Below are 144,179 nucleotides of genomic sequence, written 5' to 3'. Positions count from 1 at the left end.
CTAGAGCCTGTGCTCTGCAACAAGAGAAGCCATCACAATGAGAAGCCCATGCACTGGAACAAAGAATAGCCCCCACTCACCACGACTAGAGGAAGCCCATGTGCAGCAACGAAGACCCAACGCAGCTATAAATAAATAAATAAATAAATAACTCTATTTAAAAAAAGAAAAAGACTCACTAAGGAGACTTCTTCCCTAAAATTTTCCATATGGGCTGGATTTGTTTGTTCCAGACCACTTAACCAATTTTATGGACTTAAGAAGATACCCAAGAGCTGTGTCTAGGAGTTTTGCAAAGTTTCAACTTGGTTTCTTAAGTGGTGGTGGGGATGAGGAGGAAAGGGAACTCTGGTTGGCACCCAGTCTTTGTGTGCCTAATCTATTAATTCCAAGATGTACTTCCTCATTGGTTAGTCATAGAAGTATGCATTCATTTGGCTTGAATTGTATCTGAGCAGAAAAGACACAATCCTGAAAAAAAAATCTGTTTAAGAATTTGGTCAACCACTTTAACAGTGGGATATAGGATCTGTGATATGCTGGGTAACATTTTAAAGCAGATTTTAGGCACAAATATGATGGGGCAACACATCTATCCTATGACATAAAACAACATCAGGAATTTGGTTAAAGAAATCATTTCAAAGTGACATTAGAACACCTTGTGTTAGTAGGCAAGGAAATTCTTGAATTGAACTGTGGTTCTATAGTGCCCAAACCAGCAACTGAAAATTATAATATTCATTTGAACTATGTTATTTTGGTAACTTGTAAGCATCATCCTTCCTCTCCCACTCCCCTCCTGGCTCTGGCATGGGGATGGGGTGTACAAGATCACTCTTTATTGCAATACATGAAATCATTAGTTGTAAATCCCCCAGAGAAGAAAGAATTCAGGAGGCCTGTGTTCTCATCCAGGCTCTACCACTTCTAGGTCAGTGTGGCCTGTCACTTTACCTACTAGGCTTCAGTTTCCTCATCTTTCAAATGTGGATAATTCCTGCTTTACCTTTTCACAACACTTTATTTAAAATTATTGTATATCAGTTATCTCTATAGGTGTTCACAACAGTTCTGTGACGTAGATCAGATAGAGTCCTCACCACAGAAAAGAAATATTGCAAGAAAAGGCAGAGTAGGCTTAATATGTCTTGCACTTAGACATGAATCTATGTCGTACTATCATGTAACTTATACTACAGTTTATACTGCATGGGGATAAGAACTATTGTCAGAGAGGAAAAAATCTTGTTTAAGATATTGTGGTAATTCAGAGATAGCATTTGGGATTTTTTTCATCATAAAATGTGTCAGTAAAAGATGTGTTCCTTCTTCAGGAGTAATTTCTTGAAATAAAACAGGGAGGACTCTCCAGCTGAATGAGAAAGTTGTTGTTATTAGGCTCTAGAGCTGCTCTTTCCAACATGGTAGCTACTAGCCACATGTGACTATTTAAAATTAAATAAAATTTAAAATTCAGTCCCTCTGTCATACTAGTCATATTTCCAGTGCTCAATAAACCACATGTAGCTAATGCCTACCATATTGGACAACACAGAAATAAAACATTTTTTAAATTTTTATTTATTTTTGGTTGTGTTGGGTCTTTGTTGCTGCACGGGGGCTTTCTCTAGTTGTGGCGAGTGGGAGCTACTCTTCATTGTGGTGCACAGGCTACTCATTGTGGTGGCTTCTCTTGCTGCAGAGCACAGGCTCTAGGCGCACGAGCTTCAGTAGTTGTAGCATGCGGGCTCAGTAGTTGTGGTGCACGGGCTTATTTGCTCCACCGCAGGTAGGATCTTCCCGGACCAGGGCTCGAACCCATGTCCCCTGCATTGACAGGCGGATTCTTAACCACTGCACCACCAGGGAAGCCCAAGAAATAAAACATTTTTGTAATCACAGAAAGTTCTAGGATAGCATTGCTGTGGAGTAATAGCTAACCAAGAGAAGTGATTGGAACAAAACATTTATCCTAATAGTTGTTGTTTTCCTTTGGGAAATATAAATTCTCAAAGTTTACATCTTTAAATATTCCTTCTTTTCCTTCCCCTCGTCTTATCAACATATGACTTCACCCTCACCCTGTTACTATCTTGTCCTAGACCGTTGATAGAATTAGCAAATGTTGCAGAAACACAATCAATTCATGAAAGGGAAGGAAACCCAAACCATTTATTATGCTTCTTTAATCCTCAAAGAAAAATTCAGTTGAAGAAGATCATTGTTTTGCCTATTTTTTTAATCTTAAGGAATTAACTAGAAGGCTGGAGGAGTGGATTTTTCCAACTCTTGCCCTCTGCCTCCTCATCTAGCAAATGAATGACATAACCTCTAAAATCCTTGCTGCTATGATTCTTTTTTTAAAAAAATTTCACTGTGTTTAATTTTTTTTTGTATTAAGACTTTACTTTTTTAGAGCAGTTTTAGATTTACAGCATCCTGTTCCCACACATGCATAGCTTCCCTCATTATCAACATCCACCACCAGAGTGATACATTTATTACACTTGATTATTTTACATAGATACATAATCACCTGAAGTCTGTAGTTTACATTATGGTTCACTGTTCGTGGTGTACATACTGTGGGTTTGGAGAAATGTATAATGACATGTATCCATCATTATGGTTTCATTACACTGCCCTGAGAATCCTCTGTGCTCCATCTGTTCATTTCTCCCCTCCTTTCACCCCAGGCAAACACCTATCTTTTTACTGTCTCCATAGTTTTCTTTTCCAGAATGTCATATATTGACTAGTTGGAATCATAGAGTATGTAGCCTTTTCAGATTGGCCTCTTTCACGTAGTAACATGCGTTTAAATTTCTTCCATTTATTTTATGGCTTGATAGATCATTTCTTTTTAGCACTGAATAATATTCCATTGTCTGGATGTACCAAATTTCATTCATTTACCTACTGAAGGACATCTTGGTTGCTACCAACTTTTGGCAATTATGAATAAAGTTGCTATAAACATCTTTGTTCAGATTTTTGTGGGGAAATAAGTTTTCAGCTCCTTTGGGTAAATACCAAGGAGTGTGATTCTTGGATCATATAGTAGGAGCATGTCTAGTTTTATAATATACCATCAAAATGTCTTCCAAAGTGGCTATACTATTATGCATTCCCACCAGTGAGGAATGAGAGTTCCTGTTGCTCCACATCCTCACCAGCATTTGGTGTTGTCAGTGTTCTAGATTTTGGCCATTCTAATATGTATATAGTGGTATCTTGTTTTAATTTGCATCTCCCTGATGGCATATAATGTGAAGCATCTTCTCATACACTTACTTACCATCTTTATACCTTCTCTGATAGAGTCTTTTAAAGTCTTTGGCTGATTTTAAGTGTAGTTGTTTATTTTCTTATTGTTGAGTGATTAGGTCTCAGTCTTTTCATGAGCCTGTGTCTCTGGACTGTGAACTTCAGAAGTGTTTCTTGTTTCTTCTACCTTCTCAGGTGGACAGGATGACTAGATCAGGCTAGAGTTGGATATTTCACTTCTCCCACAGAATTCCCTTTCCCCCAGGTCAGTTAAGTTCTGATTAATACCCTAGCAGGTTAGGTTCTGGTTAACTAGCTTCTCCTGAGGGCAGGCCTTGTTAAGAAGAACAAAGGTGCTCTGGCTTATTTCAAAATGGTTCCTTTTATTCCTCCCCCTGCCAGATGCATGAGGGGATTTTTCTCCAGTATTTACTGTGGGAACCTGGTTGAGCTCCTAGAGATAAATATCAAAATATTGTGGGGGCCTCCATATGACTGGGTTCCCCTGGAGTTTTTAACACCCAAAGTTGTTCACTCTGAGCTCCGTCAATTCAACAATTACAGCTCAGGCTCTTCTACCCTGGCACTGGTTCCCACTGGTGTTTCTGCTAGTGAATCTCTGCTCAGGTAAGTGACAACACCCTTTATTCCCCAGTCTGTCTGTCCAGTCTTGGGGGCAGCGGTTTCTCCTCTGTACTCTCCTCTTTTACAAATCCAAGAATTGTTGATTTTTCAGTTGGTTCAGCTTTTTACTTGTTGTTGGGGTGGGGCGACATCTTCTAAGCTCCTTACATGCAAAACCAGCTTTTATTATGACTTTACTTTTCCTTTTTCTGATTAATAATTCAGTTGAGTATCTTTTCATATTTTAATTGACCAGTTTTGATTTATGTTTGTGTCCATATTTGTATTTAAAAAATTATTTTGTAAGTGTTAATCTGGATACTAATTTTTTTTCAGTGATACAGATTGCAAATACATCTGTCCAGTTGTGGCACATTTTTCCTTCTTAATTTTTGTCACATCTTTTTTTTTTTTTTTTTTTTTTTTGCTGTACTTGTGCCTCTCACTGTTGTGGCCTCTCCCGTTGCGGAGCACAAGCTCCGGACGCGCAGGCTCAGCGGCCATGGCTCACGGGCCCAGCCGCTCCGCGGCATGTGGGATCTTCCCGGACCGGGGCACGAACCCGTGTCCCCTGCATCGGCAGGCGGACTCTCAACCACTGCACCACCAGGGAAGCCCTGTCACATCTTTTGATGAACACCATAGTGTTAATGTTAATGGAGTCAGATTCACCAAACATTTTCTTTAGTTTTGTTGTAGCTTTAGTTAATGAAATCCTTTCCTACTCTACAATTGTAAAGATATTTTCCTGTTTAGCCATGTAAAAATTTTAAAGTTTTTGACTTTTACACTTAATTTTTAAATCCATTTAGAAGAGATTTTTCTGTGAAATGTGAAGTAGGAATCTATTTTCATTTTTAAAAAATATGGATACCAATTTCCAGGGCACCAACTATTGAATAGTCCATACTTTGCTCACATATCTCAATGCTGAATCTGTCATACATCAAATTTCCTTATAAGCTTTGGTCTAATTTGGGGCTCTTTCTTCACTTCTACTGGTTTATTTGTCTATTTTTGCACCAAAGAAGACATGATATCTGTTAGGGAAGTCTACACAGTTCGTTCATTTGTTAATTTATTTATTTATTTTTGAAGTATAGTTGATTTCCAATATTATATTAGTTTCAGGTGTACGGCATAGTGATTCAGCATTTTTACAGGTTGTATTCCATTAAAAGTCATTAAAAAATAATCACATAATGGTTGATAATTCCCTCTGCTTTACAATATATCCTTGTTGCTTATCTATTTTATGTATAGTAGTTTGTATCTCTTAATCCAATACCCCTGTCTTGCCTGTCTCCCCTTCCCTCTACCCACTGCTAACCACTAGTTTGTTTTCTATATCTGGGAGTCTGTGTCTGAATTGCTACATACCTTCATTGGTATTATTTTTAGATTCCACATGTAAGTGATATCATACAGTATTTGTCTTTCTCTGTCAGACTTATTTCACTACTCATAATATTCTCTAGGTCCATCCATATTTCTACAAATAGCAGAATTTCATTCTTTTTTATGGCTCAGTAATAGTCCATTGTGTGTGTATATGTTTACATATACACATATATGTGTGTGTGTGTGTGTATATATACACACACATATATGGCACTTCTTTATCCATTCATCTGTTCATAAGCACTTAGATTGCTTCCATATGTTGGCTGTTGTAAGTAGTGCTGCTATGAACTTTGGATTGTGTATATCTTTTTGAATTAGTGTTTTCCTTTTTCCAGATAAATACCCAGAAGTGGAATTGCTGTATCATAGGGTAGTTCTATTTTTAGGTTTTTGAGGACCCTCCATACTGTTTTCCATTCCCAACAACAGTGTAAATGTTTCCCTTTCCTCAGCATCCTCACCAATATCTGTTATTTGTAGACTTCTTGATGATAGCCATTCTGACCAGTGTTAGGTGATACCCCACTTTGGTTTTGATTTGCATTTCTCTAATAATTAACGATGTTGAGCATCTTTTCATGTGGCTGTTAGCCATCTGTATGTCTTCTTTAGAAAAATATCTATTCAGGTCCTCTGCCCGTTTTTTTTATTGGGTTGTTTTTTTGATATTGAGTTGTATGAGCTGTTCATATATTTTTGATATTAATCCCTTGTCAGTCTCATCACTTGCAAATATTTTCTCTCATTCTGTAGGTTGTCTTTTTGTTTTGTTTATGGTTTCCTTTGCTGTGCAAAAACTTTTAAATCTGACTGGGTCCTGTTTGTTCATTGTTGCTTTTATTTCTTTTGGCTTGGGAGACTGACCCAAGATAATACTGCTACAATTTATGTCAAAGAACATTCTGTCTATGTTCTCTTCTAGGAGTTTTATGGTTTCAGGTCTTACATTTAGGTCTTTAAACCATTTTGTGTTTATATTTGTATATGGTGTGAGGCAATGTTCTAATCTCATTGTTTTATATGTGGCTGTCCAGTTTTCCCAGCACCACTTGTTGAAGAGGCTATCTTTTCTCCATTGTGTATTCTTGCCTATTTTGTTGCAGATTAATTGACCACAGGTGCATGGGTTTATTTCTGGGCTTTCTATTCTGCTCCATTGATCTATGTGTCTGTTTTTGTACCAGTAATATTCTGTTTTGATTACTGTAGCATTATAGAATAGTCTGAAGTCTGGGAGTTTTATACTTCTGGCTTTCTTCTTTTTCTCAAGATTGCTTTGGCAATTTGGGGTCTTTTGTGGTTCCATATGAATTTTAGGATTATTTGTTCTAGTTATGTGAAAAGTGTCAAGTATATTATGATAGGAATTGCATTAAATTTGTAGATTGCTTTGGGTATTATGGCAATTTCATATGGCCATTTTAACAATATTAATTCTTCCAATCAAAGAACATGGGATATCTTTCCATTTCTTTGAATCATGTTCAATTTTCTTCATCAGTGTTTTATAGTTTTTAGAAGATAGGTCTTTTGCTTCCTTGGTTAAGTTTATACTTAGGTATTTTATTCTTTTTGCTGCTTTCTCTTTCTGACATTTTATTATTAGTGTATAGAAAAATGAGATTTCTATACATTAATTTTGTATCCTGAGAACTTGCTGAATTCATTCATTAGTTCTACTAGTTTTTGGATGGAGACTTTAGGGTTTTCTATATAAAGTATCATGTCTTCTGCAAATAGTGAAAGTTTTACCTCTTTCCTTCAATTTTGGATACCTTTTTTTTATTTTTCTTATCTGATTGCTGTGGCTAGGATTTCCTATACTGTGTTAAATAGAAGTGGCAAGAGGGAGTTTCCTTGTCTTCTTCCTAAATTTAGAGAAAAGGCTTTCAGCTTTTCACAGTTGAGTATGATGTTGACTGTGGGTTCGTCGTAAACAGCCTTTATTATGTTGAGATATGTCCCCCTGTACCCACTTTGATGAGAGTTTTTATCATGAATGGCTGTTGAATTTTGTCAAATGCTTTTTCTGCATCTATTTAGATGATCATGTGAATTTTATTGTTCCCTTAGTTAATGTGGAGTATCACATTGATTTGGAATGTCAAACCATTCTTGTGACTCTGGAATAAATCCACCATCATCATGGTGTGTGATCTTTTTTATATATTGTTGGATTTGGTTTCCTACTATTTTGTTGAGAATTTTTCCATCTATATTCATCAAAGATATTGGCCTGTCATTTTCTTTTTTTTGGAGTGTCTTTGTCTGGTTATGGTATCAGGATAATGGTGGCCTTGTAGAATGAATTTAGGAACGTTCCATCCTCTTCAATTTTTATAATCGCTTGAGAAGGATATGTATTAATTCTTCCTTATATGTTTTATAGAATTCCCCTGTGAAGCCATCTAGTCCTGGACTTTTATTTGCTAGGAGTTTTTTTTTTTTTTTTTAAAGTTCAATTTCACTTCTTCCAATCAGTCTATTAAAATTGTCTGTTTCTTCTTGATTCAGTCTTGGCAGGTTGTATGTTTCTAGAAGTTTGTCCGTTTCTTCTAGGTTATCCAATTTGTTGACATAAAACTGTTCATAGTTTTCTCTTATGATTTTTTTGTATCTCTGTGGTATTGGTAGTTATCTCTCCTCTTTTATTTCTTATTTTGCTTATTTGGGTTCTCTCTGTTTTCTTCTTGATGAGCCTGGCTAAAGGTTTATCAATTTTGTTTACCGTTTCAAAAAAAATAGCTCTTGGTTTCATTGATCTTTCCTACTGTTTTTTTTATCTCTATTTTATTTATTTTCTCTCTGATCTATATTATTTCCTTCCTTCTGCTGACTTTGAGCTTTCCTTGTTCCTCTTTTCCTAATTCTTTTAGGTGGTAGGTTTGGTTGTCTATTTGAGATTTTTCTTGTTTCTTGAGGAAGGCCTATATTGTTATAAACTTCACTCTTAGAACTGCTTTTACTGCACCCCTAGATTTTAGAGGGCTATGTTTCCATTTTCCTTTGTCTGGAGGTATTTCCTGGTTTGCTCTTTGATTTCATCATTGACTCTTTTTTTTTTAAACAACAAAAACAATCTTTATTTATTTACCTTAAAATTTTATTTATTTTTGGCTGCATTGGGTCTTCATTGCTGCGTGCAGGCTTTCTCTAGTTGTGGTGAGCGGGGGCTACTCTTCATTGTGGTACACAGGCTTCTCATTGCAGTGGCTTCTCTTGTTGCAGAGCATGGGCTCTAGGCATGCAGGCTTCAGTAGCAGCACGCAGGCTCAGTAGTTGCAGCACACGGGCCCTAGAGAGTGTGAGCTTCAGTAGTTGCGGCACATGGGCTCAGTAGTTGGGGTGTGCGGCTGGTGGTGCACAGGCTCAGTAATTGTGGCTTGTGGGCTCTAGAAGACAGGCTCAGTAGTTGTGGCACAAGGGCTTAGTTGTTCCGTGGCATGTGGGATCTTCCCAGACCAGGGATCAAACCCATGTCCCCTGCATTGGCAGGCAGAGTCTTAACCACTGCACTACCAGAGAAGTCCATAATTGCTTTTTTAGTAGCACATTGTTTGGTATGCACGTGTTTGTGCTTTTCCCAGTTTTCTTTCTGTAGTTGATTTCTAGTTTCATACTGTTGTGGTCAGAAAAAATGCTTGGTATAATTTCTACCTTCTTAAATTTGTTGAGGCTTATTTTGTGGACTACTGTGTGATCTGTCCTGGAGAATGCTCCATGTGCACTTGGAAAGAATGTGTATTCTGTTGTTTTTTGATGTCATGACCTGTATATACCTATTAGGTTCATTTGGTCTATTGTGTCATTTAAGACCACTGTTGCCTTATTGACTTTCTGTCTGGATGTTCTATCCTTTGATGTAGTGGAGTGTTAAAAGTCTCCTACTATTATTGTATTATTGTCAATTTCTCCCTTTATGTCTGTTAGTATTTGCTTTATATTTTAGCTGCTCCTATATTGGTTACATATATGTTAAGAAGTGTAATATACTCTCGTTGTATTGATCCCTTTATCATTATATAATGCCCATCTTTGTCTTTTGTTATAGTCTTTGTTTTAAAGTCTATTTTTTTTGATATGAGCATTGCTACTCCCACTTTTTTTTAATATAAATCTATTTATTTATTTTTTGGCTGTGTTGCATCTTTGTTGCTGTGTGTGTGCTTTCTCTAGTTGCAGTGAGTGGGGGCTACTCTTCATTGCAGTGCATGGGCTTCTCATTGCAGTGGCTTCTCTTGTTGCAGAGCACCAGCTCTCAGCACATGGGCTTCAGTAGTTGTGGCATGCAGGCTCAGTAGTTGTGGCTCCTGGGCTCTAGAGTGCAGGCTCAGTAGTTGTGGCACACGGGCTTAGTTGCTCCACAGCATGTGGGATCTTCCCGAACCAGGGCTTGAACCCGTGTCCCCTGCATTGGCAGGCGGATTCTTAACCATTGTGCCACCAGGGAAGTCCCTACTCATACTTTCTTGTCACTTCTATTTACATGAAATATCTTTTTCCGTCCCCTTACTTTCAGTCTGTGTGTGTCTTAGCTCTGAAGTGAGTCTCTTGTGGACGGCACATAGATGGGTCTTGGTTTTTTGTCCAATTAGCTATCCTATGCCTTTTGATTGGAGCATTTAGTTTATTGACATTTAAAGTAATTATTGATAGGTATATACTTATTGCCATTTTATTGTTTTCTGGTTGTTTTTGTAGTTCTTCTGTTTATTTCTTCTTCATTCTTTCCTCCCTTGCAGTTTGATGGTTTTCTTTAGTATTATGCTTGTGTTCCTTTTTTAGTTTGTTTGTATCTATTTTAGGTATTTGATTTGTGGTTACCATGGGGTTCATATATGTTGCCATATAATTATATCTACACATTTTAAACTGATAGCCATTTAAGTTCAGACACATTCTAAAAGATCTTCTTTTTTTACTCCCCTCCCCCACATTTTGTGTTTTTGATGTCATATTTTACATCTTCATGTTTATCTCTTAACTGTTGTAGTTATAGTTGCTTTTACAATTTGTCTTTTAATCTTTGTAGTTGCTTATTTAAGAGGTTGATCCTCAGTCCTTACTATATAGGACTTTTCTAGTGGGATTTTTCCCTTTCCTATAGATTCTTACTTCTTTTCCACTTAGAGAAGATCTTTTAGCATTTCCTTTAGGGTAGGTTTAGTATTGATCAACTGTCTTAGTTTTTGCTTCTCTGAGAAGTTCTTTACCTGTCCTTTGATTCTAAATGATAGTCTTGCTCTGTAGAATATGCAAGGTTGCACATTTTCTCTTTCAGCACTTTGAATATATCATGCCACTCACTTCTGGCCTGTGAAGTTTCTGCAGAAAAATCAGCTCATAACTTTATGGGGGTTCCCTTGTATGTGGCTCTTTGTTTTTCTCTTGCTGCCTTTACAAGTCTCCCTTTATCTTTAATTTTTGCCATTTTCATTATGACATGTCTTTTTGTGGGTCTGTTTGGGTTCATCTTGTTTGGGACCCTCTCTGCTTTTTGTACCTGGATATCTGTTTCCTTCTTCACATTTGGGAAGTTTTCAGTCATAATTTCCTCAAATACATTTTCAATCCCCTTCTTTCTCTCTCTCATCCTTCTGAGACCCATATAATGTGAATGTTGTTATGATTATTGTTGTTCTAGAGATCTCTTAAGCTGTTCTCATTTCTTAAATTTGTTTTTCTTGTTGCTGTTCTGATTAGGTGATTTCCATTATTCTATCTTCCAGATCACTTACGTATTCTTCTGTATCATTTAGTCTTCTATTCATCCCTTCGTGTGTGTGGTTTTTTTTCCACTTATTGAATTCTTCACTTCTGATTGGAACATTTTTATATTCTAGTTCCCTGTAAAAATTTTCACTGTGTTCATCTATTTCCTAATTCAGTTAACATTCTTATTACTAATGTTTTGAATACTTAGTCTGGTAAGTTACTTGTTTCATTATTTCGTTTTTCAAGGTTTTTCTCTTGCTCTTTCATTTGAGACCAATTCCTCTGCCTTTTCATTTGCTTAACTTTCTCTGCTTCTTTGAATTTAGGTGAAACAGTTACCTGTTGTGGTCTTGAAGGGTCTCTGTCATGTGGGTGTGTTTCTATACAGACTGAGTTTTTCCAGTGCCTTTAGTGGGAGAGCCAGATTTGATGTAAATACAAGTAATGTCTTTTCTCAGGGTGTGCTGGCAGGTATCACCATGTCAGGAGGTGAGGCTGGAGATGAAAGTGTAGAGCTGTTGTCAGGTGTGAGGTGGGACTTCCCCTTTGTTCAGTGATTGTCACCACCCGATTGGGGCTGGGTCTGATCCCAAGTTGCTGGAGCAGAAGCCCTGAGGGTCAGACTCAAGCTGACTCTCTTCCCTTTAAGTGTGTGTTTTACCCTTTCCCCACACCAGAACCCTTGCCCCAGAGAGGGGGAATGCTGAGGCAAGGGTGCTCCATGTGGTCTCTCAGCTCATGTCAGCTGCAGACAGACGTCTGAGCTGTCTGTCATGCACTACCTTGCAGTCTCCAGCATTTGTTTCCCTCGCTACACTCAGATGCAGCTTCAGGTGCAAGTCCCCTTTGTTCCTCACAGCCAGTCACTGCACCCAGCCTCCACTGCCCCCAACCTGTTGTGGAGCCACACGACAGGGCAGCTGGGGTCTGCATGGACTCTCAGCATATGTCGGGGTGTGAGTTATGGTGAAGCGGCCGTCAGAGTTGTAAGATGCTCCTGAAGTGCTGCTTGAGTAAGTGCCAGCAGTGGCTGCCAATGCCCCAGCTAGCTCCACCCCAAGACTGTGTTGCCTCTGCATCCCACAGCCAAGTTTCACACTGGTTATGGCAGCCCTAGATTCAGTGCTGGACTGTGAACTAGAGTAAGCAGGGCTGGAGTGTTTCCTCGGCTTGGTTGAGGCAGTCGCAAAAAACCTGGCAGCATCTAGAGCAGACGTCTATCTACCCTGCCTCAGGGGTTACCCAGCACACACATGCTCCTCATGAGCTGAGTCCAGACTTCCCACAGCTTCCTGTTAGTCCCAGTGGCCCAGCCAGCCAAGGGGGCTTGTTTCCCCTGTGTAGGACCTCAGGACTGAGGTGCCCAATCTGTGGCTCTCACCATTCCCTCTCCAGGGTAGGTCTCTACCCATGTATTCTCCCTTTTCCTCTGAGTCTCCTCCCAGCGGCATACATCCCAACCTGATCGCTTTTATTCCCTACCTACCAGATAATGTGTAGATCTTTCTTACAGCCCTTGTTGTTCTGCCAGTTTCCAGTTAGTTTTCAATGAAAATTGTTCCACTTATATATATATATATATGTATATATATATATATACGTATGTATATGTATATATATATATATATATTCTTTTTTTTTTTTGCGGTATGCGGGCCTCTCACTGTTGTGGCCCTTCCTGTTGTGGAGCACAGGCTCTGAACATGCAGGCTCAGTGGCCATGGCTCACGGGCCCAGCCGCTCCATGGTATGTGGGATCCTCCCGGACAGGGGCACAAACCCGTGTCCCCTGCATCGGCAGGCAGACTCTCAACCACTGCACCACCAAGGAAGCCCTTAGATATATTTTTATGTGTTTGTGAGGGGAGGCAAGTTACATGTCCTCCCTCTCCACCATCTTGATCAATCTCTGCTGCTATGATTCTTAACATATGAAGCTCAATGACTATTATATGGGGAGGGCAAAGAAATATTATTTACTGAGTAAGAGGTAGAACTAATAATTTCTGAGAATTCTTCCAACTCTAAGATTCTAAGAGGAACTTCTATTTTTTCCCATCATTTAAATTCTGTTTTGGGATCTTTGTGTCTATTGAATCTGATTTTTTTAATCTAAAAATTAAAAATAAACAATTCCAAGTTGGAATTTTGGGAATATAGTCAAATAATTTCTGAAGCCTGCTCTTTAAAGAATGAATGATGATGGCTTTTATGGCCACAGATTTTAATTTGAACTATAAAAAATAAAAGGAACTATTAGAGAAAGAGAGAGAGAGGGTGAGAGAAACCAAAAGGAGTTTATATGAGAATTCATAATAAATGCATGTTAAATCTAAGGCTATGTCTCCATAAACACAATTGTTTGTTGGAGATGTTACAGCAAGGGATAGGAGAATGGGGAAGATAAAACCAATGATCACAATTGTGAGGTTGAAGGCTTTAGAAATGGCCGCTGAGCAGAGCATCCACCTGAAAATAGGAGCATTTAACTGGCACTTAGGATAGAGAACATGTCATATTTCACTTCTCATGACAGGGAAAAATAAAGATGATATAACATTTAAAAAATTCCCAAGCAGTGGTGTAGGGGCTGAATTTATGATCAAGCAACCCATGAAGGCTGATTGGAAAATCTTCCTTGTACTACTATATCTACAAGCGTCTCCAATAGAGTGGAAATAGTACTAACTATGGGGCAAAGAACCTAGATTCCATACACAGTTTTGCCACTAACTAAATGATCGACCTTGGTCTGGTCACTTCCCTTCTTTGGACTAATTTAACCCATATGTAAAAGGATGGTTTTCAATTTATGGACCAGATGATCTTTAAAATTCCTTCTACTATTATTATTTGTTGAGCAACACCATGACAATAATGACAATAGCTGCCATCTGTTGCATGCTTACTATATATTATGCACTGTTCCAAATGGCTTAATATGAATTTAATGCTCATTTAGTGCTCACAACACAGTGAGACAGGAGCTGTTATAACCACTATTGTTTTGGCAAAAATCTGAGAGCTCAGAGATATTAGATAACTTGTCCAAATTTACCAGCTGAAAGAGCCAGGATTTCAACTCCAAGCTGTATGATTGCATAGATCATGTTTTTAAGCAGTACATTGGCTTTCCCAGTTAGTATGTGCCAGTAATGTAAACTGCAGTACGTAGTACATACTGAATCCATAAGGAAAATACCATTTGTTTGTATTTTCTCCTTATTTATGGAGTCGCTCCAAAACCTTCCAAAACTTTAAGGGTCTTTGATATCACAATTATTTACTATTTTCTTTCTTTGGTGGAAGGCCCTGTGCTAGGTGCTTTACATTAATTTTCATTCTCACACAACCCTATGAAATTGGGACTATTACTGTCCCCCTTCTGTAGATGAAAATACTGAGGTACCACATTTGGTGATCTAATTGAGTTCACACAGATGAGGACTGATAGGTAAATTCAAACCCAGCTTTACCTGAATTCAAACAAAACTCCTTTCTACTGCTTTCAGATTCTGTATTCTCAGACTTGAATGTAGGGATTGAAAGAGAAGAATCTCTCCAAGACATACATGCAGGTACACACACACACACCCCAACATATGCCTCATGCAGCTATTTGGAGGATGTCACGATGCTTGAAATTCTAAAACATCTGGCACTGAAGCCAACAGGAAATGAGGATGGATGGGAAAAACCATATTTTGGATCACTGAGTGGGTTTATGTTGCCCCCACAGCACTGTGTACTCTTTAATATGGTTGATTGTTTTTCTGTTTGCAAAGCTATAGAACGGTTGGTGCATATTTGCCTAACAACTTTGGCTTCTCATGAAGAATTAATAATTTTTGTCAGTGTCTGTCAGTTGAAATCAAGTCTTGTTCCCACCTAGTGGGAGAACCTAGCACATCAAACACTTAGGGAACATAGACAAAAAAGTATAAGGAAATATCAAATGCCTTTAGGTTATATTGGGAAAAGAATAGAGTCCTAGTAAGAAATGAGGCACGTTAGTACTAGTAAGAGGACTAACAAGTCTTAGTAAGAACAGGGTCCTAAAAATAGTGTTAGTAAGAAATGAGAGACTCCAACAACTTCCCTACAAAGGAACTACATAATCTTAAAATGCAGTTGAACTCCTGAGATGTTTCTTTGAGATAAAATTATCTACTTTAGACAGAACAGAGGTACTAGGGTAATGAGGGATGCATTAAATAGATTTCTATTAATTGAATCCTATTTTCTCACAAATATATATATACAAAACTAATTATTTATCTGAAGGCAACATGGAATATATCTTTATATTTATATCTATATATGTCAATAAACTAACTAAAAATCTTGGTTTAAGGAAGTAATGACATTTTTCATCAAGATATTAGTGATCCAGTGATTTTGTACTGCATTTTATCAATTATGAATTTTTGATCAACCTAAATACCCTCACCTGCTTCTCCCCAGACTGTTAGAATTCCTCAATTGTCTGATATCAAATGTAGTTTGCAGAGGCTTCCATCAACTAGAAGTATACACAATGTCTCTTAGTCCAATGACCACATTCACCTTCACAAGTAGACTTTTCATCTCTCTTATGACAGTTGTTCTGCTATAGAGTCCATAATTTTGTGTAATAACCAAGTATACTCCTTTATCATGGTTGCAAGCCCAAATTGCAACTATGCTTGCTTTCAATAAAGGATCTCATACTTTAGAGCCCTATCCCTAAGAATTAGGTTGCATTAAGGCAAAATTAGCATAAGACAAAGAAATGCAAATATGAGGTGTTTTGGAGGCTTGCTCCATTGTAGAGAGCCTTAGAGCGTATTGACCTATGAAGGCAGGTGCCTACTCCTTGGATATGTAAATCTGGCCCTTCCTTATAGATCAGTAGCTAAATCCTTTTGCAAAATTATGGTTGATAGTAGAAAATTGGTTGGGGGAAGGAGGGGCAGACATTTTAAATACAAAACTAAATCCTGCCAGATTTTAGTGAAAAATTGGTCAGGTTCATAGACCCTTAAAGCTGAAAGGGACATTTAGAACCAGTTTAATTCTTTCCTCTATAGGTGATGAAAATGAAGGTCATAAAGGAGAAATGACTTGACCAAGGCCACACAGCTCATTAGTGGTAGAACTGGGACTTAAATGAGGTTGCCACTGTGCAGACCAGATATACTAAATTTCAAATTACTGATATACTAAATTTCAAACTACAGATGAAATATCAAGTATACTTATAGATTGGGAAGATGTTCCAACCGCAGAAACTTCACATTGTTGACTTTATTTTAAGAAAAATTCCATGGGCCAGAGGCCGCTGAGACTTTTTCTGTACTGTATTCACAGAGAACGAATTAAGTTGCAGTAGAAGTGATTTAAGTGGTAGGTTTTCATTTCACAGTTGAACACAGCAAAGGCAAAGACCGTTTGGTGCCTTTTTCAATGTCTGCCAAAAAGTTAGTTCATGTCTCAAATACTGATTCTTTCACTGATGTGCACAAAGAACTTAGCGCCCAAGGAAGCCTGTGGAATTGGTTGAATGCCAGAGTGGTTTATTTTGTTGGTGAAATGGACCTGTTCTTATACTTTTAAATATCATTTGATTTCATTTTTCTTTGCAAAATCAGTTTGTTCCTAATGGATGAAGTGCTAAAGCTTGGGTTTTAATTTTGTTCCTCTTCTCTATATAGTCTCTTTTTAAAAATTCTTTTGCGTATAAATACTTAATTCCTAAACACCAATTTAGGAAATACATTTAAAATTGCCTAAAATTAGTGAACTGAGAAGATTTCTAGATGGGATAGAATTGAAGGAAAATAGTGTTATAAAAAGGGTTGTCCTTTGATTTCCCTCTTTTCTAATCTCAAGCACGAAAACATCAGTAAAAAGTCAATCTGAACAAGATCTCCATTAAAACCTTGGACCTTAGCTCTCTCTGATCTGATCTTCTCCAAAACACTGTAAATAGTTTCAGCTGAAAGTACACTCATGCAGAGAAGGGGAACTGCAGAGACACAACAACTAGGGATATAAAAAGAAACAGGTTACTCATCTTAGGATTATGACCATTCAGGTGCATTTTAGACATTAAATTTTTGAGACCCTGTTTGATAAATACCTCTTAAAGTCTGAATAATTCCCCAAATTTATTTTTAAATCCTCTCACAATTAGAAACTTGAATCACATGAAATGGAAGTTTACTTTAGGGAATCCATAGATAGTGCAGTCTGATTTTGGTTCATGGAATGTCAATAATGTATAGCCTTTTGCTCTAATGTAAACAGTTTCATCAAGTTTAAAATAAAGTAATTCACAGTTTCATACTTCATTTTTTAAAAAACCAACAAAAACAAAGCTCAGGCTGAGAATAGAGCAAATCATCTCTACAGTTCATACTGGACTGGGTTTTAGAGTTGGTTCAAAATTCCTTATTCTTAACAATTAGCTTATCTTATGCAATTAAGGGTTCCGGAATAGAACAGTGCTCACATATATAAGGTAGGCTTGTAATCCCTACCATCCTCATGCAGTGGTTTGATAGCTGGTCCCCATTCCCAAGAAGTCAATAGTTTCTTGATAGCTTCTGGAGCCCAGAAACTATCAAGTCTGTACATTAGAAGATCACAAAAGTGGCTTAAGTGAAAACATAGAGACCAGCTTCCCACTGAAGTGGGCACAGAGCTGACTTACTCAGTCTAAAGAGAGAAATTAGGCTAAACAGAACCAAATAAAATTGCATTGGACTTAAAAACCTACAAACAGTGCCATCCCTTGCTAATATTCTCTACTATCATTCTGTTTCATATTGAAGCATTTGTTTTAACTACAGAACAGTATACCATTTGCGAGTACAGCCTTAAGAACACTTTTGCTCTGTCCAGCCTTGTAAAGAAGAGAATTCAGGCAATCATCTAGATTATTTATGGTATAAAATAGACCTTTTTGCCTTAAATATTGAAATAGTCAAGGTCAATGCCATTCACCTAATTTTTCTGGAGAAGTTGCTGGTGTAGAAATAAAGTCTTATACAGTAAAGGGTTTATAAAACCATCAGTTTCAATCAAAAGCTTTTATGATCTATTCAAGACAATTTTAAAGAATATCCTTCCTATAAAAACACCTGCAATGTACTTTGGAAATTAATGTTAGAAAGTAGAGATTTCAGGAAATCCCAGCTGCAGTATGAGGTGATTCAATGTGTTTCAGCAAGGCAAAATGGAAAATCTAGATTTTAAAAGAGGTATTGATGCCATAGATGACTGCATTTAAGGCAAGAATACAATTATAGCACCCATTCATTTAAGGAAAATTTTAATTCAAATGCTTAACACAAACTTGTCTGCACTCCTCCTCTCCCTCTTGAAATTACATTTATGAGCTTTGGACTTGAATCTCAGATCAGTTTGCTTTTCATTTCCTAACATATGGTAAGCATTCAAGAAATGTTTGTTGACCTGAAGTGCAATTTAAGGAAATTTTCAAACAACTTTATATGTGAAATGAATGAGGCTTTAGGAATTTAATTGTTGTGTATAAGTCAAATGTGTTGATGCATTTATATCTGCACAGCAATTGCAAATAACTACTCAATCCACCAAATGAAAATTAACCAGTAAGGCCTTGACAGCTCCAAGGATATAGGCATCAATAATATGTTTCAGCATATTAGCACTAACCCATTTTAAGCCAGTCCAATCTAAATTGTAGGAAAGGGCTTCCCTGGTGGCGCGGTGGTTGGGAGTCCGCCTGCTGGTGCAGGGTACACGGGTTCGTGCCCCGGTCCGGGAGGATCCCACATGCCGCGGAGCGGCTGGGCCCGTGGGCCATGGCCGCTGAGGCTGCGCGTCCGGAGCCTGTGCTCCGCAACGGGATAGGCCACAACAGTGAGAGGCCCGTGTACCGCAAAAAAAAAATAATAATAAATAAAAATAAAAATAAATAAATTGTAGGAAAAACAAGTTAGGGTGTTCATAATTACTGTAGAAGGCTATTCTCTGACTTCAGATGAGCAGGAACAAAGACAATCTTTCATGGAGAGTGGACAGCTAATTATGACTGAAATAATCCACAGAGCTATACTTGCACCACTAAGATATGAGGAATTGCTCTCAGAAAAAGTTTTGATAGCAGATAGCCATACATAAAGGTACCCACTGCCTGTAGGTTGAAATGGTTGAGAGAGTAGTGCATGAACCTAGCTGTTAGTATATGTTAAGTCTGGCAACATGCAGTAGAAACCTAAAACAGAGTGGCTTAAGTATGACACAGAGTTAGTCATCATGGAGAAAAAGTGCTGAGGTTGGTAGTTAAGGGCTGGTACAGCAGTTCCATGGTTATCAAAGACCCAGACTAGTCTAGCTATTTGATATTTGATTCCTATTGTATGGCCTTCATCATTACGGTTCAAGATAGCTACTGGTGCTCTAGTCATCATCTACAGGTTTAAAGCAGCAGGATGAAGGAAGAAAGGAAGAGAACCATGTGCCCCATTGCTTATAAAGAGACCTCTGGAAGTCCCACATAACACTTCCATTCACCCTTCACTGGTGAGAACTTAGTCCTACGCCACCTTCAAGTGTGAGAAAGGCTGGGAAATATAGTCTTTTAAGTGGATGTCAGTGTGTCCCTCTAAAAACAATATTATGTTAATTTAAATGGAATAGGAGAATGCATAATTAATTGGTAGATAATTAGAAATCTCTAAGATGCCTACTTTGGGGACAATGAACAATTTAAAGAACAATGAACAAGTTAAAGTTTTCAGGTAGGAGCCAATTAGTTCTTTTTAAAAAAATATTCCTCAGAGCTTCAACGGGTTTAATAGTTTGGCATCTTTTGCTGATCACAAGATATATCTATATCTCCTATTGACAACACATCTATTAATAGTTTTCCTGTTTCCAAGAGAGTGAAATATCACATTGCTTAGGGAGAGTTGAATACGTGTCACTATTTCCAGTAGGGAAGAGTTCTGAATAAAGTGGGCTGGCGTCTTGACTCCTGATGTCACCGTAAGTGTTTCTTAACAATTGTACATATCTGTCCACCCTAGAGCATGATTCCTGAGGATAATACAGCTTTTTTCCAGAACAGTTTATATATATATATATATATATGTATATATATAAATTATTGGAAAAATAAGCATCTTCTTTAAGTAAGAGAAATGATTATCCTAGCTAGAGGGAGGGAAAGTTGAGAAAATAGTGACTATATAACATAGAGCTGTTTTCCAAATAACTGCCTTCTGCTTCGCTTTACATTTTTCCTCCTCAGCATTTCTTCTTTGTCACAGCCACTTTCTCCAGGCTTCCGCAGGGCTTGGCCCTTTCTATTTTAGTGCTAAGAGAAACAAGAGCAGTGGAGTGCAATACATGGCATATTTGGAAAGGTGGTAAATATTTAATAGATGATATGGTAAATAATGTATATAATTTAGCAAGAAACAATGTAAATATTTCAGGGACTGCAGTGCAGCTGTTAGGTTGGAATTAAACCTAGAGTCTGGAGAAAAGCAGTAGTTCAAAATGTCCTTTTCTGATAAGAGCACTTACTGTCTCTAGTCCACAACCTGGAATGAGTGCTTGGCACTTAAGGTATAGCTACGTCTTTGATACTCTCTAATAGTGACAAGGAAGGGTGATGTGGATAATTCAAAATAGTGAGTAATCCAAATTGGAGTGAAATTTTGGATTTTTGAAAAGTGGCTTCCTTTCCTTAGTTCATTATTCTTAGGATAATGTTAAAAAGAAGTTCTTATCCTCTCATGGACTCATGGACTAGAGAAAGCTGTCCCATGAAGAAGGATTTGCCTCATATAATTAATTCACTGTTAGAGAATGCAGGGGTAGCTGTGCAGTCCTTTCTTCTCTCTGAACTCCCTTGGGAATCAAACAATCCCTATGGGGAACTTATGTACCTCTCTGATCTGCTTTGACAATTGGGGAGGAACTAAGCAAAATCCAGGAGTAGGGCTATCACAAGGTCCAAGTTGAAAATATAGTTGTTTACATATTTTCAGTCTTCTGCTGGATATAGGTTATGTCCACAGAACTGTAATAGATGTGATAGAAAATATAAACTCTATATAAGAAATGTTTTATTAACTAAGAAAGTTACAGTTGGAGAGATGTCAATGCATAAGAAAAAAGTCAATAAAGAGTCCACCAAAGAACTGTTAAAACTAATAAATGAATTCAGTAAAATTACAGGTCACAAAATCAATATACAGAAATCTGTTGCATTTCTATACACTAACAATGAACTATCAAAAAGGAAATTAAGAAAACAAGCCTATTTACAATTGCATCAAAAAGAATAAAATTTCTAGGGATAAACTTAACCAAGGAGGTGAAAGACCTATACACCGAAAACCATAAGACGTTGATGAAAGAAATTGAAGAAGACACAAATAAATGGAAAGATATTCTGTGCTCATGGATTAGAAGGGTTAATGTTAAAATGTCCACGCTACCCAAAAAATATACACATTCAATACAATCCTTATCAAAATTCCAATGGCATTTTTCACAGAAATAGAACAAACAATTTTAGGATTGTTTTTATGGAACCACAAAAGTCCCCAAATAGCCAAAGCCATCTTGAGAAAGAAGAACAAAGCTGCAGGTATTACTTACTAGTCCTGACTTCTGTATAACACGAAGCTATACTACTCAAAACAGTATGGGACTGGCACTGAAAAAAGACACATAGATCAGTGGAACAGAATAGGAAGCCCCCAAATCCACTCATATATGGTCAATTAATTTATGACAAAGGAACAAAGAATATACAATGGGAAAAGGAGAGTGTCTTCAGTAAATGGTGTTGGGAAAACTGGACAGCCACATGCAAAAGAATGAAACTGGACCACTACTTTATACCATACACAAAAATTAACTCAAAATGGATTAAAGACTCAAATGTAAGACCTGATACCATAAAACTCCTAGGGGAAAACATAGGCCTCAAGCTTCTTAACATCAGTCTTGGCAATGGTTATATTTTGGATTTGACACTAAAAACAAAGGCAACAAAAGCAAACATGAACAAGTGGGACTGCATCAAACCAAAGAGCTTCTGTACAGCAAAGGAAACCATTGACAAAATGAAAAGGTAGCCTGATGAATGAAAGAAAATATTTGTAAATCATGTATCTGATAAGGGGTTAATATTCAAAATGTATAAAGAACTCATATAACTCAATAGCAAAAAGACAAACATCCTGATTAAAAATGGGCAGTGGACGTGAATACACATTTTTCCAGAGAAGACATAGAGATGGCCAACAGATACATGAAAAGATGCTCAACATCACTAATCAGGGAAATGCAAATCAAAGCCACAATGGGATATTACCTCATACCTGTTAGAATGGCAATTTTCAAAAAGACAAGAAATAACGTGTTGATGAGGATATGGAGAAAAGGGAAGCCTTGTGCACTGTTGTGGGATTGTAAATTGGTGCAGACACTATGCAAAATAGTATTGGGGGGGGGGTCCTCAAAAATTAAAAATAGAACTACCATATGATCCAGCAATTCCACTTCTGGGTAATTACCTGAAGAAAATGAAAGCACTAACTTGAAAACATATGCACCCCCATGTTCAGTGCAGCATTATTTATAATAGCCAAGATATGGAAACAACCTAAGTGTCCTAGGTGAAGTCCTAGAAGTGGGATTGATAGTTTGAATGATACACACATGTATATTTTTGATAGATAGAATGTGGAGCCATATGTATGAGTGCTTACTTCCCCACAGCATCACTAACAGAATGAGTTGTCACACATTTTTACTTTTTTTAATTTTAGAAGAGTTTTCTACTTACAGAAAAAAAATTTAAAGATAGTACACAGAATTCCCATCAGCTCCACATCCAGTTTCCCTGATTATTAACATCTCACTTACAATCAATTTCTTAGAATTAATGAACAATATTGAAACATTATTATTAACTAATGTCCACATTTTATTCAAATGTCATTAGTTTTTACCTAACGTCTGTTTTTCTATTCCAGGATCCCATCCATGATAATACAGTACATTTAGTCATCATGCCATTCAGGCTCCTCTATAGACTGTGACAGTTTCTCAGACTTTGCTTGTTTTTGATGATCTTGACAGTTTTGAAGAGTACTGGTCAAATATTTTATAGATTGTACCTCTGTTGGGATTTTCTGATAATCTTCTCCTGCTTAGATGGGGGCAATAGTATTTGGGCAGGAAGACCACAGAGGTAAGGGGCCTTCTTATCACATCATATCAATAGAAATGCTATCAACATGATTTATGACTATTGATATTGAACTTGATCACCTGGCTGAGGTAGTGTTTATCAGTTTTCTCTACTATAAAGTTACTCTTTTTTCTCCTTTTCCATACTGTATTGTTTAGAAGCCTGTAACTATGCATAGATCACACTTAAGGAGTGGGGAGTTATGCTTCAGTTCCTCAAAGGCAAAGTACCTGCATAAATTACTCGAACTTCTGCACATGAGATTTTTCTGTTTTCCCTTATTTATTTATTTGCTCTCTCTATATATTTTTCAATTTTCTTGAAATATAGTTGATTTACAATGTTGTGTTAATTTCTGCTATACAGCAAAGTGATTCAATTATACATATACGTATTCTTTTTCATATTCTTTTCCATTATGGTTTGTCACAGGAGACTGAATATAGTTCCCTGTGCTCTACAGTAGGACCTTGTTGTTTATCCATCCTATATATAATAGTTATATACACACACACACCATATCTTCTTTATCCATTCATCTGTTGATGGACATTTAGGTTGTTTCCATGTCTTGGCTTTCTAATACTGCTGCTATGAACATTGGGATGCATGTATCTTTTTGAATTATAGTTTTGTCTGGATATATGCCCAGGAGTGGGATTGCTGGATCATATGGCAACTATATTTTTAGTTTTTTGAGGAACCTCCATACTGTTTTCCATAGTGGCTGCACCAATTTACATTCCCACCAACAGCGTAGGAAGGTTCCCTTTTCTGCACACCCCCTCCAGCATTTGTTCTTTGTAGATTTTTTAACGATGGCCATTCTGACTGGTATGAGATTGTACCTCACTGCAGTTTTGATTTGCATTTCTCTAATAATTAGCAATGATGTATTTGCTCTATATTTATAATGGTATAGACTTGTGGATATTTATTTTGTACTTTGGGTTATATTGTAATACTACCTTATTGCTCAAATTTTTCCAGTTTTGGCCATAAGGTGGTCTTTCAGTTGGCTCCTACGTATGTCCTTTTGGCGTAGTCTCATACATATGTATGTATGTATATATGTATTTATTTTAGCATTTCCTTACTTTCTGGCACACTTTTCCACACTCATCTGTTATATTCACTGCCCTAGTCCTAGAATCAGCCATTTCTCTAAGGACCCCTGCTTCCTTTTACTGGGGAGTGGTATTAGAAACCAAGATCTGGATGCTAGGTATGCTCCTTGCTACTAGGCCCTCTTGGTGGACAGAGCTAGAAAATATATGTACGTATACTAATACACATATATACACCTATTTATCTATATCATCTATATCATCCATCTATCCATCTATAGTTATACTAAGCTAAACGTAAGTTTATACTAATGGCACCAACTCTAATTCATTGTCACATAGATCATACTAGTCTCCCATTGCTTATCTGTAGCTTCCCGCTGCAACAGTGAGAAATTTAGTTCCCACCATTCATCATCTACTTACTGAACTGATTACAGTACATGAATATTACTATCAGAATTGTTAACCTGTACTCCCATGGGAAATAACTTTAGCAACTAGAATGTAGTGCTTGTATACAGTGTTTATGTACACTTTCTTTTTCTTTTAGTCTTGTCTAAAATACATCCCACTTGTTCATGGTATATAATTATCTTTATTCATTATTAGATTCTATTGGCTAGTATTTGTTGAGGAGTTTTGTAACTCTGATCATAGCAGATGTTAGCCTATAGTTTTCCTTTCTTATTATGTGTTTAGTCTGGTTTTAGTATTAAAGTAATACCTCGTAGAAAATTATGAAATGTTCTCATTGCTTCTGTCTTCTACAAGATATTGTGAAGAATTGATATCATTTCCTCCTTAAGTATTTGGTAGTGTTACTGAACCGAACTTGGACCACTCAACTGCTGCACAGTAAAGCCAATCTACTGACACAGGTTGTGGTGAAGGAAAGTATAGCATTTATTTGCAAGGCACCAAGCAAGAAGGAGGGGCATGCTCAAAAGACTCATTCCCTGATGGCTTTCAGGGAACGGTTTTTAAAGGAAACATTTGGGATGACTGCAAGGTCATTTGGGATGGCTGCAAGGTGCATGACTTCTTCTGATTGGTTGGTGGTGAGGTAACAGGGTGGTGTTTCAGGAATCTTAATCGTCAACCTTCTGGTTACAAGCAGTCTGGGATCGACATGCTTTTGGTCAGCATGTAGTCATAATCCTCCACCTAGGCAGGGGTCTTAGTTTATGCATTACAACTCAAGGATATGTGTCAAATTGTTATGTATGTTGCTTGAGGAGGAACTAGGACTCTGTTTTGTTGCTGAATCTTGTTTAAGCTATCATTACTTTTCTTGCTTAACTGCTTTTCCTTTTCTTCTGCATTCCCTTACTTCCCAAATTAGCAACTGCTTGAGTCTTCTCTTTGGAACTCAGGGAAGGCCTAGGAGACTAAAACCTTTTCCTACAAACAAGAAATGGGGAACACACAGGGGCTTTTGTGCCCAGGATGGCTCTGCAGGGTCGTGCTCGGTTTCAGTAGTATTCACCAGTGAAGCTATCTGGGCTTGGTACTTTCTCCTTTGGGAAGTTATTAATTATTGATTCAATTTCCTTAATAGATATAAGCTTGGCAGATGGTATATTTCTCCTTATATGAGTTTTGACACTTTGTATCTTTTTATAAATTGAAGTATAGTTTATTTACAATATTGTGTTAGTTTCAGGTATACAGCAAAGTGATTCAGTTACATATGTATATTTTTTTCAGATTATTCTCTATTATAGTCTATTACAAGATATTGAATATAGTTCCCTGTGCTATATAATAAATCATTGTTGCTTATCTATTTTATGTTTAGTAGTTTGTACCTGTTAATCCCAGACTCCTAATTTATCCACCCCCTACTCTCTTTCCACTTTGGTACCATAAGTTTGTTTTCTATGTTTGTGAGTCCATTTCTGGTTCATATATAGATTCATTCGTATTATTTTTTAGATTCCATATATAAGTGATATATAATATTTGTCTTACTCTGACTTACTTCACTAAGTATAATATTCTCTAGATCCATCCATGTTGCTTCAGATAGCAATATTTCATTTCTTTTTATGGCTGAGTAGTATTCCATTGTATATATGTGCCACATCTTCTTTATCCATTCATCTGTTGATGGACATTTAGGTTGCTCCCATGTCTTGGTTATTGTAAATAGTGCTGCTATGAACATTGGGGTACATGTATCTTTTCAAATTAGAGTTTTCATCTTTTCCAGATATCTACCCAGGATTGGGATTGTTGGGTCATACGGTAGCTCTATTTTTAGTTTTTAAAAGAGCCTCCATACCATTCTACATAATGGTGGTACCAACTGACATTCCCACCAACAGTGTAGGAGGGTTCCCTTTTCTCCACACCCTCTCCAGCATTTATTATTTGTATACTTTTTGACGATAGTCATTCTGACTGGAGTGAGGTGATACCTCATTGTGGTTTTGATTTGCATTTCTCTAATAATTAGTGATGTTGAGCATCTTTTCATATGCCTTTTGGCCATCTGTATGTCTTCTTTGGAGAAATGTCTATATAGGTTTTCTGCCCAGTTTTTGATTGGGTTGTTTTTTTGACATTGAGTTGTATGAGCTGTTTGTATATTTTTAATATTAACCCCTTGTCAGTTGCATCGTTTGCTAATATTTTCTTCCATTCCATAGGTTGTCTTTTTGTTTTGTTGATGGTTTCCTTTGCTGTGCAAAAATCTTTTAAATTTGATTAGGTTCCATTTGTTTATTTTTGCTTTTATTTCTTTTGCCTTGGGAGACTGACCTAAGAAAATCTTGCTACAATTTATATCAGAGAATGTTTTTCCTATGTTCTCTTCTAGGATTTTTATGGTGTCATGTCTTATATTTAGGTATTGAAACCATTTTGAGTTTATTTTTGTAAATGGTGTGAGGCAGTGTTCTAATTTCATTGATTTACATGTAGCTGTTAAGCTTGCCCAGCACCAGTTATTGAAGAGACTGTCTTTTCTCCATTGTATATTCTTGCCCCTTTTGTCATAGATTAATTGACTGTAGGTGTTTGGGTGATACCTTGTTATCTTTTAAGGAATTCATCCATTTCATCTAAATGATCAAATTTATGGTCATGGAGTTATTCATAGTATTTCTTTATTATCCTTTTAAAGTCATAGGATCAATAGTGATGACCTCTAATTCATCTTTTAAATTGGTAACTATATCTATTCCTTTTATTCTTGGTTAGCTTGGCTAGAATTTTATCAATTTTATTGATTTTTTTTAAACTGGATTTGGTTTTGTTCTTTTTTTAATTTTCCTATTTTCAATTTCACTGATTTCTGCTCTAATTTTTATAATTTTATTTTTCTACTTTCTTTGGGTTTAAATTCCTTTTATTCTCTAGTTTTCTAAGGTGGAATGTTAGGTTTTTGAGTTTAGATTTTTTTTTTGTAATATATTCTTTGAATGCTACAAATTTTCCTCTAAGCCCTGTTGGTGTGGTGGTAAGGTGTTGGAGAGGGACAACCGTCTGTACTCTTTTGATTCATTCTCAGTGTTTTATTGAGCAGCTGTCTCTTCACAGGTGTTTTTTCAGTGGTACTGCTTCCCCCTACATTGCCCTTTGGTGAGACAGGAAGGCTAGAGGGGGCTGGAATGAGGAATGCCCTTCTGCCAACTGGGATATGGCTCTTAGAAAATCTTTTCCCTAGGAAAGCAGGTCTTTTGTTGTGGAGAACACTCTGGGAGTGTTTCAGGCTGATCACTGCTCCCCTCCCCCAGCTAGAGCCAGGAGAAGATCTCTTCAGGATCTTCACTCTGAGAACCGGGGTTGGGGGGAGGGAGAGTGCATTCCCTAGAGGTTAAATACATTAATTTGTAGAGGTTCCATAAGACTGTACTCTCAGGAGATTCTCACTCTCTTGCTACTTCTTTTTCAGCATCTAGAACTGTGTGGGTCCATTTATATGCAGTTTTTTCAATAAATACATACTACAGTACTATACAATTCACACTGTTGACTTGGCAGATGCAGAACTGCGGATACAGAGTGCCAGCCAACTGTAAAGTTATTTACAAATCTTTGCCCATTGGGTTGGCACCCCTTAACCCCCCACATTGTTTAAGGGTCAATTGTAATACTTTCCCAAATAAATTCCTTGTATTTGCTTCATGTTCACTTTAGTCTTATGTTTGTGGGAAGGATGCATTAATCTTCTGAAAGCTTAGGGAGGTTATAGAATATAGTCATAAAGAACTCCAGCTTTGGAGTCAAACACACCTGGTTTGAGTTCAGCCTTTCCTCTCATAGATATGTGATGCTATAGAAGTTACTTTACCTCTCTTAGCTTTCATTACATTATATTCTACATGGTAATGTTGGGGAGAGAGAAATTTTCCTCTACTCCTCTAGGTTCTTCTGGCTGGTCTAAGAATTAAATTGACATAAGACAGTTAACAGGAGAAAATCACACAAAAGGTTAATAACACGGATACATGGGAGAGAGGCCCAGGAAAACTGATAACTCACCAAAATGGCTGAAACCCTTACCTTAAATACCATCTTCAGCTAAAGACAAAAGAACAAAAGAAGATATTCTGGGTAGTGGTTTGGGACCACAAAGGGGAGGAAGGCAGTTCACATGCAGATGGAAAAGTAAATGTCTGGTAAACAAATGTTTGCTGTGCCACACAGAGAAGTGGCCTCTGATCTCTAGGCCCTGTTGCCACCTACCACACTTGGCCCATATTCTTTGCCTATATCTCTGGTGATAGCTCTATTCCAGGAATAGGCCCTCTATCTAAAATTCTTTTAGGCAGTTCTTTAGGCAGCGGAAAGGTCAAAGTTTATTACTGACTCTTTTGGGCCTTGAGTATTTTCAGCTCAAAATAATCCACATGCCAAAGAGACATTTTGAGGTGGCTAGTTTGGGTTCCTTAGAGTAATAATATTTACTCACAGATTGTTTTATTGATTTAAAAGGTAATGTAATCAATAACTTAGCACAATCCTGAACCTATATTAAGCCTTTTCCTCAAGAATATTCAATAAATAATGTCTAAACTCTTTATCCTGGTTTTCCAGATTCTTTTTCCCCATCATCCTTCATATAACCACATTATGCTTCACTCAAATTGAACTATTCATCATTTCCTAAGACTTAAAACTTTATGTCATTTCTATTTTTTATATCCTTTGTCCCACCTTGGATATCTTCAACCTACAATCTCCAAACGTTGAAATACTGTTCATTCTTCAAATTCTGGGTCAAATGCCACACTCCTTATTAACACTCCTCTGATTATGTGGTTTGAAAATCATAGTTTATCATTAAAAATCGATAGCACATTATAGCACATGTCCTGCTTTTGATTAAATATGAGAAAATTTGACAGAATCCATAAGAAACTAAATGCTTCATTTTAATATGTACTTTTACATGAAAGTAGTAAAGGCTCAATAAACATCTTCCTATGAATAGAATCAGTATCATCTAAAGATCTAGTTATACCTCTTTGACTAGTCTGTAGGGATCTAGAATCGTTGCCTTATTCATTCTTTTGGCTTAGGTTACAGAATATGTGAATAAACAACAAATTTTCCTCAGAAGAGCTCTAGGTAATAGTGAATGTGGCATAGAAAAGGGATACTTTTATAGACAACATGAAAGATCAAAAACATAAGGAGCTGTGAGAGAAGTTTTTGAAGACTGGAATGAGAAATTCTAGATAGACATGAGTTACTATGTACCAAGAGGGAAGACATGAGTGCCCATCAAAAAGTTAGAGTTATACTGAAATGTAAATTTTGAAACTTCAGCAGAGGCTCACTACCAGACAGAATAAAGGATTTATAAGTTCTGTTTTTAGTGATAAGAGTGATATAACCAGTAAGATTCCAAGTGCCATTAAATCATACAGATAACCCATATATATGAGATTTTCAGAAAATTTAAGTATTCTCCTTCAGACCTGCTTTGGAAGCTTCTATTGGGTGAGCACCATTTTCTTTCTTTCAATGATCTAGGGAGGGCTTGGTCACATACAGGCTCGGTCACAGCTGTCATTCATACATTTTTATTTATCCCATCCCCCACCCCGTGTATATGGCAAATTCTAGCTTTTGATGACATAAAGGACCAGTTGAGAGAATGTATTTGACTCAGTTAAGTCATCTCTTCAATTGGGAAACTGAGCATACTACAGATAGCACTTTAGTAACATTTTTAGCTACGTGGTAACTTGTCTTAAGTAACTTGTTCCTTCAAACAGAAAAATGAGAGAGAAGGAATTCATGAATAACGGTGTTCCCAAATCATAGGCAGTTTGAATAAATCTTTTTATTCATATTTTGCCCTTAGAGAACATACTAGTTTTAAAAGAACCCAACTGATTTATACCAGCTTGAATACAAAATTCAGCAGCAGTTACATATCATACTTTCTCAAGAGATCGCAGTACTCAGTTGATTAAAAACAGCTGCAACATTCAATTGCCATTGAAATGTTATTCAAAGGACAATTAAACCCAAAGTGTCCATATGTAGACCTTTGTTCTATATCTCTTGCACAACTCACAGGCTGATACTGACTGACCTTCAAGCCATGTGTGCCAGGTACTTTAATCACAGTACTCAAAATGTTGGGAAGTCATTGACTAGGTTAAGTACCATTAAGTTTTTCTTAGGACCTATTAGAGGGAGAAAAGGAATTTGAGTTTAGTTCTTAGAGATGTCGGTTGTAGTGTGAGTGTGTGTGTAAAAATAGCAGTTATATAAGCACAGTCTTGAGTCCAAAGGGCATTTTTCCCAAACAAAACTTAGTAGATAATGATTAATCTAGCCATGCATGCTACATTTGTTAATGCAGACACTAATGTTCAGTGGTATGAAAATTTTTAATGAGAATAGTCTTCTCTGTAGAACATAGTCCTTGATAAAAGGAATGTAAAGTGGATATTCTCTTTGGTCTGTTTGCAAGGAGGTACTCCCACTTTCCTGGAAGACTTCTCAGGAAAGACTTCCCGGGAAAGTGGGAATACGTCTCCTCTTAGAATATGAACATGGGCTTGAACAGTCACATGGTGCTTACCCATAGGCTTATCCTTTTCCATCTGAGTGATATGTGGCAAGTCGCTAACCATTTTGCTTTCAAACTAGAGGAGGTGTTAAATATTTTAGTGCTAGTGATCAATATGTATCCAGTAGTAACTAAGAACAAGCTTGTAATATTCTCTAAATAAATAAATATCCAAACTCAATAATAGCAACCTTCAGTAAGTGCTAGGAAAGAAGCAGAGCCTTTTTGTCAGAGAATAATGAGGGGACATTGTTTTAAGTGGTCATGAAGGGGCTCTGTGTAGAGGTGACATATAAACTGAGACCTGAATGACAAGAAGCAGTCCTGCAAATAACTTGTTAAAGAAAACTTTGAGGGAAGATTGTAGAGCTAGCGCAGAAGCCCTGAGGTAGTTTTCTCTTAGGAACTAAAAGAAGGCCATTGTATATAGGACAGAATGAATGAGGGAGGGAGTGGTGCTAAGTAAAACTGGAGAGTTAAGGGCAAAGTCATTCAGGGTTTGTATGTCATGGTAAGGAGTTTAAATTTTATTCTTAGTGAATTTGAAAACCATTGAAGGTTTACATTGTTATACTAAAAAAGATCACTCTGGTACTTTGTATACAAAGTATACAAATGGATTGTTATGGGCTGGTGGGAATAGAAATGGGAGACCAATTTGAAGTCTATCATGGCAAGCCAGATAAGAGATAAGCCTGTACCAAAGTGTGACAGCAGGTATGGAGAAAAGTAGATGGATTCAGAAATACTTTAGAGGTTGTATCACCAGGATTTTCTGGTGGTTTATATGTATGTACATGTATGTGTATGTATATGTGTAGAATATGAGAAAAAGGATAGAAACAAAGATGACTCCAAATTTTCTGATTTGAGAAAGTAATTGAACGCTGATGTTGTTTTCTGAGATGAGTAAGTCTGGGAAAGGGGAAATCAAAAGTTTAGTGTTAACATCCTCTGTTTGAGATATTTGTGAGACATATAATAGATATTAAAATACAATACTGTGTATGTGTATTGAACCCAGGAGAAATGTGTAGGTTTGGAGACATATATTTATGAACTAATCTCCATATAATTAGTAATTGATACTGTGTAAATTATTGAAAACATCTAGAGAGAGTGTAGATAGGAAAGAGAAGAAAACCCAGAATCGTATCTTAAGGAACTGACATGATAGAGGTCTATCAGAGAAGGAGGAGCCAAAACAGAGGAGTAGCTAGTGAGATAGTCGAAAATCAGGCATATATGTGGTGAAAACTAAGGGAGTTTCCTTTAAGAAGGAAGAAGGAAGGAATGGTAAAATTTGTTGTAAGAAGCAAGGAATGGTAAAATTTGTTGAATGCTGCTGAGAGGTTAAGATGAAGACAGAACGATGTTCATTGCTTTGAGCAGCATAAAAGCCTTCAGTTAGCTTGATAAGGGCATTTTCAGTGAAATGATGGAGGTGGAAATCAGCTGGAAACAGGTTAAAGAGTAAATAAAGAACATCTGGTTAAAAAGCCGCCACAAGTTTGTTCTGTGATATAGCCTTTCTTCATCAAACAAATAGCAAAGATAACATGCAAAAACTGAAATAAAAAACATAGTTGTGCTTGACAGTAAAATAATTGTCCTCACGAGCAGAAATGGAATGGAGACACAAAGTGGAATGAGGCTAAGTCCACAGACCTATGAGAGCTGGGCTCCTGCAGGATAATGAAAAAATAAAGTCCTGCAGTTGAGAAATGTATACCACAGCCAGTCATACCGCCTGTAGCCAAGACCTGAAGTGGGGCCCCTCACACTTGAAAAGATGCTAAGAAGCTTATTGTTGCCATTCTACCTGGGAATACTGCTTTATAAGAAGCTGTGGGTCTAGGGAATGGATAAAGACCAGGAAGTGAACCAAGATCTCCATTGGTGTATTTATGGAATTTGAAATATTTTCAATATCACTGCAAGACTGGGAATTTTAAAAGATCATAAGAATGGTTCTGCATTGAAGGTCTGGTGGGCATGTGGAGGCATGAGATGTGTAACGAGAGAGGGATATAGAAAGGGAAAAACATAACCTCTCATTCAAAATGAGTGTGTGTAAAAATAAGTCACAAATCACATGAAATAACCTAATGAAATCAATTTTATTAAATATTCAAAATAAGATAATAGAACATATTGGTTGCATGCTCAAAGAGATAATATAGACATATCAATTGAAAAAGAAAAATAACTGATAATCAAAACAGAAATGAAACTGAAATAGGTAGTAATGAAAAATAGAAATCTTGATAATAAATATAATTATTGAAGTAAAACAAAACTAATTAGGTGGTTTAAATTGGTAGACTGGCTACAGTTGTGAAATCTAATTAGGTAGGTTAAACTGTAGATTGGATACAGTGACTTGGAAGAGAATACTGAAGAATTCACTCAGAATGCTGTTCAAAAAGACAAAGGGAAAAATATGAAAATATACATAAAATACATGTAGGTTAGATTGAGAGATCTCAACATATGTCTAAGAGAAGTCCAGAAAAAAATACAGTGTAAAGCAGTATTTGAAAATATAATAGTGAAAATTTTCCCAGAAATGAAGAAAAATATGAGTGTCCTTCAATTACTAAGTATCATAATTGAAGATGAACTGGTACCTAGAAGTATTGCAGTAAGACTGAAGAAAGACCATTAAGTGAAGGCTTAAAAAACTAACAGAAAGAAAATATAGATTAATTCCATACTCAGCTAAACTAACATACAAGCATGAAGGTAAAATGAAAACATTTTCAGATATTCAGCCCTACATCACTTAAAATGACATACTGAAACAAAATCACTTATAAAAGGTGACTATTAATAAATGGATAAAAAATATAGTTAGTAAATACTAACTAAAATAAAGCTTATGAAGCAATATGCACATCACAAAGAGTAGAATGCAAGGAAATAAGCATTAATAGAAGACACACTATATTAAGAGGAACAATCAACCTTATATATATTTATGACTTTAGATTTTGGAGTTTTGGATACAACACCAAAAGCACAAGCAGCAAAATAAAAGAAATAGGTAATTTGAACTTCATCAAAATAAAAACCTTTCTGCATCAAAGAACATTATCAAGAAAGTGAAAAAACATCATATAGAATGGGAGAAAATATTTGGAATTCGGATAAGGGTCTAGAATCCAGAATATAGAAGAAACTCTTATAATTCAGTAACAAGAAAAAAGTAAAACAACCCCAATTTTAAAATGGGCAAAGACTAGAATAGGCATTTCTCCAAAGAAGATATACAGATGTCCAATAAGCACATGGAAAGATTCCTAACATCATTAGAGAAATGCAAATCAAAACTACAATGAGATTCTACTTCATACCCACTAGGATGGCTATAACTAAAAAATGGAAAATAACAAGTGTTGGTGAAAATGTGAAGAAAATGAAACTCTCCTACATTGCTGATGGGAATGTAAAATGATTCAGCCACTGTGGAAATTAGCTTGACAGTTGATTTAGCAGTTAAACATAGAGATATCATCTGACCCAAGAATTCCATTCTCAGATGTATATACAAAAGAATTGAAAACAGGTATTCAGACAAAAACCTGTACATGAATGTATATAGTACCATTATTCACAAGAGCCAAAAGGTGGAAACAACCCAAATGTCTATTAGTGGATAAATGGGTAAACTAAATGTGGTATATGCATACAAAGGACAATTATTCAGTCAAAAAAAGATTGAAGTACTGAGGCATGTTACAATGTGGATGAACCTCCAAAACTTTATGCTAAGTGAAAGAAGCCAGATAGAAAAGGCCACATATTGTATGATTCCATTTATATAAAACATCCAGAATAGGTAAATTCATAGATTCAGAAAACAGACTAACATTTGTCAGGGACTTGGGGGAGGAGAGTGACTGCTTGATAGGTACAAGGTTTCCTTTTAGGTGATAAAAATGTTTTGGAACTAGATATTTCTGATAGTTGTATAACGTTTGGGTGTATTAAATGCTACTAAATTGTGTACTTTTAAATGATTAATTTTATGTTATAGAATTTTACCTCATTACAAAACAAAAAAGGAGACAAAATTTTCAGGAGAAATTAGTCAAAGTAGGATATTTTAACACATTTTTGCCCTAAAACTGATTGATCAAGGAGACAAAATATTGATAAGGATATAGGATATTTGAGCAACAAAATTATCAGGCTTGAATTAATGGATATGTATAGAATCATTCACCCAATAAAGGCAGAATATGCATTCTTTCTGAGTGGGACATTTAGAAAGATTGATGACTTACTAGGTTGCAAATAATTCCTGACACTTCCAAAATCAATATGAAGACCACCTTCTCTGAAAAAAATACAATGACAGTAGAAGTTAACTATAAAAAGATAGTTTAAAACTTCATATATTTGGACACTCAAAATTATACTCCTATATAACTCATAGTTTAAAGGGGAAAACACTTAGAAATGACAGAATATTGAGAAACAAATGGCATTGAAAGTACTACCTACCAGAACTGTGGGCTTCAGATAAAGAGGCACTTAGAGGTATATATACAACTTTTAACACATTTATTTAAACAAAGGATGAAAATTAATAAAGTTTTAATGTAAAGGTATCATTTCTTCATTTATTTCTTTCAATGTCCTGAATATATTTATTTTGAAAATTCTTCCAAATTGTTCTATTAGTTTTATTTATTCAACATTGAATTAATATTCTTTTTTGTGTGTGGGAGGCCTCAATCATCTTCATGAATTTTAAAATTTTGAATTGCAGTCTATCTTTCATAATTATCTTTATCTCTCTCAATCCCCCATTCCCGCCCCCAGCCACCCCATCCCCTCTATCCTCAACCCTGTTTATTTAGAAAATTTCCAATTGTCTTTATGTGCTTTTATGGACTACAGTCTAGAACCAGATCATATATTGGTAGTACAGGGCTCCTGCCCTATGATGATATTGGGGAGATCACAAAGAATAGTCAAAGTTATATGTGTGTTTTCCCTATCCCTAAGTACTCAACATTTAATAAATTATAGTCCTAGGGCTTCCCTGGTGGTCCGGTGTTTAAGACTGTGCGCTTCCACTGCAAGGGGCGCGGGTTTGATCCCTGGTGGGGGAACTAAGATCCCGCATGCCCGCAGCCAAAAAAATAATAATAATTAAATAAAATAAATTATAGTCCTAGGCATCAGTCCATATGAGCATTTTTCACTTATATTAACAAGCAGGACAGCCCCAACATGGCCCCAAGTTTCAAGTAGGTAGGCTATTTCCATCCTAATTTGTGCTAAGACACTTACTCTATGGCATTCACAGGAGGCAACCAATTGTCCCCGCTGCTTTTTAACCCAAAGCCCAGAAGTCCTGTAGTTTCAGTCTGACACCAATTTGCATTTCTATTCCATTTATTGTTCACAGATTAATCTTGTTTTTGATGTCAACTACAGGTGAATTTTTCTCTTTTTATATTCTAACTCTTATTGCTCTAGGTTCAACTAGAGAGGAAATGTTCGAAGTATGGACTTTCTAGAGCTATGTTGATTGTACCTCAGTCCATTTTTACATATATAAAATATGCAACAAATTAGCAATGACAACTTAATTTTTCTCTTTGCAAGTGGGGAGACAGGCAGGTAAAATAATTACAAAAACTCCACTATTCTATCTCCATATTTCTATGCAGTATATATTTATTGAATCGTTACTTTGCACCTAGTGCTGCATTAGATGTTCCAGGAAGCAGAGTAATATAACTGACATGACTCTGCCCTAAAAAGAGTTTATAGTTGAATAAAGACTGAAACAGGAATAAATCTGTCACAATTTCTATCCTCTTGGTTACAGAGTTTATGGTTATTGTTCTAAGGTGGTCCAAGGAAGAAGGGACCTAATACATTTCCCTCATACCATTCACCTGTAAAAAAAAAAAAAAAAGTCCTCTTTGAAGTGGCCCTTCTGAAAATTTTATCAAAAAAAATTAATTTCAATTATTTAAATATTATTGTAACAAGTTACATTATCACAAGGAAAATATATTTTAGTCATATGAAGGCAGAGATGACAGTTTCCAAATACATTAAGTGTAAATATTTAGGACACATGTTGGGCACTTGTCTGAAGCCATCAACAAGTTTTTTGTTACTTGTAATCAGTAATTGGAAGTTTGTAAGTTTGAAGGGTAAAAATAGCATAACTGTCACAGAGCAAACTAAGTAGAATCTGGACTGAAACTAAAGTTGGAAATTACTTCTTTTTAAAAACATTTTGAGTTAGAAATGGCTTTACCTTTTCATGTTTAAAAAACACAATACCAATTACTTCACAACCTTGTAGGGCAAAATCTAGTGTTGTCATTTTCTTCTTTGCAATAGTTAATAGGCCAATAATTTAATACCACTATTCTATCTTAAAAAGAAGTTTTCCCTGACTCCCAAACACAGGCTTTGACTCTCTTTTCTAGAATCAGATTACTTAGGTTAAAACCATTGCTCTATCACTTAACTAGCTGTATGACCTTATGAAGATTACTTAATCCATTTAGGTTTATTTTTCCTCATTTGTAAAAGAAGAATAATAAGAGTACCTTTCTCATACAGTTGTTGTGAAGATGAAATATAAAGTACTTAGCACAGTGTCTGGAAAGGGCTGAGAACTTAGTAAATATTAACAGTAATTGTTATTATTGTTAATTTATGCATGTAAATCTATCATTTTCCAAAATACTAAGCTCTTTTAGGGAAAGAATATTGTCTCCTATTTTGTTTGTTTTCCTTCAGTACCAAATAACAAAATACATAACATTATTATAACAGTGGCCTTAAACAAGATTAAGTGCTGCAAAATATATTACCTTACATGAAAATTACAGCAATTCTGTGAGGGCAGGTTTTAATATCCCTGTAATAAAGGGTAGAAACAGTGTGGTGCTTTCCAAGAATTTGGAAATTAGGTTGCCCTCTGAGAGATATGATAAGAAAAAAACACATTATGGACCGGAGAATAAAAATGAAGTCACCTTACAGAAACGTTGGTTCCTAGGACCTAGCAAGACTTAAAGAAAGGTATTAACCATAGTAAACACTTGCCTTTTGTGGACAGAGCACATCAGGCTGTCTTACTTCAGTGCCACCAAATATTCAAATCATCCAACTAACCACACATTCTCAAACAGGCTTCTGATTAGATTTTTACTCCCTTAATAGTGTACCTCTAGAAAGATAATTCACTGAACATGCTCAGGCACATATAAACATCTGGTTCCATTAACAATTCTAGGTATAAAGTAACGATGCCGATTTGTTAAGTTGCCATCAGTCTTTTGAGAATTTCATAGTATCAGTAAGTCTTGGGCAATGAGCTGATTCAGTTTATTTACTTGTCCTCTTCTGAGATTTCCTCCTGGTAATTCCTTTAACTTTTCCTGTGCTGTTTCCTTCCATTTTCTGTAATATTCACATGATAAAGTTGTGACCCAAAGAGCTTTTGATTCTTCAAGAAACCACAGATAATTAATAGTAGAACTCAAATTAGAATCCAGTTGGCTCTCAATTCTGAGTTATTTGGAAGATGAATCAAAGAGGAACAATTGAACATATTTTATTCAGTTCTCCATGTCTAGGTTATATATAAGTCTAGGATTTTTGTGCCCAATTTTAGACACTGTCTTGACACATTCTAAACCCCTTCAATCTCTCAAATATGTATTGCTATTGATGAAACGAACTTGAATTGATTAGGTGACTTGCCCAAGTACACACAGAATTAATAGTAGATTAGGAATTAGAATCCAGACCACCAGACTCTCACAATTTGAACACTTTTCTTTGTACTATGAGGTACCATTTCAAAAATCTTAGGATGATACTCTCACTAGATAGAATAACTACACTTTGAAATCATGCGGCTTATTTTGGGGGTTATTTGAATGCATACTAATCTAATACAGGATATCTTCCGACCCTGAATGAAATCATGGAAGGGTGGACAACTAAAGCACTGCTTATAGAAGTCTGCAGGAAAGGTCTACAGCAAAGGAGTTCAGTGATTAAAGGGGAGTAAGAAGAGGAAGGAGCACTGGAAAGAAAAACAGTAGACAAGGGAGCAAAAGTTTTTAATAAAATTTATAATTAGATGGCCTACATTTATTAAGTGCTAAGTTCTGCCCATGCATGCATGAATAAGTACTTGTTTTTATAATCACAATATTCTTATTATTATATAAATCATTCATAAAAAAGAGTGCAAGGATTGTCTACAGGAGAGCCAAATGATGAGACTTCTTCAGTTTGGAAAGACTGAGTGAGATTCAAATGTCTGATTAAAATCTGTAGAATCAAGACAAAGAGTGCTAGAACTAGAGGGTTCTTTTGCTTAGAAAGAGGTACATTTAGGGCAAAGCAGGAAATCTTACTTTACAAAAGATGTACACTTATGTAAGTTATTTCAAAAGTGATTCAAATTGAGATAATGCCTGAACTACTCACCTCATAGGTTATTATAAGTGAGCACGTGTTTTTAGTACTCTGCAGGTAACTGCACATGTAAAAGGGATGGCACATATGTGGCATTCCCCCTTCTTGTGATAGATACACCTTCCTATTGAGCTGAGGTCAAGCTTCACAATCCTTTGCACCCAGGTATTACAAGCAGCCACAATATCATGTGAGGGAACTTGTTCTATTATTAATTTATGCAATGAATTCCTCCAAGGCAAGGAGTATGTCTTACTTTTGCCTGAAACATGGTTCTCAAATCATTTGCTCAATAAAAACACTTGGGATAAATATCAAGGAAATTATTTGAACGAATCTTAAAGTAAATCTCTTCAATCTCTATATTCTTGCCCACCATTCTGTAGATACCTTTTCTTTCTTCATAAAGAAAATTGAGGCAAATAGTAATGAAGTTACACAATTTCCTGATCCCATATCCTATAAGTTTATTTATAGCTGTACCTGCCATCAAATCATTCCCTCCAATCTCAGAAGAAGAGGTGATCTTTCTGTTTATTGCCTCTTCCTTTGGTCTTGTTTTTATCCCTTCCTATCTTCTTCATAATAGTAATCTTGATCCTTCAGTTATTTTCTCTGCCTCATACGTTTACAACCTCTTCTTTTTTATTTACACTCTTTCCAAAATTTAACTATGCTCAAAGTCTCCCATTAAAACAAAACACATTAAAAGCTCAAGCCTCTCCCAATATTTTGCCTGCACTAGTTACTGCTGTCTCACCTCTTCATAACCAATATCCTCATAAGAATATTGTACACTCTGCTTTCTTCAAGTGGGATTGATAAATGGGTTCCAAGAGTTACATGGACCCCTTGAAATGGAGAACATTTTTTATGTTTTTTTGTGTGCATTTTTATGTGTGCATATGCATCTTTCTGGCAGGAAGGTCCATAGCCTTCATGAAATTGTCAAGGGCTCTCATTTATTCTTCATCCTACGGCAATCAGGCTTTTGCTTGCACTCAGGTTTCTGCCCCTCTCATACCACTGAAACTTTCATCACAAAGGTCACCGGAGACCCATAATTGACATACTCCTTTCAATTGTTATCTTATTTGAGCTTGTGGCAGCTTTTTACTCTATTCAACACTTTGCTGTTTTTGAAACACTATCCACTTGTATTTTCAAATGAACTTTTCCCTCCCGTTTCTCCTGATATTATCATAACTCCTTCTCAATCTATTTTTCAGGTTCATGTTTTTGGTGCTTATTTGTAGCTGACCCTTCTTGGGTTACCTGTAAGACAGACACGTGCCATTTTCCTGACTATTTCCCCTCATTCATAGCCCCAACTGCACCCCCTTGTCAAAGCATGTCATCCCACAGCCCCTGATAAATGAGGAGCAGGTATATGACTCCAAACAGTGACCTCAGCTGACTGGATCAGAGTTGACATATGGGTAAATTTAAGCCGATTAAAACCTCTTTTCTTGAGAATTAATAGCTTTTCAAATCATAGTTAACATGTATAGAGAATAGTGCACACATCCCAAGTGTTTACTTGATGAATTTTCACATTCATGTAACAGAACATTAGCAACAACTCAAAAGCTGTCTTTTTACCCACTGCCAGTCACAATTCCTTGCCACCCCTCCAAAGACAAATGCCATTTCAATTTCTAACATTATAGATTGGTTTTATCTATTTTTGAATTTTCTATAACTAAATAAGTATCTCTTTGGTGTTTGCCCTGTTTCACTTAGTATTATGTCTGTGAGATTCCATGTTCTGTAACTGAACTTCTTTAATTTTCATTGATGCAATGTTTTCTACTGTTTGATAAATATGCCAAAACGTATCCATTCTACTGTTGACATTTGGGTTGCTTCCAGTTTGGAGCTATCACGAAGAATGTTTCTCTGGACATTCTGTACATATCTATTTGTGCACACACATACACTATTCAATTTTATACACATTTAGGAGTATAATTATGGGGCTATCGGATAAGTATATGTTCAGTTTTAAGAGATGTTGCTGAAGAGTTTTGTAAAGTGGATGTATCAGTTTGCTTTCCTACCAGCATTATAGGAGAATTTTGGTTGCTCCACACCATTACTAATACTTTATATTGTCCGATGTTTTCATTTTAGCCTTTCCTCTGTAAGCTTAGTAGGATATCATTATGGTTTTAAATTTCCCTGATTATAAAGTAAATTAATCTCATTTTCATTTGTTTATCCTTTTGCATAAGTCTTTTGCTCATTTTTTTATTGACTTGTTCATCTTTTTTTGTAAAGACTTGTAGGAATTCTTTTAATATTATAGATATGAGTTCTTTGTTGATTATACATATTACAACTGTCTTTTCCCATTGTGTGGTTTGACTTTTCCCTTTCTTTATGGTGCATTTTGGTTAATGTAAGTCCTCAATTTTAATATAGTCCAATTAATCAAGTTTTTATTTTAGAGATATTCATGTCCTCTTTATGAGCCCTTTCCTTATTCCCAAATCATGAAAATATTCTCCTATGACAACTTTTAGAAATTCAATTATTTTACCTTAATAAAATAATCTTCAATCAACCTGGGGTTGAGTTTTACATGTAATATGAAGTAAGAGTCAGTTCATTATTTTCATATGGCTATCCAGTGATCTGGCACCATTTATTCCAAAGATTATCATTTTCCCATGATCTTTTATGCCACCTTTGTCATTAAACAAGTGCCCTTACATGTGAAGGATTATTTCTGGATTTCTCTCCTGTTCCATTTGTCTATTTAATATCCTTGTGCTTACACCACAGTGTCTAACTGACTACAAGTTTATAATGAGTCTTAACATTTCATAATGTGATTCCACCATCTTTATTCTTCTTTATGATTTTCTGCCTATTTTGCCCTTTGCATTTCTGTAAATAATTGAGAATGAGAGTGTCCAATTCCACAAGAATCCTACTGGAGTTTTTATAAAGAAAACATTGAAACTATACATAAATTTTAGGAGAATCAGCAACTTGACAATATTGAGTATTCAAATCCATGAATATAATTTGTCCCTCCACTTACTGTTGTTTTTAAATTTTTCCCTCAGTAATGTTTTAGAGTTTTCTATGCAGAGGTCTTTCTCATTTTTTATTGGACTTATTCTTAGTTATTTGGTGCCTCGATGTTATCATAAATGGCATTGTTTTAAAATTGTTATTTTCTTATTACCTGTTGCTGTCATATAGAAACACAATTATTTTTCTTGTGTTGATAATGTATCTTAAAAGACCTTGCCAAATTCACCTATTAAATCTGATACTTATCTGTTGATTTCTTCAGTTTTTCTATGTACGTACTCCTGTTTTCTGCAAATAATGTTAGTTTTATTTCTTCCCATTTCAGTCTCTACAGCTTTTGTTTTTCAATGCCTTACTGCACTGGCCAAGGACTTTAGCACAATTTTAAATGGAGGTGTTTATACTTGGTTTTCTTGTGTCATTACTGATCTCAACAGGAAAACTTAGAATATTTCAAAATTAAGTGTGATGTTGTAACTTTCTGTAAATATCCTTTATCAGATTAAGACAGTTCCCTACTATTTCACTTTGCTGATGGACATTACTAAACATTGGATTTTATCAATTACTTTTTGAACACATCTTTCGAGATACATATTTGACTTCGGTTTATGTGGGAAGTGACTTTCATTCATTTAAAAATTTGGTTTTTAATTTTTATTATTATTTTTTTTCCAGTATGTCCTTGTTGGCTATCAGTTTTAAATATAGCAGTGTGTACATGTCAATCCCAAACTCCCAATATAACCCTCCCCCCACCCTTCCCCCCCCGTAACCATAAGTTCATTCTCTAAGTCTGTGAGTCTGTTTCTGTTTCATAAATAAGTTCATTTGTATCATTTTAAAAAATATTTATTTATTTATTTGGCTGCATTGGGTCTTAGTTGTGGCACACAGGATCTTCATTGTGGCATGTGGGATCTCTCCAGTTATGGCGCACAGGCTCTAGAGCGCACGAGCTCAGTAGTTGCAGCTCACGGGCTTAGCTGTCCCATGGCATGTGGGATCTTAGTTCCTTGACCAGGCATTGAACCTGTGTCTCCTGCATTGGAAGGTGGATTCTTAACCACTGGACCTCCAGGGAAGCCCCATTTGTATAAATTTTTTTTAGATTCCGCATATAAACAATATCATATGATATTTGTCTTTCTCTGTCTGATTTACTTCACTTAGTATGATAATCTCCAGCTCCATCCGTGTTGCTGCAAATGGCATTATTTCATTCTTTTTAATGGCTGAGTAATATTCCATTGTATGTATATACCATATCTTCTTTATCTATTCATCTGCTGGTGGGAATGTAAATTGGTGCAGCCACTATGGAGAACAGAATGGAGGTTGCTTAAGAAACTAAAAATAGAGCTATCATATGATCCAGCAATCCCACTCCTGGTCATATATCTGGAGAAAAACATGATTTGAAATGATACATGAACCCCAGTGTTCACTGAAGCACTGTTTACAATACCCAAATGAATGTTTGATTCATTTTGGATGTTAAACCTTATATTAATATTTCTGGAATAGATCCAAATAGATGATATATTACCCTTTTTATATATCACTAGATTCAGTTTGGTAATATTTTGTGGTTTTACACACATGCAAACAAGAAAGGTAAACTTGTAATTTTATTTTCCTATGATATCATTTTCATATTCTACTAGCAAAGTTAAACTGGCCTCCTAAAATGAAGTGAGTAGTATCCCCTCTTTTTCTCTTCTAAGAGTTTATATAATATTGGTTTTAATTTTACCTTAAATGTTTAATAGAATTCACTAGTGAAATTCTGTGAGCCTAGAATTGTTTTCATAAGAAGGTTTTAAAATCTGGATTCAATGTCTTTATTTTAGATGTATGTCTATTCAGAACATTTATTCTTATGTCAGTTTCTTTCAGTGGTGTTTTCCCAGGAATTTGTCTCTTTCGTTTATGTTCACCAATTTTAGGTATAATCTAGGACAGTGATTTTAAGGAAAAATGGGAAACCAAGACAAGTAAAAATGTAAAGTGATGCTGTTTAATGTGTGATGTTGCTGGTCATCACTTCTAAACAAACCATCAAGAGGCACAGAAAATTGTCAACAAACTTGTTCACTTATGCAGGACATTTCTAGAAGTGTTTCAAGGAGAAATTGCAGCTTAAAGTATTGTATGGAGTGGAAGAAGGAGAATAATTTATCTGCTCAGACCCTCTCAATTCCTATTGTTCAAGGGCTTTGTATGTAGAGGAACAACCTGCACTTTGAAACTACATTGTCTGACCCCTGTGCAGTAAGCTAGATCCCCTGTTGAAAAGTCTGATATTTCATCCAAAATATAGAAGTGGAGAGTGTTTCAACACAGGCAGTATTCCAGCGCAGAGGGACACAAAATGATGCTGTTGAGAGACTGACAAGTTGCCCAAGGTTTGTGCTCAACACTTTAGTATATTCTGATAATATTTGTCTTTCAATTGGAGTATGTATTTCACTTAAATTTAATGTAATTACTACTGTATTTGGGTTTATTTACTTTATTACTATTGGTTTTCTAATGATAAAAATAGTTATTTTGAATTAATCATTTCGTGTTTTCACTTTACTCCTTTATTAGACTGCAAGTTATACATTCTTTTCCTGTTCTTTTGGTGGTACCCAGGAGATTACAGTATGCATCCTTAGCTTACTTTAGTGTAATATAAATTAGTATATTTACCACTTTCTGGACCATGAAAGGATTTTAGAGCACGATAAATCAGTTTTCCTTTTCCTCTTGTGCTATTTGGTGTACTTTAATACATATATATGCTTTATATGATATACGCCACATATAACATATATATCATATGATCAGTATTCATTTATATTTACCCACATATTTACTCTTTTCTTTGCTCTTTATTACTTCTTGTTTCTCAACACTTCCATATAGGATTAATTTTTTTTCTGCTTAAAGAACTCACTTTAACCTTTCCTTTAGTGCAGGTCTGCTGATAAGTTCTCTCAGTTTTATTAGTCTAAAAACATCTTTAATTTGTCTTCATTCATGAAGGATATTTTCCCCAGGTGTGGAATTCTGGGTTGGAAGTTATTTTCTTTAGTCAATTTGGAGATAACTTCTATTGTTTCTGTTGAGCATTCAGCTATCATTTAAAAAATATTTTAAAATATTTTATTATTTATTTTGATTTTTTTCACTTTATTTCAATTTATTTTACTGCTCTTTTAGTTTCTTTGAATGAAAGCCTAAATATTTATTTCATATGAAGCAATATATATGTATACATTTAGAAATGAAAAGGAATGGTGAAATCACAATCAATATAACAAAATAGAGGAGGAGAAAAAAGAAAACAAATACAAAAATAAATGTATCTATATCTGTCTATTCTTCCATCTATGTATCTATATATCTATGAACCATCTATGTCAATAATTGCCCTTTAGAAGACTTGGACACAGACTGAACTTCCAAAAATAAAATACAGCTATGTGATGATAAAAAGAAACACAACTAAATCCAAAAAGGTGAAAATGACTGACATTTCAGAAATAAGAACACACAGGCCAAGAAAACAGTAACGATAAATCAGATGTCACAATGTTAATATGAAGCAAACTAGAATTTAAAATATATTTAAGGAGGAAAGAGACCTACTTCATATTGATAAACAATATACCAGGTCTGTGTAATAGTCATGACTTCTATACATCTTTTAACAAAACTTTAAAGTATAGAAAGCAAAAAACGATAGAAATAAAAAAAAAATGGACAAATCCACACTTGAATTATAAGCCAGTATATAGAGTTATTTGAATATTGTAACTAACAAAATTCTTTTAAAAAATATATAAACTGTATGCTCAACAGAAAAACAAATATTCTATTCAAATACTTGATACACTTCCAAAACTTTTCCATGTAATTTGGCCACAAGACTTTGCAACATTTTTGCTCCAAAGCAGAAGTCACACAGGACACATTTGTGAATCATGATGCAGTAAAATTAGAAATGAAGAACCCAAACCAATCTACACATTAGGGATTTTTTAAAAAATCTACACTCTCGTTTCTAAATAAGTTTCATGTTAAAGATGCACGCAAACTAAATTTACTATGTAGAAGTAAACAACAGTGAAAACACAACCTATCAAAACTGTGGAGAAATGTTGGCTCTCCCGACTGCTCTCACTGATACACACCAAGTCACTACTAACAGTTTGAGAAATTTTTTAGCTGTTATTTCTTCAAATACTGCTTGTGCTTTATCTCTCTTTAATCTTTGTGTGATGTCAGTTACATAAATGATTGGTTTTTTCGCTCTTTTTCATGTGTTTCAGCTCTTTTCTGTTTTCCACGCTTTTGTTCTCCATATTTCAGAGTATATATTTTCTTATGTGCTATGTTCAAGTTAATCTAATTATCTCTTCAGCTGTGTTGAATCTGTTAAACCTGTTCGTTGAGATTTAATTTCAGTTATTGTATTTTTTCAGTTTTAAATGTCCTATTCTAGTATTTTTCATGTTGGTAGTCCTCTGCCAATAATTTCAATCTTCTTACTTAATTTCTTGGATATATTAATCAAATTTCATTTAAAACAGTGGTTGGCAAACTTATTGTAAAGGACACATACTAAGTATTTTCAGCTTTGATGGACATATGATCTCTGTTGCAATTACTTAACTGAGCCATTTTAGCATGAAAATGACTACAGACACTATGTAAACAAATGAGCATGGTTATTTTCCAATGAAAGTTACTTACAAAATCAGGCAGCAGTCTGGATTTGTTCTATAGGCCATAGCGTGTGGAGACATATTTTAAAGCCTTCAATATCATATCTGGATCATCTATCAGTCTACTTCTATTGTTTTTTTTTCTATTGTATTTGGTCATTTTATTACCATGTTTAGGCCTTGTTATTTTGATAGATAATCTGACACTGTATGTAATAGTTTGTGAAGGTACTTTGGGGTTCTGCTTGATATTATCTTCCACAAGAAATGATTTATTCTTGCTTCTCACAAGGATTTGAGGGTAGATCAGCTTAATCCAATCAGGGATGGAGGTGATTAAAAGTTAGATTCTAGTCTTTGTGAACATTGGCCTTTGTTGTAGGTTATCCTTTATACCTAAGGTGTAATTTATCAGCATCTCATTTGAAAGCCTGCATTGTATTCTCTGTTTCCTCCTCTTTGGTAAGCCCTGGACTCCAGTGCTTCTCCTGCAACCCCAAGACATACCTGAAATGTCTGGTCAGCTTCTCAATTGATTAGCTGCCATTTTCAAATCAGCAAATCAGTAGACAAGCAGATGCAAATGGTAGACTCTCCTCTATGGACTTCCTTTCTGTCTAGAATCTTAGTTCCACAAGTTATTGCTGCCTTGGTATCTCTCCAGCCTTGGTATCTCTCCAGTGGGTTCAAACAAATATTTCTATGTGTAAATATATGTGTATGTGTGTTTTGTCTATCAATCACAGCAGGAGGTTTGATCTGAAACAAGCCAATGAGGCATTGCCTTAAGTTGAAACTTGAGTTTTTGTTGGATACTTGAATTTGGAAGTGATCCAAGTCCAGTATTGGGGTATTGTATATGTTTCATATGTGTGTGTGAAAGCAGAAAATTCAGGAGATACTAATGAAGCCAGCATTCAGAGAGACAGGAGACTGCAGCCTTGGAGAGCAGAGAAAGAAACCCTAGTACCTAATAGGTTTCCAGTTATCATCCCTTATGTTTGGCTAAGATTTTAGTCCTTAGTTCTGCATTATCACTGTATCCTTATAACAAAAACCTCTCCTATCTTGTTGACTTTGGGAGGGATCCTGCCTTTGCAAGCAAATTATCACTAATGTGTTTCCCCTGAAATGTTGGATTTTGGCAGGGTTTCATTCTTACCACACTTTTTTTCTTTATCCAAATGTTCTTCCTGAGTATTCACTCCCATGGTGTCAGTTGCCACACATATGCTTATGACTAATAAGTCTCTATATTGAGCTAAGGCTTATATCCTAAGCTTCAACTGCCTATTGCTTTTCTCCCCCTGGATGCTCCACTGTTACCTCAAACTCATCACATCTAAAGTCTTGTCATCCTCTCTTTTGCTCTGTCTATAATGAACAACTCACAGATGACTGAACATAGCATATTTTTTCAATAACCTATGCCTTTGCTCATATTGCTTCCTCTACCTATAATATGCTACCTTTCACTTTTCTTCATGTTCTACTGAAGTCATTCAACAGGCATCTTCCAGATCAGTTCTTCTATGTTGACTTTCTGTTATACCTCATCCCATACCATAGAATTTATATCATCCCCGTTCCATTTTGTTCTCTATCAAGCTATTCTTAACACTTTATTACACTTACATGGTTATATTTGCAGAAGATGCCCTGGATTGACTAGAACTGAGATATGCTTATGTCATATATATGGAGTTAAATAACATATTTATCTTTTTATTTACTTTCACTGAATTGCATAAACCATGTATGGCTGTTTAGACATATATGGGCATGTTAAGTTGAATTAGAACTGAGATGAGAAGGGTGAAAATAGTCAAATTCCAGGAAAAAATATTGACCCCAAGTGATAGAATTCTCACATGACTCAACAACAGACTCTGATTTTCAAATGTGAATAGTAGTTCTGGACACAGTTGAAGCCTTTTACCTAAACCTACCAGAAACAGAATTATGGCTCTTACCCAAACCTACCATGATCCTGACATCTGGTGTGTGCAGGCCTTGGAAAGAAATGGGTATTTAAAATTTAAAAAAACAATCCCCCCTTGAACCCAAGATATTATGCTATCGTGCCTACTATGAGAATATAGCCTTGAAGGAAGTTGGGTGAAGTTATCTTTTTACATACTTTTGGTGCAAGAGTAAGCAGACCTATGCAAGATAGGGGCATTAGCTTGAATGACATATCAGTGAATGTTTAACACAATGTAAGGAGCAGTGGTTCAGCAGTAGGCCAAAAAGCGCATTGTGATCATAGCTTAGAGCAAATTATCAGCTCTGAAATAGCCTGAGAGGAGTAATTGGATTTATAATTTAGAATATATCGGTGGCAAGAGCACAAGCATTGGCCAGGACTGACTTGGGTGCACAAATAGACCCCCCCCTTGGATTTTTCTGAGATACTAGAGAACAGATGGAATTTAAGAGTGGTAAATAATGTCCTAAAATTCCACAAGGATGATGGTAGTAAGATAACACATTGCATTGATTTTGCTGATCTTACTTTGTACTCATGACCTGAGGAATTATTGTAATTTTAAGGTTACATAGATAATATTCCTCTTCCAAATAGTCATTTGCTTGAGGATATGGAACATGTCTCATTCAATTTTGCATTATCCATGCCTAATATGGTTTCTGTTACATAGAATGTGCTAACAATGATTGAATGAAAAATGAATGAATGAATGTTGGAGTGTTGAATGAATTACAGGGTGAATAAAACACAGGGCTGATACAAGAGATATATTCACTATGAATGGGTGTATAAACTTATCCTGTTCCCACATCATAGGCTTCCCAAAAGAAATCACAGAAACGTGAAAACAGTTTCAAAGAGAGGAAGAGAATTTATAGTGAGAGCCACCTAGGACATGCCATCTCACAGCCTTTTGTATGCCAGGGAAGGAGAGAAAACAGGACACATGGATTGACTATATGCTCACACACCAGCAACTGTCAAAGAGACAACTTGAGCTATTTGCAAAGTAAATTCTATAGTTACTGATGACAGTTGTTTGTCTTTGTTGGTTAAAAATACCATTTCCAAACCTAAAATGTCTTCATCGTGCCTGAGGGTGCCACATTATTGATGACTGTGACGTTCTCTTCTTTCACAAATCATCTCATTCTGTAATTTAAAAAAAATTAAACTAAAACATTTCAATCAAGTACCTCAACTTGTATGAAGCTACTTCAAGGATTTAACAGTGATATTAAATAACATAGCTTGATTCTTTCACAAGAGCTTTATTTCAACCAGAAAGCATATTACAGGTCCCAAAGGAGGGTCAAGATACAATAAATATGCTTCTTCCATCAAGCTGATTTTCCTGCTTCCCAATTTCCACAGAGGATTAACACCAAGCCCTTTCATACCAGAATACTAGTGTTTCAGTTGACAATTTGGGTCACTTATTTATGTATAGTTCATTCAAAGCATAGCTCTTCAGCTCTGCCTCCCAACCTCCAAAACACACATGTGAAGCTTTAATTAAAACTGATGCATATGTGCATCTGTGTAATTCCTGCAATAGACTGTGAGCAAAGTGAGGGCAAGGATTATCTTATTAGACTATCATCATGATGCTGGGCATAGTGACTGCTGTATTATGAGTGTTAAAAAGATGTTTTTTAAAAAAGTGTTACAAGTTGGGAAACAGTTAAAGGGTCTTGGGTTTTGGAGCAACACAGTCCTGAATTCAAATCCTAAATTTACCACTTTCTATATATTTTATTTTACGTGTGTCATTAAAAATTCTTAGGTCTCAGATTCTCACTGAAATAAGGAAAGGCATTTCACATTCTCCCAACTCAATTGCAAAATGTATATTATGAATGTAAAGCAACTAGAATGTACCCTGGAAAATACATTCTAATTATTGATCATCTACTATCCTTATTAGCTAGGAGTTAAGAAAGATCAGTGTGAACTTGAGTGGTCTAGAAATACTTCATTGAGAAGGGAGTTTTATTTTTAAATAAACGCAGAACAAAAATTTATCGAGCTAAAAAAATCAGAAAAAAATGTTTAAAGAATGATGGGAATAATTTCTACTTAAAAATCTAATATATTTATTACCTTTTTCTTAAGAAAATATGTATAACAGCAAGTGTGTTTATCACTTCATGATGGGCTAAGCAAATTATAAAAGTAGTGGTTCTTACACCAGAGAACTTACAAACTTGTGTACACAGTGAACACATAGAATGACTAAATAGAAAAATGAGACAATATATGATTAACTGTGAAAACTTGTTAAAACAACAAATTGAGAAAAGATAAGATCAGGATTGGCTAGGGTGGTAAGGAAAATGCTTCATAAATGTGGCTGGACTTAAACCATAATTTTAGGGTGGGTTTAAATAGGAAGAAGAAAAGAATAGTGTGTTCTAGGCAGATGAAACAATAATGAATAAAAGAAAACCTTCTCCAATTTGCACAAGTTACTCTTGAGCCACTAATGGCAAATTGCCTTCCTAGAAACAAAATATTCAGACTGAGAAGCAATAGAAGATATGGTTGATAAGTAAGATGATACTTTCCTATAATCTCAATCAAGGATATAAATGTATAATGAATTCTGACCTAGCTTAGAGACAGCTAAAAAGAGAAAAGAGGAATCAGTTAGGATCAATAGTAGACAGCAGAAAGTCATGAGATAGGGATTGGACAAATAACTGGGTAGAAGGAAAAGTAACATAGTGGATTGTGAAGTACAAATAAGTTTGCTGAGAAGGAATCAGAATGGAATAATGGTGAGGTTAATTTCATGTGAGATTAAATATATAATAATTGGTTGAAATTTTAAACAATTACATAAATCTAAGAGTTTAAAACAAAATATTATAAAAGAGATGTTTCTTATTGTGATGAAATAAGATCTTAGTAGTTTTGTAGAATTCCTTGGACTTAACTGATACCCATGTCAAATATTTCTTCTAATCAACTTTTAAGTGGTTTTGGACCCCAATTTTTATCTTCACCCTTAAAATCTCTCTTGAGCTATCAGCCCACCTTTCCCATTGCCTGCTCTACATTTCCATATAAATATCTACTGGAAGCCAATTTAACATGTAAAAACTGACATCATAATTTTTTCTCCCAAACATCCTCAGCTACTTCCCTATCCCGATAACACTGATAGTGACATCCTTGTTTTCTCACACTTGAATTATTAGAGAAGCCTGAGCATTTGAGGAAGCAGTTGCCTCTTCCAGCTTTTCCAGACTCATTTCAGCAGGGAAAGACCTTAACGGGTCAGCACAGCTGACTCTGGATGGGTGGGCCAGCTGGTAGCATCTGTAGATGGGAGGGGCTTGCTGTCTGGTACTTTCAGAGGGGAAGGTTCATGTTCTGAGGTTGAGAAGGGTCATTGGGTGAGCTCTTTAGCTGGGTGGTGCCACTAATTATATTCCACGGTTGGGCAGGGCTGCAGGCTGTGCTCCCTGGCCAGGTAGTGCCATTGGTCGGACTGCATTCAGGTTGGGCTTCAGGGTTGGCTCCACCACTGTAGGGGATCTCAAGCTGTGCTTCACAGTTGGAGGGGGCCTCAGCCTGGGTTTCATGGTCAGGTGCTGCTGCAGGCAGTGTTCCACAGCTGGTTGGAACTGCAGGCTGGGCTCCGTTGATTGGGCAGGCCACCGGCTATGCTGCACACTTGGGCTAGATTGTTGGCTGGGATCCCTATTCAGCTGGGGCCAGGGGCTATGCTCACATTTGAGCAGAGGTACTGGTTTACTCAGGCAGGGCCATATTATGGGCTCTGTGGCTGGGCCAGACTGCTGGGTACCCAAGCCAGGAAGAGCTGCTGATCACCGTGCTCCTTAGCCAAATGGAACCACTGGCTTAGCACTGTGAGTGAGCTGGGCTCTCTGGTCTGGTGCTGATACCATCAGGAACCTGGTCTGCCAAGATCCCTGCACTGGTCGCTTGAGCCCTACCCCTTTCTTTATTTCTCACTGACCCCTGGCAGTCTAGTCCTGCTGATTACCCTAGTATTCCCTGTGATGTGAGACAGAATTGGCTTCCCAGGAAGCTCGCCGGAAAATTGGAGAAGCTGTATGTCTGCTTCAGGCTCTCTTTTCCCCACTGGTAAAACCATAGTCCCAGGGGAACCTTCTCTCTGTGGCTCTGTGTTGGCCTGGGGAAGGGGTGACATGGTCAAAGTGAAACTGCTCCTCTTATCCTTCTAATGCAGCTTTTCTTTTTTTTGGTTGTTGTTGTTTGTTTGTTTTGGGATATTTTTTGTGTGGTCAAGGGGATGATTCACCTTCACCCCTGGGTTCTGGGATTTTCATAAAGGTGTTCTTATCTGTGGAAAGTTGCTAGTCTTTCTGTGAGGGGAAATAATGCCAAGGACCTCCTATTCTGCCATTTTGCTGACGTCACTCCAGAAGGATTTTGGTAGAAATTGGCAACTGGAGTCAAAAAATTATAGAAAAATAAAAAAGAACTTAAAATAGCAAAAAACATTTTGAAAAATAATAAAGCTGGAGGACTCCCACTAATTACTTTCAAAAAGTTACTCTAAAGTAATTTAGACAGTGTGGTATTGGTGTAAGAATAGATATATAGCTTAATGGAAAAAACAGTTCCACAATAGACTTACATATTGTACAGCCAACTGATTTGCAACAAATAAAATTCAGTGAGGTAAGGGATAGTCTTCAACAAGTGGTGCTGGAATATTTGGATATTCCCTGCATAACCATGAACCTTGATCATTACTTCATACACATACAAATATACCAAGATTAACACAAAAAGCATCACGTGAGAAGGCAAAAAAAATTTTAAGCCCTCTTGAAAAACACAGGAGAAAATCTTTGTGAGTTGAGATTAAGTGAAGATTTCGGAGAGGACACAAAAAGCAATTACAAAAGAAAATAATTATAAATTGGACTTCATCAAAACTAAAAACTTCTGCCCTTTGAAAGATGTTAAGGAAATGAAAATACAAGCCCCAGGGAGAAAACAGTTGCAAAACATCTGATAAAAGATTTATATTCAGAAGATATAAGGAATTCACTTTATATGACACACAGGACTATTTTTAAAAACAGCAAAATATTTGAACAGACGCTTCACCAAAGAAGATAGAAGAATGTCAAATAAGCACATAAAAACATGCTTATCATTATTAGTCATTAGGAAATTTTAAACTGAAAAGACAATGAGATACCTCTATACTTATTGTGCTTTCATATATCTTCTTTTGGGAAATGTCTGTTCAAGACTGTTAATCTACTTACTGTCTTTTAATTATTGAATTGTAGGACTTTTTATATATTCTGGATAAAGTCTTTGTGAGATACATGTATGGCACATATTTTATAACACTATCATGACTATACATTTTCATAATGATTTTTTTTTTTTCGATACGCGGGCCTCTCCCTGTTGTGGCCTCTCCCATTGCGGAGCACAGGCTCCAGACACGCAGGCTCAGCGGCCATGGCTCATGGGCCCAGCCACTCCGCGGCATGTGGGATCCTCCCGGACCGGGGCTCGAACCCGCGTCCCCTGCATTGGCAGGCGGACTCTCAACCACTGCGCCACCAGGGAAGCCCCATAATGATATTTTTATAAGCAAAAGTTTGTTGAAATCCAATTTATCATATATTTTATGGTTAGTCCTTTTTGCTAACCCCAAGGCAATAAAGGTATTCTCTTATGTTATCTCCTAAAATCTTTCTACTTTTAGATGTTATATTTAGATTCATAAACCACCTTTATTTAAATTTCGTATATACTATGAGAAATGGGTTAATTTTCCACACATACAACTGTTCCAGTGCCATATATTGTTCTGTTTTATTAATCAAGTTGTCTATCCTTTTGCCAATATCACTCTGTTTTGATTACTGTATTTTTATAAGTTTTGAAGTTCCAAGTTAAGTAACCCAACCTTACACTTTTTTAAGAGTTTTGGCAATTCTGTTTTTTGCATTTTCATATACATTTTTGAATCAGTTTTTAAAATATAGTTTGCTGGCATTATGATGGACATCTTATTTTACATCTACAGATTGATTTGTGGAGAATGACAGCTTAAAAATATAAAATCTTCCAATCTATGAGCATGATTTAGCTCTTAACTTATGTCAGATCTCCTATAATTTGCATCAGTGGTGCTTCCTACTTTTCAGTACAGAGGTCTTGCATGTCTTTCACTTTATTTAGTCCTAAATATTTCATGCTTTTGATTCTATTGAAAACTGTATTTTTATTATCTCATTTTCCAGTTGTTTGAAATATTACCAATATTTTTCTTTTTTCTTAGATTATTTATACTTTTATTACAAAAGTACATTCACAGTTATTTTATAAATGATAAGTGAATAGTAAACTTTATGAGTAGTTGAATGTCTGAAAATGGCTTTATTTATCATGGTTAATTTATGATTCAGTATAATTTTGCTAAAGATGTTGAAGGCATGCTATATCTGCTGCAATCCATTTTTACCCATATGGGAATCATATGCTAGTCTAATTATTGTTTCTTTGCAGTAGAACATTTTTTTCTCCTTAAGAAATTTTTAGGATTTCTTTGTACTTAGTCTACTGTAATTACTGTAAAAAACACAAACAATATTGTGTTTAGGTATGTTTTTATTTTTCATGCATACTTCTTGGCACTCAATGGGCCTTTTCAATTTGAAGGCACATGTCTTCCTTCAGATAATTTTCAGGTAATTTTTCTTTATTTCTTTAGAATTTCTTCCTTTCTATTTTATTAACCTTCTGTGACTCCCTTACTAGATACTGGACCTCCTGACTTGATTCTAAGTATATATTATCTTTATTCTCATATTCTCTATCTCTTTGTAAACTTTCATTTTTATTCTGGGAAATACTCCATCTTTCATACCCCCTTTTTAATAGTTGATACCATATATTTAAGTTCAAAGTATCCTGAGTTATTCCTTGATTCTTTCTTAACATACCATATTAAGTTATATGTGCAATATCTTCTTGAAACTTAGAGTATTTATAATTGTGCGTGTGTATTTTTTGACAACTTCACGTATTTTCATATTCCCTAGGGTCAATAATTTCATTTGTTTACTTTGGTTCTCTTTTGTGCCACTAGATTTTTTTTCAAACATCTAGTTATTTCTTTGTTGTCAATTTGTATTTAGGAATAAAGGAACAGGTTTTCTTACATAAGTAACTGGATGGGTTTCCTTTGCATTTGTGAAGTCTACTTGTGCCTAACAGATGTCTGCAATGGAAGAGCTAAGGCTGAGCTCTTTGAATATCAGCAGATCACATCAACTGACAGGATTCATTTTACTGTGTGTATATATATGAATCTAGCAGACAGAACACACATACCTCAAACACTAATGCTAGGACAAGGAAGGTTGTCTCTCTGGGTTGTCAACACCAGTGCTAGGAGCTCTAGCTTTCCACAGGTGGAAATTATTTATAGATTAAATCTCCAGTTATATTCTGAGTGTTTGTATATGACATGCAAAGGAAATTGTGGCATAAGTTAATTCACACTGATTTTTTTTTCTTATCAAACTAGTGGTGTTTTTTAAACTTTTTATTTTATATTAGAGTCTAGTTGATTAACAATGCTGTGTTAGTTTCAGTTGTACAGCAGAGTTATTTAGTTATACAAATACATGTATCCTTTTTCAAATTCTTTTCCCATTTAGATTTTTATATTATATTGAGCAGAGTTCCCTGTGCTATACAGTAGGTCCTTGTTGGTTATCCATTTTAAATATAGCAGTGTGTGCATGTCAATCCCAAACTCCCTAAGTATCGCACACTGATTTTCTGTAGATAAAACTTCACTCATTTACCATTACTTATGGCCCCCTAGCTACTCTTTCTTAATCTTCACAGTACTGAGTTTAATTTCATAACATCTATATGGTTTTGCCTCCAAGGAATAAACAATTCCACCTCTACTTTTGTCTTACCCTTTGTCAGTTTCTGGGTTAGACACTTACTCTGATATGGTCTAAATGATTTAATTATATTTTAAATTTTTTTAAATTCATTAAGATCTTCTGTCCAATGATATCTAAAAATATCAAAAGAGCTCATACATATTTTCATTAACAATCATTATTTCCCCTCTAATTTCAGTGAGTCTTCAGCAAAAAAAAAAAGAGGTAAATATATGTGCTCAGTCCACCAACTTGTACCAGTAGCCTACATGTAAATGATATCATACAGTATTTGTCCCTCTCTGACTGGCATATTACACTTGGTATAATGTCCTCCAGGTCACAAATGTTAGAATTTACTTCTTTTTTAAGTCTGAAGAATATTCAGTTGTGTTTATGTGTTTGTGCATATGCACGTGCATGTGTGTGTTTGTATCACATTTTCTTTATCCATTCATCTCTCAACAGACATTTAGTTTGTTTCCATATCTTGGCTATTCTGAACAATGCTGCAATGAACATGGGAGTACAGACATCTCTTTGAGAAACTATTTTTTTTCCTTTGGACATATACCCAGAAGTGGGATTCCTGGATCATATGGTAGTTATATCTTTAATTATTTGAGGAACCTCCAAACTGTTTTCCATAATTGCTGTACCAATATACATTTACACCAGCATTCCCAAGGGTTCTCTTTTCTTCACATCCTCACCAACATTAGTTATCTCTTGTTTTTTTGATAATAGACACCCTAACAGGTGTGTGTTGCTATCTCGTGGTTTTGACTTGCATATCCCTAATGATTAGTGATGTTGAGTATTTATTTTCATATACCTATTGGACATTTGTATGTCGACTTTGGAAAAATACCTATCCAGATCCTTTGCCCATTTTCATTTATTTTTTTATTTTATTTTATTTTTTTAACATCTTTTTTTGGGTATAATTGCTTTACAATGGTGTGTTAGTTTCTGCTTTATAACAAACTGAATCAGTTATACATATGTTCCCATATCTCTTCCCTCTTGCGTCTCCATCCCTCCCACCCTCCCTATCCCACCCCTCCAGGCGGTCACAAAGCACCGAGCTGACCTCCTTGTGCTATGCGGCTGCTTCCCACTGGCTATCTACCTTACATTTGGTAGTGTATATATGTCCATGCCTCCCTCTCGCTTTGTCACAGCTCACACTTCCCCCCCCCATATCCTCAAGTCCGTTCTCTAGTAGGTCTGTGTCTTTATTCCTGTCTTACCCCTAGGTTCTTCATGACATTTTTTTCTTAAATTCCATATATATGTGTGTTAGCATACAGTATTTGTCTTTCTCTTTCTGACTTACTTCGCTCTGTATGACAGACTCTAGGTCTATCCACCATATTACAAATAGCTCAATTTCGTTTCTTTTAATGGCTGAGTAATATTCCATTGTATATATGTGCCACATCTTCTTTATCCATTCATCCGATGATGGACACTTAGGTTGTTTGCATCTCTGGGCTATTGTAAATAGAGCTGCAGTGAACATTTTGGTACATGACTCTTTTTGAATTGGGGTTTTCTCAGGGTATATGCCCAGTAGTGGGATTGCTGGGTCATATGGTAGTTCTACTTGTAGTTTTTTAAGGAACCTCCATACTGTTCTCTATAGTGGCTGTACCAATTCACAATTCCACCAGCAGTGCAAGAGGGTTCCCTTTTCTCCACACCCTCTCCAGCATTTATTGTTTCTAGATTTTTTGATGATGGCCATTCTGACTGGTGTGACATGATATCTCATTGTAGTTTTGATTTGCATTTCTCTAATGATTAATGATGTTGAGCATTCTTTCATGTGTTTGTTGGCAGTCTGTATAGCTTCTTTGGAGAAATGTCTATTTAGGTCTTCTGCCCATTTTTGGATTGCGTTGTTTGTTTTTCTGTTATTGACCTGCATGAGCTGCTAGTGAATTTTGGAAATTAATCCTCTGTCAGTTGCTTCATTTGCAAATATTTTCTCCCATTCTGAGGGTTGTCTTTTGCTCTTGTTTATAGTTTCCTTTGCTGTGCAAAAGCTTTGAAGTTTCATTAGGTCCCATTTGTTTCTTTTTGTTTTTATTTCCGTTTCTCTAGGAGGTGGGTCAAAAACGATCTTGCTGTGATTTATGTCATAGAGTGTTCCGCCTATGTTTTCCTATAAGAGTTTGATAGTTTCTGGCCTTACATTTAGGTCTTTAATCCATTTTGAGCTTAGTTTTGTGTATGGTGTTAGGGAGTGATCTAACCTCATACTTTTACATGTCCCTGTCCAGTTTTCCCAGTACCACTTATTGAAGAGGCTGTCCTTTCTCCACTGTACATTCCTGCCTCCTTTATCAAAGATAAGGTGACCATATGTGCGTGGGTTTATCTCTGGAGAAAAATGTGTATTCTATTGCTTTTGGATGGAATGTCCTTTAAATATCAATTAAGTCCATTTTGTTTAGTATATCATTTAAAGGTTGTGTTTCCTTATTTATTTTCATTTTGGATGATCTGTCCATTGGTGAAAGTGGGGTGTTAAAGTCCCATACTATGAATGTGTTACTGTCGATTTCCCCTTTTATGGCTGATAGTAGTTACCTTATGTATTGAGGTGCTCCGATGTTGGGTGCATAAATATTTACAATTGTTATATCTTCTTCTTGGATCCATCCCTTGATCATTATGTAGTGTCCTTCTTTGTCTCTTCTAATAGTCTTTATTTTAAAGTCTATTTAAAGTCTATTTTGTCTGATATGAGAATTGCTACTCCAGCTTTTGGTTTCCATTTGCATGGAATATCTTTTTCCATCCCCTTACTTTCAGTCTGTATGTGTTTCTAGGTCTGAAGTGCGTCTCTTGTAGACAGCATATATATGGGTCTTGATTTTGTATCCATTCAGCCAGTCTGTGTCTTTTGGTGGGAGCATTTAGTCCATTTACATTTAAGGTAATTATCGATATGTATGTTCCTATTCCCATTTTCTAAATTGTTTTGGGTTCATTATTGTAGGTCTTTTCCTTCTCTTGTGTTTCCTGCTTAGAGAAGTTCCTTTAGCATTTGTTTTAAAGCTGGTTTGGTGGTGCTGAACTCTCTCAGCTTTTGCTTGTCTGCAAAGTTTTTAATTTCTCTGTTGAATCTGAATGAGATCCTTGTTGGGTAGAGTAATCTTGGTTGTAGGTTTTTCCCTTTCATCGCTTTAAATATGTCCTGCCACTCCCTTCTGCCTTGCAGAGTTTCTGCTGAAAGATCAGCTGTTAACCTTATGAGGATTCTCTTGTACATTATTTGTTGCTTTTCCTTTGCTGCTTTTAATATTTTTCCTTTGATATTAATTTTTGATTGTTTGATTAATATGTGTCTTGGTATGTTTCTTCTTGGATTTATCCTAGATGGAACTCTCTGCACTTCCTGGACTTGATTGACTATTTCCTTTCCTATGTAAATAACTATAATCTCTTCACATATTTTCTCAGTCCCTTTTTTTTCTCTTCTTCTTTTGGGACTCCTATAATTCGAATGCTGGTGTGTTTATTTTTGTCCCAGATTTCTCTGAGGCTGTCCTCGATTCTTTTCCTTTTTTTCCTTTATTCTGCTCTGCAGTTGTTATTTCTACTATTTTATCTTCCAGGTCAGTTATCCATTCTTCTGCCTCAGTTATTCTGCTATTGATTCCTTCTAGAGAATTTGTAATTTCGTTTATTGTGTTCCTCATCGTTTGTTTGCTCTTTAATTCTTCCAGGTCCTTGTTAAACGTTTCTTATATTTTCTCCATTGTATTTCCAAGATTTTGGATCATCTTTACTATCATTACTCTGAATTCTTTTTCAAGTAGACTGCCTATTTCCTCTTCATTTATTTGGTCTGGTGGGTTTTTACCTTGCTCCTTCACCTGCTGTGTGTTTCTCTGTCTTCTCATTTTGCTTAACTTAGTGTGTTTGGGGTTTCCTTTTCACAGGCTGCTGGTTCATAATTCCCATTGTTTTCACCCCCAGTGGGTAAAGTTGGTTCAGTGGGTTGTGTAGGCTTCCTGATGGAGGGGACTGGTGCCTGTGTTCTGGTGGATGAGGCTAGATCTTGTCTTTCTGGTGGGCAGGACCACGTCTGGTGGTGTGTTTTGTGTTGTCTGTGAACTTATTATGGTTTTAGCAGCCTCGCTTCTAATGGATTGGGTTGTGTTCCTGTCTTGCTAATTGTTTGGCGTAGGGTGTCCAGCACTGTAGCTTCCTGATCGTTGAGTAGAGCTGGGTCTTAGTGTTGAGATGGAGTTCTCCAGGAGAGCTTCTGCCATTTGATATTACTTTGGGCTTGGAGTTCTCTGGTAGACCAATATCGTGAGGTCATATCTCCCACCTAAGAGGCTCAGGCCTGACACCCCTCTGGAGCACCAAGAACCTGTCAGCCACATGGCTCAGAAGAAAAGGGAGAATAAATAAATAAAATATTATAAAATAAAGTTATTAAAATAAATAATTAAAAATATTCTTAAAATTAAGAAAAATTAAAAAGTAATAAAACAGGAAGAAATTAGAGAGCAACCGAACCAGAAAACAAATCCACCAGTGATAACAAGCACTAAAAATGATACTAAAAAAAATGAAAAAATTGACAGAGAGAACCGTAGGACAAATGGTGAAAGCATAGCTATAGAGACAGAATCACACAAAGAAGCATACCCATACACACTCACAAAAAAAGAAAAAGGAAGAAATTATATATATCTATATATAAACAGAAAAAAGGAGGAGAGCAACCAAATCAAGAAACAAATCTACAAATGATAGTAAACTCTAAATGCTAGTAAACTCTAAATGCTAAGCTAGGATAAACATAAGACCAAAAATTAGATGCAGAAAGCAAACCCGAAGTCTACAGTTGCTCACAAAGTCCACTGCCTCAATTTTGGGATGATTCGTTGTCTATTCAGGTATTCCACAGATGCAGGGTACATCAGGTTTATTGTGGAGATTTAATCCGCTGCTCCTGAGGCTGCAGAGAGAAATTTCCCTTTCTCTTCTTTGTTTGCACAGCTCCTGGTGTTCAGCTTTGGATTTGGCCCCACCTCTGCGTGTAGGTCACCCTCTGGCATCTGTTCTTCATCCAGACAGGAGGGGGTTAAAGGAGTGGCTGATTAGGGGGCTCTGGCTCCCTCAGGCTGGGGGTGAGAGAGGGGTACGGAATGTGGGGTGAGCCTGCATCGGCAGAGGCCATCATGACTTTGCAGCAGCCTGAAGCATGCCGTGTGTTCTCCCGGGGAAGTTGTCCCTGGATCATGGGACCTTGGCAGTGGTGGGCTGCACAGGCTCCCAGGAGGGGAGGTGTAGGTAGTGACCTGTGCTTGTACACAGGCTTCTTGGTGGCTGCAGGAGCAGCCTTAGCATTTCATGCCCGTCTCTGGTGTCCATGCTGATAGCCATGGCTCACACCCGTCTCTGACGCTCATTTAGGCAGTGCTCTAAATCCCCTCTTCTCGGGCACCACGAAACAATGGTCTCTTACCTCTTCGGCAGCTCCTGACTTTTTCCCGGACTCCCTCCCGGCTAGCTGTGTCACACTAGTCCCCTTCAGGCTGTGTTCACGCAGCCAACCCCAGTCCTCTCCCTGGGGTCTGACCTCTGAAGCCCGAGCCTCAGCTTCCAGCCCGCACCCACCCCAGCGGGCAAGCAGATAAGTCTCTCAGACTGGTTAGTGCTGGTCAACACTGATTCTCTCTGTGGGAATCTCTCTGCTTTGCCCTCTGCACCCCTGTTGCTGCACTCTCCTCCATGACTCTAAAGCTTCCCCCACTTCCACGCCCTGTCTCCACCAGTGAAGGGGCTTCCTCGTGTGTGGACATGTTTCCTCCTTCGCAGGTCCCATCCGTATTCTTTTGTCTCTGTTTTTCCTTTTTTCTTTTGCCCTACCCAGGTACATAGGGAGTTTCTTGACTTTTGGGATGTCTGAGGTCTTCTTCCAGCGTTCAGTAGGTGTTCTGTAGGAGTTGTTCCACATGTAGATGTATTTTTGATGTATTTGTGGGGAGGAAGGTGATCTCCATGTGTTATTCCTCCAACATCTTGAAGGTCCCCTGGTTATCTATTTAAAATATAGCAGTGTGTACACATCAATCCTAAAATCCCAATCGATCCCTCCCCTCCAAGCTTCCCCCTGAGTAACCGTAAGTTCGTTCTCTATGTCTGTGATTCTTTCTGTTTTGTAAATAAGTTCATTTGTATCAATTATTTTAGATTCTGATTATAAGTGGTATCATATGATATTTGTCTTTTTCTGTTTGACTTACTTTGCTTAGTATGAAAATCTCAAGGTCCATCCATGTTGCTGAAAATGGTATTATTTCATTCTTTTTGAATGGCTGAGTAATATTCCATTGTATATAGGTACCACATCTTTTTTATCCATTCATCTGTCAGTGGACATATGGAGGTTCCTTAAAAGACAAAAAATAGAGCTACCATTTGATCCAGCAATCCCACTCCTGGGCATATATCTGGAGAAAAACTTGGTTTGAAGGTATACAGGCACCCCAGTGTTCACTGCAGCACTGTTTATAATAGCCAAGTTATGGAAGCAACCTAAAAGACATTTACTTTTAATTAAGTCCAGCTTGTCAAATATTTTTTTCAAAGATCATATCTTTGGTATATATCAGAAAGTCACCATCAACCTTCAGGTCATCTAAAGTTTCTCCTATGTTTTATTTTTCCAGGAGTTTCATAGTTTTGCATTATACTTATATGTCTGTGATCCATTGAGTTAATATTTTCGAAGGTAGTAAGGTCTGTGTCTAGATTCTTTTTTGCATTTGGATGCTCAGTTTTTCCAGCACCATTTGTTGAAAAGACTTTTTTCTCAATAAAACTGGGAGAAAAAATACTTTTTCCATTGTAATATATTTGTTCCTTTGTCAAATATTAGTTGATTATATGTATGTTGGTCTATTTCTGAGTTCTCTATTCAGTTCCATTAATCTACTTCTCTATTCTTTCATCAACACAACACTCTCTTGATTACTGTAGCTTTATAATAAGTTTTGAAGTCAGGTAGTGTCATTCTTCCAACTCTGTTCTCTTTCAATATTGTGGTGAGTGTTCTGAGTCTTTTGCCTCTCTATGTCAACTTTAGAATCAGTTTGTCAATATCAACAAAATGACTTGCCAGTATGGTTACTGGGATTGTATTGAATCAATAGATCAAGTTGGGAAAAACTGACATCTTGACACTACCGAGCCTTCCTGTCCCTGAACATGGAATATCTCTGCATTTATTTATTCTTTGGTTTATTTCATCAGAGTTTTATGGTTTTCCTCATATAGATGTTATATATCTTTCATTAGTTTTATACTTAAGTATTTCATTTTTGGGGCGAGAGGCTAACGTAAATGGTATTGTGTTTTAATTTCAAATTCCATCATTGCTGGTATTTAGGGAAACAATTGACTTTCATATCCTGCAACTTTGCTATATTGTTTATTAGTTCCAGGAGGGTTTTTTGCCTTTCTACATAGTCACATCATCTGTAAACAAGGACAGTTTTATTTTTTCCTATCAAATCTGTATACTTTTAATTTCCTTTACTTATTGTATTAGCTAAGCTTCCAGTATGAGGTTGAAAACAAGTGGTAAGAGAGGACATCTTTGCCTTGTTCCTGATCTTAGTGAGAAAGATTCTAGTTTCACACCATTAAGTATGTCGTCAGCTATGGATTTTTGTAGATATTTTTTATCAATTTGAGGAAGTTCCCCTCTATTCATAGTTTACTGAGAATTTTTATCTTGAGTGGATATTGGATTTTGTCAAATGTTTTTCTTCATCCATTTATATGAGCATGTAATTTTTCTTTAGACTGTTAATGTGATGGATTTACGGTAAATGATTTTCAAATGTTGAACCAACTTGCCTGCCTGGGATAAATCCCACTTAGTCTTTATGTATAATTTTTTTGTACATTGTTGGATTTGATGTGCTAATTTTTAAATGACTTTTCCATCTACATTCTTGAGAGATTCTGGCCTATAGTTTTCTTTTCTTATAATGTCTTTTTCTGGTTTTGGTATGGGGCTAACCTTGGCCTCATAGAATTGAGTTAGGAAGTACTCTCTCTGCTTCCATCTTCTGGAAAAGAATGTATAGAATTGGTATAATTTCTTCCCTGAATGTTTGGTAGAATTCACCAGTGAACCCATCTGGGCCTGGTCCTTTCTGTTTTGGAAAGTAATTAATTATTGATTCAATTTATTTAAGAGGTCTGTTCAGATTGTGTATTTCTTTTTGTGTGAGTTTTGGCAGATTGTATCTTTGAGGAAATCAATCCCTTTCACCTAGCTTACCAAATTTGTGGACACAGACTTGTTCATAATATTTCTTTATTATCCTTTAAATGTCATGGGATGTATAGTGATAACCCCTCTTTCATTTCTGATATTACTAATTTGTGTCCTATATCTTTTTTTCTTAGTTACCTTTGCTAGAGGCTTTTTTATTTCATTGATCTTTCTGAAGAACTCATTTTTTATTTCATTGGTTTTTCTCTATTGATTTCCTATTTTCAATTTCATTGATTTCTGCTCTCATTTTTATAATTATTTTCTGTTTGATTTTTTTGCTCTTCTTTTTCTAGTTTTCTAAGGTGGAAACTTAGATAATTCATTTTAAATTTTTCTTCTTTTCTAATAAATGCATTCAATGCTATATATCTCCCTCTAAGCACTACTTTCACTGTTTCTCACAAATTTGGATAAGTTCTGTTTCTATTTTCACTTAGTTCAAACTATTTTTTAAATTCTCTTAAAATGTCTTCTTTGACTCATGGGTTATTTAGAAGTGTTTTGTTTAAGCTCCAAGTACTTTAGAATTTCCCAACTACCTTTCCATTATTAATTTCCTTAATCATTGGTCTGAGAGCAGACTTTGTATGACTTCTGTTCTTTTAAATATGCTAAGGTATGTTTAATGGCCCATTATGTGGTCTATCATGGTGAATGTTCCTATGAGTTTGAGAAAAATATGTATTTTTCTGTTGTTAGATAAAGTAGTCTGTAGATGCCAATTATATCCAGTTGATGGTGTTTTTTAATTCAACTATGTCCTTACAAATATTCTGCCTGCTGCATCTTTCCATTTCTGATGGAGGGATGCGCAGTTTCCAACTATAATAGAGGATTAATTTATTTCTTACAGTTCTATAAATTTTTGCTTCAAGTATTTTGAGGCTCTGCTATTATGCACATACACATTAAAGGATTGTTATGTCTTCTTGGAGAACTGACTCCTTTATCGTGATTCAGTGTCCCTCTTTATTCCTAATAACTTTGCTTCCTCTGTCTGAAATTAACATAGCTACTCCCACTTTCTTTCAATTAGTGTTAGCATAGTACATCTTTCTCCATTCATTTACTATTAATCTGTATGCATTTTTATATTTAAAGTGGGTTTCTTGTAGACAACATATAGTTGAGTCTTTTTTCTTTTTTTGATCTTCTCTAATGATCTGTCTGCTATGGATATATTTAGACTCTTGATGTTCAGAGTGAAGTAGTGTGAGTGCCTTAGAATAACAAAATAATCCTAATTCTTCCCTTCCATCCCTTGTATCATTGCTGTCATTTATTTCACTTCATATATAGTGTATAAGCATATACCTTAAGCATAAATAATTAAATACATTGTTGTTATTATTTTGAACAAACTGTCATCTGTCAGATCAATTATGAATGAAAAAACAAAAAGTTTTAACTTTACCTTCACTTATTTCCTTCTCTGATGCTCTTCCTTTCTTAATGCATGCCCAAGTTTCAGACCTATATCATTTTGTTTTCTCTAAAAAAAATTTTTGAGCATTTCTTGCAAGGCAGATGTACTAGCAACAAATTCCCTCAATTTTTGCTTGAGAATGTCTTGATTTCTATTTGACTTTTGAAGGATAATTTCATGTGGTACAGATTTCTAGGTCAGTGTTGTTTTTTTTCTCTCAACACTTTCAATGTTTTACTCCAATCTCTTCTTACTTGCATGGTTTCTGAGTAAAAGTCAGATATAATTCTTATCTGTGATCCTTTATAGGTTTTTTTCCTGTAGCTTCTTTCAGGATTTTTTCTTTGCCTTTGATTTTCTGAAGTTTGAACATGCCTTGATGTAGTTTTATAAACATTTTTTCCTGCTTGATGTTTTTTGAGTTTCCCGGATCTATGGTTTGGTGTCTGACATTAAATTCAGGAAATTCTCAGTCATTCTTTCAAATATTTCTTCAGTTTCTTTTTATCTTTCTTCTCTTTCTGGTATTCCCATTACAAGTGTGTTACACCTTTTTGAGTCGACCCAAAATTATTAGATATTCTGTTTTGTTTCTTTCAGTATTTTTCCTCCTTGCTTTTCAGTTTTGGAGTTTTCTATTGAGATATTCTCAAGCTCAGAGATTATTTCCTCAGCAGCTATGTCCAGTCTACTAATAAGCCCATCAAAGGCATTCTTCATTTTTGTTATAGTGGGTTTTTGTCTCTATCATTTCTTTTTTGGTTCTTAGAATTGCCATCACTCTAATTACTTTGCCCATTTATTCTTGCATGTTGTGCATTTTATTCATTAGAGCCCTCAGCATATTAATCATAGCCCTGCTATATCTGATTTTAGTCCCAATGCTTGCTCTGTCCTTTAAAAGTGTGTTTTTTGCCTTTTCGTGTGGCTTGTAATTTTTTTCTTGATATCTGGACATGTACTAGATTAAAAGGAACTGCTGTAAATAGCCTTTACTATTGTGGTGGTAAGGTGTGCGGGGAGTGGAAGGTCTATAGTCCTATGATTAGGTCTCAGTCTTTTAGTGAGCCTGTTCCTCTGCACTGTAAATATCAAACATGCTTCTCAGTTTTCTCCCTTTCTCTTAGTTGAGACAGGATGGCTGGAAAATGCAGGAGCTGAGTATTTCCCTTCCCCCATAGAAGGCTAGAGGTGGCTCAAGTTGGGTATTTCCCTTCCCCTAGGTCAATTAAGTTAGGTTAAAACCCCAGTAAGTTAAGTTCTGATTAGAGGACAGAACTTGTTTAGGAAACTAGAATGCTGTGTTGTGTTTTAAAATGGATCCTTTTCCCCTCTCCCTCACAGAAGCCTGAGGGGATTTTTCACTGATATTTGCTGTGAGAACCTGGTTAAGCTCCTGGAGGTAGAACTCATAAAAGTGTGCTCCTCCTCCAATGACTGGATTTTCTTGGAGCTTTTATTTTTCAGACTTGCCTACACTGGGCCTCCAGCAATTTTTCAATTATGGTTCATGTTTTCCTACCCCAGCACTGGTTCCCACAGGGATTTCTGCTTGTGGGTTTTGCACTGGTGAGTGTGATTCTCTGGGTTTGCCTGTTGTCTCTCCAATTTTGGGTGCCATGGTTTGTCCTGTGACCTTACTTCACTTATGGATCTAAGAGGAGTTGTTGATTTTTAAATTTGTTCAGCTTTTTACTTGTTAGGAGGAACTGGGCTACTTCCAAGCTCCTTATATGTCAAAATTGAAACCAGGTGTCTTATTGATTTTTCTTGTACATTTATTGCCGTACTGAATAGTGAGCATAGAAGACTTCCTTTTCTTGTTGTCTTAACTCATTTTATAATTGTGGAAAAAACAGTTTTTTAAGATCAAAGAATACAGAAACGATCAGAACAATAAAGCAATAAAAATACATAAAAAGAGGGCTTCCCTGGTGGTGCAGTGGTTAGGAATCTGCCTGCCAGTGCAGGGGACACGGGTTTGAGCCCTGGTCCGGCAAGATCCCACACGCCACGGAGCAACTAAGCCCGTGCACCACAACTACTGAGCCTGCACTCTAGAGCGTATGAGCCACAACTGTTGAAGCCCACATGCCTAGAGCCCATGCTCCACAACAAGAGAAGCCACCACGATCAAGAGTAGGCCCTGCTCGCCATAACTAGAGAAAGCCCGTGCCCAGCAACAAAGACCCAACTCAGCCATAAATAAATAAGTAAATAATAAATAAAATTAAAAAAAAATAAATAGATCAAAAGAAAGAAAGGAAAAATGAAAAAAAATAATGAAACAATGTGTCCCTTCCATGCATTCACATGTTCATGTAGCTAGAATGTACATGTGGGGAAATGGTAAGAAAAGTCATTTATTTTCATTAAAAAAGAATATATTTTGAAAAATCTTAAATTCTTTTAATATGCTTGAAAAGATGAATTATGAGTGGAATATCTTTTTAAAACTTAGGTTAAAATATTAGGCAGCCTTGCACAGGAAAGCAATGGGACAAAAACTTGCAGTAACTTTTGTTGTTGTTGTTTTAATTTTACCCTAGTGATAAACAGGTAAAAATGTACATGGACATTCATGGCAGTCCTGTCACAAATGTGAATAATAAGCAGTTCATCTAAATTGAGAAATAAATTTTATGGATGAAGTTTCTCATATAAGAAAGTATACTTTAACTTACTAAATATTTATTGACTGATTGGCCTCCAGCTCTAAGACTGCCTCCTTACTAACTTTGAAACTTCAAACAAGTTAGTTTATCTCTCTGAGAATCATTTACTTCAACTTTGAAGTAAGGGGATTAGTTTTTATTATCCCTTCCCTTTTAATGTTTATTGAGAATCGACTATGTGTCAAACTGTGTGCTAGAAGCCATTGCACAAATCATTTCGTTTAATCTTCTCTATAACTCAGTGAGGTAGGGATTATTATCCTCATTTTACAAGTAAGGCAACAGATATTTTGTAGTTAAGTACTTAAACTTCTCCAAATTTTTATCTAAAAGACTGTTAGTAAGCAACTTTCTTTGCATAAATAAACTAAAAAGATGTTAGAGTTTGTGCTCAAACCAGTCCTATCACACTACTAGATTATATGGTTCTTGCTACTGTAACATGCTGTTCTAGCTGATTTATCAATTTTACCATTTCCAGTAGGTAAACAATATTGGTGAAAATGTTACCTAGATTTAATATTCAATGATTTTAAGCTCATTGCCAATTAAACTTTCACTTTCCCCGTATGAAGTCTTTCCAGGCAGAGATCACTGAAGCAAAAGACAGAGAATGTTCCCTCAGTGAAAATCTTTAATAATTCACTTCAAAATAAATCCCCAATTGTTGGAAAATCAGAATTTATGGAAGGATACCCTTTGGAGAACTGAGAATTTTTTTGCAGATGATCTGAAATTAACTAGGTGTTAAATAAAAAGGAGAAATCTGTTTAAAACATGTATCCCTGTGGCAACACAGTAGCAAGGTAATAGAAGAAAAGTCATTGTTATTCTCAGCTTCAGGCTTGGTAGATGACTAAAAGTAATCTGGATTGTAGAAGCAAATCAGTGTCTTAGCAGGATAATTTTTTCTATAACTATATAATAGTTATAGAAAATTGTATAGATAATAGATACTTTTATACTATAACAAGGCTGTAAACTGCCTACTAATTTCTAGATTCTGTGTTTGATATAAGAGAACTTGGGAACAGTTCCAGCTTGCAGTCTGATTAAGGAAACGAGATTTATACAGATGGTGAAGCTAAAGAATAAATGAAGGCAGTTTGTAGGGATTTCCCAATTAGGTATCACTCATCATGGGGAATATAAGGACACAGAAAAAGCAAGAGATTCTTATGGCATTTTGTAGCTAGAGCTTTTACATACAAGGTGAAATATGAGTTAGGTATTGCTTGGAGGACAGAAGTGGAATATTTAGTTAAGTAATAATCAGACAACAAAGCTTTTGTGAAGCAGTTTGTACATATAATCTAAGAGGTTTGTTTAGTACAAGTTTGTTGCCAGAGGCATCTATACTCAAAAAGATTTTAGAGTTTCCAAAAGTATTTCAAAATCAGGACAATTATTGACTGCACTTTGTCCCTCAAGATGATTGTTGATAGGTGCTATGGTGCTGAAGTTTATATTCTATTATATTGGTGATTGGATAAGCACAGTTTGACGCTCCCTTATCCAGTTGGATTGGGTCCTCTGTGGGGGATATATGACTCTTACACTGCTAAATTTGATAAAAGATATAAATTAAAACAGACAAGAGGCTCAATGAGCTCCAAGTAGTATAAATTGTGAGATCACACTGAAACACATTAGTCAAATTTTCAAAAGCAAAACACAGAGAAGATTTTGAAAGCATCAAGAAAGAAGTGACTCATTGTGTACAAGGTATCTTTAGTAAAATAATGGTGATTTCTCTTTAGAAATCATGAAGGCCAGAAGGCAGTGAGATGATATATTAAAAGTGCTATAGGAAAAAAAAAAACCTGTTCAACCCAAAATTCAATATCTGGCAAAACTACCATTGAAAAATGAAGCAGAAATTAAGACATTCCCAGATAAACAAAAGCTAAAGAGTTTGTCATTAATATATTTGCCCTAATGAAATGCTAAAGGGAGTTCTCCAGGCCAAAATGAAAAAAAACACTATAAAGTAATGCAAATACACATGACAAGATAAAGAACAGTGTTAAAGGTAGCCATACAATTAAATATGAAAGCCTGTAGTATTGCATATTTTTTGTAATTCCTCTTTGTATTTTCCTAAATGAGTTAAAAGACAAAGGCATAGGGCTTCCCTGGTGGCGCAGCGGTTGAGAGTCCACCTGCCGATGCAGGGGACACGGGTTCGTGCCCCGGTCCGGGAACATCCCACATACCGCGGAGCGGCTGGGCCCGTGAGCCATGGCCGCTGAGCCTGCGCATCCAGAGCCTGTGCTCCACAACGGGAGAGGCCACGACAGTGAGAGGCCCACATACCGCAAAACAAAAAAACAAAAAAACCCAAAAAAAACAAAGGCATAAAACAATAAAGATATGCTAATGTACATACAATGTATAAAGATATAATTTATGACAATAACAATGTAAAGGAGGGATAGAGGTGTAAAGGAGCAGAGTTATTGTATACTACTGAATCAAAATTGGCATCAGTTAAAAACTTAAAGGTAAAATGTTAACTGTAACACCCAAGAAAATTACTAAGGAAAAAAAGTATATGGAAAAATAGTAGAGGAAATCAAAATGGTACAATAAGAAACAGTAATTAATCATAAAAGAAGGTAATGAAGGAATCGAGGAACTAAAAATGTACATGATACATAGAAAAGAAATAAGAAAATGGCAAAAGTCCTTCCTTACTGATAATTACATGTAAAAGGATTAAACTCTCTAATTAAAAGCAGAGATTGTTAGAATGGATGAAAAGAATGATTCAACTATATGCTGTCTACAAGAGACTCATTTTATACCCAGAGACGCAAATGGAAAATGGGTAGGATGGATAATGAAATGAAAATGAAAGGATGGATTAAATGTATGCCATGCACATAGTAACCAAAAGTGAGCTGAGGTAGGTATACTAATATCAGACAAAAATACTTTAACCCAAAAACTGCTACAAGAAAAAAAGGACATTACATATTGATAAAAGTTTCAACCCTTCAAGAAAATACATTTGTAAACATATATGTACCAAAGAACAGATATCCAAAAGTTTAAAGCAAATAATTGACAGATCTGAAGGGACAAATACAGTCTATAATGATAGTTGGAAACATTAACACCCCATTTTTAATAATGGTTAGAATAACTAAACTGAGCTTTAGTTAATAATTAAAATATCCAGATAACAATATAAAAATTAGGTCAATAAAACATATACAGAGAACACCACCCAACAGCAAGATACACATATTCTCAAATGTATGTGGAATGTTTTCCAGGATAGATCCTCTGTTAGGCAATAAAACAAGTCTCAGTATAATTAAAATATTGAAGTCATTCAAAGTTATTATCTGACCATGATGAAATGAAACTAGAAATCAGTAACAGAAAGATGGCTGGATGTTCACAAATATATGGAAATTAAATAATATACTCTTTAAACAACCAGTGGGTCAAGAAGAATTTACAAGTGAAATCAAAAAATACTTTGAGACAGGCCTGCCTCAGTGGACTCAAGCTCTAGGTCTGCTTCAATGCCAGGTTGGCACCTACAAACCCAGTGTCTAGGCCCACTCTCGCAGACCCAGGCTCTAGGCCTTCTTCCATGGACTCAGGCTCCAGACCAACCCCTGTAGATCATGGAATCAGACTGATCCTCATGGACACAGGTTCAAGGACCCATGGTCCAGGTCCACACCTGTGGAACCAGGCTCCAGGCCCACCTTATCAAACCCAGGTTCCAGACCAATCCAAGTAGATCATAGAAATAGGCTGGCCCCCATGGGCATAGGCTCCAAGACCCAGGAATGAGGCTTGCTGCTGCAAACCTGAGTGCCAGGCTGGCTCTTGAGGATCCAGGCACCAGACCTGTCTACACACAGATTCCAGCAGAAGGCCTACCCATGGACCATTCCAGCCAGCCTGCCCAGAATGTCTGGCTAGGCTGACTGGTGAAAGGATTTTCCTGCCAAAGCCAGTCCATAAAGAATGGAAAACATGCCTACTTCTTCAAATGTGTAATACCACCAATGCAAGGCTACAAGGATCACAGAGAATCAGGGAAACATGAAATGATCAAAGGAAAAAAATTAAGCACCAGTAACTGACTCTAAAGAAATGGAAATCTAAGAACTGCCTGAAAAAGAATTCAAGATAATTATCTTGAAGAAGCTCAATGAGTTACAAGAAACAGAGTTAGAAAACAGAATCAGGAAAACAGTACATAAACAAAATGAGAAGTTCAAGAAAGAAATTATTAAAAAGAAGCAAATAAATTTTGAAGCTGATGAACATAATGACAAAACTGAAAAATTCAATAGAGAGCTTCAAAGCAGACACAGTCAAACAGAAGAAAGAATCAGCAAGCTCAAAGCCACATCATTTGAAATTATTCAGTCAGAGGAAGAAATAGAAAACAAATGAGAATCAATATATGCAATATAGGAGTTGCTGAAGGAGCAGAGAAAGGGGCAGAAAGCTTATTTTTAAAAAAATAACAGAAAACTTTCCAAATCTGGGGAGAGAAATGAACATCCCAGTTCAAGATCCCCAAAGGACCCCACCTAGGCTGAACATAAAAAGCTCTTCAACAAGACACATAATGAAATTGTCCAAAGACAAAGACAGAGAGGATTTTGAAAACAACAAGAAAAAAGGGACTCATCACATACAAGGGGACCTTCATAAGGTTATGAGTGATTTCACAGCAGAAACCTTGCAGGCTGGGACAGAATGAGATGATATATTCAAAATACTGAAAGGAAAAACAGATTACTATACCCAGCAAAAGTGTCCTTCCAAAATGAGGAAACATAAAGACATCCCCAAATAAACAAAAGCTCAGGGAGTTCATCACCACTAGACCTGCCCTGCAAGAAATGCTGAATGTAGTTCAAGTTGAAATCAAAGGACACTCATAAGCTACAGGAAAACATATGAAAGTATAAAACTTACTGTAAAGGTAATTATATAGTCAAATTCAGAGTACTCTACACTGGAATACTGGTACATAAATTACTTTTAACTCTAATATAAAAAAGACAAAAGTATTAAAAATTCTGCCTGGCCCAGTCAGCTGTAGAAGCTCTGTATTGAATTCTTCAGTTAGTCATTGTACTCTTTTTTTTTTTTTTTGCAGTACGCGGGCCTCTCACTGTTGTGGCCTCTCCCATTGCGGAGCACAGGCTCCAGATTCACAGGCTCAGTGGCCATGGCTCACGGGCCCAGCCGCTCTGAGGAATGTGGTATCTTCCCAGACCGGGGCACGAACCCGTGTCTCCTGTATTGGCAGGCGGACTCTCAACCACTGTGCCACCAGGGAAGCCCAGTCATTGTATTCTTTAGCTCCAAAATTTCTGTTTGATTCTTGTTTATGCTTTCCATTTCCGTGTTTAACTTGTTGTTTTGTTCTTGTATTGTTTTCCTGATTTCATTAAATTATTTCTTTCTGTTCTTTTGTAGCTCTCTGAGTATCTTTAGAACAATTATTTTGAATTCTTTGTTAGGCAATTCCTGTATCTCTATTTCTTTGGGCCAGTTACTAAAGGTTGACTGGGTTCCTTTGGTGGTGTCATGTTTCCCTGATTCTTTGTGATTCTTTCATAGCTTTGTGTAGATGTAGGCACATTTGAAGAAGCAGTCTCCCCTTCCAATTATTATAGATTGACTTTGGTAAGGAAAGACATTCACCTGCAGTTGAGGGACACTAGAGCATGCTGTGCCTCCAGGTTTAGTGGCACAGGGTACCAAGTGCAGGTATAACCTCTCCAGGACCAGAGGGGCATGATGTCTTAGTTCAGTTAGTGTACACAATATCAACAACTGAGTGGTCTTGGTAAGTGCTGCAGGAGGTATTCAGTGATTGCCACCAGATGCATCAGCCAGCAACCAGGGCAGACAGCAGCTAAGTCTGGAGCCAGTGGTATGCACACAGTTGGCTGGGGAGTCAGCTGCAGATGTCTGTGTTGTGGAGGTACAGTGGCAGTTACAGAGACACACATAGTAGTGGAAGCCAGGGCCAACTGTGGATGAACTGGCAGCTGCAGGGGCCCTGGCCATCAGCATGCACCCTTGTGGCTGCAGGGTCTTGCCACAGGTGTGTGCACAGCAGTGCAAGCTGGTTACAGGAGTTGGGACAGCAGGGTGCAGGTATATAGCTGAAGTGGCTAGTTGCAAGCAAGCCCAGAAGAGCAGGTCAGTGACTGGAGACAGGGGTTTGAGCCAGGCCCACAAGGGGTGTTGGGGCCCTGGCTATCAGCACGCACTCCTGGGGCTGCAGGGTCTCCCCGTGGGCACATGCATGGCAGTGGAGGCAAACAAAGTTAATCAGGCTGGGGGTGTGCAGGTGCATAACTTGAGGAGCTAGCTACAGGTGAGCCCAGTGGTGTAGGCCAGTGAAGGAAGGAGCATTGAATCTGGCCCCCAAAGCAACTGTGTGCACCTTGGTTGTCTGTGTGCGCTACTTGCCATGGGCACACATAAGGCACATAAGGCAATGGAGGCCAGTGACGGGAGTCAGGCCTGAGATGTTCAGGTGCACGACTACAGGAGACAGCTGCAAGCGAGCCCAGAGATGTAAGACAGTTACAGGAGACAGAGCCAGACCCACAAGCAGCTGTGGGGGCCCTGGCTTCTGGTATGCACTATGGTGGCTGCAGGGTCTTGCCACAGGCACAGAACAGTGGAAGCTGGTGTCTGGAGTTGGGCTGGGGGAATACAGGTACACAGCTGGAGGGGCTACCTGCTGGTGAGTCTAGTGGTGTAGGACGGTAACAGGATGCCCTTTATTGGCCGCAGGATCTCATCACAGTGCACATTAAGCAGTGGAGGTTGGTAATGGGCATCGAGCTGCTGGTGTGCAGTTTCACAGCTGGCCCAAGCACAGACATTTTGGTGGGGGGCATCTGTATGTGTCTAGGCTGGCATCTTGAACTCAAAAAGCTGGAGAGGTCTGGCTAGCTGTTGGTGCATATCTTGCTTTCTGGTGTGGAGGAGGGAGTAGGAAAGGACTCAGGTGGCTGGCAGCCGAGAACACAAATACCTGTGGGGTGAAAACTAGTGAAATTTGCAGGGAATTTGCAGGGAATTTGCATGTGGTGGTTGTGTTGGCTGTTTCTTCAATGGAGAAAGCTGCTGGGATCCTCTGCAGTGCAGGTCACTGGGAATAGCAGTCAGTCCCACTGCATGGCTGATACTGGTGTCCTCTGCTCTGCTTCCTTATTCCTAGCCATCTCTATATATCTCAGCTTTGCTGGTCTCTGGGTGGAGTGAAACTGAAAGAAGTCCTTCGTGTGATGCCCCAATTGGCGCTCTCCCTTTCCTGGTGAGGGGAGCTGTTTCTAGATGGGGAGTTCCCTATTGGTGTGAGCAGTGTTGGTCGGAGGGATGGGATGATGCAGACAAAATGAAGCTGTTCCTCCTTCCCTTTTTGTATAGTTAATTCTCAGGTGTTGCCCCCCCACACACAGTCTTGCAGCAGTTGCTTAGGTAGACTCCTGAGCTCTCGTAGAGCTGTTTTTCTTCACGGATAGCTGTCTTACTGTTGATCTTTGTGAGGGATATGGAGGCTGGGGTTTCCTGCTCTTCCATTTTGGGGAAATCACTCTTCAGCTTTCTATTCCTTTGGATTGGATCATTTAACTCATTTTAATTGAAAGTTATTATTAATATTTGGACATATATTTACCATTTCATATTTTATTTCTATATATCTCATGTCTTTTTGTTCCACTGTTCCTCTTTCATTTTTCATTGCATTAAGTCAATTTTTTCTAGTATAACATTTTAATTCCCTTAATTTTTTCAGTATTTCAAAATGTGTTTTCTTTGTGGTTACTCCAGGACGTACATATGTGTTAACATCAGAATCTACTTCACATTTATATTAACCTAATTCCATTGATACATGGAAAGTTTACTTCCATATACCTTTATTCACCTTTTACCCTTCTATTGTGCTGTTATTGTTATACATGTTACATCCATATATGTTAAAAGCTAAAATATATTGTTTTATTCCAAATGTATATGTATTTATGTATTTTAAAAAATGCGAGAAAGGAGAGCAAGTATATATTTATAGACTTTATTATATTTATCTTATTTTCAATTGTTTTTTAATTAAAATTTTTATTGTGGCAAAGAATACATGACATAATACCATTTTAATTTTAAAGTATACTGTTCAGTCGTATTAGGAATATTCACATTCTTTTTTTGGGGGGGTTATTTATTTATTTACATCTTTATTAGAGTATAATTGCTTTACAATGGTGTGTTAGTTTCTGCTTTATAACAAAGTGAATTATACATATACATATGTTCCCATATCTCTTCCCTCTTGCATCTCCCTCCCTCCAACCCTCCCTATCCAATCCTTCCAGGCGGTCACAAAGCACCGAGCTGATCTCCCTGTGCTATGCAGCTGCTTCCCACTAGCTGTCTACCTTACATTTGGTAGTGTATATATATCCATGCCTCTCTGTCGCTTTGTCACAGCTTACCCTTCCCCCTCCCCCTCCCCTCAAGTCCATTCTCTAGTAGGTCTGTGTCTTTATTCCTGTCTTACCCCTAGGTTCTTCATGACATTTTTTTCCCTTAAATTCCATATATATGTGTTAGCATACAGTATTTGTCTTTCTCTTTCTGACTTACTTCACTCTGTATGACAGACTCTAGGTCTATCCACCTAATTACAAATAGCTCAATTTCATTTCTTTTTTTGGCTGAGTAATATTCCATTGTATATATGTGCCACATCTTCTTTATCCATTCATCCGATGATGGACACTTAGGTTGTTTCCACCTCTGGGCTATTGTAAATAGAGCTGCAATGAACATTTTGATACATGACTCTTTTTGAATTATGGTTTTCTCAGGGTATATGCCCAGTAGTGGGCTTGCTGGGTCATATGGTAGTTCTATTTGTAGTTTTTTAAGGAACCTCCATACTGTTCTCCATAGTGGCTGTACCAATTCACATTCCCACCAGCAGTGCAAGAGTGTTCCCTTTTCTGCACACCCTCGCTAGCATTTATTGTTTCTAGATTTTTTTTTTTTTTTTTGCGGTACGCGGGCCTCTCACTGTTGTGGCCTCTCCTGTTGCGGAGCACAGGCTCTGGACGCACAGGCTCAGTGGCCATGGCTCACGGGCCCAGCCGCTCCACGGCATGTGGGATCTTCCCGGACTGGGGCTCGAACCCGTGTCCCCTGCATCGGCAGGCAGACTCTCAACCACTGCACCACCAGGGAAGCCCGTTTCTAGATTTTCTGATGATGGCCATTCTGACCAGTGTTCGATGATATTTCATTGTAGTTTTGATTTGCATTTCTCTGATGATTAATGATGTTGAGCATTCTTTCATGTGTTTGTTGGCAATCTGTATATTTTCTTTGGAGAAATGTCTGTTTAGGTCTTCTGCCCATTTTTGGATTGGTTTGTTTTTTTGATATTGAACTGCATGAGCTGCTTGTAAATTTTGGAGATTAATCCTTTGTCAGTTGCTTCATTTGTAAATATTTTCTCCCATTCTGAGGGCTCTCTTTTCATCTTGTTTATGGTTTCCTTTGCTGTGCAAAAGCTGTTAAGTTTCATTAGGTGCCATTTGTTTATTTTTGTTTTTATTTCCATTTCTCTAGGAGGTGGGTCAAAAAGGATCTTGCTGTGATTTATGTCATAGAGTGTTCTGCCTATGTTTTCCTCTAAGAGTTTGATAGCTTCTGGCCTTACATTTAGATCTTTAATCCATTTTGAGCTTATTTTTGTGTATGGTGTTAGGGAGTGTTCTGATCTCATACTTTTACATGTACCTGTCCAGTTTTCCCAGCACCACGTATTGAAGAGGCTGTCTTTTCTCCACTGTATGTTCTTGCCTCTTTTATCAAAGATAAGGTGACCATATGTGTGTGGGTTTATCTCTGGGCTTTCTATCCTGTTCCATTGATCTATGTTTCTGTTTTTGTGCCAGTACCATACTGTCTTGATTACTCTAGCTTTGTAGTATAGTCTGAAGTCAGGGAGCCTGATTCCTCCAGCTCCATTTTTTGTTCTCAAGATTGCTTTGGCTATTCGGGGTCTTTTGTGTTTCCATACAAATTGTGAAATTTTTTGTTGTAGTTCTGTGAAAAATGCCAGTGGTAGTTTGATAGGGGTTGCATTGAATCTGTAGATTGCTTTGGGTAGTAGAGTCATTTTCACAGTGTCGATTCTTCCAATCCAAGAACATGGTATATCTCTCCATCTATTTGTATCCTCTTTAATTTCTTTCATCAGTGTCTTATAGTTTTCTGCATACAGGTCTTTTGTCTCCTTAGGTAGGTTTATTGCTAGATATTTTATTCTTTTTGTTGCAATGGTAAATGGGAGTGTTTTCTTAATTTCGTTTTCAGATTTTCCATCATTAGTGTATAGGAATGCCAGAGATTTCTGTGCCTTAATTTTGTATCCTGCTACTTTACCAAATTCATTGATTAGCTCTAGTAGTTTTCTGGTAGCATCTTTAGGATTCTCTATGTATAGTATCAAGTCATCTGCAAACAGTGACAGCTTTACTTCTTCTTTTTCAATTTGTATTCCTTTTATTTCTTTTTCTTCTCTGATTGCTGTGGCTAAAACTTCCAAAACTATGTTGAATAAGAGTGGTGAGAGTGGGCAACCTTGTCTTGTTCCTGATCTTAGTGGAAATGCTTTCAGTTTTTCACCATTGAGGACGACGATGTTGGCTGTGGGTTTGTCATATATGGCCTTTATTATGTTGAGGAAAGTTCCCTCTATGCCTACTTTCTGCAGGGTTTTTATTGTAAATGGGTGTTGAATTTTGTCGAAAGCTTTCTCTGCATCTATTGAGATGATCATATGGTTTTTCTCCTTCAATTTGTTAATATGGTGTATCACATTGATTGATTTGCGTATATTGAAGAATCCTTGCATTCCTGGAATAACCCCCACTTGATCATGATGTATGATCCTTTTAATATGCTGTTGGATTCTGTTTGCTAGTATTTTGTTGAGAATTTTTGCATCTGTGTTCATCAGTGATATTGGCCTGTAGTTTTCTTTCTTTGTGACATCTTTGTCTGATTTTGGTATCAGGGTGATTGTGGCCTCATAGAATGAGTTTGGGAGTGTTCCTCCCTCTGCTATATTTTGGAAGAGTTTGAGAAGGATAGGTGTTAGCTCTTCTCTAAATGTTTGATAGAATTTGCCTGTGAAGCCATTTGGTTCTGGGCTTATACAATTAGTTTTTAAATTAGTTGAGACAAGGCGGGAGAGGGATATATGTAATTATATTGTCTTTTTTTCCAAAATAATTACCTATAATGACACTCAGTTTTTTCAAATGGATTTGAAGTGTTGTGTGATGTTTTTTCAGCCTGTAGTGGGTTTGCCAGGAAAAAAAAAACCTGTCAAGTTTTGCTTATCTAGGATCAGCTTTACCTCCTCTTCATTTTTGAAAGATGGTTTTGCTAGATATATGCTTCCTGGGTGACAGGTTTTTTTTCTCTTAGCATGCTGAATGTCATCTCACTGCCTTCTGGCCCCCATGTTTTTTAAATTGAAAGTTAGCTGTTAATATTTTGTGCTTCCCTAGTATGTAAAGTGTCTTTTTTTCCCCTGCTGCTTCCAAGAATTTTCTCTTTGTTACAGCCTTTGTTTTAAAGTCTTTTTTGTGTTTTACGAGTATTGCTACTTCTGCTTTCTTGTCATTTCCATTTACATGAAATCCTTTTCCATCACCTCACTTTCAGTCTGTGTCTTTAGCTCTGAAGTGAGTCTCTTGTAGGCAGCAGATAGTAATGTCTTTTTTTTTTGTCCAGTCAGCCACCATATGTATTTTGATTGGGACATTTAGCCCATTGACATTTAAAATAATTCTTGATAGGTATATACTTGTTGCCACTTTATGACTTGTTTTCTGGTTGTTTCTTTAGTTCTTCCCTGTTTGTTTCTTCATTTTGTTTTTCCTTTTGTGGTTTGATGATTTTTTTTATAGTATGGTTGTGTTTCTTTCTTTTTAGTTTTTGTGTATCTATTGTAGGTTTTTGGTGTGTGGTTACCATGAGTTCATATATGTTGATCCAAAATTACATCTACCTGTTTTAAACTAGTAGTCATTTAAATTCAAATACATAAGATCTACACTTTTTACTCCCTTCCCCCACATTTTGTGTTTTTGATGTCATATTTTACATCTTCAAGCTTATCCCTTAACTGTTTATTTTAGTTATAGTTCCTTTTACAATTTTTTGTCTTTTAATCTTTGTATCGACTTAAGTGGTTGATCCTTAATCCTTACTATACATTTGCTTTTCCTAGTGGGATTTTCTCTTTCCTCAAGATTCTCACTTCTTGTTCGTTTAGAGAAGATCTTTCAACATTTCTGTTAGGGTAGGCTTAGTATTGATGAATTCTTTTAGTTTTTGCTTCTCTGAGAAGTTCTTTCTATTTTTATTCTAAATGATAATCTTGCTGGGTAGAGAATCCTAGGTTGCAGGTTTTGCCCTTTCAGTACTTTGAATATACCATGTCACTCCCTTTTGGCCTGCAAAGTTTCTGCAGAAAAATCAGTTGATAGCCTTATGGAATTTCCCTTGTATATGACTCTTTGTATTTCTCTTGCTGCCTTCCCAATTCTCTCTTTAACTTTTGCCATTTTCATTTTATGTCTTGGTGTGGGTTTGTTTGGGTTCATCTTGTTTGGGACCCTCTATGCTTCTGTTTCTTTCTTCATGTATGGGAAGTCTGTAACCTTAATTTCCTCAAATACATTTTTTTAACCCCTTCTCTCTTCTTCTCCTTCTGTATCCCTATAATGTGAACATTGGTATGCTAAATGTTATCCCCCAAATCTCTTAAATTGTTTTCATTTTTTAAAATTTGTTTTATTTTTGCTTCTGATTCGGTGATTTCCATTATTCTATCTTCCAGATCACTTATGTGTTCTTCTGTATCACTTAGTCTGCTATTCTTGTCTTCTAGTTTTATATTTCAGCTATTGAATTTTTCCTTTCTAATTGGGTCTTTTTCTGTATTTTATAGTTCCTTGCTAAGGTATTCACTGTGTACATCAAGGAAAATGACAACACAATGAGTGTATATCACTTATATGTGGAATCTGAAAAACAGTACAAATAAATGTATATTTACAAACAAAATAAAATGGAAACAGACCCATAACTAGTTGTTACCAGAGAAGAGAAGCATGAGGGGAGAGGCCTGTTTGGGGTAGGGTATTAAGAGATACAAACTACTGTGTATAAAATAGATAAGCAACAAGGATATATTATATAGCACAGGGAGTTATAGCCATTATTTTAATATAACTTTTAATGGAGTATAAACTGTAAAAAATACTGAATCACTATACTGTACACCTGTAACTAATGTAATATTGTAAATCAACTATACTTCAATAAAAACCCCAAGATTTTCTCCTTATCTTTACATATCTTGATAATGATTTGTCTGAGTGTGGATAACTTTGCTTTTATCCTGCTTATAATTTGTTGAGCTTCTTGGATGTGTACATTTTAAAATAAAATTTAGTAAGTTTTTAACCATTATTTCTTCATGTATTTTTCTTCCACTTTCTCTTTATTCTATGTCTGGTAATCTTCTTACACATATCTTCATGTGTTTAATGGCATTCTGCATTTTTTCTGAGGTTCTGTTCATTTTCCTTTATTTTTTCTCTCCTTCAGATTGTTTAGTTTCTACTTATGTCTTCAAGTTCACCAATGTATACTTAATTCAGCTTAAATCTACTCTTGAGTGTCTCTATTGACTTTTTATTTAAGTATTGTACATTTCAACTCCATAATTTTCATTTGGTTCTTTATATAATTTTTGTATCTTTATTGATATTCTCTATTTGATGAGACATTGTCATTATACCTTCCTTTTTTCTTAAAGCATAAGTTCCTTATTTATAATGGAAACTTTGATATTATGTGTTGTCATACATCTGGGCCCTCTCACAGGCAGTTTTTGTTGCCTGAGTATGATCTGTGTATGAGTCACACTTTCCTGTTTCTTTGTATTTCTCATAATTTTTATTGAAAATTGGGCTTTTTAGATAATATATTGTAGCAACAATTCTGGATACTGATCCCACTCATGTACCTCCAGAAGCTTGCTGATTTTGTTGTTTTCTTGTTTGTTTATTCAGTGACACACTTCAGGAAAGTCTGTTTCTTCTGCAGTGTGTAGCCTCTGATGTCACTCCTCAGAGAGCTTATGGGCATATGCACAGTTATGCTGACCTCTCCTCCCTCCTCCAGGGATGACTTGAGCTTTTGCATGGCTCTCTTTGACTCTCTCTTTCCCTGATCTCCCTGTTAACTTTCTAGCTGGTTTCTCTCTATTGGTATCACACTCATCTCTTAACTGCCACTAATTGTAACAAATTGCTGTTTTTTTGGATAGTGCTCTGGTACACAATTATTCCACAGTCTGATCCAATTTAATCTAGGTCCCTTCACAGATAGTCTTTAAGGCCAATCTTTGAGGCTTGTTTTGGACTCTTCTTATCTTTCTCATTCCCTGGTTCTCTCTGGTAAAATTATAGTTGGTTTGCTGTTTTGCTTGTTGTTTGCACACAGTTCTCAGTTGCCTCTTAACTGCTCAGAACCAAAATCTCCATTATTTTCAACCTTGTCATTGGGCTTGAAGTTCTGCACTCTCTGTTACAAATACTGTCAGTTGTTGTGACCCTCTGTGTTCTTAAAGCCTGCCGCTCTCACTGGGTACAATGTCTGTACCAGTACTCCATGGCTGGGGGCAAGAACAGTGATCTGCTTCTCTTGGAGTGATACCTTTTATCTTTGACTGGGGAACTGGGTAAAGATGATAGACCTTGGTCTTCTTAACTTGCTTCTCCTGGTGTGAAATCAATGTTCTCCAAGTGAGCTGGGCACAGGTAATTGGGGACCAGTTTTCTCAGCCTGCCATAACTAGAGTGCAACTTCTACTCTATGAGTGGTAGCTGGTTAGAGAAAAGGAGCTGAAACCTCTCAGCTGTACTTGCTCAGAAAAACAGACTCTGCAACATAGAACTTTGAGAAATCAGGAATACTGGCAGCCTGCCCCTCCAAGGGAGATACCATACTCCTAGGTTGGGAACTGAGGGGCAGGTAGAGAGCTCTTTGTTTTACCTTGCACTCATTTGTTTGAGAGCTTCCATTACTCTGTGCTGGGGGAATAGGGAGGGAGGGTGTAGGTATTAGCTGAAATGCAACAGACTTTCAGTGTTCTTACAGAAATTTAGTAGAATTTCTTGAATGAATGTTTTTGTCAAATATAGAAACTATAAGTCAAATAAGTTAACTGTATGCTCTTAGGGCAATTTTAAGAGATTAAAAATTTTTTCTTTTTATAATTTTCACCAGTTATGTTTTATTCACTAGGCATAGGATAAAAATATCTCCTCATGCCACCATTCCAGAAGTACACTCTTCTCAATGTTATTTTAAGTTGTGTTTTCCTCACAGTGAGAAATATTATTTTTCATATGTTTTACCACCATTTTTATCTCTGTGACTTGCCCATTCATATTTCTTCTTCTCTCATCTTTAGAGTAAACCAGTATGGTACTGGCATGAAAACAGACATAAAGACGAATTTAATTGAATGGAGAGCCCAGATATAAACCTACCTATGTACAGTAAACTGATCTTTGACAAAAGGCCAAGAATACACAATGTGGAAAAGATAGTCTCTTCAATAAATTGTGTTGGGAAAACTGTATATCCACATGCAAAAGAATGGAATTGGCACTTATCTTACACCATACACAGAAAATAACTCAACATAAATTAAAGATTTAAACATAAGACCTGAAACTATAAAACTACTAGAAGAAAACAGGGGAAAAGATTCTTGACATTGGTCTTGGCAATAATTTCTTGGATATGACACCAAAAACATAAGCAACAAAAGGAAAAGTAAAGTGGAACTACTTCGAACTGAAGAGCTTCTGCACAGACAAAAATAAAAGTAAAAAAAAAAAAGGCAACCTACAGAATAGGAGAACATATTTGCAAACCACATATCTGAAAAAGGGTTAATATTCAAAACATATAAGGAATGCATACAAATCAATAGCAGTAATAACAATAACAATAGCCTGATAAAATATAGGCAAAGGAACTGAATAGACGTTTCTCCAAAGAAGACATCCAAATGGCCAACAGGTGTATGAAAAGACAGGCAGCATCACTAATCATCAGGGAACTGCAAATCAAAACCACAATGAGATATCATCTCATATCAATTAACATGGCTAAACAAAAGATGACAATTTTATCAATAGAATAAAAGATAAGTGTTGGTAAGGATGCAGGGAAAAGGAAACACTTGTACGCTGTTGGTGGGAATGCAAAATGGTGCAGATGCTATGGAAAACAGTATGGAAGTTCCTTAAAAAATAAACTACCATTTAATCCAGCAATATCATTTTTGTGTATATATCCAAAGGAATTGAAATTAGGATCAACATTATTCACAATAGTTAAGACGCCTGAAGCAATCTAAATGTCCATTGATGAATGAATGGATAAAGAAAAGTGATATAAATATTATTCAGTCTTATAAACAAAGGAAATCCTGACATTTGTGGCAACATAGATGAACCTGGAGGACATTATGCTAAGTGAAATAAACCAGACACAGAATTACAAATACTGTATGATACCACTTATATGAGGAATCTAAAATAGCAATACTCATGGAAGCAGAGAGTAGAACGGTGGTTGTCAGGTTGTGGGGGGAGGAAGATACAGAGAGGTATTAGTCACAGGTTACAAAAATTCTGTTATGTACGATGAACAAGCCTGAGAGATCTGTTATACAGCATAGTTCCTATAGTTAAAAATACTATATTGTATACTTATTTGCTAAGAAAATAGATCTTATATTATGTGTTCTTATCACAAAAAATAATAATAAATGAACAGGGTGGGAGGAAACTTTTGAAGGTGGTATATATCCTTATGGTATAGGCTGTGGTGACGGTTTCATGAATGTATATTTATCTCCAAACTCATCAAGTTGTATACATCAAATATGTACAAGTTTGTGTATGTCAATCATACCATAATAAATTGGTTTTTTTAAAAAAGAACAGATTGAGTTCCATAAGCATGCAACAGATTTAGGAAAAACTCAGAATGAGTTTGAAAATTTATCCATATTGAAGCAGTTTGCAGGCCTGTGAAAACCAGAAGCTGATGCAAACATATAGGAGCAATTCTATTTTTACTCTTTCTTTATACTCAATATTCAGAGAGAAAGCATGGTTAGATGATGTTTTATAGGTAGAGAATTATACCAGGAAATCCAGTTTCCAGCCAAAGCACTGTCCCTAATTAGTTGTGTGACTTGAAGAAAACTATTTAATTTCCTTGTCACTTAGTTTTTACCCATTTGGCTAGTGGGCATAAAATGACTATTTTCTTTGTAATTGGGTTGTTATAAAGATAAAGAAGCTTATAGGTGTGAATTCCTGTCACAAAGCATTAAAACTTTAAACAAATGTATATCACTTTACTATTAGCATAAGATGAAACAATTTAAATTCTTTTGCTCTGTGTAATCAGAGGTCTGTGCTCATTAACAATCCATAGGAATTGTGTTTCCCGCATACTTGAAGGTCAAAGATAATCCAGCAGTTATGCAAGTGGAATAGAAAACTCTTATATCCTTTATGGTAGTTCATTTTTGATTCAGAGCACCTAAAAGCTGGACAGCATGTAGCCCCTCAATTGCAAAGTATAAAAGACCTCCACTGGCTCAGGAAGAGTTTATCACTATCTTTGGTCACTTTTCTCATTTACTATCAATTATGCTCATATTTCAAGAAGGTAAATAGTCAGAGGTTTAAAAAAGGAGTTCTTCAACTCTGTAGTGTTGGAACTGCTATTTGAGTGCATACTGATCTGACACATTCTCAGCAGGCACCAATAGTCAGAAAATCTGGGCTGTGTTCACAGCCATCATTTAGTTTAGCTGAATCACATAGAACCAAAATCAAAACAAAACAAAAACAAAAACAAAAACACCACACTATGTGGCAGTTTCTTTGCATTTCTCATCTTTACAACTAGATGTATTAGTGTTGTGTGAATATGGACAAACTATTGCCATTGTTCTGTGCACAAATATGGATCCATTATTTTAATGTTATACCAACAGATAAAATAAGCAAAACAAATGACTTTGAAACTTATATTCAGTTCAATGAACACTTCTTTTTTTTTTTTTTTTAAACATCTTTATTGGGGTATAATTACTTTACAATGGTGTGTTAGTTTCTGCTTTATAACAAAGTGAATCAGTTATACATATACATATGTTCCCATATCTCTTCCAATGAACACTTCTTGAGTGCTTCATATGGCCAGACACCATGCTAGGCACTTGAGAATCAAAGAAAAATAGTAGTTTCTTACCTTTGAAGAAATTCCATTTAGTAAATTCACATCATTGTGATGAATATAATGATAAAGGTGTTTTCTTCACCTATAATACAGAAAATTATCTTTAGTGAATTCCTGATATCCAATGCAAGCATTATAATAGACTCCAATTAGTTTTCTTTCCATAAATCAATCATCTGTTCTGCCACTCAGGCTCAAATCTTGAGTGTCATCTTTAGCAACTGGCATTTTTAATGCACAAGGATGATTCAGATTCTATCAGTTCTTCATGTAAGTTTTCATATATGACCTTTCATTTGTTTATCTGTTTTTGTGTGGGTTTTCTGAACATCAAATGCAGCGGGTTAACTCAATCATACATTTCAGTCCATGGTACAATGTCATCATTGTTAGACCCTTCTTTGGTTTTATTACACTTCTGTTTTCTTTTTCCTTTTCTTCCTGCCTTCCTTGATTTTCACTTCCATTCTTCTCTTTCTCCTTTTAGGCACTTGCTTTAACACTACTCTTTCTTTGTAACTGGTTTATATTTGCATGCCTTACAGTTAAATGTTATTTACAATAATTATCACTGTTTTATAGTTTGGTTTTTAAACGAATAATATATTTCAAAGATCAATTATGTTGCTATTTGACCTTTAGTTCATCACTTCTGATTGATGCATAGTACTATTCTATAGTACGTACCCACTAAATTTTACTTATTTCCCCAAATAATGGAAACCTAAGTTGCCACTTACTTCCACAAGGAGTGCAGTGATGTGTATCTTTACATGAGACCTTTTATGGGTCTGTGCATATATTACTCTTGGATATTAATCTGGGAGCGGGATTGAGTAATAAACTTTGTGTATGCTTGTTTACTAATTCAATTTACTCAACAGAATATTGGTATCAGTTTATCTCCCACAAGTTGGGTGGGTATGAGGTTTCATATGTTTTTCATTTTTGCTAATATTTGGTTTTCTCAGACTTTCTGATATTTATCCATTATTATTGGTGTACTTTAAAAACAGTGTACCTTGCTGTTTTAATTTGTAATTGTCTAGTGACAAATAGAGTTGGAATCAACTTTTACATGTCTGTGAACCATTTTAATTCCCCTTTTATGATTTGCCTACTTATAGCCTTTTCCAAGTTATTTGTTGTATAATCCAAATATTTACTGTTCATTTGCAAGAGTTTATTGTATATCTCAGACATACAATAATACCTTGTGGGCTTTTAACATCGAAAATTTATCTTCCAAATTTTTTAATAGAACTTATTTTTAGATCTGTTTTGGTTCACAGCAGTACTGGGCAAAAGGTACAGGGATTTCCCACATACCCCCTGCCACCACAAATGCATGACCTACCCTATTATCAGCATCCCCCACCAGAGTGGTACATTTGTTATTACTGATGAACGTACATTGACAAATCGTCACCCAAAGTCAATAGTTTATGTTAGGGTTCACTCTTGGTATTGTGAATTATATGGGTTCAGACAAATGTATAATGACATATGTCCACCATATGGTATCATGCAGAGTAGTTTCACTGCCCTAAGAATCCTTTGTGCTCCACCTATTCATCGCTTACTCCCAGATAACCTTTGGCAACCATAGATCTTTCTATTGTCTCCATCGTTTATGCCTTTTCCAGAATGAATCATACAGTATGTAGCCTTTTAAGATTGGCTTCTTTCACTTAGTAATGTGTATTTAAGTTTCCTCTACATTTTTCATGGCTCGATAGATCATTTCTTTTTAGCATTTAACAGTATTCCAAGTTTTGGCAATTATGAATAAAACTGCTTTAGATATTCATGTGCAGAGTTTTGGGTGGACATAAGTTTTCAGCTCCTTTGGGTAGATACCAAGGAGCATGATTGACAGATGGTATGGTACGAGTATGTTAGTTTTGTAAGAAACCACCAAACTCTTCCAAAGTGGCTGTGCCATTTCACATTCCCACCAGCAATGAATGAGAGTTCCTGTTGCTCCACATCCTCAAAAAAATTTTGATGTTGTCAATGTTCTGGATTTTAGTCATCCTAATAGGTGTGGTAGCTCATTGTTTTGTTTTGTTTTTTTTGCGGTATGCGGGCCTCTCACTGTTGTGGCCTCTCCCGTTGCGGAGCACAGGCTCCGGACGCGCAGGCTCAGCGGCCATGGCTCACGGGCCCAGCCGCTCCGCAGCACGTGGGATCTTCCCAGACCGGGGCACGAACCTGCGTCCCCTGCATCGGCAGGCGGACTCTCAACCACTGCGCCACCAGGGAAGCCCCTCATTGTTTTAATTTGCATTTTCTTGATGACAAATGATGTGGCGCATCTTTTCATATGCTTATTTGCCATCTGTATATCTTCTTTAATAGGTGTCTATTAAGGTCTTTGGCCCATTTATTAACCAGGTTGTTTTCTTATCATCGAGTTTTAAGAGTTCTTTCTGTATTTTAGGTAAGTCCTTTGTCAATGTATCTTTGCAAATATTTCCTCCCAGTCTGTGAACTAACTTTTCATTCTCTTGACAGTGTCTTTTATAGAGCAGAAATTTTAAATTTCAATAGTCCAGCTTATCAGTTGTTCATAGAGTATAACTTGGTGTTGTATGTAAAAGTCATCATCAAATCTAAGGTCATCTAGAGTTTCTCCTATGTTATATTCTAGAAATTTTACAGTTTTGCATTTTACATTTAGGTCTGTTATCCATTTTGAGTTAATATTTGTGAAAGATGTAAAGTCTACGTCTAGATTCTTTTTTTGCGTGTGGCTGTCCAGTTATTTCAGCATCATTTATTGAAAAGACTATCTTTTCTCCAGTGTAATGCCTTTGCTCCTTTCTCGAGATCAATTGACTATATTTATATGGGTCTATTTCTGGGCTCTATTCTGTGCATTGATCTATATGTCTATTCTTTCACCAATACCACACTGTCTTTTTTTTAAACTGAAATATAGTTGATTTACAATATTGTGTTAGTTTCAGCTGTACAGCATAGTGTTTCAGTATTTTTGCAGAGTATACTCTGTTATAGGTTATTACAAGATATTGGGTATAATTCTCTGTGCTTTACAGTAAATCCTTGTTGTGTATATATTTTATGTATAGTAGTTTGCATCTGTTAATCCTATACCCCTGATTTGTCCCCTTCTCTCTCCTCTTTGGTAACCTCAAGTTTGTTTCTATATCTGTGAGTCTGCCATGTCTTGATTACTGTAGCTTTATAGTAAGTCTTGAAGTCAGGTAGTGTCATTCTTCCAACTTTGTTTTTCTCCTTCAATATTGTATTGGCTATTCTGGGTCTTTTGCCATTCCATGTAAACTTTAGAATCAGTTTGTCAGTATCCAAAATATAACTAGCTGTTATTTTCATTGGGATTGCACTGAATCTGTATACCAAGGTGAAAAGAACGGATATCTTGATAATATTGAGTCTTCTTATCCATGAACATAGAATATTTCTCTGTTTTTATAGTTCTTTGATTCTTTCATTAGAGTTTTATAGTTTTCCTAATATAGGTCGTATATATGTTTTAGACTTATACTTAAGTATTTAAGTTTTTGGATGCTAACATAAATGGTATTATTTTTTAAATTTCAAATTCCGCTTGTTCACTGCTGGTATAAAGGAAAGCAATTGACTGTTGTATATTAACCTTGTGTCATGTAACCTGCATAAGGTTTCTTGTTCTAGTAGTTTTTTTTTGTCTGTTCTCTTAGATATTCCACATAGACTATTATGTCATCTGTAAACAAAGACAGTTTTATTTCTTCCTTTACAATTAGGATATCTCTTATTTCCTTTCCTTTTTTTATTGCATTAGCTAGGAGTTGGATTTAATTTGCTCTTCGTTTTTTAGTTATCCTAAAGTGGAAGATTAGATGAGTGATTTCCGATCTTTCTTATTTTCTAATACATGCATTTAATGCTAAAAATTTCCCACTAAGCACTGCTTTTGCTGCATCTAACAAACTTTGGTATGTTGTGTTTTTTAATTTCATTTAGTTCAAAATATTTTAAAATTTGTCTTGAGATTCCTTCTTTGACCCACATGCTATTTCTAAGTGTGTTGTTTAATCTCCAGGTGTTTGGGGGTTTGCCAGCTATCCTTCTGTTACTGAATTTCCCCAATTTTTCATCTATTAACTTCCTCCAAGGGGTTCTTCACTAAAAGAAATCTTTAAATTTTATGTGGTCAAATAGATTACTATTTTGCTTTATGATATCTCTGTTTTGTATTTTGTTGAAGAAGTCAATCCTAATTTAAAGACAAAAATATACATTTCTAAAGTGTTTCTGCTCCCTTTTATACTTTTCCTTTTCACAATTAGAACTTGAATATATCTGGAATGTCACCTTTGTATATAGTTTGTGTTATTTACCTGTGACTAGTTTTTACAACTTTATTGAATTATAATGGGCATAAGGTCAACTGCACATGTTTAAATTGTGTCTATCTAACTATCTATCATCTATTATCTATATAAACTTCCCTTTTTATTTCACCACAATCATGATAGTCAACTTATCCATGAACCCTGAAAGTTTCTTTGGATTCCTTTGCAATTCCTAGCTCCTCCACTTCCCCATTTCTCACCTTCTCAGACAAACACTCATATGCTTTCTGTCACTATAGATAAGTTTGCATTTTGCAGAATTTTATATAAATGAAATCATATTTTATACCATTTTTGGTCTGGCCTCCTTAGTGTAATTTTTTGTGATTTATCCATACTGTTGCATGTATCACTAGTTCATTCCTTTTTATTGTGAAGTATTATTCCTTTATATGATCTTTTATATGTTCCATTATATGTTTATCCATATACCTGTTTGTTCATTTTTATCCATTCAAGAACATATGGGGTGTTTCCCATTTGATTATTATAAATAAAGCTGCTATGAGCATTTGCACACAGGTTTTCATATGGACACGTGCTTCATTTGGAATGTATGTCTTATGTAAATGCCTTGGAGTGGAATGCTTAGATAATATGGTAGGTATATGTTTAACTTTTTAAGAAACCCCCTAAATGTTTTCCAAGGTGGCTGCCATTTACTTTCCCATGAACCGTATATGAGAGTTCTGTTTGTTCTGCATCCTAACAGTTGGTATGGTCAGTCTTTTCCATTTTAGCTATTTTAATAGGTGTTTATAGTTATCTCACTGTAGTTTTAGTTTGCATTTCTTAATGACTAGTGATAGTCATTAGGACTATCATGTGCTTATTTTGTCATCCAGATATCTTCTTTTGAGAAGAATCTGTTCTAATCTTTTGTCCCTTTATTTATTGAGTTGTGGTTTTCTTAATAAGTTTTGAGAGGTATTTATATATTCTGCATATTAACTATGATATGCAAATATTTTCTCTCAGTCTGGGGGTGTTTTTCGTTCTGTTATAGGTATATTTTCTGGAATAAGACTTTTAAATTTTAATGAATTCCAATTTATCTATTTTTTATAACTTGTGCTTTAGATACCATGTCTAAGAAATCTTTACCTAACTAAAGATCACAAATATTTTTCTATAATTTTTCTAAAAACATTATAAATTTTTATATTTAGATCTGTGATTCATTTTTAGTTAATTTTTATATATGGTGTGGGTTATGGATAGAAGTTTATTTTTGCATATAGTTATCCAGTTGTTCCAGCAGCATTTGTTGAAATGACTCTTTCCACTGAACTGTCTTTGTATCTTTGTCAAAAATTAATTCAATATATGTGTCTCTTTCTGTCTTTCTACTCTGTTCCACTGATCCCTTTGTCAATATTTAAATATCACACTACATTTGTCACTGTAGCTTTATAATGTCTTTAAATGAGGTTGTGTTATTCCTCAAACTTTTTCTTTTTCACAACTCTTTTTTCACAATTCTAGTTCCTTGCATTTCTGTATACATTTTAGAATCAGCTTGCCATTTTTTACAATAAAAGCCTGTTGATATTTTATGTGGGATTGTGGTGAACCTATAGATAGATTTGGAATTAACGTCTTAACAATATTGAGTCTTCCAAACTGTAAACAAGGTGTATATCTCCACTTATTTAGGCATTCTTTAATTTATCTCAACAATGTTTTTCACTTTTCTTTGTACATGTATTTCACATCTTTTGTCTGAGTCATCACCAAATATTTATTTTTTGATGCAACTGTAAATGGTATATTTTAAATTTCAATAGCCACTTGTTCTTTGCTAGTGTATAGAAAAACAAATAATTTTTGTATATGACCTTTTATCCTTCAGTCTTGCTAAGCTCACTTATTAGTTCCAATAGCTTTTCTGTAAATTCTATTAGATTTTCTACATAAGTGACCATGTCATCTAAAAATAAAGACAATTTTTTTTCTTTTGCAAGCTGGATGACATTTATTTATTTTTCATGCTTGATTGCACTGTCTAGAACCTCCATTACAATGTTAAATAGAAGTGATGAGAGCATGTATCCTTGTATTATTCCTGATCTTAGGGGGGAAACATTCTATCTTTCACCATTAAGTATGAGGTTAGATGAAAGTTTTTCATAAAGGGCACTTATCAGGTTGAGAATGTTCCCTTCTATTCCTAGTTTGCTGTAAGTTTTTGTCTGGAATGGCTGTTATATTCTGTCCAGTGTTTTTTCTGCATCTATTGAGAATGATTATACAGGGTTTTTTGTTTATTAATGTGTTGACTTACTTTGATTTACATTTGATTGTTAAACCAACCCAACATTCTTGCAATAAACTCCCATTTGTTCAGGATGTATTACCCTTTTTATATATTGCTGTATAGATATCTGGTTGACAATTTTATTCCTTTAGCCCTTTTGAATATGTCATTTCACTGTGTTCTGGCATTCATTGTTTCTGATGAGGTCACGGTAAGTCATGAAACCTAGCAAGTTTGCTCTCATAGAGAGCTTTGGTAGAACTCCTGAGCCAACTGAGCTATGGGAGGAATATAGGAGAAGGCCTGGGCAAGAATGATACATATTTCCACTCACAGTTCTTATCCAAGCTTTGGTATTTTTTTCTTGCATAAACACTTCTCAGTTTGTTTTATGCTTTTGTTGACTTACAGAGCTCAGCAGTGGTTGTTTCCCATGATTTTATCCAGTCTAATTGATGCTTTCTGTGGGGAGAATTTATCAAGCTTTTAATCCACCATATTGGAAATACTGCCTCCCTACCGACTATTTTTCTTTCTTGCAGTGATGACAGGGAAGCTAATTGTCTGCCAAAGGATATGTGGGAGAGATAAAAAGGACAGACATTAAAAAGCAAAACTAAACAAAACTCCTATCTTCTACCCATGGTTCCAGCCTCAACTATTATAAGCTACTTCTCCTCTCCCTGCCACCCGTTCCCAACTTAGGACACAGTTAACTTCTATCATGCTACAGAATTCTCACAGGTGGTATTAATTTAACAGATTTATTAAGACACCTCTGGCATTTTGGGGTTTTGTTTGTTGATTGGTTTTGGAATTTATATGTTTGGTTCATGGTATAAAGCCAGCAATTGATGGTAGTTTACTATTCTGTCAGGAATCTGATTCTTTGCTATTTTCTTATTGCCTTGAGCCTAATACAAGCTTCATTATCATCTTCCTGGATGATTATACCTATATTCCATTCAATTTTCATGGTTTCTATTTCTGCTACTTCAATCTACATTAACTACTGCCAGAAATTGCTCATGCCAGAATCCTTCTTTGCAGATGTCATTGTGGAGGAAAGTTTTGAAAGGAGGAGACTTAAATTTCTGGTGGATTATTTTAGGTCCCTTATGATGTACTGATCGCTGCAGGAAAACTTACCTTGGCTAATTATTTCCGCCTGTTTTGTTCTACAGAGTAGGCATTATTACATCCATTTAATATCTTAATTTTCACCTCAAGGAATAAAGGAACCAGGAGAAATTTTGTATTCTGTGTTACAGAAGTTGCTAGATAGGATTTATGTACTTGTTTCCCAAATTTTGCAAAGGAATGGGATATACATAGCATTATTAAGGGGATGATTAGTAAGGCTGTAGATCAAAATATCCTCTCTTTCCAGGCTTTTGCCAAACACTAATATGAGATCCCTGAGGACAAATATATTCTTATTAGGAGAAAAGACTTGCTCCTAACACCTTTCCTGATAGCGGTTTCTCCTAACTCTCTACACACTGACTTCTGCTTATTTCATAGAACACATTTCGTGCTTTTCCAGCCTAGGGACTTTGCAGATATACCCTTGGCCTAGAACACACTTCATCCTTCTTTACAGGGCAGAGAGTTGACACTGATACTCTCTCATTTGTCTTCAGTGCAATGCAGTTAATGAATTATGAAAAAAAACGAATCTGCAAGCTAAAGATAATACTAATAATGCAAACATAACTGAAACACAGAAAATGACAATTTTCCTATGGCTAACAGAACCTCTCCATCAGCCAATTATGTGATAAAAAATAATAAAGACCTAATCAGCTATTTTAAGTCATCCAAAATATTTGAAATTGTCAGCAAGATTTTTAAAAAAATGAATGTATATCTACTACTGTTAATGATAACCTTGTCTGAAATGTAATAATGTAGACGTCCTAAATGTATATTAGTTAATGTTAGTAGGAAGATATCACATTTAGGAAGACATTTAAAAACTAAGCAAATGGACTTCCCTGGTGGTGCAGTGGTTAAGAATCCACCTGCCATTGCAGGGGACACAGGTTTGAGCCCTGGTCTGGGAAGACCCCACATGCTGCGAAACAATTAAGCCTGTGCGCCACAACTACTGAGCCTGTGCTCTAGAGCTCGCAAGTCACAACTACTGAGCCCACGTGCCACAACTATTGAAGCCCGTGTGCCACAACTACTAAAGCTCATTAGTCTAGAGCCCATGCTCCACAACAAGAGAAGCCACCACAATGAGAAGCCCGCACACCGCAATGAATAGTAGCCCCTGCTTGCCGCAGCTAGAGAAAGCCCATGCGCAGCAATGAAGACGCAACACAACCATAAATAAATAAGTAAATAAATAAGTCACCCAATAAAAAGCAAAAGTCACTTCCAGAAGAGAGACTTTTGCTGTTAAAGAAAAAAAAAAAGAGCAGAGCACAGACATAATACTATAGTTTTTTCAGCTAATTTTCATGTCATATTTAATTTAGTAATCTATAATATATCTTAAACAAACTAAAATAATACTTAAATAGACAAAATGGTGGCAATGTTGGCCCCAAATAATTGAGACACTATAGTTAGATGATATTAACAACAAAATAACATTTTACTACAAATAACTCTATTTAAAGAATCAAAGATCTGTTATGAACAACAATTTGCCAATATATTTGAAAAAATATGACAACTTTTATTGGAAACATATGTTACTAAAATTGATTTTAAAATAAATAAGTAGAAAATGTAATTAATAATAAAATACCTTTTATAATAATGTCACAGAATATAGAGTATCTGGAAAAAATCCAACAAAAGGGTGTGTATGATTTCTAAAGGAAACATTATTAAATGGTCTTAAGAATAGTTTTAACAACCCAAATGTTAGGATTTATGAGTAGAAAGATATACTATGCTTACACAGGAAAAGTATTAGTATAGTAAACATGTCATATTCCCCTAAAGTTGAACTACATATTCAGTGCATTTGAATAAAAATACCAGCAGTCTTTGTTCCTTAGAATTTAATAAGACGATCCTAAAATTTCTAAGTAAGAATAATGGGTTAAGAAAACAAGGAAGGGGCACTTGCCTTACCAGACATCAGAACTTAATATGAAACTATTGTAATTAAGAATGTGTGGTATTTGGTATAGTTAAAGAAAGCAGAATAGGGTAGAGAACTTGGAAACAGATTTATGTACTTTATACAATTGTAATATATGATGTAGGTAAAAAAAAAATCTCACAAAATTTAATACAGCACGACAATCGTTTTGTAAAATTTAAAACAACTAAAATTGCATAATATTCCATATGTATGTCTATAGTGCTTTTATGGAGTACACATACAGACATACAGTCACACACACACGTGCATATTCAAATACATATACACATGGAGAGCCCTTGCTTTGCAAGGATCTGATATGCTTACATTCTGGTTACTCACAGTTTAAATAACACCAGCTCTAAATGACAATTTAAATTTGTTACTGTGTTATATTAACTATGAGTAATTGCATAAAGTGCAAACTTTGCTGCTAGCTCTTCATCCCACAGATCACTATGTAAATAAGATGCACATTATGATCAGTTATTAATCATGCCATATCTTTCAACATTTTTTGTTGATTGGTCACTATGTATCTGTTATTCATTTCATGCACAGACAGCAAAATGTGTGGTTGTGCTACCTCCTGTCTCCCAATGATAAACCCATGTAACATTTTATAAAAATGGATAATCCAAAAAGGGAATTGACCAACAGAGGTGAGTATACAGCAAAGAAACAAAAGTGATAAAACTGGAAGTTAAATTGAATGTGATTAGAAGATTTGAAAATGGTGATTGCAGTGTCAGGAAGTAAGATATCCTGAAGTAATAGGCATGCAGTTTGGCAGAAACTAATTTAATATTTCACATAATACAGAGATTTCTCATATATTCCTACTCTTCAAAGAAACTAGAAAAAATGTGGAATACATGGTAGATGTTTAGCTCAATAAATGGTTATTAATGCAAACATTGTGGAGTACTGCAAAAATTTTTCTCACTGATTCTTTCTACTCAATTCACACTATTCTCTAGAGTCTCATTCAACTTTCCACAAATATTTATTAAGCTCTTCCTATATCAGGCACCATTCTAGGAATTATGTTATATGCAAAGATAAAAGCAAGCAAACAAAGAAAACCTTTGACCTCATGGAGATCATACTCTAGTGGGAATAAACAAATAATAAATGATCTAAATAAGTAAATGGTATAGTATACCATAAGGTGATAAGTGCCATGGGGAAAATATTCAAGACGGAAGAAAGAACAATAGTATTGAAGGATGGAGTGAAATTTCAAATAGTTGTTTAGGGCTTATATTACTTAAGTGATTTTTGAATGAAGGGGGTGAGAGAAAAACTCACGTAGATATCAATGGGAAGAGCATTCCAGGGAGAGGAAAGAGCAACTGCAAAGGCCCTGAGGTGGGAATGTGTGTGGCATGTTCTAGGAACAGCAAGGAGGCCAATGTATATGGGGAAGAGAAAATAGGGGAGGAGGGATAGTTACCAATTAGGTTAAAAAACTAAAAGAGACCCAGATTGTTTAGGACTTTGCAGTTCATTGAAACTGCAGTTTAGGACTTTGTTTAGGACTTTGACTTTTACTCTAAGTAAGATGGGAAGTGTCAGGGAGGAAGAAGTTTTCCTCTACCCTTCTAAGTTCTTCTGGCTGGTCTAGGAATTAAGCTAACATAAGACAGGTTAACAGTAGAAAATCACACAAAAGGTTAATAACATGGATACGTGGGAGAGACCCAGGAAAACTGATAATTCATCAACATGGCTGAAACCCTCACCCTAAATACCATCTTCATCTAAAAACAAAAGAAGATGTTGGGGGATGTGGTTCAGGACTTCAAAGGGGAGGAAGGCAATGCACATGGAGATGGAAAAGCAAATGTTTGGTAAACAAATGTTTGCTGGGCCATGCAGAGACAATGGGACAGAGAGAGGAATTTTAACAAATAGACCTTGCTAGGTTCATCCCCATTTACCATACCTAGTTCATAGTTTAGTTTTCTATGGTGGTAACCCTTCCTGGAACAGGTCCTCTATCTACATTCACTTAGGCAGTTAGTGGGGGAAGGTCAAAGATTCTTCCTGAGTTGTTTGGGCCTTAAAAATTATCAGCCTAAATTAATCATCATGCCAAAGAGATACATTTTGGGGTGGCGAATTTTGCTCCCCTGTAGAAGTCAGTGGTCAGATTTGAGCAAAAGAGTAACATAATCTGAATATTTTAACCCAATTGCTCTGACTTCTATGTTGAGAACAAATCTGGTTGTGAAAGGCTGGGGGAAAGTGGAAGCAGGGGCACAAGTTAATAGGCTATTTTAATAATCCAGGAAATACATGATGGTGAACTTGGTAGCAGTGAAAGAGAGTAAGAAGTGTTCACATTGTGGATATAATTTTAAGATAGAACTTAGATGGTTTCCTGACAGGATGTGGGGCATGAGAGAAAAAGTGATACAAACATAACTTCAAGGATTCTAGCCTTGTATATCTGGAAGGATGGAGTTAACTGAGATAGGGAAAGACTGTAAGAAACAAATTTGGAGTTGGGGAAGATCAGGGGCTCAGTTTTGGAATCTAGAACACAAATATAATCATAACACATCACAGATAAAACCCTTCTTTGATTCTAGAATAAAATTTAAACACCTCAGTACAGTGTACAAAGTTCTGAATGATGTGAATCTAGTCTACATTTTTGGGCTCCATCATTCACCATTAGCTTATAAAATCATTTGCAACTTCCCTAGTAACATAGTGTTTTACACACTATTTGCCCTCATTGGAGTGAATTTTCTCCCCTCTTCTACATTTTTAAGATGTAGATAAAACATACTACCCTCTGTGAAACTTGCCCCACTTCCCTCAGGCAAAGCTAATCAATTTCTCTTCCCTGCCCCTATAACGTTGTGATCTTATGTTTATCATAGCACATATTTCATTATTTGGGTCTCTCATTAAACTGTGAGCTTCATGAGGACAAGAGCATGACTTATTCACATCTGTACCCTCCAGATCTTAGCACAAAAATGTAAGATAGCTGCCCCCAAAATATTTGTTTAATGTTGAATGAGGATATAAATGAATGGTAAAGCACTCTTGAAGATTACTTGGAATCATATTTTCAAGTGATTATTATAAATCAAAAATTTACATATTTGGTAGTGTATATATGTCAGTGATACTCTCTCACTTCGTCCCAGCTTACCCTTTCCCCTCCAAGTGTCCTCAAGTTCATTCTCTACATCTTTATTCCTGTCCTGCCCCTAGGTTTGCTATGAAGCCAAGCAAGAGGTGCAGTTTAAATAGAATAACCATCTAGAATTGAACAACACATTTTAAAGGTATGTGAAAAAAAATTATGAAAAGCTTTCAATATCATCTGTTTCTTGGAAAATTTCTTATAAGTTGAGGGTATAACTTGTACCTATTATAGTTAGTATTACAAGAGAAAGAACAGGTTTCTGATTCTGCTTCAAAGAGAGATTTTCCCCCAAGTTCCCAAAATCATGAAGCAAAATTTTGATCAACTAAAGAATAAATATCATTTTGCCTTCAGCTTTCCACAAGATGTTTATGAATTAGTCCTCATCTTTATAAGTGAATGAATTGTTCCATGAAATCTAAAGGTCTGTGTGTTTGGATTCATGCCAGAGACATTCTGCAAGCTGATGGCTCATTGTGACAGGGAGGCTAACACTTGTTGATGCCAGATTTATTAAAGCGAAGATGCTTAAATATTTCCAGGCTTGAATCTATGTGTCACATTTAATGGCTCAGTATAAATTCCTGTATATGTTTCTTACTTTTAGCTTATTTAGGAATTTTATGGGGTGAATTGTGTCCCCCCACCAATTCATATGTTGAAGTTATAACCCCCGGTACTTTAGAATGTGACTGTATTTAGAGATAGCACCTTTAAAGGGGTAATTAAGGTTAAATAAGGTTATTAGGGTGGCCTCTAATCCAATATAACTGGTCTCCTTATGAGAAGAGGAGATTAGAACATAGACATGCACAAAGGGAAGACCCCATGTGAAGACAAAGGGAAAAGACAGCCATCTACAAATCAAGAAGAGAAGCCTCAGTATTAAACCACACTGATGACATTTCAATCTTGGACTGTCAGAAAATATATTTCTGTTCTTTTAGATATCCAGTCTTAGAAAACTAATACAGGGACATTGATTCTAACTCAAGTCTAAATCAGAAATAATGTAGATAGTTGCATGTTTTCATTAAATTTTGATGCAGATAGACATTTTGGAGACACAGTAGTAACTGATACATCTACTATTTGGGAGGACTGAACCTTAAGCTTTTGCTGCTTCAGTTCACAGTTGTATACATTTTCATAGTAATTAAATGGAACTGGGCATTTGTGACAGTGAATGGCAAACTTTAGTGTACATCAGAATCACCTGGAAGATGTTAAAAGTATGGATTCTAAGGTACACTTTAAGTCTGGAATGGTACTTAGACTTCTACATTTTAACAAACTTACCAGTTAGATGATGGTGGTCCAAGGATTAAAATCATGGTTAGAGAAACACTGATCTAGGATTTTACTGAAATAAAAAGCATAAAAAAGTTGAAAAATATGTCATAATTTATAAGGCTGTTCCAATGTAACAATGAAATATGGATTCTGCACGTAGAGAGAGCCAACTGTTAGTACTTCTCAATTTTCAGTGATGTCACACTGGTATCTTGAAAATGACCATAGTGGCTACATTTACACATCAGAAATAGGAAAATGATACAGTTCAGGGCTCTTTTTCTACCACAGAACTGGTTTCTAGCACAATATTGGAAATAGGCAGTGGCTATCTTTTGAGTCACTGTTCCCTGGTTTTGTCCCTAAACTCTATGTGCCCAAGGTCTTTGAAGTAGGCTGGCCTCTTCCCTGAATTATTGGAAGGGATGGAGAATGCAGTGGGTCCCTTGCTAGGGAGTTCTGTATAAATTATTGGTATGTGTTTTGTGAGGCTATGGATAGAATTATTGGGGCCACCTGATGAGCAGCAAGGTAAATTGCATGGGTTCAAGTTATCTAATGGAGGAGAAAGACAAAAATAGTATGCCAGGATTCTAAGCCAGGGAGGCTGATACAAGGAAACTTTTAAGACAGTGGAAGCCAGTGCTGATACCATGAAATGAAGAACATTGATGCTGCTGAAGATTTTTTTTATCTAGCAGAAAAAGGAATGTCCTAAAGAAGGGTATAGTTAAACAATAATACACCCACCCTGATGCGGCACATGTATACAATGGAATATTACTCAGCCATAAAAAGAAATGAAATTGAGTTATTTGTAATGAGGTGGATGGACCTAGAGTCTGTCATACAGAGTGAAGTAAGTCAGAAAGAGAAAATCAAATACCATATGCTAACACATATATATGGAATATAAGAAAAAAATGTCATGAAGAACCTAGGGGCAGGACAGGAATAAAGACACAGGTGTAGAGAATGGACTTGAGGACGTGGAGAGGGGGAAGAGTAAGCTGGGACGAAGTGAGAGAGTAGCATTGACATATACACACTACCAAATGTAAAATAGCTAGCTAATGGGAAGTAGCCGCATAGCACAGGGAGATCAGCTCAGTGCTTTATGACCACGTAGAGGGGTGGCATAGGGAGGGTCAGAGGGAGGGGATATGGGGATATATGTATACATATAGCTGATTCACTTTGTTATACAGCAGAAGCTAACACAACATTGTAAAGCAATTATACTCCAATAAATATGTTAATAAATAAATAAAAATAAAACCTTATCTGAGTTCAGTAGAAAAGACTAGCATGATCAATGAATGGTGTTGCCATTCTGCAAGAAGGATCTCTTCTGCAATACATTTTTTTCTTTTACCTACAGAACTTGAGTAAGATATTTTATTACCAGTAAAGAGATATTGAGGGCCAGATTGCTTCAGTTTCTTTTGATTTCTGCCTGGATTCCTAAATACAAAGTCTCACTGTATTTTATATTTCCTGATAAGAAGTGGAAGGCTTAATTGAACCCCACACTGATATCACTTCTCCTCTCTCAGGTCAAGAGCCTCTCCTCATATCATACATGAGCATTCCTACTACTGTCCTTTCCCTAATTCATTTAGCAAATATTTGAGTGTCATGTGTCAAAAGTCTAGGTAACAGGAATACAGTCTTGAAAAAAACTATACCTTTGTGGAACTTGTAGTGGGGGAAGGAAGATAATTCACAAGATAAATAAGCCAAAATAAAAAAGTATTTTAGATAGTGGTAAGTGCTAAGCGGGAAAAATTAAACCTAGTTTATGATAACGGAAATTAAATTGTCAGAGGGGTTTCAAATTTTAGATAGAGTAACCACAGTGGTCCTCATTAAGAAAATGACTTTGGAGTAAAGATCTGGAGAAAATATGGGCATTAGTCATGTACCTATATATGTGGGGGAAGAACATTCCAGCACAGAGAACAGCAAGTGCAATGGCTATGAAGTGAGAGGATGCCGGGGGTATTTGTGGCACAGCAAGGATCCCAATGTGTCTGAATGTGAATAAGAAGAGAGTAGTAAAAAACAAAATTAGAGAGCTAATGGAGCCAGATCATGTAGGGATTTATAATCTTACTAAGGAATTTGGCCTTTACTCTGGGTTACATGAGTGAAATGGAAATCCATTGGACAATTCTGAGCAGAGAAGTAAAATGATCTTATGTTTAACAATATTACTTTGATTTTGGGTTGAGAATAGATGGCGGAAGGTCAAGGTCAGAAGCAGGAAGACCAATTAGGAGGCTATTATAAACGAAGGAAGTGATGATGGTTGCTTGAATCAAGCTCATGGCTATGTCAGTGCCAAGAAGTCATTATAAGCTGGGACAAAGTGAGAGAGTGGCATGGACATATATACACTACCAAACGTAAAATAGCTAGTGGGAAGCAGCCGCATGGCACAGGGAGATCAGCTCGGTGCTTTGTGACCACCTAGAGGGGTGGGATAGCGAGTGTGGGAGGGAGGGAGATGCAAGAGGAAAGAGATGTGGGAACATATGTATAACTGATTCACCTTGTTATAAAGCAGAAACTAACACACCATTGTAAAGCAATTATACTCCAATAAAGATGTTAAAAAAATTCTAGATCTATTTAGTGGATAGAACTGAAAGGATTTTCTGGCACTTTGGATGTATAGTGTGAGACAGAGAAAAGGAGGACACTAAGGGTTTTGATCTGGAATAAAACCAAATGTGTAACAATGGAATTATCATTAACATACACATCCCAAATTTCTGGACTGTTTTGTCAAAAGCACAGTTATTAACACAGCGCTACAGATAGTCAGCTCTCAATCATTTGAAGATGGCAGGCGAATTGAAACTTATTTCCACTCCTAAATGTTCTTTGAGTATATTATGGGTACCTTATCAGGTCTTATTTAACAGCCTAGAAACAGAAACTGGATTAAAGCTCAACCACTCCTCATTTGGTATGGAGAGAAAAAGTGTTACATTTGGGTTGCCCCTATTTGGATTATTTCCTAATTTACATTACTTTTCATTCTGTGCATGTCCAAATGTAAAATCCTGTTTTGTCTTATATTTTCAAAAATTTATTTTTGTTATTTAAAAGTTATATTCAAACAAAAACTCAGCAATTCAACTAGGCAGCCTAAACTTGTGATTTGCCAGAACAAACCAGCTCAGATTACAAGTCTTTTCTTACCATTTTAACCCGTTATTTTTGATTTAAGGTGGTCTGCACTGTTCGTTGCCAGATATTTATAAGTTCAAGAACTTTAATTGTGAAAATTCCATGTACGTTAAAGCCATGCCCCCAAAATAGTAGGTTCTAGATTCAAGTACTTTTAAACAGGTTTTTTTCCTATGTGAGTAAGTGAATATAGTTGGAAATCATGCAGAATGTAAAGCAATTATTTGCTGTGTGGGTCTGTCCCATACATTGCAGGACATCTTGATTTCCTAACCTCTATCAACTAAGTACATCATGAAACCCCCATCAGTGTAACAACCTAAATACACCCCCTACACGTTTCCCAAATGCCCACTAAGTACGGTGTGGCCCTCATTAAGAACCACCGTTGGAAGACAGCTTCCTGTTCCTCACCTATACCTACAGTCACACAACTTGCAGGAAACAGGCTTGTTTTACTACTTAGAAAAGGAGCCAGACCTCTTTTGTGATCATTATTAGGTGGGTACAATCATCATGTTTAAAAACATTTTAAGGGCTTGTTAGCAGATGGCCCTAGGTCTCAATTAACGTTTAATTTCTGATTTTAGAATTCTTTATTCTTTTATATTTAAGCATAATTGCCTTTCTAGGGAATTAATAACCCTCCACCAATAGTTGTGGTCTCATGCTTGTCATCTTCTGTTCTGCGACGGGAGTTATTTATATGATGTGTAATTGAGTGGCACAACTGTTTGGGAATTTTTATGTAAGGAGTAACGTGTCGAGTTAACAACTGAAAAGGCAAAAGGAACCAAAGAATAATTTTTTCCCATTGCCACACAAATAAGAAATATTTCTGAAATACTAGAAAACATGAGAAAAGCAAGTTATAAACAAAGTGTCAGGGACCTTCATATTGGTAGATTCTAAAGCTAAATAACTCTTTAGACAACACCAAAGTAACAATACTAAAAATCATATGATTTTTCTTTGTAAAATGTACAGAGAAGAAATGGCAATTCCCTTACATAGGAGCTCAAAAAGTATATGGCCTGGGACACAATAGTTGGCAAAGGTGAAAGCTTTCAAGAGTTGTAGGTTCTCTGTTGTTGAGTCCTTTAGCACATTTATTATTAAGTTAATCGTAGCGTTTTGTTGTCATGATAAGATGCTCTTTCCTGCATTTTCTAAGTGGCTACTGTTGACAAATAAAGATGCTAGTGGGGTTTTTTTATATAAAAAAAAGAGTTCTAGGTTCTCTGTCATAGGTAGATAAGTCAGAGGCAAAACAGAAGGCTACAGATGAGAAATTTAAGACCTAGTATATATATCTATACTATCTGCCTGCTGGCCAGAAAAAATATAAACTAGCTGCCCAACAGTGAAAACTGTTGTCGTGATAATTTAGACATATACATTTAGATGTCCTAAATTAGACTCAGATGAGCACTTCTATTTCTACCTATTAATATCATCCATTCATTTCTCAAAGATTTAGTGAATGACATTCATCATACACTGGGTAGGTGCTCATTATACCCTGAAATGGCTCCTTTTACCGAAAATGCATCCAGGCAAAGGTATGACAAGAAATCTCATCAATTTCTTGATAGAATATGATGTAAGGGAAAGAGTTTAGTTTACACAATTCTTGTACCTTCATAGGCACTTAGATAAAATAATCCACTTAACAGGGATAACAAGGCTGTGACCATCAATCCAAGTTTTTTATTTTAATACATTCAACCATTTATTCATTTGGTAAATATTTGCTAAGCATGTACTGAATATTAGACACTATCTCAAGCATTTGGGCAATATCAGTAAAAAAAATAAAAGATCTCTCCCATTGTAGAGCTTAAATTACAGTGGAGGGAGAGAAACGATTGTAAAATATAGTAAAAAAGTCATATAATTATGGCTTTGTTATGAGGTTTTAAGTAATGTGGAAAAGGGAATATTTCAAAAGGAAGTAGAGTGGGATGATCAGAGGTGCTGGGAATGAGGAAGCATATTTTAATATTAGATATTTGTGAGGAGAACAAGTGAGAGTGATGAAAGGCTATGTTTTGGTTTGAGATTCCTAGCATACTCTAGATAGAATTCATGTAGAGGGCTTTTATCCCTCTCTCCTTAGACTTTTTCTTTCCATTGAAGTATAGCACAGATATACAAATAGTTACACCATTTTAATCTCTCTCTTCTCTAAGGCAATTCTTACATCATATGCCTCTCTAGACAGGTCTAATTCTCAGCCCAGAAATCAAAAGTTAGAAATCTTATTTTAGTGCTTTATTTGTTCCTAATTCTAGGAATACCATGACCTTACTCAGGAATTCATTAGTTAGCATTTACTTATTTATAAGATATACTCCCACCTAAAACAAAAAGTCACACATGTGATCAGACAAATTGAAGGCTCAAAATTGACATCTATGTGGGTGGGGTAAGAAAGTTACCCATATTACAAAGTTAAGACAATTCTTAACAATAAAAATTCATGATGGGAGAAATGACATTTTCTTTTAACAAATGGACTGTATAAATATGGGTCATAAGAGATTTGGGATATATACCATTCTAGTCAAAATTACCTGACTTTACCCTTATATGGAAATGAAACTAGAAAAAGTAGTCATCAAAGTGATTATCTGAGGGAAAGAATTAACTAAGAAGCACTTCTCGAATGGCAGAGTAAGGTCCTCTGAAAAATTGCTCCTCAATAAGAGTAAAGCTAACACTGGCAAAAATTGTCAAAATCAACTTTTGCAGAAATCTTGTAAATTAACCAAAGGCTTGCGACAATCCAAGGGGCTTTTATTCAAGAAAAGTGGCTGAATCTCAGTGAGATTAGTGAGCTTTGAGGCATTTTTACTTGCCTATTACTCCCCCTGCCCACACACTTTTCTCTTTAATCTGTAACAGCCCTGAAAACTAACACCCTTACAACTCTCAAAGCTGTGAAAATCAGAAGAGGGCAAAATGGATTTAGAACTTCTCCAGAGGCCCATTCTCAGAGAATTGCCACTATTTGACCTGTCTGGAAGATCCCAAAAAGCTCCATTCTCAAGGCTTGAGTTTCTTTGACCTGACTAAGATCCAACTCTGTGAACAGCCATAATGCATTCGCTGAAAACAGTCAGTTGCAATTGTTTGACAACCTAACTGTTTGAGGTGTGATACCAGTTCGTCTAATGGAAAGCTGACCACAAAATTAAATGCAACAACTGGAGAATTCGATTTCTATAGGGGACTGTGAAAGGTTTCAACAGATTTCAGGGATTATTTAAAAGGCCATGCATATGATAAGGGCTGTGCATAAGGCTAAGAAAAATCTGAGAAGGTCCTAATTTCTCACCTCTGGCTGACCTTGAGGCTCTATACAAGCGTGAAGTAAAGGCTCAATCAGTTTTATAAATGGCTTGCCAGGCAATTAAGGTGTGTGCCACAACACTCAGAGCCCATTGGCAAAGACTGAGAAATCTATTAGCTCAAGGCACTTAAGGAAATCTCTGCCCAATCATTACCTAACTTCCTAAGAGACTTCAGTGGCCACACATCGCAAAGAATACTTTGCAGAATTACTCAAAGAAAGTGACTAAATGCTAACAGCAACAACAACAAAAATCATAAAGAGCCATGTGGGGGATTTGATTTCCATAGTTGCTCTATTATATTATTTTAATTTTTCATTACAAAATTAGGAGATGAGAAGTAACAACTGACACTGCAGAAATACAAAGGATCATGAGAGATTACTACAAGCAACTATATGCCAATAAAATGGACAATCTGGACAAGTTCTTAGAAAAGCACAACCTTCCAAGACTGAACCAGGAGGAAATAGAAAATATAAACAGACAAATCACAAGCACTGAAACTGAAACTGTGATTAAAAATCTTGCAACAGGGCTTCCCTGGTGGCGCAGTGGTTGAAAGTCCGCCTGCCGATGCAGGGGACACGGGTTTGTGCCCCAGTCTGGGAAGATCCCACATGCTGCAGAACGGCTGGGCCTGTGAGCCATGGCCGCTGAGCCTGCACGTCTGGAACCTGTGCTCCACAATGGGAGAGGCCACAACAGTGAGAGGCCCACATACCACAAAAAATAAAATAAAAAAATAAACATCTTCCAACAAACAAAAGCCAAGGACCAGATGGCTTCACAGGTGAATTCTATCAAACATTTAGAGAAGAGCTAACACCTATCCTTCTCAAACTTTTCCAAAATATAGCAGAAGGAGGAACACTCCCAAACTCATTCTACGAGGCCACCATCACTCGGATACCAAAACCAGACAAGGATGTCACAAAAAACGAAAACTACAGGCCAATATCACTGATGAACATAGATGCAAAAATCCTCAACAAAATACTAGCAAACAGAATCCAACAGCACATTAAAAGGATCATACACCATGATCAAATGGGGTTTATCCCAGGAATGCAAGGATTCTTCAATATACGCAAATCAATCACCGTAATACACCATATTAACAAATTGAAGGAAAAAAACCATATGATCATCTCAATAGATACAGAGAAAGCTTTCGACAAAATTCAACACCCATTTATGAAAAACCCTGCAGAAAGTAGGCATAGAGGGAACTTTCCTCAACATAATAAAGGCCATATATGACAAACCCACAGCCAACATCATCCTCAATGGTGAAAAACTGAAAGTATTTCCATTAAGATGAGGAACAAGACGAGGTTGCCCACTCTCACCACTATTATTCAACATAGTTTTGGAAGTTTTAGCCACAGCAATCAGAGAAGAAAAAGAAATAAAAGGAATCCAAATCAGAAAAGAAAAAGTAAAACGGTCACTGTTTGCAGATGACATGATACTATACATAGAGGGCCCTAAAGATGCTACCAGAAAACTACTAGGACTAATCAATGAATTTGGTATAGTAGCAGGATACAAAATTAATGAACAGAAATCTCTTGCGTTCCCATACACTAATGATGAAAAATGTGAAAGAGAAATTAAGGAAACACTCCCATTTACCATTGCAACAAAAATAATAAAATACCTAGGAATAAACCTACCTAAGGAGACAAAAGACCTGTATGCAGAAAACTGTAAGAAACTGATGAAAGAAATTAAACATGGTACAAACAGATGGAGCGATATACCATGTTCTTGGATTGGAAGAATCGACATTGTGAAAATGACTCTACTACCCAAAGCAATCTATAGATTCAGTGCAATCCCTATCAAACTACCACTGGCATTTTTCACAGAATTAGAACAAAAAATTTCACAATCTGTATGGAAACACAAAAGACCCCAAATAGCCAAAGCAATCTTGAGAAAGAAAAACAGAGCTGGAGGAGTAAGGCACCCTGACTTCAGACTATACCATAGAGCTACAGTCATCAAGATGGTATGGTTCTGGCAAAAAAAACAGAAAGAGAGATCAATGGAACAGGATAGAAAGCCCAGAGATAAACCCACGCACATATGGTCACCTTATTTTTGATAAAGGAGGCAAGAATATACAATGGAGAAAAGACAGCCTCTTCAATAAGTGGTGCTGGGAATACTGGACAGCTACATGTAAAAGAATGAAATTAGAATACTCCCTAACACCGTACACAAAAGTAAACTCAAAATGGATTAAAGCCCTAAATGTAAGGCCAGATACTATCAAACTCTTAGAGGAAAACGTAGGCAGAACACTCTATGACATAAATCACAGCAAGATCCTTTTTGACCCACCTCCTAGGGAAATGGAAATAAAAAGAAAAGGGACCGAATGAAACGTAAAAGCTTTCGTGCAGCAAAGGAAACCATAAAAAAAGATGAAAAGACAACCCTTAGAATCAAAGGAAATATTTGCAAATTAAGCAACTGACAAAGGATTAATCTCCAAAATATACAGGCAGCTCATGCAACTCAATATCAAAAAAGCAAACAACCCAATCCAAAAATCGGCAGAAGACCTAAATAGACATTTCTCCAAAGAAGCTATACATATTGCCAACAAACACATGAAAGGATGCTCAACATCACTAATCATTAGAGAAAAGCAAATCAAAACTACAGTGAAGTATCACCTCACACCGGTCAGAATGGCCATCAAAATATCTACAAACCATAAATGCTGGAGATGTTGTGGAGAAAATGGAACCCTCTTGCACTGTTCGTGGGATCATAAATTGATACAGCCACTATGGAGAACAGTATGGAAGTTCCTCAAAAGTCTAAAAATAGAACTACCATACGACCCAGCAATCCCACTACTGGGCATATACCCTGAGAAAACCATATTTCAAAAAGAGTCATGTACCACAATGTTCATTGCAGCTCTATTTACAATAGCCAGGACATGGAAGCAGCCTAAGTTGCCTGACAGTTGAATGGATAAAGAAGATGTGGCACATATGTATAATGGAATGTATAATGGAATATTACTCAGCCATAAAAAGAAACAAAATTGAGTTATTTGTAGTGAGGTGGATGGACCTAGAGACTGTCATACAGAGTGAAGTAAGTCAGAAAGTGAAAAACAAATACCATATGCTCACACATACATACGGAATCTAAAAGAAAAAAAGTGTCTCTTAAGAACCTAGGGGCAGGACAGGAATAAAGATGCAGTTGTAGAGAATGGACCTGAGGACACGGGGAGGGGGAAGGGTTAGTGGGGATGAAGTGAGAGAGTGGCATGGACATATATACACTACCAAATGTAAAATAGATAGCTAATGGGAAGCAGCTGCATAGCACAGGGAGATCAACTCAGTGCTTTGTGTCCACCTAGAGGAGTGGGATAGGGAGGGTGGGAGGGAGACGCATGAGGGAGGGGATATGGGGATATATGTATACATATCGCTGATTCACTTGTTATAAAGCGGAAACTAACACACCATTGTAAAGCAATTATACTCCAATAACAATGTTTAAAAAAATTAAAAATAAATTATGAGATGTACCAAGAAATAGAAAAGTGTTGTCCATACACAGGAAAAAAAGCAATCAGTAAATATTGTCCCTGAGGAAGCTCACTTACAAAAACAATAAGTCAACTATTATATATATAATTCAAATAATTAAATGAAACCATATTTAAAGAATTACAAGAACGTATGGAAATATGTTATCAAATAAATAATATCACTGAAGAGAAATTTTTAAGAATCAAATACAAATTCTGAATTTTAAAACAGTATTAACTAAAATGAAAAGTTCATAAGAGGGGCTCCATAATAGATTTAAGCAGGCAGAAGAATTGGTGAACTTTAATATAGATCAGTTCAGTTTATCCTGTCTGGGGAAGAACAAAAACAAAGAAGAACAAAAAAAAATGAACAAAGCCTTAGATATTTATGAAACACAACGAAGCATAGCAACATAGACACAATGGGAATCCACTAGATGATAGAGAAAGGGGCATGTTACACAACGAATTGTGTTACCCCGAAAGGATATGTTGAAGTCCTAATCCTCAGCACCTCATAATGTGACCTTATTTAGAGATAGTATCTTTGTAGAAGTAATGAAATTAAAATTAGGGTGGGCCCTAGTTTTACTTGACTGGTGTCCTTTTAAAATGGCGAAATTTGGACATAGAGACACAGAGAGGATTATGTGAAGAGACACGGGGAATTCTGTGTGAATTCAGAGGTAGAGAATGGAATTATGCTGCCATGAACCATGAAATATCTGAGGCTACCAGAATCTGGAAGAGACAAGGAAGAATCCTTGTCCTACAGCTTTCATAGCATGACCCTGCTGACACCTTGATTTCAGACGTTTAGCCTCCAAAACTGTGAGGCATTAAATTTCTTTTGAGGCATTAAATTTCTATTGAAGCATTAAATTTCTATTGTATTATATTTTATTTTAAGCTACCCAATTTAAATTTTAAGCTACCCAAATTAAATTTCTATTCTATTATATTCTATTTTAAGCTACCCAATCTGTGGTACTTTGTTACTACAGTCCTAGGGAAGTAATACAGAGCACAAAGATTATTTGTAGAAATAATGTCTGAAATTTCTCAGATGTGCTGAGAGACATGAATCTACACATCAAAGAATCTGAATAAATTCCAAGAATTACAATTCAAAGAGATCCACACCTAGACACATCATAAAGTGTCAAAAGCCAAAAACAAAAAAAGGAATATTGAAAGCAGCAAGAAAGTAGTGATTCATCACGCATAGGGGATCCTCAATAAAATTAACAACTGACTTCTCATTAGAAACTATGGAGGCCAAAAATCACTGGGATGACATACTAAAACCACTGAAATAAAAAAGTATGTCAACCAAGAATTCTGTATCCAAATAAGTATACTTCAAAAGTGAAAGAGAAAATATATTCTCAGATCAACAAAGAATGAATTTGCTTTTAGTAGATCTGCCCTATAAGAATTATTGAAGGGAAGCCTTCAGAGTGAAAATAAAGGACACTAGAAATAACTCAAATTCACTCAAAGAAATAAAGACCACTGGTAAAGGTAACTATTGATACATAGGTGAATATGAAATGTATTATTACTTGTAATTCTTTCCTTATTCTGATTTAAAAGATAACTGCATAAAGCAAAAATTATAAAAGTGTTTTGATGGGCTTATAATATAAAAAGATGTCATTTGTATGACTATAATAGCACAAGGATTGGGGAAGGAAGATTGCTAAATTGGAGCAATTATTTGTATGCAATTGAAATAAAATTGGTATTAATCTGATGTAAATATGTTAATTGTAATTCTTAGAGCAACCACTATGAAGATGAATTGGAAAACAATAAAGGAAACAAGAATGGAATGAAAATGGTATAGAAAGAAAATATATTTAACACAAAAAAGACAGTTATAGATTAATAGAAAAACAAAAAAGCCTCAGACATATATAAAAGAAGTAAATAGCAGATATAAATGCTAGCATAGCAGTTATTAAATTCTCTTTTCACTCTCCCTTCTTCCTCCCTCTCTTCTTCACACACACTCACAGACACATTTACACACACAAAATGGGAGTGCCATTATTTTATTTATAAACAAGGAAGGGTATAGGAAAGAATAATGTATGAAGCTTAGTTACAAGGTTAAAATCAGAACATTATATTCTGACTGGTGAATTGGTGATATCAGTAATGAATAGAGACTTCATTTAAGACTGTGTTACATTTTTCTTTTATCATAGAGATAATTTTAATTTACTTAAACAGGCTTGATTTGAGCCCCATAAATGTACCAGATCAATCCCATCTCTTTAAAGGAGGTCTCATAGGAACAGATTCTGAATTATAGTTTACAATTTATGTAAAATGCACCTTATTTCTCAAAATTCAGCTGCAAGGTATAGTCAGAGCACACTCAGTTTAATTTGGGGTGTGGGTAAGTTTCTGTAGAGGCATTATGGATTCACAGATTACTACCCATTCCAATGAATCTCTCATTTCAGTGCAAAGTGTTGCTCTTCATGGCTAATGAAGTGGAAAGCTGAGACTATTTGTGGCAGAATAGCATTCTCCAATTTATCTCAGGGGGAAAAGCCATTTTTTGCTAATCTTGAAAATGTTTCCCATGAAGTGACAGCAATTAGGGATATTTTTGGCTAGTGTAATAAGCAAGTAAACCAATCCATAAAACTAGGCTGTGGTATGAACATGTAGGTCAATCTTTCCAGTTGATTTTGATTAACCCTGTCATCAAAGACATAGAAATCACACTTTCCATCAAAGTCATGGTTATTCTGTGCCACTCAAATTATACTGAATAAAAGAGACCTTTTGTGTGATTTCATTGTGGATTTAGAGGAACCCAAAGGAGACACTTCTTAGATATTACCACAGTTGACTAGATTTTACTTTAGAATAAAACATATATGTCACCTAGAACTTAAGATCACATAAGCATGTTCTCTTAGTCACGGTGTCAACAACAGTCTGGTCATATGGAACTCTATCAATGAATCCATAGATATCCAGGCCTGAAGATAAAGTAGTCTGAATTATTCTCATGATATTATTATTAGCACCATTATCAATAAGCAAGGAACACAACTTCTGCCTATGTCCTTGAAACATGTAATACTCAACTTTGTCTATACACACACACACACACACACACAGAGCAATGGAGGGTATGCCCAAAGGACATAGGAGCCACCTGAAAGAGTGTCCAATGGCCAAACTATCATAAAATAAATATTGGGTAAAAATTAAAATAAGCATCAGATTATAAGTCAAGGTATAAAATAAATGTCTATACAGATGTAAATAAATGATTTAAGAAGTAAGTAAATGATTTAAGAAGTAAACAAATGGAGACAATAGACAAATCTGTGCAGAAGAATTCCAAATAATTTATGTAGATACTGTGCTCTCAAGGAAGTGGACTTTAACTCCCCACCCCTTGAACGTCACTTAGTGATTTGCTTTCAAAGAGTAGAGTATGGAAAGCAGGGGAAAAGAGTAACTTTACAGTGGAGGATATGACAAACACTACCTCAGCCAGATGATGAAGGTTAACCTGAAGATAGCATGTACTCTTGATATTATTTGGTGAGAATGGCACTTTAACTTCTGTGGTCTTTTCCTCAAAAGCCCATGCTTCAAAATCTTGTAAGTTCCTTCTCTTTCTGACAATTCGAACAGTATTTTTTTAATGTTTGTGTAGCAACACCATCTTGTTCAGCAGTTGACATTGTCAGCTTTTTTAGATTTTAACCATTCTAGTAGGTATGTAGTGATACCCCACTGTTGTTTTAATTTGCAATTCTCTAATAACAAATGATATTGAGCTTCTTTTCATATGCTTATATGCCATCTATATACTTTGATGAACTGTCTGTTAAGATCTTTCGGCCACTTTTAGTTTGTTATTTTAATAGTTTTTGTACATTTTAGATACAAATCCTTCATCTGATATGTGATTTGTAAATAATTTCTCCCAGTTGGTAACTTTTCTTTCTCTTGTCAGTGTCTGGCAGATAAAAAGGTTTAATTTAAATACAGTTAAACTTATTTTTTTCTGTATTCTTATTTCTATATTGTTTTTGTTGTACCTAAAACTCATCACCAACCTGAACATCACAAAGATTTTCTCCTATATTTTCTCCTAGAAATTTTATAGCTTTGCATTTTATCAATACATTTATGTGTATGATCCATTTTGAGTGAGTTATTGTGGAAGATGTAACCTTTGTATCTAGTTTTATTTATTTATGATTAAATATCATATTAGCTGTAGGGTTTTTGTAGATGTACTTTATCAGGTTGAGGAAATTTTTTCTGTAGTTTATTCAGAGTTAGTTTTTGTAGAGCTTTGCTATGAATTCCCATATTATTTTGAAATAAATCTAAGATATTATATTATTGAATCTATACAAAGTAATAACTTTAACAGTCATAACCATAACATAACCCATTATCATACCTAAAATTAACAATAATTTCTTAGTATCATCAAATATACAGGCAATTTTCAAATTTCAAATTGTCTTATAAATATCATGTTTTTGACAGTTTGTTTAAATTAGGATCTGAATGAATCCTCACATTGTGATTACATGATATACCTTTTAAGCCTCTTAATTTCTGATTTTTCCCTAATAATTCTTCCAATTTCCTTTAAAATTTAAGAAACCAATTTATTTGTCCTATAGATCTTTCACTTTCTGAATTTTGTTAATTTTATCCCCATGGCAACATTTAGGTTTTAATCAGTTCCGTATTTCATGTAAATTGTACTAGATCTCAAAACGATCAGATTCAGATTAATTTTTTTGAAGATTATTTTAAGAGGTGTTTGTGTTTGCAACCAGAAGGCAAATAATCTGTCTTTTTGAATTGTTAGCAGATCAATGACTAGACCCATTCATTCATTAAGAGTTGCAATATGGTGATTTTCTAATTCTATCATTCCTTCTTTATTCCATAACTTGAATACTACTCTAAAGATAAAATTTCCTTCACCCATATTATTGTCACCCACAGAAATAAGTCAGACCTCTAACCCCAAAATTTGTTTAGATGACAAGACTGATGATGCCACAGATATACTTAGAGGGTATGAAAGGTTATTTCTCACATGAGGCTTTCTGGGGAGAACATAGTATGTTATGCTCCCAAGAAGAACTAAGCATTGATTGATGGGCAGAAAAGGAGTTTGGCTTGGGGTTTTATTGTAGTTAGAGGGTGGGGCTGGTATGTGGGTTTTTGCACATGGACAGAGGTTTGTGTGGTTTGAACGTCTCACTGGCACAAAAGGAGGGAGCCCCCATGGATTTTTTTATCAACTTACCCAGATATGGTACCGAAAGGAAAGGGAGGGGTAGGGATTAAAAGATGTGTGGGGTTACATGATATTCTGGGGAGGGTTTTTTTCTACTCTGGTCATGTTTACATGTAAAGGTTTCTTCAAAGAGTCTCGCATCAGTATTATCATGGTTAGGGCCTCCTCCATGGCAAACGTTGATTTAAAATTTTATTTATTTGTTTGTTTATTATTGAATACAGTAGAATTTTTTTAGAGCAGTTTAAGATTCACAGAAAAACTGAGTAGAAGGTACAGAGATTTCCAGTATATCCCCTTCCCCCACATTTGCATAACCTCTCTCATTGTCAACATACCCTACCAAAGTGTGGCACACTAGTTAGAATTGATAAACCTACATTGATACATCATTATCACTCAGAGTCCATAATTTACATTAGGGTCTACTCTTAGTGTTGTACATTCTATAGGTTTGGACAATGGCATTTATTCCCCATTAGAATATCAAACAGAACAGTTTCATTGCTCTTAAAATCCTCTGCTCTCTTGACTTTTCATACTTCCCTCCCCTCTAATCCCTGGCAGCCACTGATCTTTTTACTGTCTCCATAGTTTTGCTTTTTCTATAATGTCATATAGTTGGAATCATACAGTATATAAGCTTTTCAGATTGACTTCTTTCACTTAGTAATATGCATTTAATTTTCCTCCATGTCTTCTCAAGGCTGAGTGGATCATTTATTTTTAGCGCTGGATAATATTCCATTGTCTAGATATATCACATTTATGTATCCATTAGCCTACTAAGGGACATGTAGTTTGCTTCCAAGTTTTGGCAATTATGAATAAACCTGCTATAAATATCCAGGTGTGTTGACATGTTTTCAATTCCTTGGGTTAAATACCAGAGAGAATGATTGCTAGATCATGTGGTAAGAGTATGTTTAGTTTTATAAGAAACTCCCTAACTGCCTTCCAAAGTGAGTACCAGTTTAAATTTCCATCAGCAATGAATGAGAGTTCCTGTTGCTCCCAATCTTCATGAGCATTTTCTGTTGTCAGTTTTCTGGCATTGTAGCCATTTTGATAGGTGTGTAGTGGCATCTCGTTGTTTTAATTTGCATTTCCCTTTTGACATATGATGTAGAGCATCTTTTCGTATGGTTGTCATCTGTATATCTTATTTGGGGAGGTGTCTGTCAAGGCCTTTGGCTCATTATTTAATCAGGTTGTTCATTTTCTTATTGTTGTTTTTAATACTGTATACTTTGGATAACAGTCCTTTATCAGCTATGTCTTTGCAAATATTTTATCCAGTCTGTGCATTCACTTTTCATTCTCTTGACATTGTCTTCGGCAGGGCATAGATTTTTAATTTTAACTAAGTGCAACTTAATCAATTATTTATTTTATGGATTGTTTACTGGGGGGTTATACTAAAGAAGTCATTAAAAAACTAAGGTCATCTTGATTTATTTTCTAGGGGTTTCATAATTTGGGGTTTTACATTTAGGTATATAATCAATTTGAGTTCATTTTTATGAGAGGTTTAAGGTCTGTGTCAGACCCTTTTTTTTGCATATGGATATCCAGTTTTTTCAGCACCATTTATTGAAAAAAAAGAAAAAGAAAAACTATTTTTGCTCCATTGTATTGCCTTTGATCCTTTGTCAAAGATCAGTTGACTATACTTATGGGGGTCTATTTCTTGGCTCTCTATTCTGTTCCACTGATCTATTTTTCTATTCTCTCACCAGTACTACATGGTCTTGAATATTGTAGCTTTATAGTAAGTCTTGAAGTTGGGTAGTGTCAGTACACCAACTTTGTTTTTCTCTTTGACAATTATGTTGATTATTCTGGAGCTTTTGTCTTTCCATATAAACTTTAGAATTCATTTGTTGATATCCACAAAATAACTTGCTTGGATTTGGGTTGGGCTTGCATTGAATGTATAGATTAAGTTGGGAAGAAATGACATCTTTACAATATTGAGTCTTCCTATCCATGAACATGGAATATCTCTCCATTTATTTTGTTCTTTGATTTCATTTATAAGAGTTTTGTTGTTTTCCTCATATAGTTCTTGCACATATTTTGTTAGATTTACACCTATTTTAATTTTTTTGTGATAATGTAAATGGTATTGTGTTCTTAATTTCAAATTTCACTTGTTCATTGCTCGTATATAGGAAAGTGTCTTAGTCCATAGAACTGCTGTAACAAGATACCACAGAGTTGGTGGCTTATAAAAAACAGAAATTCATTTATCATAGCTCTGGATACTGGAAGTCTAACATCAGGGTGCAAGCATGGTCGTGTGAGGGACCTCTTCTGGGTTGCAAAGTTCTTGTTGTAGCCTTACATGGCAGAAGAGACAAGCAAGCTCTCTGGAGCCTCAGTTTCAAGGCACTAATCCCACTGATGAAGGCTCTGTTCTTATGACCTAATCACCTCCAAAAGGCCCCACCTCCTAATACCTTAGGGGTTAGAATTTGAATTTGTGAGTTTTGGGAGAACACCAACATTCAGACAATAGCTGAAAGTGATTAACTTTTGTATATTACCCTTGTATTCTGTAACCTTGCTATAATTGCTTATTAGTTTCAGGATTTTTTTTTTTTTTTTTTTTTTTTTGCAGTATGTGGGCCTCTCACTGTTGTGACCTCTCCCGTTGTGGAGCACAGGCTCCGGACGCGCAGGCTCAGCAGCCATGGCTCATGGGCCCAGCCGCTCTGCGGCATGTGGGATCTTCCTGGACCGGGGCACGAACCCATGTCCCCTGCATCGGCAGGCGGACTCTCAACCACTGCGCCACCAGGGAAGCCCAGTTTCAGGATTTTTTGTCAATTCTTTAGAATTTTCTACATAAAGAATCATGTCACCTCTAAAGACAGTATTATTTCTTCTTTCCCAATTTGTATACCTTTTGTTTTTTCTTCTTGTCTTATTGTATTAGCTGGGACTTCCAGTATGATGTTGAAAAGAAGTGGTGAGAGGAGACATTCTTGCCTTTTTCCTGATATTAGTGGGAAAGAAAAAAAGAGTTTCTCACCATTGTGTTCTGAAAGCAAATATTGCCATGATTTCTATTCTTTTATGTTTGTTAAGGTTTGTTTTGTGGCCCAGAATGTGTTATGTCTTGGTGAATATTCCATTGAGCTTGAGAAGAACAAGCTATTGCTGTTGGATGAAGTAGCCTACAGATGTCAGTTAGATCCAGTTGATTGATGGTACTGTTGAGTTCAACTATGGCCTTACTGATTTTCTTCCTGATGGATCTCTCCTTTTCTGATAGAGAGGTGCTGAAGTCTCCAAATGTAATAGTGGATTCATTTATTTCTCCTTGTAGTTCAATCAGTGTTTGCCTCCTATATTTAGATTCTCTGTTTTTAAGTGCATATATGTTAAAGATTATTTACATCATCTTGGGGAATTGATCCCTTTATCATTATGCAATGCCTCTCTTTATCCCTGAAATTTTCCTTGCTCTGAAGTCTGCTCTGTCTCCCATTAATATAGCTACTTCTGCTTTCTTTTGATTAGTGCCATCATGGTATATCTTTATCTATTTAATTTTACTCTGTATGTATCTTTATATTTAAAGTGGGTTTCTTGTAGACATCATATAATTGGGTCTTATTTTTTACCCATTCTAATGGTCACTTTGATTTCAGTGGTTTATTTAGACCATTGAAGTTAAATGTGATTATTTCCATATTTGGGTTAATATCTACCATAATTGTTACTTTTCTCTATTTGTTGATCTTGTTCTTTGTTTCTATTTTTGTCTTACACTCTTTTTCTGCTTTCTGTGGTTTTAACTGAGCATTTTATATTAATCCATTTTTCCCCTTTCTTAATATATCATTTGTAGTTTTTTGTTTTTTACTTACTTTAGAAGATTGTCTTTTCACTCTTTTGATTATTTCCTTTACTGTGCAGAAGCTTTTTAGCTTGATGCAATCCCACTTGTCTATTTTTGCCTTTATCGCCTGTGTATTTGGGGTTATGTTCAAGAAAATCATTGCCCAGACCAATGTCAAAAAGCTTTTCCCCCTATGTTTTCTTTTATTCGTTTTATGGTTTCAGGTCTTAAGTTTAAGTCTTTAATCCATTTGAGTTGATTTTTGTGTATGATGTGAGATTATGGTCCAGTTTCACAATTCTCCATGTGGTTATCCAGTTTTCCCAGCACCATTTATTGAACAGACTATCCTTTGCCCAAGAATACAATTGTGTATTCTTGCCCCATCTAGTCAAAGATCAGTTGCCCATAAATGAGTGGGTTTATTTTTGGGCTCTAAATTCTGTTCCGTTGGTCTATATGGGGGTTTTGTTGCTTTTTTTTTTTTTTTTTTTGACAGAGACATATTGTTTTGGTTACTGCAGCTTTATATTTTAAAATCAGGAAATGTGATGCCTTCTGTTTTGCTCTTCTTGGTCAAGATTGCTTTGGCTATTTGTGGTCTTCTGTAGTTACATATGAATTTTAGGATTGTTTTTTCTATTTATGTAAAAAATGCCATTGTGACTTTGATGGGGATTGCATAAAAATATGTAGATTGCTTTGAGTAGTATGGCATCTTAACAATATTAATTCTTCTAATCCACGAACATGGGATATTTTTCTTTCCTTTTTTATCTTCTTTAATTTCTTTCATCTATGTTTTATACTTTTCAGTGTACAGATATTTCACCTCCTTGGATAAATTTATTCCTATTTTGTTGTTTTGATGCTGTTGTAAATGGTCTGTTACCAAGGACACCTGTCAGTTTAGTTTTCATCATGGCTTCTGCTGGGTCCTTGGGTGAGTGTCTGGGTAGGCATGACTGCCTCTGAACCATAGGAGAATAGGGCTGGAGCCAGGTCATGGGGCTGCTTAGGGACCACAGTCTGTCTGAGGTCAGCAGGGCTGTTATTGGGGGTGCCTAAGGGTATGGCTTCTGTCAGGTCCCTTGGTCTGGTCCTTGGCTGGGCAAGACTGCCTTAGGACAGTGGTAGAATAGAGCTGGAGCCAGGGACTGCTGGCTGGAGCCATGGGACTGCTTCGGGGATCACATTTGAATCCAAGGTGGGCAGGCTTGTTACCAGGGCCTGGTTCCTCCCATGTCCCTTGGTGGAAGGAGCTGGTGGCAGGACCATGGACAAGTTGTACTGGATCTGAGACTGCAGAGTGGATGGAGTTGCTTCTGGTCTGCAGCTGGAAACATGGTTGGTGAGCCTACCACTGTCGCACAGGCCTGCCTTCTCAAAGAAGCCCTCCTCAGTCTTGGGTTCTACTGGGGTTTTACAACCTCCTACCTGGATCCCAAAGCTCCCACACAGGGACTTTTGTCCATGGGTGACTGTTGAGTATTTCTTTCTGTGGGACGATGTGGACTGGGGATCTCCTCTTCCACCATCTTGCTCACCTCACTCAGTTCTTTCCCTCTTGATTTGCAATGCCTTTACCGCTTATGCCAATAATACTTAGTCCATTTGGGCTGCTATAACAAAATACCATAGACTGGATGGCTTATAAACAACCAATGTTTATTTCTCATAGTTCTGGAGACTGGGAAGTCCAAGATCAAGGTGCCAGCAGATTTGATGTCTGGTGAGAGCTTGCTTCCTTGTTCAAAGACAGCCATCTTCTCTCTGTGTCCTCATATAACAGAAGAGGCAAGGGAGTTCTCTGGGGTTTATTATAAAGGCAATAATGCCTTTTATGAGGGCTCTACCCTCATGATTTAATCAACTCCCAAAGGCCCCACTGCCTTATACCATCACGTTGGGCATTAGGTTTCAGGATATGAATTTGGGGGATGGGGTGGACACAAACCTTCAGTCTATAGCAACCACACTGAGTTAATTATTCTAATTTTATAATAGTTTTTAAAAGCCTATCAAGCTCGTTCTTTCTCTTCAAAGAATATTTTTTAACACATTGAACATCCACAGAATTTGCAAATAAATTTATGAAGCCCACAAAATATTCTCCTGGGATTTTGATTGAGATTGGCATTGACATTGTATCTAGAGATTTTTGTTATTATTTACATCCCAATCTATAAATATGGTATAACACTCAATTTATTTAGGTTTATCTTAATATCTCTCAATAAAGTTTTTTCTAATTTTATCCATAAAAGCCTTACATAGCCTTTAGGAGGTTTATTCCTAGGTATTAAAATTTACTGTAGCATCAAAATATCTCTCTCTTAAAATTTTCATTTTCCAGTGAGTTTTGCTGGGATATAGAAAACAACTGATTTTTAGATACTGATTTTAAATCAAGCAATCTTGATAAACACTTATTAATTCTAGTATTTATCTCTAGATTCTTTTATAGTTCCTATGTAAGCAATCATCAATTGCTAATAATGACAGTTTTACTTATTTCTTTTATCAATCCTTACCATTTTATTTTTCCTGCTTTATTCTGTTGGCTAAGGACTAGCAGTAAAATGCAAATAGAAAAGGTGATTATTTGGACTTTATAGAACTATATCTAAAATAGAGAAAGGTTTGTTTTTTGTGGAGAAATCATGTATCATCTGTAGTCACAAGGAAAAAAACATATATATATATATTTTTTTTCTGCTTGGCAAACCTAGCTTCATGTGACAGCTGCTACTGTCTGACCAGTGATAATAAAATCTGTTGTATATCCCTTCTCCTGCCATCTATTTTTGTGCTCCTTTGGATATGTTAGGGAAGGAGAAAAAGCAGCTTTGCAGGAGGACATATGTTCACTAAACTGTGGCCAATCAATTTGGATAATCTCTAGTGTGAATTTTCACCCTAGGCAGACAAGTTTTTCACCACAAACCAAGCTCTGCTTTCTGTAGAAATAAACCAGTATTCTCAGAGTTTACAGAAGTCTAGTATACATTTCTAACTTTTAAGCAGCAAAAGATTAGTTTAATATGGGCAATACTGCATGTAAGTAATATTAAATGTTATGATTAGGTTATTTATTGGCTACTTATATATGTGTGTGTGTGTGTGTGTGTGTGTGTGTATACACACACACACACACACACACACACACACACATAAGCAATAGCCTAACAATCAACTGGTTAAAAAGCATACAAAATGTGTTCGACGACTAAGCAGTTTTTTTTCCCGAATGACAAAACATAGTTTTGTTTTTCCTAACTAAAATTTAAAAAGATTTTTTTTTTAAGTATGGTAAATCTGTTCAGATGAAGTAGTTGGGAAGAAGCATTGTTAAGTTTTGAAGAAGACATGGGGAATAAAGCTTATGTTTTCAAATTGTTTTCTTCTTTTTGCCCTCCCCTCTTGACTATTCCTTGTTTACCCTAATGGCTCCCCTCCTTCTGCGATGAGGGAACCTTCATGTAGGAACATGTTTACTATTGCAGTGATGGTAAATTACCTGCATAAGAAAGTTTGCCACCCCCTCCTGTATCCATATCAGATACAAATTAATCATGATAGCCTTTCCTAATGAACAGTGATACAGCTGAAGATTATTTTTCAGCATGGAACTCCAGGTGGTCAATCAATTGAATCTGCATTGGATATGGAATGTATGTATGATGGCATAAAACAACATAACTCTTGGAGTTGAGATACCTTTTTGGCCATAAGGTAAGAACTTGCTGTTTCTTCCATATAGGTCTGACCTGTTGCCTCTAGGACATTATGCCTAAAAAATACAAACTATTAATTTTTAACCACTAGAATCCTGAGGTCAGTAAATTCAAATTATACTAATGATCATATATACCCAACTGCATTACATATGTTTTGGAAAAAGGTGAAATACAGAAGCTTTCTAAAGTTTTAGGGAAACTAATGTAATTTCGGTGTATATTAGTTTTTATCACAATGCTTTTATAGATTGTTAACAATTCTCAGTGAAAGATTTCCAGGAGATATTAGGATAATAAGTGAACAGAATTTTCTATGTGTTCATCTTCTGTGCAGCTGGAAGCAGGTGTCTCACTTTCTGATTCAGCGCTAAGTGGGGCAGGAGGAGGGACTGGAAAAAACTTTAGTCCTCGGGCTTCAAAGAAATTTCTAATGGCTGCAATGAGTAATAGAGAAAACCATAATTATTTCTGAATACTTTGCCTTTAAGATGATGTTTTGGTAAATAATTAGCCTGTAATGGCCTTGATAATTTCTGACATCTGTTACCTCAAATCTGCTGATTTTACTTTTTAAAATAGCAAAGAGTATTCTTGAAACGTTGCAAAATTGAATGCAGAGATACTTCAAGTACTGATTTGGAAAGAGACTTGATATATCTTTCCCAGTATTTTATTTCTAAATTTATTTTACTTATTTATTTTTGGCTGTGTTGAGTCTTCGTTGCTGTGTGCGAGCTTTCTCTAGTTGTGGCAAGCAGGGGCTACTCTTCCTTGCGGTGCACAGGCTTCTCATTGTGGTGGCTTCTCTTGTTGTGGAGCACGGGCTCTAGGCGTACAGATTCTTAACCACTGTGCCACCAGAGAAACCCTCTTTCCCAGTATTTTAAAATGCAATGATCTACCATAATCAGAAAAAGGAACCAAACTGCAATATGCAGAGGATAGCAATTGTGTATAAAATATCTTCATTGTATTTCATATTTAAGAGAGAATATATAACATGGTGCCTGCCAAAGATTGTGGGAAGAAAAATTATCACATCAGAGAGTTCTCTATTGTAAGAACTTAGCTACTAAGTTAACTAATCATTGAAACCCATGCTTCTCATCTATAGGAAAGAAACGTGAATTTTTATTTATTTATTTATTTATTTATTTATGGTTGCATTGGGTCTCCGTTGCTGTGTACAGGCTTTCTCCAGTTGCAGCAAGCGGGGGCTACTCGTCGTTGTGGTGTGTGGGCTTCTCATTGCGGTGGTTTCTCTTGTTGCCGAGCACAGGCTCTAGGTGCACGGACTTCAGTAGTTGTGGCATGCAGGTTCTAGAGTGCAGGCTCAGTAGTTGTGGCACACTGGCTTAGTTGCTCCACAGCATGTGGGATTTTCCCGGACCGGGGTACCAACCCATGTCCCCTGCATTACCAGGCAGATTCTTAACCACTGTGCCACCAGTGGTTAAGAATTTTTTTTATTTTTAAATTGAGAGTCTTCATGGGAAATATCATGAATTTTAGAGACTGGTTAACTAAAAATCTGAAACCAAGCTTTTTCAAAAGATTGGCTGCTATGCATTTTAATTGTGAATGAGTTTACTGCACACAACACTGGTTTAGTACTAACTTGATGCATTTTATATTTATCATTTAGTGCACATATCTTGAAATAACTAAATGGAATGACTGTCATGTCTTGAGAATGTTGTTAGAAAACCTTTATAAATCATAGCTTTGGAATACTCTTAGTTTATATCATATACCCATCAAAAATCATAAAGCAAAATACAGTACCAGTTGAATTAGATATGCAATTTACACTAGTTAATGTTTTCAAAGCATTCTTTTTTGCTCCTTTGGGGTTGAACTTGTACTGATAAATTAAGGTTGTTCTGAATCAAATATATAAGAATAGATTACCCTAAAACCAATAACTTTTAAAACATTATAATTGCCCACTACCAATGCATTCTAAATACAAAAAGGCAATTTTAGGAATGTTTGGAATGCTAAATGAATTGCATCAATCAGATACATCAGGTTTTATGGAAAGCTTTCAATAAATGGCAATGTTGCAATGGCATAAATAGGGTGCAAAAGAAGTATAATGCGTCCACTACATATATTTTTATTTGGAGGGTTTTTGTTTGGCAAGAATAATGACCACTATTTAGTTAAATTAATTTAGAAACAATATTTAAGACTCTTAAATTAACCGTGTATGTGTTTTTCAAGATTTTTTTGCTCCCAGACTCATAAAAGTATTCTTATCCACTGTTTTGTGACATTTGTTATTTCTTTTTAAAAAATGCTTCATTTATTTTTGAATATACTTAATTAATTTATTTGGCTGCACCAGGTCTTATTGAAATATAAATAAATCAAAATATAAATCAAATCAAAATAAAATATAAATAATTTATAAATTTATAAATAAATAAGATGGAACCTCAACTTATAAAAATAAATCAAAAGATGGGGTTCCCATCTTTTAATGAATTGGGTAAGAAATTAAACTTAACAGCTGAAGGTTAATATCTTCTCTCTGATAATATAAATAAAGACCACTATACTTTGGAAGTGGCTGAAACTAGAGCAGTGGTCCCCAACCTTTCTGGCACCAGGGACTGGTTTTGTGGAACACAATTTTTCCACCGACCAGGGTTGGGGGCGTGGGAATGGTTCAGGCAGTAATATGAGCGATGGGGAGCGGTAGATGAAGCTTCGCTCGCTCACCTCCTGCTGTGCGGCCTGGTTCCTAACAGGCTGCGGACTGGTACCTGTCCGAGGCCCAGGGATTGGGGACCCCTGAACTAGAGGTTTTAGGTTCTAAATCAGTGTTAGAAGCAGTAGAACTGGAAATAGTTCAAGCATACCACAAATGGAAAACTTGACTGTAAATAAAAGATTTTGCTAGTGATAAAAAATTAAACCATAAAATAGTAAGAGAGCAAATGTACATATTTCCTAAAAATATCTTCAAATGTTAAGTTTACACATAAAAAATAATAGTAAAGATATTGGGAATGCCATTTAACTTGACTGTATTATTTTCATTATTGGCATCACATCTTGTATTAATTTTCAAGGAAAAATTGTATTTAAATGTAAGCTTGGATTTTAATATCAACCCTTAATTTTTACTCTGGGAAAAGAGCTTAATCATCTGGCTTGTATTCTGTAATGTAAGCCTCCACAGTTCACCTGGTGGCAGATACCATGTGGAGGAATAGTCAAACATCCTCTGAAGTGGGTCCCCTGAAAATGTTTCAGTATGGGTCACAAAATAGTAGGTAAGAAATCAAATGTCAGGACTTCCCTGGTGGTCCAGTGGCTAAGACTCCATGCTCCCAATGCAATGGGCCCAGATTCAATCCCTGGTCAGGGAACTAGATTCCACATGCTGCAACTAAAAGTTTGCATGCTGCGACTAAAGATCCCACATGCTGCAATAAGACCTGGTGCAGCCAAATAATTAATTAAATATATTTAAAAATAAATCAAAAGATGGGGTTCCATCTGGATGAACTTATAAAATCTTTCTTTACTAGTGATATTTACTACTTATTTGTGATATTGTCCATTTTCCCTTTTACTAAAGGACATTCCAGAACCGTCGCAACTTGTGTCTTCCTGATATAAACTGATTCTAGTGTAGCTATTCCTATAGAAGCCAACTCTTTTGTATTACAATTGCAAATTTTATTATTCTTTTATATTTTTAAAAATTGAAGTATAGTTGATATACAATATTAGTTTTAGGTGTGCAGCATAGTAAATCAGTATTTTTACAGATTATACTCCATTAAAAGTTACGACAATATAAAGGCTATAATTTCCTGTGCTATACAATCTACTCTTGTTCCTTATCTATTTTATACATAGTCGTTTGTATCTCTTAATCATTTACCTGTATCTTATTCCTCCCCTCTTCCCTCTCCCTATGGGTAAACACTAGTTTGTTTTCTATATCTGTGAGTCTGCTTCTGTTTTGCTATATACATTTCTTTTTCTTTTTTAGATTCTACATATACCTGATATCATATAGTATTTGTCTTTTCCTGTCTGACTTGTTTCATGAAGCATAATGTGCTCTAGGTTCATCTATGTTATTGCAAATGGCAGAATTTCATTTTCATAGCTGATTAATATTCCATTGTGTATATGTACATTTGAAAAATTACTTTTCTCTCCTTTATTTTGTTAATGAGGTATGTCACATTTATTTTTTTTTAGTTATTTCTGATATATACAATTTAAAGTAATAACTAGAATTATGACTTATAACATTATACAAGAACATATAAGACTTTTAGAAATTTCATGTAATGTCTGAAACATTTATATTAACATATTTCCATACAAATAACCCAAAGAAAGTTTAGTATTAGTTGTTCTGTTTGTTTGTTTGCTTGTTTATACTGCAGGTTCTTATTAGTCATCAATTTTATACACATCAGTGTATACATGTCAATACCTATCGCCCAATTCAGCACACCACCATCCCCACCCCAATGCGGTTTTCCCCCCTTGGTGTCCATACATCTGTTCTCTACATCTGTGTCTCAACTTCTGCCCTGCAGACCGGCTCATCTGTACCATTTTTCTAGGTTCCCCATACATGCATTAATATACGATGCTTGTTTTTCTCTTTCTGACTTACTTCACTCTGTATGACAGTCTCTAAATCCGTCCACGTCTCAACGAATGACTCAATTTCGTTCATTTTTATGGTTGAGTAATATTCCATTGTATATATATACCACAACTTCTTTATCCATTCCTCTGTTGATGGGCATTTAGGTTGCTTCCATGACCTGGCTGTTGTAAATAGTGCTGCAGTGAACATTGGGGTGCATGTGTCTTTTTGAATTATGGTTTTCTCTGGGTATATGCCCAGTAGTGGGATTGCTGGATCATGTGGTAATTCTACTTTTAGTTTTCTAAGGAACCTCCATACTGTTCTCCATAGTGGCTGTATCAATTTACATTCCCACCAACAGTGCAAGAGGGTTCCCTTTTCTTCGCACCCTCTCCAGCATTTGTTCTTGGTAGATTTTCTGATGATGCCCATTCTAACTGGTGTGAGGTGATACCTCATAGTAGTTTTGATTTGCATTTCTCTAATAATTAGTGATGTTGAGCAGCTTTTCATGTGCTACTTCGCCATCTGTATATCTTCTTTGGAGAAATGTCTATTTAGGTCTTCTGCCCATTTTTGGATTCAGTCGTTTGTTTCTTTAATATTGAGCTGCATGAACTGTTTATATATTTTGGAGATTAATCCTATGTCCGTTGATTCGTTTGCAAATATTTTCTCCCATTCTGAAGGTTGTCTTCCTGTCCTGTTTATGGTTTCCTTTGCTGTGCAAAAGCTTTGAAGTTTCATTTGGTCCCATTTGTTTGTTTTTATTTCCATTACTCTAGGAGGTGGATCAAAAAAGATCTTGCTATGATTTATGTAAAAGAGTGTTCTTCCTATGTTTTCCACTAAGAGTTTTATAGTGTCTGGTCTTACATTTAGGTCTCATATCCATTTTGAGTTTATTTTTGTGTATGGTGTTAGGGAGTGTTCTAACTTCATTCTTTTACATGTAGCTGTCCAGTTTTCCCAGCACCAATTATTGAAGAGACTGTCTTTTCTCCATTGTATATCTTTGCCTCCTTTGTCATAGATTAGTTGACCATAGGTGTGTGGGTATATCTCTGGGCTTTCTATCTTGTTCCATTGATCTATGTTTCTGTTTTTGTGCCAGTACCATATTGTCTTCATTACTGTAAATTTGTAGTATAGTCTGAAGTCAGGGAGCCTGATTCCTCCAGCTCCGTTTTTTCCCCTCAAGACTGCTTTGGCTATTGGGGGGTCTTTTATGTCTCCATACAAATTTTAAGATGATTTGTTCTAGTTCTGTAAAAAATGCCACTGGTAATATGATAGGGATTGCAATGAATCTGCAGATTGTTTTGGGTACTATAGTCATTTTCACAATATTGATTCCTCCAATCCAAGAATATGGTATATCTCTCCATCTGTTGGTATCATCTTTAATTTCTCTCATCAGTGTCTTATAGTTTTATGCATACAGGTCTTTTGTCTCCTAGGTAGGTTTATTCCTAGGTATTTTATTCTTTATGTTGCAATGGCAAATGGGAGTGTTTCCATAATTACTCTTTCAGATTTTTCATCATTAGTATATAGGCATGCAAGAGATTTCTGCACATTAATTTTGTATCCTGCAACTTTACTAAATTCCTTGATTGGCTCTAGTAGTTTTCTGTGGATTTTTTAGGATTCTCTATGTATAGTATCATGTCATCTGCAAACAGTGACAGGTTTACTTCTTCCTTTTCAATTTGTATTCTTTTTATTTCTTTTTCTTCTCTACTTGCTGTGGCTAGGACTTCCAAAACTATGTTGAATAATAGTGGTGAGAGTGGACATCCTTGTCTCGTTCGTGATCTTAGAGGAAATGCTTTCAGTTTTTCACCATTCAGAATGACGTTTGCTGTGGGTTTGTCATATATGGCCTTTATTATGCTGAGGTAGGTTCCCTCTATGCCCACTTTCTGGAGAGTTTTTCACATAAATGGGTGTTGAATTTTGTCAAAAGCTTGTTCTGCATCTATTGAGATGATCATATGGTTTTTATTCTTCAGTTTGTTAATATGGTGTATCACATTGATTGATTTGCGTATATTGAGGAATCCTTGCATCCCTGGGATAAATCCCTCTTGATCGTGGTGTATGATACTTTTAATGTGTTGTTGGATTCTGTTTGCTAGTATTTTGTTGAGGATTTTTGCATCTATATTCATCAGTGATACTGGTCTGTAATTTTCTTTTTTTGTAGTATCTTTGTCTGGTTTTGGTATCAGGGTGATGGTGACCTCATAGAATGAGTTTGGGAGTATTCCTTCCTCTGCAGTTTTTTGGAAGAGTTTGAGAAGGATGGGTGTTAGCTCTTCTCTAAATGTTTGACAGAATTCACCTGTGAAGCCATCTGGCCCTAGACCTTTGTTTCTTGGAAGATTTTTAATCACAGTTTCAATTTCATAACTTGTGATTGGTCTGTTCATATTTTCTGTTTCTTCCTGATTTAGTCTTGGAGGGTTATACCTTTCTAAGAATTTGTCCATTTCTTCCAGGTTGTCCATTTTATTTGCATAGAGTTGCTTGTAGTAGTCTCTTAGGATGCTCTATATTTCTGCAGTGTCTGTTGTAACTTCTCCTTTTTTATTTCTAATTTTATTGATTTCAGTCATCTCCCTCTTTTTCTTAATCAGTCTGGATAATGGTTTATCAATTTTGTTTATTTTCTCAAAGAACCAGCTATTAGTTTCATTGATCCTTGCTATTGTTTTCTTTGTCTCTATTTCATTTATTTCTACTCTGATCTTTATGATTTCTTTCCTTCTACTAACTTTGGGTTTTGTTTGTCCTTCTTTCTCCAGTTCCTTTTGATGTAAGGTTAGATTGTTTACTTGAGATTTTTCATGTTTCCTGAGGTAGGCTTGTATAGCTATAAAGCTCCCTCTTAGAACTGCTTTTGCTGCATCCCATAGGCTTTGGATCGTCGTGTTTTCATTGTCATTTGTCTTTATGTATTGTTTGATTTCCTCTTTGATTTCTTCAGGATCTCTTGGTTATTTAGTAACATATTTTTTAGCCTCCATGTGTTTGTGTTTTTTACGTTTTTTCCCCTGTAATTCATTTCTAATCTCATAGCATTGTGATCAGTAAAGATGCTTGATATGATTTCAATTTTCTTAAATTTTCTGAGGCTTGATTTGTGACCCAAGATGTGATCTATCCTGGAGAATGTTCCATGCGCACTTCAGAAGAAAATGTAATCTGCTGTTTTTGGATGGAATGTCCTATAAATATCAATTAAATCTATCTGGCCTATTGTGTTATTTAAAGCTTCTGTTTCCGTATTTATTTTCATTTTGGATGATCTGTCCATTGGTGTGAGGAGTTAAAGTCCCCCACTATTATTGTGTTACTGTCGATTTCCTCTTTTATAGCTATTAGCAGTTGCCTTACGTATTGAGGTGCTCCTATGTTGGGTGCATATATATTTATAATTGTTATATCTTCTTCTTGGATTGATCCCTTGATCATTATGTAGTGTCCTTCCTTGTTTCTTGTAACATTCTTTAAAGTCTATTTTATCTGATATGAGTATAGCTACTCCAGCTTTCTTTTGATTTCCATTGGCATGGAATATCTTTTTCCATCCCCTCACTTTCAGTCTGTATGTGTCCCTAGGTCTCAACTGGGTAGCTTGTAGACAGCATATATATGGGTCTTGTTTTTGTATCCATTCAGCAAGCCTGTGTCTTTTGGTTGGAGCATTTAACCCGTTCACGTTTAAGGTAATTATCAATACATATGTTCCTATGACCAAGTTCTTAATTGTTTTGGGTTTGTTTTTGTAGGTCCTTTTCTTCTCTTATGTTTCCCACTTGGAGAAGTCCCTTTAGCATTTGTTGTAGAGCTGGTTTGGTGGTGCTGAATTCTCTTAGCTTTTGCTTGTCTGTAAAGCTGTTGAATTCTCCATCAAATCTGAATGAGATCCTTGCCGGGTAGAGTAATCTTGGTTGTACCTTCTTGCCTTTCATCACTTTAAGTATATCATGCCACTCCCTTCTGGCCTGTAGAGTTTTTGCTGAGAAATCAGCTGTTAACCTTACGGGAGTTCCCTTGTATGTTATTTGTCGTTTTTCCCTTGCTGCTTTTAATAATTTTTCTGTCTTTAATTTTTGCCAATTTGATTACTATGTGTCTTGATGTGTTTCTCCTTGGGTTTATCCTGTATGGGACTTGCTGCACTTCCTGGACTTGGGTGGCTATTTCCTTTCCCATGTAAGGGAAGTTTTCAACTATAATCTCTTCAAATATTTTCTCTGCTCCCTTCTCTCTCTCTTCTCCTTCTGGGACCTCTATAATGCGAATGTTGTTGCGTTTAATGTTGTCCCAAAAGTCTCTTAGGCTGTCTTCATTTCTTTTCATTCTTTTTTCTTTAGTCTGTTCTACAGAAGTGAATTCCACCATTCTGTCTTCCAGGTCACTTATCCATTCTTCTGCCTCAGTTATTCTGCTATTGATTCCTTCTAGTGTAGTTTTCATTTCAGTTATTGTATTATTCATGTCTCTTTGTTTTTTAATTCTTCTAGGTCTTTGTTAAACATTTCTTGCATCTTCTTGATGTTTGCCTCCATTCTTTTTCTGAGGTCCTGGATCATCTTCACTATCATTATTCTGAATTTTTTTTCTGGAAGGTTGCCTATCTCCACTTCGTTTAGTTGTTTTTCTGGGGTTTTGTCTTGTTCCTTCATCTGGTACCTAGCCCTCTGCCTTTTCATCTTGTCTATCTTTCTGTGAATGTGGTTTTTGTTCCACAGGCTGCAGGATTGTAGTTCTTCTTTCTTCTGATGTCTGCCCTCTGGTGGATGAGGCTACCTAAGAAGCTTGATAGGAGAGACTAGTGTTGGGTAGAGCTGACTGTTGATGGGTGGGGCTGGGTTCCCTCCCTGTTGGTTGTTTGGCCTGAGGCAACCCAACACTGGACCCTACCTGGGCACTTTGATGGGGCTAATGACAGACTCTGGGAGGGCTCATGCCAGGGAGTACGTCCCAGAACTTCTGTTGCCAGTGTCCTTGTCCCCATGGTGAAACAAAGCCACCCCCCAGCTCTGCAGGAGACCCTCCGACACTAGCAGGTAGGTCTGGTTCAGTCCCCCCTGGGGTCACTGCTCCTTCCCCAGGGTCCCGATGCACACACTACTTTGTGTGTGCCCTCCAAGAGTGGAGTCTCTGTTTCCCCCAGTCCTGTCGAAGTCCTGCAATCAATTCCCACTAGGCTTCAAAGTCTGATTCTCTAGGAATTCTTCCTCCTGTTGCCAGACCCCCAGGTTGGAAAGCCTAATGTGGGGCTCAGGACATTCACTCCAGTGAGTGGACTTCTGTGGTATAAGTGTTCACCAGTCTGTGAGTCACCCCCCACCAGTTATGGGATTTGATTTTACTGTGATTGCACCCCTCCTACCATCTCATTGTGGCTTCTCCTTTGTCTTTGGATATGGGGTATCCTTTTTGGTGAGTTCCAGTGTATTCCTGTTGATGATTGTCCAGCAGCTAGTAGTGATTCTGGTGTTCTCACAAGAGGGAGTGAGAGCACGTCCTTCTACTCTGCCATCTTGGTTCCGCCTCCTGATTTATTTATTTATTAATTTATTTTTGTGGTATGTGGGCCTCTCACTGTTGTGGCCTCTCCCGCTGTGGAGCACAGGCTCCGGACGCACAGGCTCAGTGGCCATGCCTCACGGGCCCAGCCGCTCTGTGGCACGTGGGATCCTCCCGGACCGGGGCATGAACCCATGTCCCCTGCACTGGCAGGCGGACTCTCAACCCCTGCACCACCATGGAAGCCCACGATTTATTTTTAAATGTTAAACTGACTGTGCATTCTTGGAAAAACCACAACTTGATATTTTTTTCTTTTAATGAAGCATTCTTTTTGTTACTGTTTTGATTACAGTGTTCTTTTTAAATTGAAGTACAGTGTGTTTACAATATTGTGTTAGCTTCAAATGTGCAGCATATTTATTCTTTTTTCTGCTTATATTCCATTTTAGGTTATTAAAAGATATTGAATATAATTCCCTGTGCTACACAGTAATTTATATTTGCTTATCTATTTTATATATAGTAGTTTGCATCTGTTAATCCCATACTCCTAATTTGCCCTCCCCCATCCCTTTCTCCTTTGATAACCATAAGTTTCTTTTCTGTGTCTATGAGTCTGTTTCTCTTTTGTACATAGATTCATTTGTATTGATTATTTTTAGATTCCACAGGTAAGTTATATCATATAATATTTCTTTCCCTGACTTATTTCATTAACCATAATATTCTCTAGGTCAATCCAGGTTGCTGCAAATGGCAATATTTCTTTCTTTTTTATGATTAATATTCCATTATATATATATATATATATACACACACACACACACACACACATACACACACATCACATCTTGTTAAGCCAATCATCTGTTGATGGGCACTTGGGTTGCTTCCATGTCTTGGCTATTGTAAATAGTGCTGCTATGAACTATGGGGTGCATGTATCTTTTCAAATTAAAGTTTTTGTCTTTTCCAAATATATCCCCAGGAATTGGATTGCTGGATCATATGGTAACTCTAGTTTTTTAAGGAATCTCCATATTATTTTCCATAGTGGCTCGACCAACTGACATTCCCACTAACAGTGTAGGAGGGTTTCCTTTTCTATACACCATCTCCAGCATTTATTATTTGTAGACTTTTTGATGATAGCCATTCTAACGTGTGTGTAATATCTCACTGTTTTGATATTCATTTTTCTGATAATTAGAGATGCTGAGCATCTTTTCATGTACTTCTTTGGAAAAATGTCTATTCAGGTTTTCTGCCCATTTTTTGATTGGGTTATTTGTTTTTATGATATTGAGCATATGAGCTACTTATATAGCTTGGGTATTAACCCCGTGTCATTCACATCATTTGCAAATATTTTCTCCTATTCTGTAGGTTGTCTTTTCATTTTATTAATGGTTTATTTTGCTGTGCAAAAGCTTTTAAGTTTAATTAGGTCCCATTTGTTTATTTTTGATTTTATTTCTATTTCCTTGGGAGACTGATGTAAGAAAATATTGCTATGATTTTTGTTAAAGAATGTTTGCCTATGTTCTCTTCTAGGATTTTTATGATGTCAGGTCTTAAATTTAGGTCTTTAAAACATTTTGAGTTTATTTTCATATATGGTGTGAGGGAATGTTTTAATTTCATTGTTTTACATGTAGCTCTCCAGCTTTCCCAGCATTACTTATTGAAGATACTGTCTTCTCCATTGTATATTTTTCCCTCCTTTTTTGTAGATTGTGATTATAAGTGTGTGGGTTTATTTATGAACTCTCTAATCTGTTCCACTGATCTCTGTGTCTGATTTTGTGCAAGTAACATGCTTTTGTTTTTTAAAAGAAACAGCTGCATTTTATTATTTATTTTATATTGGAGTATAGTTGATTTACAGTGTTGTTAGTTTCAGGTATACAGCAAAGCGATTCAGTTATACATATACATATATCCATTCTTTTTCAGATTATTTTCGCATATAGGTTATTACAGAATATTGAGTAGAGTTCTCTGTGTTATACAGTCGGTCCTTGTTTATTATCTATTGTATATATAGTATTGAGTAAATGTTCATCCCAAACTCCTAATTTATCCCTACCCCCCCACCACGTTTCCCCATAACCATAAGTTTGTTTTTGAAGGCTGTCTGTTTCTGTTTTGTAAATAAGTTCTTTTGTATCATTTTTTAAAAAAAGATTGCACATGTAAGTGATATCACGCGATATTTGTCTTTCTCTGTCTTACTTCACTTAGTATGATAATCTCTAGGTCTATCCATGTTGCTTCAAATGGCATTATTTCATTCTTTTTTATATTCCACTGTATATATGTACCATGTTTTCTTTATTCATTCCTCTGTCCATGGACATTTACGTTGCTTCCAAGTCTTGGCTATTGTAAATAGTACTGCAGTGAACATTGGGGTGCATGTATCTTGTCAAATTATGGTTTTGTCCAGATATATGCCCAGGAGTGAGATTGTTGGATCTTATGGTAGTTCTATTTTTAGTTTTTTAAGGAACCTCCTTACTGTTCTCCATAGTGGTTGTATCAATTTACATTCCCACCAACAGTGCAAGAGGGTTCCCTTTTCTCCGCACCCTCTCCAACATTTGTTGTTCATAGAATTTTTGATGATGGCCATTTTGACTGGTGTGAGGAGATACCTCGTAGTTTTGATTTGCATTTCTCTAATAATTAGTGATGTTGAGCATCTTTTCATGTGCTTTTTGGCCATCTGTAGATGGGTAGATTGCCTATATCCACTTCACTTAGTAGTTCTTCTCGGGTTTTATCTTGTTCCTTCGTCTGGAACATTTCTCTGCCATCTCATTTTGTATAACTTTCTGTGTTTCCAGTCTCCACTTCACAGGTTGCAGGACTGTAGTTCCTCTTGCTTCAGTGTCTGCCTCCTGGTGGGTGAGGCTGATCGAAGATGCTTTTGCAGGCTTCCTGGTGGGAGGGACTGGTGCCTGTCCTCTGGTGGGTGGTTCTGAGTCTTTTCCCTCTGGTTGGCAGGGCTCTGTCAAAGGGTTTGTTTAGAGGTGGCTGTGGGCTCCAGAAGACTATAGGCAGCCTGTCTGCTGATGGTTGGGGCTATGTTCCCAACCTGTTGGTTGTCCGGCCTGAGGCTCCCAGCACTGGAGCTTACAGGCTGTTTGGTGGGGCCAAGACTTAGTGTCAAAATGGCCACTCCAGGAGAGCTCATGCCAATGAGTACTCCCCAGTAACTCTGCCACCAGTGTCCTTGTCCTCACAGTGAGCTACAGCCACCCCCCACCTCCTCAGAAGGCCCTCCAAGACCATCTGGTATGTCTGGCCCAGGGTCCTATGAAGTCACTGCTTTTTGTTCCAGTGCACATGAGACCTTATGTGAGCCCTCCATGATTGGAGTTTCTGTTTGCCCTAGTCCTGTGGTGTTCTTGTGATCACACACTGCTGCCCTTCAAAGCCAAATGCTCTGATGGCTCCTCCTGATGCCAAACCCGCAGACTGGGGAGCCTGATATGGGGCTCAGAACTTTCACACCTGTGGGAGAACCTCTGTGATAGTTATTTTACAGTTTGTGGGTCACCCACCTAGTGGGTATGGGATTTGATTGTATCATGAATGTGCCCCTCCTACTATATCATTGGGGCTTCTTCTTTGTCCTTAGATGCAGGATATCTTTTTTGGTAGGTTCCAGTCTTTTTGGTCAATGGTTTTTCAGCATTTAGTTGTGATTTTGGTGTTTTCGTGAGAGGGGGTGAGTTGAAATCCTTCTACTCCATCATATTGTCTCCACCTCCCAAAGTAGATTACAGGTTTATTGCCCAAGAATATAACTCAGGAACTGCCAGATGGAAGAGGTGCATAGAGAAAAGTATGTGGGCTGGGACATGAAGCTTCCATGCTCTTTCCAGGTGTGCCACTCTCCCCAAATCTCCAACCAGTATTATGCTGTTTTGATCACTGTAGCTTTGTAGTCTAGGAGGGTGATACTTTGTTCTTTTTTCTCAAGATTATTTTGGCTATTTGGGATCTTTTGTGGTTACACATGAATTTTCAGATTATTTGTTCTAGTTCTGTGAAAAATGTCATGGGTATTTTTGATAGAGATTGCATTAAATCTGTATATTGCTTTGGGTTGTATGGCCTTTTTAAAAATATTAATTCTTCCAATCCAAGACCACAGGATATCTTTTTACTTCTTTCCATCATCTTCAATATCCTTCATCAATGTTTTAAAGTTTTCACAATACAGGTCTTTCATCTCCTTGGTTAAGTTTATACCTAGGTATTTCATTTTTTTGATGTGATTTTTAAATGGGATTTTTTAAATGTTCTCTTTGTGATACTTCATTATTAGTGTATAGAAAAGCAACAGATTTCTGTGTACTGATCTTGTATCCTGCAACTTTGCTGAATTTATTAGTAGTACTAATAGTTTTTTGGTCTAAACTTTGGGTTTTTCTATATAAAGTACCATGTCATCTGCAAATAGTGAAAATTGTTCCATTTATGTCTGTTAGTATTTGCTTCATTTATTTAGGTGCTCCTATTTAGGTACTTATTTAAGTGCATATATGTTAATGAGTATAATATCCTTTTCTTATATTGATCCCTTTATCATATCATCCCTTTATCATTGTATAATGCCCTTCTTTGTCTTTCTTTATGGCCTTTGTTTTAAACTCTGTTTTGCCTGATCTGAGTATTGCTACCCTGCTTTCTTGTCATTTTCCTTTGAATGAAATATCTTATTCCAATGCCTTTCAGCCTGTGTGTATCTTTAGCTCTGAAGTGAGTCTCTTGTAGGCAGCATATTGAAGGGTCTTGTTTTTTTAATCCAATTAGCCACCCTGTATCTTTTGATTGGAGCATTTAGTCCATTGACCTTTAAAGTAATTATTGATGGGTATGTACTTATTGCCATTTTATTACTTGTTTTCCAGTTGGTTTTGTAGTTCATTTCTTCTTCTTTTTTTTTCTACTATTGTGGTTTGATAATTTTCTTTGTAGTATGCTTGTGTTCCTTTCTTTTTAGTTTTTGTGTATCTATTGTAGGGTTTTGATATGTGGTTACCGTGAGGTTCATGTATTTGGCCCTATAATGGTATCTGCTTTTTTTAAACTGGTAGTCAGTTCAATTCAAACACATTCTAAAAGATCTGTATTTTTCAGTTCCCCACATTTTGTGTTTTTGATGTCATATTATACATCTTCATTCTTATCCCTTAAATGTTTACTGTAGTTGCTTTTTCAATTATTTTGTCTTTGTACTGGTTTATTTATGTGGTTGATGACCAGAACTTTATATTTGCCTTTCCTAGTGGGAGTTCCCCTTTCCTATAGCTTCTTATGTCTTTTTCACTTAGAGAAGGACATTTAACATGTCTGTAAGAGTCAGTTTAGTATTGATGAATTCTTTTAGTTTTTGCTTGTCTGAGAAGTTCTTTACCTCTCCTTCTATTCTAAATGGTAATTGTGATGCTAGACGATCCTAGGTTGCAGGCTTTTCCCTTTCAGGACTTTGACTATGTCATGCTGCTCCATTCTGGCCAGCAAAGTTACTGCAGAGAGATAAGCTGATAGCCTTATGGGGATTCCCTTGTATATGAAAATTTCAGCCATAATTTATTCAAATACATTTTCAATCCCCCTTTCTCTCTCTTCTTCTAGGTCCCCTATAATGCGAATGTTTGTTTGTATGCTTAATGTTATTCCAGAGAGAGATCTCATACTACTTTCATTTTTAAATTTGCTTTCCTTTTTGCTGTTCTAATTGTGTGATTTCGATTATTATTCTATCTTCCACATCACTTTTGCATTCTTCTGTATGACTTAGTCTGCTATTCATTCCTTCTAGCATGTGTTTTTTTTAAATTTCATCTATTGAATTCTTTATTTCTGATTCTTTTCTGTTCCTTGTAAAAGTTCTGTGTTCATTTATTCTTTTCCCTCATTCACTTAACATTCTTATTACCAATGCTTTGAATTCTTTATCTGAATCATTTATTTGTTTCATTATTTTTTTCTTCTCATTATTTGGTCTTCTCTTGCTCCTTCAGCTGAGAGTATTTCCTCTGTCTTTTCATTTTGCTTAAGTTTCTCTGCCTCTGTGAGTTTAGATGAACCATTACTATTGTGGTCTTGAAGAGGTATTCTTATGTAGGAGTGTCCCTATACAGACTGTGTGTGTTCAATGCCTTTGGTAGGAGAGCTGGGTTTGATGGGAATACAAGTTATGTCTTTCCTCGTGGTGTGCTGGCAGCTATTACCTTGGTAGGAGGTAGGGTAGAGATGAGGGGTGCTAGAACTAGAGCCTTTGAGTGTGTGTTTTCTCCTTTTCCTAAACCAGGAGGCTTGCCCCAGGTGCATGGAGTCTTGAACAAGTGGGGCCTGTGTGGGCTCTTGGCTTACATCAGCGACAGAGGTCCAAGTTGTCTCTGATGTGCTGCCTATGCAGACACCAGTATTTTTTTCCTTGCTCTGCTCAGAAGCAGCCATGGGTGCAAGTCCCCTTCGTCCCTCACAGCTGGTCACTGCCTCCAGCATTTGCCACCCTATTGTGTAGCCATACTGCAGAATTGATAAGGCCTGTGTGGACTCTTGGCATGTACTGGGAGGTGAGCTGTGGTGAAGTGTCCACTGTCAGAGATCTGGGATGCTTCTAATGCACTGCTTGAGTAAGGGCCAATAATGGCCACTGTCATCCCACTGAGGCTCAACCCTGTGACCAAGTTACCTCTTCTCCCTAGGTTGAGTCTTCTCTCAGGTCACACCAGATCCAGTGCTGCACTGTGACAAGGCATGAGCAGGGCTGGGGTGGTCACTCAGCTCAGGCTGGGGCACACACCGAGGAGGTCATGGAAAACCTGGCAGCTGCTAGAACAGGCCTCTCTCCTCCCTTCCTTACATGCAAGCCAGCATCTGTGCCCTCCTCCCGAGCAGAGTCCAGGCTTCCCAGGACCCTCCTGTTAGTACCGGCGGGGGTGGGGGGGAGGGCTAGTCTCCCCATCAAATCTGGGGCATCAAATCTGTGCCTCTCACCAACTCACTTCCCAGGGGAGCTATCCACCCCATAGTCCCCCTTTTCCTGAGTTCCCTCCCAGGGGCATAGGTCCTGACACGATCACTTTTCTTACCTTCCTACATGACTATGTGTGTGTCTTTCTTACTGCCTTGGTTGTACACGAGTCCTTCTGCCAGTTGCCAGTTAGTTTTCAGTGAGAACTGTTCCACATGTAGATGTATTTTGATGTGTTTGTTGGGAGAGGTGAGCCCCATGTCCTTTACTCCATCTTAATCCTTCTTCCCAACTGAAAGTTTTCAAATATACTTTTACCTAAAAGAATGCAAATATAGGGTATGTCTTTTCATACTTTTCTCTTTACTGTGGTACTCATATTCCACATTTATCTTAAAGTAGCATTCATTTAGTAGATCCACACAATTGCACGTATTTATGTTATCCTATCCTCATTTTAGAAATCTTACTTCCCAGGGCATTAACTTAACTTATTTAGAAATATATCGAATGTTTATGAAGAATATCCAAAAATTCCACAGCAATATGGGCAACATGCTATTAGAGTTTTGCATTTTTAATAACAGCATAACACCCTAGACAAAAAAGTATAATCTGGGTATAGGAAGAGTCCCCAAATTTGTTAAATAGCATCCTGGAATATTGGAAGGAATGTTAAGATTTGGAGTCAGATTTGTATCTTGGATTTACTTCCTACTAACTAACAAGTACTAGCAAGCCAATTAATTTTCTGATCCTTTAGTTTATCATTTATTAAATAGGGATAATAGTGCTAACAAACAAACAGAAATGTGGTGATTCAGCTCCAGAAAAATAAGTTATGTAGCGGTTCTGGTACACTGTTGTTGGCATTAAACAATAATTTTCTTTCCATTTGTATCGTTCCCTTCAATTAAATGAACACTTATTAATCCTTAATTAAATTCTAAACCTTATTAGTTGCTAAGAAGTTGTTACACTTACATTGCCTAGAAAAAATTTTGGTACAAAACTCACCATTAACTACATTGAAAGGGGGGAAGAGATATGGGAACATATGTATAACTGATTCACTTTGTTATAAAGCAGAAACTAACAAACACACCATTTTAAAGCAATTATATACTCCAATAAAGATGTAAAAAAAAAAGGGGGGCTTAAATGCTGAGGTAATAGGTGGTACCTATGCTATGTGCCAAGTATTTGAAATTTCCTAGACTATCTTTGAATTTCTAAGTGATCCTAAACTATTATTATCCCCATTTTATAGATGAGGAAATTGAGGTTACATTAGTTTAGGAAAGGGTACTACTGTGGTATCCATATGGAGATAAAACCTTCTGTAATATGTTAGTCCTCAGAATGACCTGGCCTGTATGTTC

The sequence above is a fragment of the Grampus griseus genome (assembly GCF_964374135.1).
Source record: "Grampus griseus genome assembly, chromosome: X".
In the NCBI taxonomy this organism is placed as follows: Eukaryota; Metazoa; Chordata; class Mammalia; order Artiodactyla; family Delphinidae; genus Grampus; species Grampus griseus.
This window is presented reverse-complemented; position numbering follows the sequence as displayed.